The sequence below is a fragment of the Sceloporus occidentalis genome, unplaced genomic scaffold (genome assembly GCF_023333645.1).
Source record: "Sceloporus occidentalis isolate IW3139 unplaced genomic scaffold, rSceOcc1.0.p SCAF_29, whole genome shotgun sequence".
Taxonomy (NCBI): domain Eukaryota; kingdom Metazoa; phylum Chordata; class Lepidosauria; order Squamata; family Phrynosomatidae; genus Sceloporus; species Sceloporus occidentalis.
This window is the reverse complement of record NW_028317009.1, coordinates 5,817,952-5,921,586: the sequence shown is the minus strand read 5'-3', so window position 1 is coordinate 5,921,586 and position 103,635 is coordinate 5,817,952. Positions and strand designations below refer to the sequence as shown.

Sequence of the window (103,635 nt, the reverse complement as noted above, 5' to 3'; positions counted from 1 at the left end):
CTTACTTTAATCACCAGCATTTCATATTTTTTTTTACAAAACCTCTGCTGCGGAAAGCAATGTGATGCTCACCCCTGCGGAATGCAAACGGTAAAAAATAAACTCACCTGAGGCATGGAAGCAATAGCTTAAATGAAATAAATACTTTATGTGTGGGTTTACAAAGAGCTCTGCTCTAAGTTCGTTTCTGTAAGAAACTCTCTGCTTTTTATGTCTTGTTTACCCATTCTACAATGCTGCGGAATATGAGGGCGCTATATGAATCAATAAATAATAATGGTAGTAATAATAATAATAAAGCCCTGAGTTCTGGTTGCCCAGTTACCCCAAAAAGTTCTGCTAAGCAGCTCTGGAAAATGGGACGTACCAGTGTGTGCTTTGGAGATCAGTGGCGCCATCTTGCTGTACGAGTTGGAATTGCATAGAATTTTCTCGCCAACCTGTGTGATGCCACCGAGGTATATCGATGGGTATGTCGATGGGTCCAAGCGAATCTACGGCCAGATATCGAACATAGCGTGATGGAAAAAACAGCAGGAAGAAGGGCTTTCCAGCCAGGACATGATTTGTTGACCTGATTTTGTATTGCTGTTCTGGAATTCTGTAAAATGAACCTCTGCAAGTTCTTACCATCCTATATGAAGCTCTAACACAGCACCATCCCGGCATCCAGCCGAGCTGCATTTAACCGTCCATTCCATCTTTGCCTAAATACATTACTCTTGCCATGGTTATTATTTTTATTATTTTTGGCCAGAAATCACATTTAAGAACAGTTTAACATATATATATATATATATATATATATATATAAATAAAAATATATTTACACACACACATATAACGATCACAACATCTCTTCTTACTTTCACATCTGTGAATTATAACTAAAAAACACCAGTTATATCTCATCGCATGTTATCTTTAATAATTTTGTACGTTTCGCGTAAATGAACTATTTTGTAGATAAAAAGCATTCTGCAAACACCAGACCTTTCCAAAGTCTGAACCTGAGATGCTTCCAGATATTAACCCTTTACCAGCCCATCACAAACATTCTGCGGTAGTGACTCCATAATGGTTATCATCAAATGTTTCTGAAAATGATCATTATGGGAACCATACATTTCTCAGGAAGTAAATAATTATTACGTCATTGGTAATGAATGACTCCACTCCAGCTTAGCAACATGTTATGATCACAGTAACTTGCTTACTGGTACCCAAAATTTAGGATGCCCACATAAAGGCATATCACCACATTGGCCAATAAGAAGCGAGTACGTCATTAGAGCGCGCCCCACCCAGACGGGCTCCCCCGTTCTCGCGTGTTTTGGTTGCCGAATGGGAAGTTTCTCTTTCGGACTGGAAGCGATCATGGCGGACGTGCAGGCTGTATCTCCTGGCGATAGCGATAGTAAACTGAGCAAGAAGTGAGTGAAGGGCATCCCCTCGAGGGAAGGGGCAAGAGAGGGATGGATCTGGGCAGTTGTGGTGTTTAGGTTTTGGGGGTCACAGGAAACGGGGGCAGTTATAGAGGGGACATTGCATTTGTTCTGGAACCCTGTGCTCCCGATGGAATCATGGGAAATGTAGTTCTTTCGTTTGCTTTGGCCGAGTGTGTATAGAGAACGGATGTCCTGTGAAGGACTACAACTCCCAGCAGCACGGGCCCGGCTGATGTAACCAGCAGCAATGTGACTATTATAGGTTTGTAGTGACTGCCTGGCATGCTGGTTTCCATGAGAAGGCCTCACTGTGTGGCAGTGCGGTATTTTGTGAATTAAATGATGTAGTGGAGGGATGGATGCATTTTAATAGAATTAAGGTATCAGGCTTAAACTGTTAGGAGCCACGCCAGTGCGTCAGGAGCCACGCCAGTGCGTCAGGAGCCACGCCAGTGCGTCAGGAGCCACGCCAGTGCGTCAGGAGCCACGTGCCCATAAGTACGAGTACTTCCAGTAACATGTCACAGCAGAGCTGTCAATCATTGCTAAAGTAGTGTTTTAAAATGCACAGCTATGCGCTCTCATCTGCACTGGGCTGTACGGACCGTCGGTCTCTATTGTTTCTGCTTTGATCGCGATATATATTTTTATTCTCAGCCGAAGAGGTGTCAATTAAACTTATCGCCAATCGTTCATCAATAAAGTTGATTTTGGAATACATGGTTTTGAAAAAAAAACCCCATCTGTTTACTCGTCTTTAAGGCTGTCAGACGTTCCCTGCGACTACAGATTGCTCAGCAGGTTCTGAATCTTATGATCGTTTCCTTTTTTTTTAGTCGCGTACGAAGCATGGCGTTTGAGGAAGTAGAGCGATCTGTGATTTTTATTTTGAGAACATGGGAGCAGAGGCTTGTGGTGTAACGTGTCACTGTAACAAGTGATATGACAGGAACATTACTTTGCACGGACACCGTGTGACACAAGTTCCAGTTGGTCTACTAAGTCTTGGAAGAGAAAAGCTTTCAATCGGGGGGGGGCTATTACCCCAGTCCCCTCTTTTTTTGTCGGTAGCACTTACAAGCTTTTTCAGGGGTCTTTGCCAGCGTGAATATGTTACATTGTTTTAAATAAACCCAAATGGACGTTGACAGATGCAGCTGTTCTTGATGCTCTCCTTGTGTTGTTATATGCAGGGTTTTTGGTCTCAGATATCTTGCCTTGTTATCTTCTTGGTAGGTGGTAAACCACAATTGAGGGCTGAGAGTTTTGAGCAATGATGACCCCGTTTCTGCTCAGACTGGTTAGGACCCCAGTCTTTGTACAGAGAGTCCTTAAAGAGGATGTCCTGGTGAAGCATCTTTCTACCTTCCCCGCTCTCTACAAGGATCAGGAGCTTCTTAAGAAACAAAGGTTGGTGCTTGTTTCATACTCGCGAGTCACCAACTTTTTTTTCTTTACGAATCTCCTCTTTTAAGCCGGTCACTCGCCTTACGTTGACATGCTCCCCTTATTCTGGGTATCTGTCTTGAGCCAGAAATGAGCTTCTGCCCATTTTGATGGAGCTGGGAATGTCCTGTTGGCATTAGAAGGATGAGTGAAAAGAAGGGCAATTAGCTAAGTTTGTGGCTAACGATGGAGCATAGTTTCCAATTCCTCCATAATTAAAAGTTCACATAGTGCATGTATGTTGAGTCTCAGGATGGAGATGTCTCTTCATTCGATGTTACTTAGCAGGTCTTCACATGTTTTTTTACCTAATTTCTTTCTCAGTGAGTTAAAAAGGCGAATGAAAGCCGAGAAAAAAGCAGCTGAAAAGGAGGCGAAACAAAAAGAACAAAATGAGAAGTTGCCTAGCGCGGAGACAGAAGTTATTGATGAGGAAACACTTGACCCCAATGTAAGATTAATCTTGATGTTCGCTGGCGGCTTCAGCTTAATGTACTGCATGTGTTTCAAATATAATTAAAATCAGCAGTTCACAATTTAAAGAACTTTGTTTTTCCTCTTTCTTTACTCAGCAATACTTCAAAATTCGTTCTCAAGCCATCCAGCAGCTAAAGGGTACCAGGGATGACCCATATCCCCACAAGTTCCATGTTGATATGTCGCTGACGGAGTTTGTTCAGAAATACAACAATCTACAGACCGGGGAGCACTTGCCGGATTTGATTAGCGTTGCAGGTACGTTTTATGCCAAGTGTTCTCAAATCAGATCTCCGCAGAACCAAGTTATCACGTTACGGTTGATGGGGATCTCATTCTGGAGTTACTTAGGTCTGCGTATATATATATATATTCATAACCTCATGTTTACTGATCTCAGGCAGGATCCATGCCAAGCGTGTTTCTGGGGCCAAGCTAATATTCTATGATCTGCGCGGGGAAGGCATGAAGTTGCAAGTAATGGCTAATTCCAAGTAAGTCCTGGCTACTGAAGTATTACAAGTTATTTTTACATTAGAGGGTGTTTTGCAGATCTATATTTAAAGGGCTTCCATTAGATAAAAGACTGTTGCTAGTCTGCTATCTAACTGTTCCGCCATTTGTGTTTCTGAATGCAGATATTACAAATCCGAGGAAGAGTTCTTCGCGACGAACAACCGTCTGCGCCGTGGGGATATCATCGGAGTGCGGGGAAATCCAGGGAAGACTAAAAAAGGGGAGCTAAGTATTATACCCCATGAGATGACCCTTCTGTCTCCGTGTCTGCATATGTTACCGCATCTCCACTTTGGCCTAAAGGACAAGGTAAGCCAACACGTTGTGTGGATAACCATAAGGGCATGATGGGAGTTGTCGTTCTTCAACAATTGAAAAGCTCACTGTATTACAGTATATTTCACATCAAATACCACTTTGGCTTTAAAGGTGATGCCCGTTGATTGCTCTCTCTAGAATTTTAAGGCATAAACCTTAGAATATCTGTGCACTTAAACCTTCACAGGAAAGAATACGACAAACACGAATCATGCCAAAGGCTGGATCTGTTTCTATGGCAACAGCCTGCTTTTGTGTGTTATGGGAATTTCTAATGTTAAATTCAGCAAGGTACTGTAGATGGTTAAATCTATATAGTTGTGCGTTGACGATATTTGTTCTTTTTTTATTTAAGGAAACCCGATTCCGCCAGCGGTACCTAGATCTTATCTTGAATGATTATGTGAGGCAGAAATTTGTTACGCGTGCCAAAATTATAACCTATCTCAGGAGGTTTCTGGACGATTTGGGATTCCTTGAGGTAATACAAAAATACAAATTACTTTTTTGTCTGTCAATTAAGCATATAATTGGTTGCCAGATAAAAACTATTTAGCTTACCTAGTCTGCCCGATTTATACTGCTGTTTGGACTCAAACCTTAATCGATCCTTGGTCCTCGTCTTAGATTCAGGAGCCAAATGCCTGTTGAACTGCCTTGATGTATTAACCTCTACCCCTTCTGCTGGGAGGTTCTACCACGTATGTGCCACCATCTCAGTAAAGTAAGAGTTGGGAGAATTCCCTTTTCACACTACCTGCTGTGGCAGGTGCTTACGTGGATATTCCCATTCCTAAACAGCATTGTCGAAACCCCATTAATGTATAAGTGGTGGCCTGACATGTCGATTCTGACGCTGTTTCATGCTAGTAAACTCAGTGTGTTTTTGTTGGCAGATTGAGACACCAATGATGAATGTGATTCCCGGAGGTGCGGTGGCTAAACCATTCATCACCCATCACAATGATTTGGACATGGACCTTTATATGAGGATAGCACCTGAGCTGTATCATAAGGTAATGTTCCAAGGCTTTTGTTCTCCTGGTCTGGTGTGGAAACCTCAAGCAGACGATTAATGAGTATAAGATGTGTTTTATACATACAGATGCTCGTGGTTGGTGGCATTGACAGAGTTTATGAAGTTGGCAGGCAGTTCCGTAATGAAGGAATAGACCTCACTCACAATCCAGAGTTTACTACCTGTGAATTTTATATGGCTTACGCTGACTACCACGACCTCATGGACATTACAGAAAAGCTGCTTTCCGGTATAGTAAAGACTTGTTGGGGAAAATAAGCTACACTTTTTGGGGGGTTTTCAGGATCTCCTGATAAGACCATTGATGTTCTCCTAGTTTCAAAAATGTGGAGTATGTACAAAAAATCCGATCCTGATGCAAAGTTCGGCAATTGGTCTTATTACCGTTGGCTATCTCTGGATTGGTTGCTATGGTGATAAAACCACTTTTTGAACTACACCATCACAAAACATACTGATTTGAGAAGACCGTGGCAGCCTGTCTACACTGGATCCATGTAAATAAGCTTTGACTTGCTTTCTTCTCCAAGTGAAGTGTAATTACGTGTTTGTTCTTTTACAGGGATGGTTAAGCACATAACTGGTGACTACAAAGTCACTTACCATCCGGACGGTCCAGAAGGTCAGACGTACGTACTGGACTTCACCCCTCCGTTCAGGAGAATAAGCATGGTGCACGAATTGGAAAAAGTCTTGGGGAAGAGGCTCCCTGCCACAGACCGGTTCCACACAGAAGGTGAGCTGCCTTTTAATATAGGGCTGTATTGATTAGTGCAATGGGGGGATTACCCAGAAATGCTCATTCAAATAGAAGCTTTTGTGGCTTGTTTTTACACGTTGTGTATGCATTACAAGCTTCTGATGGCTCTGTACCACTGAAGACAGCAGGCAGTCTTGTAACTTTTGTGTATGCGCTGACACAGCGTGAGATTCCGAACGCCGCTTCCCGTAGGATTTAACATTTGCTTCCAATTTACCCAGAAACTCGCAAGCTCCTTGATGACATTTGCGTGGAGAGAGCCGTGGAGTGCCCGGCACCTAGAACCATCGCAAGATTGCTGGACAAGGTGAGCGGAGCCGCGTGGCCGTCGTGTTTGTGTGTTTTACGGTAGAAGGTGTAAACATTAAGTTCCTTCTTTTATCTTTGTCTTTTTAGCTTGTTGGTGAATTTCTGGAGGTGACCTGTATCAACCCAACCTTTATCTGCGACCATCCGCAAATCATGAGTCCCCTAGCTAAATGGTAAGACCTCCGTGAAAGAAGTTCTCCTTTGCATCTAGTTTCTATTTCACTTTTTGTGCAAACTGAAAGAAATAGAAACGTTTAGCTGTGCCAAAAATGAATGCAATTGATATGTGCGCATACGTATAAAATACCCGATGCTCCAAGCGAGAAGCCGGTGGCCGCTGCATATTAAACACAGTGTGTGCTGGACAAAAAAAAAAACTAAATGCAACTTTTTTAGACTTTTTTTTGTACCCCATTGTGCTAAAGCTTTTGTGTTTCCAAATAATTATGCACCTCTATTCTTTCTATTAGGCACCGTTCTGAGAAGGGTCTGACTGAGAGATTTGAACTGTTTGTCATGAAAAAGGAGATCTGTAACGCTTATACTGAGATGAATGACCCTATCAAGCAGCGGGAAATGTTTGAGGATCAAGCTAAGGTAGGTTTACATCCATGGAACGGAGACTGGCTAGAATGGGACTAGGTTCGATGTCACGTCTTCATCTGACGGGGTACAGGAGCAGGACAGCCAGCCGGAGTCTGGATCTTTTTGGCACGTTGGCCGTTGGACACACCGAGCCGCTGGACGATTCAAGAATTAGCAGGTTTTAAGTGAATTGATTTGGTGTCAGACACTTTGGACCTAATTAGTGAGCATCTGTGTGTGCAGAGACATGCAAGGTGAATCCCTGCCTTTTTACAAATGGCAGTGTTTACTTTTTACATTAAATATAGAGCCAAATATTTGTTCTTTAAGAAACCCGGTGAACCCCTGTACAGTAGAGCCATGCGTTTATTGTTGACATTTCTTTTCTCCAGGCCAAAGCTGCAGGTGATGATGAGGCAATGTTTATCGACGAGACTTTCTGTACTGCATTAGAATATGGTCTTCCTCCGACCGCTGGATGGGGAATGGGCATTGACCGGTTGGCCATGTTCCTTACAGACTCTAATAATATAAAGGTACGATAGGGCAGAAGCCCCCCATGTGTGTACATTTCTTTATTTTAATGTCATTGTGTAACCATTGTTTCTGATCCTTTGACAGGAGGTACTTCTGTTTCCTGCAATGAAACCTGATGACAATAAGAAGGAGTCCGCTCCTAGCCAAAACTCCGACGGGACGTCTGTTTAAATATAAGACGGGTTTTCTTTTAAGGTATTTGTTCTTGTCTGAGAATTCTGTCCTGTGAAAAAGTTACTGCTGTTTATACGGAGAAGAAATAAATGAAACACACTGTGCATTTGTGGGTTTTTTCTTTTTATATCCCCATTTCAGTGGAGCAGATGGCTGGTCCTTCAGCGTCCTGCCTGAGGATTGCGTGTTCACTGTCCTGGTGCGTAATCCCATTAAAACAACAAAACCACTACTGGAATTAACAAACCGCTTGGATTCTGCTGCTTTTAAGGCAAGGTTGGGCAACATGAAATCTTCCAGCTGTTCTTCAGTTACTGCTAGCAGAGCATCATGGGAGATGTAGTTCTACAATAAATGTCCAGCTCTGTTTTAAGGAAAGCAGTGTTACTGCCAGAACCATTGCCATAGCAACCATTCCTTATGCTTGTAGCAACTTATTTAGCACTTTGTTACAGAATTGCTCCTTATTTTGCTGTGGCAGAAACAAGAAACGTTCTTATCACTGTAGCTTAGAATATGTTTAAAATATCTAAACTCATGTTTCTTACATAAATATGAGAAAACCGCAGTTAATTAGCAAAGTGCTGCTTTTAAACGTTTGAATAAGAATAGTTTTTGTGGATAATGTGGTCTCAGACTGTGATACTTGACTTTATAAATAACGCTATTATCGTGATCATGGGAGTTGTAGTTCTGGCAGACCCATTCCCTCGTTTCACCGTTAGCTTGTGTCTGTTTAATAAACTACGTTTCCCACAGTCCTTTGCAATGTGTCCACGTGAGGCGCATTCCATCCGCGGCAGGCTAGTCCCCAACGGTGATTAGTGGAGAATTCTGCCGAATTAGGCGGCGCCCTTGGGTTATCGCACACCGATTAAGCCATGGACTTTTTTTCCCCCGTGAGCCTCGGCTTTCGAGCCGTTTTGACGTCACTAATAGAGCGACCAAAGGCGCGCGCCGAAAATACATGCCTGTTGGAAAGGTTGCGACTAGTTCACTGGCACAGAGAGAGAGACAGTCATTGGCACAGAGAGAGACTCACTGTGGATTATTTCACAGATTCAAGTTTTCTTCTGCCTCCATAATATTCTGTATTTTCAGGAGTTCTGTTAAAGCTTCATCCTCACATCCCATGTTATTGAAAAAGAAACAGCAGCCCAGCACAGCCCATCTACAGTCCCGCGCTGCTGCTTCTTCTTTTTCCTGTAGTTCTTTGTATCATGTGACCAAACAGTCACATGGTCTGCTGACATCACCAGAGTCCTCCTACTGGGTAGGAACTAGCCGCTACCCTCTTGCATCCGTTCGGCGCATTTCCTGGTATTGATAGATGCCTGCGTTGGGAGTCAATCCACTGCAAGGACCACATTATGGTCTGGCTGCTCAGGTTCCTGTACTACAGAGTATCTCTGAGACACACACGTGCCAATACAGCCCGGACCAGGAGAGAATAAACTTCTTAACGCACACACCTGATCACCAAAAAGAGGGTTTATTGCCGTAAATACGCTGTACACGCTGCATAGGAGATATTTATCGAAGCCTCGCCCCAGGTGCCCACCTCGTTTCACTGGAAATACGTAAACTTCTCAATGTTTATTATTGCATCTGAATTGTGGTTGAAAACCTCCATATCCATCCGCTAGATTAAAAATACTTTGGAAAATAATTCATGATATCACGAAGGAACGGACTAGATGTCCGACGGGCTGTCACCTGCCGCCATGTTATGTGTTCCCACGTCTCGTAGGGTCAGTACATTGTGTCACACTTATTGGACAGAGGTGACCGTTGCCTCTGGGCTATCCTCAGTGATAAGAGCGGTTGCCGACAGAAGCTAGAGATCCTTTAAAGGGTCCATATCTGTTTCTATAACAATAAGCGCCTGGCCCCTCAAGAAATCCCAATAGTGGTACTGACAGCAGCAGGGGCGGGGGGGTTACCAACATGGCAGACAGATACATTAGGATTCATTGATGGTGGGTATGTAGCTCAAGTACCACAGGGGTAAAAGGGTTGCTACCTGCCCTACTAAATATCATATGACCAGACACAACCAGAATTGCAATTAACAAAATAAAGCAGCAAAAGTAACAGCCTTTTTTATGGCCACACAAAACTAACAGATGAACAAGATCCAGTAAATGTTACAGAGGATATACAATATGCATGCATTCATCCATCCGTCCATCCCTCGGCAGCAGAGGGGCTTCTGAAAGCGAGTTCATGTCTTTTTCTTAAGCTCTTCGAGCCGGTTCGAGAGATCTTCGAAGTCTATATCCTCGTAGGGTGAAGGCTCCGGTGGGGTTGAGCCGCGCGCTGGGCTGACGGGCACCGATGGGAGTTTTGGCAGAGGCAGATTATCATACTTCCCCTGGATGTGTTTTTGATCCAATGAAGAACCAGGTTTAAAGTTTGGACCTACAAATGAGTGCACAAAATAAGTTACTCAGTTTCAAGGGTTGTACAATAGTTCAGTAATGTATCAAGATCAGGGCCCAGGTCCAGACTTCTCCCTAATGTATGACGAAACATACAGCATTATATTATATATATATATATATATATATATATATATATATATATATTGTATGTATGGCACATTGAAACAGGGGCAAATAGGAGGTCTTTGGAAGTAGCTCCCTCTAGTGAACAGGAATGGAAGTGCACATGCTTGGTTGTACTTGATCAACACTTGATAACTGTGTGCTATCACCCAAATTTCTTTACCTAAAGTATGAGTAAGACTGGGTTTATAACCTCACACACACACAATTCTATCGGTAAAAGGGGGCATGGAATACAGAATAAGCGGACCAGGTGCTGGAACGGGATGGGGAGCCATGTGGTGTAAACCTAAAAACAAGGGTTTGGAAATTTCTTGGCGCCCCAAATCAGTGGAGTAACATCAAGTGCAGGAAAGGGTTAACTATGGTGAGCTGGTGTGACCGAATCGAGATCTTTTAGTGTTCTCTGAAACTAGTCCAATATTGCAATAAAGTACAGAATGTATGTAACATGTGTGTTAATCTAATACATCCTAAAATAATTAGACTGAATTCTCTTTAATTATATTTTTCAAACAGTGATTAAGGTAACGTATAGCGAATAATGCTGATTTTTGGTGGAACTCACCGAAATCAGGAAGGAACCTTGGGTCACCAACAGCTCCGGGAGGTTTATCCTGTGAGATGAAAACGTGTCTATCGTCACTTCAAAAATTCTGCATCAACAGAACTGAACCTCACATGCAAAGACAATCCCAACCAAAAACACGTCAAGCATTGCAGCACACGCACATCCAAAGACATACCATATGATAGGATGGAGGGGCATCTGGCAAAGGAGGTGGTACGTTAACCCTTGGAGGTGGTTGCAGAAAGGTACAAGTTTCATAGATGCCGACAGAAGCGTTAGGTGACGTTTGCTGTAACAGTAGTCAGAGGTCACATGATTACCATTTTACTGCCCGTTAACTTTCCTTTATAGCACCTTTATCTACCACGTTCCACTTTGAAAGACACGTTTCTTATGGTCCCATGTTTACTTTCTTCCATCTAACCACCTTCTTAGTTTACTTTGTTTACTGCCCATCACCTCTCCCTTCCATCGGACCCGCTTATCCCTTAAACAAACTCCTTTATATTCAACTACTGTGCTTCCTTTGAGGACCTCTTCTCCTACCAGCTGCCCATCATGCACCATATTATATATTCTACAGTCTCTTAGGTTCCAAAAATCAACTTTCTTGAGCCGACACAAAGAAATAATCTCTACTCCCAAGACGTACACTCACTTGGATTTTGGGATAGTGAGTGAGTTTGAAGTCTCCCCCTCCAGCTCCTCCACCACCAGGTCCTCCTTTCTTGTTATTGTCCTGAAATCCATTGCTGAAGTGATCAAATCCAGACGGTGCTTCAGCCTAATCAGAGAAAGATTATTGTTTGAACTTAATTTGCCTAATGAAGATGTATATAATTGTGGTGTGGCATAGCTAGTTACAGATTTATGAGGTTCCTTGGGAACCAGCCAATTACTTGTGTTTTCACTCACCATCACCACGGAATCAGGCTCGTATGGGACATTGTAATTCTTGGCGATCTCAATCATGTACTTCTCCACTAAGATTTTGGGAGGAGCGGATGAACTGAGTTTCTGTATAAGCTACAGAGCGAGAGAACGTTTCAGGGGTTTGAAAGTTATTATTGCACGATTAGTATGCAAGGCTTGGCTCTGGTAGCTTTAAGACCGATGTCTCTGGGCATAAAATAAATTGAAGGTTCCAATCCAGAGCCTTGTAATATCTAATATATATATTAAACTACACTATTTACTTATTTAAATCAATTTACATTTTTAAGTATAACAAATTCTCAAGTAATCTTCCTAGAAGGTCTATTTAGAGTACTACCAGACCAAAAGAATCCGCTGAAATGCATGCATTACACACTTACCGATTTACTGACTGTTCCTATTTCATTTGTTCGACACAAGACGCCATATTCCTTGCTGTATTTGTGACAGAACTGACTGGCCACCTATGAAAAAGGCGACTACCGAGTTAACGATAACCTAACAGCATAACGCATAACTACTGCAATCATACGAGAGCCATAAGTATGTGCCTCGCAAAGAGTCACTCCCGCAAATATAGATCGTAAGCTCCTGTGTGTTTATTCCACTCACCGTCTTTAGCTCTGGGACTTCTGCGAGGCGTGGGGCAGCCCAAATGAGAGTGGAGATTGCCTCTGCCAGCCCGGGGTCCATTTCCCTAAAAAAAGGAGAGAATTATGATAACTCCTGAGCAGCGGTACCAAGGATCGACTTAATGTCCCAAGAGATCATCTTGCATTTGGTTTCCAAACTGTTCTGGAACTTGTTCCACAAAGCATCCAAGAATATTGCATACTGGAAATCTTTATCTATAAATTACCTGAATACAAGCCTTCTCATGAAAATGACTACTTTATATTCTCATGTCTAATTGCATTAGAAGAAGTAGAATGTATTGCTTTGATGCTGGTGCATTGGAGCCACTGTGATCCTGCCCCTTCACATGTATTTTCCACAAACAAGATACTACCCTACTTACATTACTATTTCTAGTCCTAGCCCTGGGAAGGAATACAAATGCATTCTTACTTCATTGACTGGATAAGGCCAAATCGTGCCAGGAGGAGGTCACAATACAACTCTATGATCTCCATGGCCTCCACAAGATAGTCCTCCCGAATAATGTGTTCCACGCGTATTCTAGCCCGCTCATCCTTCCCGGAGGACACGTAATCGGCAATCTCTTTCCGTGCCTTCTGTGCCATCTCAGCTAGAAGAAAACAGACACGTTAGATACATCCTAGGGGATCTGTGTGTTTCTGTAAGCCTCGTGCTCCAGCATGTACTTACTCTTCTTTTTCTCTAGCAGCTTGAGTCTGTTAATAGCCAGTCTCAGGTTGACTCGCAGTCGGTCGGCCTTGAATCCCGAGCCAAGCATGGTGTCCCTTCCTGTGAAGGCGACGAAAGCATGTTTGTGATTAGATATACAATTACCAACCTTCCATGAGCTGCAATACTGGTTACATAAACATTTTAATACAGGAATTATCCATCTGATCCAAATATAAGCTCTAGCTTGTTCTCTGTAATCCTGGAGGCAGTATGCATCTGAATTATTTGCTAATCTGGATCACTGGAAAATTGCAGGACCCCATCCACCTGATATATGTATTCATCTCTTCCACTGCACATAGATACACCCCGCCATGAATATATTTTTGTAATGGGTGAGTCAGCTGACCCGTGATATATAATGGACTTTAGTACATAAACAATGAACCTACCGTATAATTAGGCACGCGGCATATTATGTGTGTCATGACTGATAGAGAGAATTATTTATTGCATACCGAGAGACAGCACTGAACCGCATCAGAATGTCGAAGGCAAAAACAAAAGGCGGTCACCTGAAACTGGAAAGACCAGTCTCTGGTTTCTAAACCGCAACCGGAGTCAGGTGACCAGAAAAGAAGCTCTTCTAAACCCGTTTTAATGTTTATAGCTCAGGAATAAGTTTCAGGCAGAAGGCAATACACTCAATTGGTAGATGAAGGCAGAAATAAATGGATAGGAGACCGTACTGGGACAGCAATCCACATGACGGATAGAAGACAGGATCTAGTAAACTATCATAGTAATGTCAGTGTCACTAAACATTCAATTCTTTAAGCTACTAAGTGACTATCTTCTATCGCTCAGTTTCCACTGGACATATACGTACCAGAGAACGCACAAGAACGTCTCAAATCATATCATGAGACAATGATCCATTAATAAGGGCTAACACAGCAAACGGCTCAACATAATATAATTTCCAAGATAACGAAAAGATTTTGCCCGTTACCTGCACAAAGGATTACATCTCCAGATCCCACATAGAGTTATATACTGAAACAGTAATAAGACTCCAGCAAAAGACCTTACCTGAGTCGAATGCTCACTCGTCCAGCGAATGGTGGAAAGAGGCTGTCCTGAAACCCTTGATCGGCACCAAGCAGTCCTACCAGCTACGGAGAAGTCATTACAAGTCACCAGATAAGAGCTACAGACGCATTTTGTACAGACATCATCATAGGGAGTGGTTTCATACGAGGTGGGTGACATCACGCAGCGTCACATGACTACCTGACACAGGTGTGGTTAGCCGCTTCCTCGGAAAGGAGGTCCTTAAATCTTGCTGTGGGTAAAATAGGTAAACATGAATGTGTTAGAAGGTATGGAATACACGCATTATTTATTTACTGGCGGCTGTGATTTCCCATTAACCTAAAATGTCGTTATCAAAGGAAACAAACAGTATATCAAAAATATAATTCGTCCTCTGCTTCTAGAGATTGCTACGTTACAAGCTCTGCCTGAGGTTTATCAGTTGGCACAACGCCATCACCAACAGCGAATAAAGACTTACAATATGTGCCATTGTAGTTAAGGAAACTATTTTTGGGACATAATATTTTTTGGGGACTGACCATTCCTTTAAGCGATGATGGTCGGATAAAAACAGTAGCTCCTTGCTAACCCCAGCCCCCAATTATACAAATTATCTTTCTATATTCTGGACTTTTAGACCACATTTTTTATACGATTAAAATTCCATTCATGCATTTAGACACCATCAGCATTAAACCAAAAGCCAATGTATAACAAAGAAAACAGTTGAAAGATGATATAACTACAAGTGAGGGGGTGAGACTTGTGCATGAGAATAATAATTGTCCAGAGATGAGGTACCCACAAGGAGTATCCAAAAAGCAGAGGTCAAGGCTGGCAGTACTGGACCTGAAACAGGTGGAGTAACATACAACGGCATGACATATATTGACTCATACATCATATATAAGTACATGCTAACTTGTTTGGAAAGCACATTGTGCTTAACTTCTTCTTCTTCCAATCATTCTTTCTATAGCCAGGACGCTTTTACCATTTTACATTAAACTGAAGAATTTCCATGGATCTTGATAGACCTTCTGAGTGGTTTTCTCACAGTGGTTGTACTGCTAAAAATCAGAAGTATAATGTTAACCAAAAAGAACTTTTTTAAAATACATCATCACTTTTATAGGGTTTTATTGATCCTATTGTTAATAAGATGTTTAGATGATGTTTGAGAAGGAAAAAAAGATTATGTCCCTTTAGTACACCCTAGACGAAAAAAAAATAGATATCAGGGTTATAATCACTTTGAAAATCTATTAGCCACATGCTTTTTCTGATGGCATGACCTCATATCACCACGGACAAAGTGTGGCATGACATCATATCACCACGGGCAAAGCGTAACATGATGTCATATCACCACGGGCAAACTGCAATGCCATTGGCTCTTTTTGGTCCAAAGAACCAGCTTGGATTATGCTTAGCACTTCTGCACATATGTTCTGTTCTTGCTTTTCAGTCACAGGATAAATAAAGTCAAATAAGATGGGAAAATGCACATAATCCTTTCATATTATTATTATTCTATTTTTATTTTTTTTTTATTGTTGAGGCAGCCTGGTACTGACCCACAGGGAGGGCAGGCGGGTACTTTTAATCTGCAGGAACTATTTTTCATTGATATCTGTTTCCACCCCTGAGCGTAGGAATGATGACGTACATATCCCTACTTTTCTGGGCTTTTATGGAATGTTTTCTTCGAGTTCATTTTTTATTTAGCCAATAGCTTAAACTCCCTCTAAATCCCTCTGATTGTTTAGCTTTCTCTTTTCCAGTACTTTGTGACATTTTTTTTCATCGGTTTTAGTAGAAATACTTTATTCGCTCTATTTTACCCTAACTCGGCATTCCTGCCCCCTCACTGTTTATGGGTGTTGCTTTCTAGAAACTAATTTCTGTTACCACGGCAACGGCCCGAACGCGTGATTTCCGAACCCAGCTGAGTGAGGAGTGATGGCAGCCGAGGCACCATTGTACTGAGCGCACGATGCACTGGTCACGTGACAGCTGGTTGCCACGGCTGACGTTGGGTTGCGCAATCAGTAGACGCCGGTTGCTATGGAATCGTCACTGTGACTCAGAGCCGATGCGACGGGTGTTGTGCCCGAACAAGGCCGCGAGGAGGCGCCGGGGCCGGAGAGAGAGGAAGGCCGGGAGTCAAAGAGGGAGATCGGGATGTGAAAAGGAGTCAATGCATCCGGTGCTGCTGATGAAACATGAGAAGATGGTCCGGTGAGAGTTCCAGATACCCCAGGGGTCTGTATTATGGGGCTCGGGGGCTACGTAAGTGCAGAATGAAGGGAAGGAGTCCGGTGCCCTGTCCGTGGTGGATATGGCTGAGCAGGGTTCTCACCGTATCTATACAAGAGCCTGCTTTCTCTCCGCCAGGGTCATCAGTGTTTGGGGGTCCAGACCAGCTGTCTGTGGCTCCAGTGTCTGGGGGTCACATCTAACTATAGGGAGCAGGAGCTGTGTGAGAACATCTTTATTGTGGGTGCGATCTCTGCATATGGTGACTCGCATGAATGAGAATAGACTGTGGAGGGGACCCTTCTCTCTGGGTCTTATTTGCTAAACTGTGAGCTTTGAGGTGAGCGGAAACACTTCGTGTGACTTCACTGTATATAGTGGAAACTTAGCTTAAGTGACCTCATCCCGGGGGACTCTTAATGTGCGGACAGATTAAGGTTACTGGGTTGCCTAGAGATCTGTCTCTTTTTAGATGGACGCATACTGTTCCTGACGTCGCACCCTATATCTGCTTGTTTCTTTTATGCATTTTTCTCTCCCTCAGCCGTGGCTTTCCACACAAACCCGTCTCCTCCAAAGGTGTTCACGTACCGCTGAGCGCCTGTGGAGGAAGTCTTCTTTTTCTTTACCTGAAGACTTAACACATTACACACCCATGCTCCGTCCCAGTTCATCGGCCCTCCATTAATTTCCTCCCTTCCACGTCTTCCAACTTGGGTTTCATGTTAGAGAGCTTCATGTTAAATGGTGCCCTTCGTAAAATCCAACTCTCTGTTTCCATTTGTTTTATGGCGGCCATTTTTTTCCCTTTTGTAGATCTTGAACTTCCACAATGCCCACTGGACGTGTATGGTGCCGTCGCCAATCATTCCTGCCGGACATCCATGAAGCTTATAAAAAGGCATAGATCTCTTACCAAGAGCAGGAAGCAACATGAAGCCTGGACACGAAAGGAGCCAGGAATGTCTTCCACCAAAGAAGCGAGAGCTTGTTCAAAGCAGTGTGAGCGTAGAGGAAGCTCCGAAGGTAGACGGCAGACGTGCTAATGACAACTCGGCTAACGAAACCTCAGGCTGGTCCAGAGGAGTGCTTGTGGCAGCAGGGCAAGGACACGGGGTGAGATATGAAGTGGCTGGTGAGGGAGCAGAGACAGTCACTGTGGACCAGTATGGGAACCTTTACAAATTAGCTGTGCCTTCTGCCACCTTCTCTCCACCAGGTCTTCATCCTGTGGTGAATATGAGTCCTCTTCAGTCCTCTTTCAATGTAGCTTCTCCTTTAATGCAGCACCCAGGCATAACTTACCCCCCTATCCATTATGCTCCCATTTCACACACTTCAGTACAGTTTCTTGGGTCCCCGTATGCAGTTCCATATGCTGTACCTCCGGGCTTCCTCCCACGTGCTGTGATATCACCCCCTGTTACTTTGGCAGCCTCTCATGTTCCTCACTATGTGCCATATAACTCGATCCTGACAGAGGGAGTCACCCCTCCGCCGCAACCTTCATCTCCTCACTCGTTCGGTAAAGTTACTACTGCACAGTCCTCGTCTGTCCTTATGGGTGTAGTGCCTGTGGATGTTGGAAAGGGAAGAGTTCCTGTATTTTATCAGCATTCTCCTCAAGTGCCCGCATCTTATCCTGTGCATGAGATGATTGTGGCATGTCCATCTAACCCGGACCCCAGTCCCACATCCCATAATGACAAAGTGTGCGAGGGAATGATGACTTCTACGAATGGAGCCCAGAGATTATCAGACTGCGTCTCGGATAGCGGTCGTCATGTCATTGACCAGTACATCCGAAACCCAGAGGAACAGGTTGTACGGGGACCTGCCAATAATCTGTTGGACTGCGATGTATACTCAGGACAATCTACAAAAAGGACAGAGGTTGCTCTAATGACCCACAGGAGCACACCAGATGCGGATTTAGAAGTTCAGCAGGTGGTAAGGGGCTTGGCTTCACAAGAGTTCAGTTCCCCGTCTGTTCAGAGAAAAGACTTGCCGAGTCCATTAAACTTGTCCCACAATGCTAGTGAGCGTCGGGAGGTGGCAGGGGGTACTTCTTCCCATGGAAACCTGGCGAGTCCAGCACCAGAGAGGGGCCAGCACAGAAATACGTACTCTGGACAGCATGTGGTCAAATACACGGATAGAGCCGCGGTTGTGTTAAACGGGGAGTTATCACGAGGAGCTGTTCGCCTGGAACAGAGTCCGCTTCCAGGAGCTCCTCAACCTGCCTCTAAAACCCCTGGGGCAAAATCTCCTGATGTGCATATTCGAGACACACAGTCAGACAGAAGCTCACCGCGCATGGATGCAGCACCCATGCCTCCCCCACATTCCGCTGCGTTACCCTCCCACTTCATGAAAGGAGCCATTATTCAGCTAGCCACTGGGGAGCTGAAAAGAGTGGAAGACCTACAGACCCAGGACTTTGTGCGCAGCGCAGAGGTCAGCGGGGGTCTTAAAATTGACTCAAGCACAGTTGTGGACATTCAGGAAAGCCAGTGGCCAGGATTTGTGACTCTCCACTTTGTAGTGGGCGAGCAGCAGAGTAAAGTTTGTCTTGATGTTCCCCCAGAACATCCTTTCTTTGTGTATGGACAAGGCTGGTCTTCTTGTAGCCCCAGGCAGACTACCCACCTATTTGCACTTCCCTGTCACCGGCTTCAGGTGGGAGATGTTTGTATATCAATAAGCCTGCAGAGTATAAGTAAGAACGGCGCATCCACCACCAATTGTACCTCCACAACTCAGTCTGTGCCTCACCCCACTGAGAGAGCAATGTTACTCACCAGAGACAGGACATCGTTGTCTGGGAGAGAGAATGAAAAGGAGAGTCCGCTTCAGAAGGATGGATCTGCAGTGGCTTACTATGCCCGGGCCTCATGCCCTGCTCCCACAACGCAGTCCGCCTGGTCGAGTACAGGAGTCCAAAGATTCAGCCCTGATCCCCAACCATCACCTTCTCGACACACTTTCATTCCTCAAGAGGTTAAGCTCTCTATCGAGGGGCGGTCAAATGCAGGGAAGTGACAAAATGCCCCTTGGTGGGATTAAAATTTGCACAGTTAAGAGAACAGGGATAATTGGTGAGGCTGCGGAGGGGTCCCTCATGCTGGTCGATGGCAAAAAGCAGGCACGAACTTTTGCAACTCAGTAAGGAAACGCAATGATTTTTTTTTTTTTATTATTCAGTCCCCCATCCCCATGTTTATTATTTGAGCAGATTCTTTCCTCATGGTTTAGGGTACATCCTACACCGCAAAAAAGGCACAGTACATTTTTAGAAAGAAATGAATCCTATGCATTTTGCCTGTGTATTTTTGAGAAGAATAAGCAAGAATGTGTCTTCCTGGGTTGACGGGAATCTGGGTTTAAATGGATTAGGTATAACATTACATAGTTTTAACTCCCCCCTTAATACATCCTTCTTGTTTATTTTTTTTTTTTAATTACTATTAAATGGGTAATTTTATTTCTCTCTACTACTCTAGTGTGATAAAGCAAAGCGTGGTAGAATAGCTGCAGGGCGTCTTCTGAGCAAGTATTGGACACACTGATGCAGCCATACCCAGCAATGTTAATTGGGAAGCAGGTGACACTGTAACATTCGTGGGCCGCTACTCTGGTGTGGCAGGGTTCCTGATACCCCCAAACACCCCCACAGTGCAATAATAAGGGCAAGGTGTTTGCATCTGCTCAAACTTTCTCTTGTAGCATGTGGCTCTTCTGCACCTTTGTATGAATCTGATTGAAAGCTTTACCTACAGAGACATGTTATGTTTGTATAATATATATATATATATATATTGATCTCAGACCTTTAATAGACTTGGTGTGTAATTTTTTTTTGCCAATCTTCTCACTGCCAAACCAGCTTCAGCAAGCACTTGTAATACCACTCGGAGCTGACAAAGTACTTTCTCGTGCCCGATACAGGACAGTACACTACACTTTGTGCTTTGGCTAACCCCTTATTTAAATAAAGGGTGGCGGTGAGAAATTTTTGCTCCCCCATTTCTTTGCGCTGCTGACGTATTTAAATATCACGTTAAAAGCCAACCGACTGGACTTAAACAGAATTTTTTTTAAAAGGCACACATTAAGACAGGCTATGCGTCTGCAAGATTATCTGCTGTATTAAAGCAGCCCAGCCTATACCAGTGTTTAAAGGTACAGCATCACAGAGCCCCTCAGTTGGTATAAAATATCCTTTGCATAGGGTGGAGGGCAGAGTGTATTACAATTTTGTTTGTTTTTTTTTTAACTCTTTCATATATTAACCTGTTACCTATTATGCATTTTAAGGAGCCTTAGAATTAGGCAGGTGCTTCTGTTCTAATAGCAACCTGTTCTTTTCCAGAGCATTGATCTATATTTTGGTGTGGTTTCTTTTTTTTTTTTGGTTTGTTTTAAATAAATCAATTTGTACTGTATCTTTGTATCCCAGCCGTGGACTCACTCTCTCCCCCCCTGAAATCTCTGTATTTAGGTTATACAAAGATTGTATTTTCATGCTAAAAAAACATTTAAAACATTTATGTAAGTATTCTCTGTACCAATATGCCTATATATAAAACATATAGCTTTTCTGTGTTTGCGTGTCTTTATGGGACTTTAAAGTAGAAGTCTATATTTAGGGTAAGAGAGAAAACAAAATTTCAGCATTTTCTTTTTCAGATGCATCTCATGATCAGTCATCTGCCACGGGCATCCCGTGACGATCGCTTTATGTCTCAGAGCAGGGGCTTTGAGCGTACATCTGTTGTGAGTGGGTAGTAGCATGATTAATTCTTGAGAGCTATAAACTAATAATTAGAACTTGCATTCTCACAAGGAGTAAAACCAAAAGGTCACTACCCCATATTAAAATAATTTATTGGCTCCACTTTACAGTATTGTACACCGATGCTGTTCAATTCATTTGCACACACACACATATAAATAAAAAGTACTACACACATACAACCCATTCACAGCACAAAAGAAATATCTGAACACTGTTTGAATGCTGCATTGTATACCCTGTTTCACACAGCCGCAGGGCTGCAATATTTTTAGGGGTGTCAGAAGTTTCAGCTCCTAGTCTGTGCCTTTCGCTCTCTGCAACGTCAGACGCGCCACGACCTACAACGGCGACGCTGCTGCTCTGTCGGAGGAAACGGGCACTTTTGAAATGCAAACAAATCCTTTTCAGCAGCTTTGTAATCCTGAGGAATCGGTTCAACACAAACACAACTCAGAGGATGGGAAGTGGGCCCAGTTCTTTTATGTTGCCAAAAGGTGAAAAGGGTCCATGAGTGTCGCCTGAAAGCAGATGCAGAAGTTCCCTATTCAAGGTTGCCATTATTACCAGGGCAACTGTAGGCTGCCATTGAAGAACATGGGCGGGTATAGATCAATGCAGGGCTCCGTTACTTTGATCCTCAAGCGGCATCTTTCCTAATATTTGCTGATCCAGTTCCGAGTTCCCTACCGGGAGCTGAAAGAAGTTCATTTCAGCGGCTAAAGCTGCCATGGCAGTGGGATCCTGCCCAAACTGCGCCCGCAGCATCATGTCCATCTTCTCCAACCGCCGCTTCAACCGTTTGGCTTCTCTTTCGCGCACAAGTCTGGCTTGGCGTTTCTCTGGCGTTTCATTAGCCCGTTTCAGCCGCATGGCTTCTCTGTCTCGTTGCAGACGCCTTGATCGCTGCTCATCCGTTTCCTGCATTCTCTGCTGTCTCTTGGCCTCTCTGTCCCGCATCCTCCTGAGCTCACGCTCCTCCGGGGTCTCGCTATCACGCCTGCTTTTCTTTGCTGTACGCTCCCGCTCCAGTCTCTGCATTCTTGCCTCCACAGGCTCATTTGTTCTTCTCGCTGCCCATTTACGTCCAGCGGGTACCTGAGCGGCTATCATCTTCCTATACTCTACGCAGTTATTACAAACCAGTAAGATACCCGCTGGATAAACTGCATCAAAATCCAAGCACTTCTCGTCCTCGCTGTTTGAAGCTTTGTGATTGTTCTGGTTCCAGGTCTCCGGGGTCAAAACCTCAGGCAGCTTCTCACTGAAAAGAATAAAAAATTCACAATAATGTAAGTGTCTTGTATCAGAAGCAAAGAAAGATAATCACGATATACACAACTAACGTGCCCATCAGCAACAACTCCCTCGGTCATCATCTCACGATGTGGCGCTGTAGTTCACCAACACGTACCTGGTTCACTACCCTTAGTGAATATTCTATATATGCTCACCTGTTAAATGTGGCATGGCTGGAAAATTGGGCTCCACACACAGCACAGTTTGATAACTGATCCTGTGAATGAATCAGAAGGTGTCGACCTAGTGACCCCGGGGAGCTAAGGGCCCGACCGCAAACCGGGCACAGGTAGCTTTTAGCACTGACCACCGCAGCAGTGTGCTGAAACGGAGAGGACGTGACAATAAATTAGAACTGCATGCCAGTTTAGAAACATTTACGTTTATGATCCGTGTATCTTTCTCTCCGCGAGATAGTCGTTGTTAGGGCAATATTCAGTATGCCCACACAAACAAAAAGCATGCAGCAATAGTTTATTTAAATATCATTATTGGTTGTTTTTTTTTTATGTGTTTATTTTATTCAGAAAACACAGATATAATCTTGGAAATTGCGGTTTATAAACGTGAAATACCTGATAGACGTGAGTTACCAGCTGCTCCTGGCTTTCACAGTCCATCTGACACAACGGACAAGCAAACAATCCAGGATCCAGCTGTCCATCTCCAGCCGCTGAAGCCTGTCAAGGAAAGGGGTAATTCAGGTGGAGGGACTTTGTGCACCGAAGCGTACATAAACGGGGCTAATCTCAACGACGGCACCTCTTGCCGCACATTCACCACTTACTGTCTCTCCGGCTCTTTTTTTTCCTATTCTGCTGACCCCAGGGTCGTTCTCGGATTCCCTCTCGGTCTGGTCTTCCTCTGAACCCGGGGAGGACAGGTCATCGATTGTTGTGTCTTCTGCATCGCTTTCACCTGGAGCACAGAACACGGCAAAACTGTAAGGACGTAGTATTATTGTAAGTTGGGGGCAGCGAAATACATGGTTATGGTGCCTTCACCCAGTTCCACTCAAGGTGCCTCTTTCCCTTGAATAGTTTGGCCCTCACTAGAACTATTAGTAAGCTTGTAGTATTATACATCAGGTATGGAAAAAAGAATACCATCCCCACCCAAACACACACACTCACTGCTGCTCCTATCTTGCTGCCCCATCTCGGATGATTCCTCCTTCACGATGTCCGTGTTCATCATTGCTTGACGAGCTTTCTTTTCCAGTCCAGCAAGCACTTGCTCCCCTGTTTGGTAAAGAAGACTCCATTAACGATAGATTAAACAGCATCCTCTATTTCCAACACCTCTGCCCTGACATATGCCGCTTTGTCCCTATCGGAACAAAAGATGGTCAGGCCCTAAACATGTAGAAATAAGCCCAAATCGGCTTTTACATTTTTACTGTTTCTGTGCTGTTTTACACCAATCTCTATGGATACATCCCATGGGGGCTCTTATCATCAAGTTGCGCCTACATTCTAGTTGTGTTTATCTAGCCATTTTTACAGTTATAAGAAATACTCACAATGTACTTTATTTGGATTTGTCTGTTTCCTCCGGGACATCTTCTGCCTTCCTGGCACCCGGGTCCCTTCCACACCGACCCCTTACGCCGCGCGCCTCTGAATGAAAAAACAAAAAAAAGGTATCAGGACCTTCATCTGTCTCGTTATTGCGATAATATTGGGAAAGCAGCCGGGATTGAGAATAAAGAGTTTAGAAGTGACCTTATCGCCATAACAACCATGGGAATAATCCTTACAGCGGAACCAATCATTGGGTTGCTATGACCGCTTTACACGGTTTTCCACCCAAATCACTCCAATTGCCCATCGTGGGCGAGAAACACACCTGTCTGAACTTCAGAGAAACATCTGGAAATGTTTACAGATTCATAAAAACAATATTTTCTCCTCTAAACGAACGTGATACATGTATTTAAAAACTCAAAACACAGTTTGTGTATCAAATATTTAACAAAACGTTTATTGTATTTGATACAAAATGAATCTGTATAAACAAATTAGTATTCAGTATAAACGACGTGCCCTTAAATTCATATAATTACGGCCGTCACCAGGACGTCGCTAACAACGCAAAGTGTGCTGTTTATTCGCTGGTGACTTGGCTAAATTATGTGTCCCAGTGATGAATATATCTTAAGGAATTTAGATTAAGCAGATCAGCCCCATTTGGCCATCTAGTGGCCCGTTTTTCATGAATTAAAGACTCATATCTTAATCAGTCGTTGGTCTTGTCTTAGATTCCGGAATTGTATGTCTTTCCAATGCATGTTTACATTCCCTCACTGTATTAGCCTTTACCACTTCAGCTGGGAGACAGGTCCACTTATTCGCCACCATATCATACAGCATATGCAAATATACAGGCATGCACACATATACATGGCTTGGGTCTGTGTGTATGTATGTGTATATATTACGTACCCTCGCAATGCCCATGTTTTTTCAGTGTTACATTGGGATAGAGAAGAGCTGCAATGTATTGTTAATACGAGCTCTGCTTTGAGGGGGGTGGGCAGTCTCAACATCCCATTATCCATGGCAATGACAGCATGTACCCGACCTGTGAATTCCCACGGACACGCACCCACAATGCACGGGCAGCACATCCCGCAGTGCACTTACATACATGTCCCCGGTACTCCAGGACCGGCCCCGGCATCCGGGTGTGTCCCGGCTCCGGACAGACAGACAGACACCAAGATGGCGACGACACGAGAACGCGCTGCAGGAACACCAGAGGACACCAAGGCGCGCTCTCGCGCCACTGCGAAACCAGCTGGAATCTCTATAGCAACTGAGGAGGAGGGGCTCTAGCTTGCAGGCGTGGCCTCGAAACGTATTGCTGCCATGTTTAATAGGGGCAAAATAAGCCATTTTGCCTGTTAGATATATGATTTCAGCAACCAGTGACAAGACACAAAATAATAAAATATAAGAACTTGCTTTCAGCCGGTTCTGGTCACTTTTGTCACTTTGACCACATTAAAGATGGCAGCCGGAAGTGACAGCCCCTGTGACTCATTTTCACCTGACAGAAAATTGTCACCTGACGCACTGACGTCACTCGCAACAAAGGAAGCTTTACAGGAGGAAGGAAACTAAAATAAATATCGGATTTTGTGGGGTTTGCTGAAGCGTGCGAGCCGGCTGTAAGTAGGGGCCAGGGGTTATAATCTGGTTTTTGGGTTAAAATGTTTTTTACTTCATTTGTTGTGGATTATCAGACCGGGAAGTCAAGCTGCATGGAGCCACATAAGGCCCTAAGTTATTAGGGTGTATTTCTTCGTTAACCATAGTAAGGATGTTGTCATACTTGACAGTTACTCAGATATACCCCCCCCCCCCCCAGTATAGCCATCAGGGATCTGAAATAGATTAACTATGATGTCATATCTCAGGCTTTATCAAAGGGTAGCCCATCTATTGATTTAACAATCTGTAAACAGGGTGGAAATGTTTGCCCGCCGCCCGTGTTATAAGGGAATAATGGAAATGCATGCCAGCGTACACATTCTACATAAAAGACAGGTCCCTACCGGAACTGTCATGCACGATATGACGCGCCGGCAGATCGGCCCCGTTCAGCCCACATAGTCGCCCTTTTTTCCTGATGCAAAGAATGAAACCTTAATCGGTCGTTGGTCTCGTCTTAGATTCACAAGCCATGTGCCTATCCCATGCATGTTTATACTCCATTACTGGATTAACCTTTACCGCTTCTGTTCCGCTTATCTAAACACTTTCAATAACTTTCTTTTTTTTTCCCTACAGCAATAATTTTGGATCCTCAATAACTTAATTAAGTAACTCGGACAACTTAAGTTTGCTTAGTCCTCCTTGTAGTGAGTGAACAGAATGCTTGGCTCCGGGTTTAAGGCCGAGCGGCTTCGGGTGAATTTAAGGCTAGTCATCAATCGACTTAAACTACTTGAGAAAAAGAAAAGTGAGTATTCCTTGCATTCTGCGTGCTGCGTCTATACACAGGCAGACTGTATGTGGCAGTGCTTGCCCGGAACATGACTAACATGTATGTGTCCGTACCCCCAAACAGCTGAGTTGGCACAGAAGGCTCGGAAGGAAATTGCTGATTATCTATCCACTGGGAAGGATGAACGTGCCCGGATCCGCGTGGAACACATTATTCGGGAAGACTATCTAGTGGAAGCCATGGAAATACTAGAACTGTACTGTGACCTCCTTCTGGCACGATTCGGGCTGATCCAGTCTATGAAGTAAGGCCCTCATTTGGGGGAAAGGGTTAAGAGGATCGCCGTTTGCAGCCTGATAGTCCAAAGATTTGATGAGCTTCCATAACAACGCTTGGTTTTTGTTTAGGGAACTAGACCCTGGTCTTGGTGAAGCAGTGTCCACGCTGATCTGGGCTGCTCCACGTCTTCAGACGGAAGTCTCAGAGCTGAAAATTGTGAGTAGAGTAGAAATTGGTTGACTTCTATCTGTGCTGTCCTACCAGCCCTAAGTGGGTGCGTTTCTTTGGGTGTGAGCAGGATAATGGGATGTTCTCGTATGAGCGTCCGCCATCTCTCTACCTGATTTTACCGTTTCCCTATTCATTTTCCAGGTGGCGGATCAGCTTTGTGCAAAGTACAGCAAGGAATATGGCAAACTGTGCAGGACAAACCAGATCGGCACTGTCAATGACAGGGTACATGGAATAAACTACGTTTTATCAGTCTAAGTACCTCCTCTGATATGGCACATGCATGTTTAAAAAAATATTTTTTGCTTTTCTTGTAGTTGATGCACAAATTGAGTGTAGAAGCTCCTCCTAAAATCCTGGTTGAAAGATACCTGATTGAGATAGCCAAGAATTACAACGTCCCGTACGAGCCGGACTCTGTCGTCCTGGTAAGCGAAGAGCCAGCACTGCTAGTCTGTGTATCTTAACTCATCGGAATTAACCTCATATATGACCCGTGTGTTATTTTATCTGTAAAGGAAATACCGTTATCATAAATAACAAGTTTTTGCAGTAACATTTGCCCACGCGCATGTTTATCTTCAAAACCTTGCAGACCTTTTCATTAACAATTCCTTGAAATTTACTTTTTTTTTTTTAAACTGTTGAATTACTGTCAGAACATTTTGTAATTCTGATTGTATCAAATATATCTGACCAGGTTCCTAAGAATATTAGCAACCTACAGACTACATTGTTACAGACTGTGAACCCTTGTGAGCCACAAGTGTTTATTGCTTGCCGTTAATCTCTACCGTCCCTTTGATATTTGTTTCCAGAGTTCTTATGTTTGCTATTAGCGAAAAAGGTCACCTTTTTGGTTAGGTCCGGAAGAATAGTTGTGCGTACAGGGAAAAGAAAAAATGTCGGTGCGCTAAGCTAGTCACGGGCTCAAATAATACAAATGTATAATACGAGGCCTACCAAACAGGTGTAAGCATGCTGCAAAAACAGTGTATTGGCTGTACAATGTATACAAAAAACAAAAATTATCTGCGCTTCTTACCCTAATAAAGTTGGCAACAAATATATAAACATAATATAAATGAGAGGTTTTGGTTATATGAATTGGCCAAAGCATAATTAAGCTCACCCGCCACGAATAGTTGCGCATAGTCTGATTTTTGTGGTTACTGTCTTTCCAAGGCGGAGGTCCCTGCTGGAGTGGAGGCTGACCTCATCGATGTGGGATTTACAGATGACTTTAAAAAAGGAGGCAGCGGTGGGGGTGGAGGTGGAGGATTTGGAGTACCACTTCCAACCATCCCAAGTATGCCGATGCCAATGCCAACCCCAAATATTCCCTTTGCCTACCCTCCACCTGGTGGTTCGGTACGTATCTGCTTACATCAAGTGATGGCTTTTTTTCCTGTCAAATGCTTTCTTTGTTATTGTACTCTTGTTAAATCCTGTCTTGCTTATGTTATTTAATAGGAGAATTTCAATGGACCACCTGTGGGAGGATTCCAGCCTTACCCTCCTGCAATGGGTGGAGTGCCCCCGGCAGTACCATCCATGCCCCCAAACTACGAATCTGTAAGTCATCGATCTCTTTCCAGTAGCAATCTGCTGCTCCAAGTGTTCTGTTGTATTCTTTTGAATGGGAAATTTGATTTCACCTGGTTCTTGGGCAGGGCATCAAACAGTCTACATGACTACACATGACAAAATAATATTCAGATTTTCAATAACTAATAGACTAAACTGCCTGGTGCCGCCAATGCTTTAGCCCAGATTATAAATGTGTCCCTCGTAGGACTGAATCTTTGAAAGTGACATTATCGTCTTAATATTTGGCAGATTGATAACAGCGGGCCTAATGCTCCTCTTCAGCCTGGTAAGTAGCTGGATCAGCGGTAGTGCTTTTTTTTTTTTTATTTTATTTTACTGACCCTTAATCTGAGTTATATTTATTGTAATAGGTCCAGGGTATAATGCACCACCTGTTGCAAAGCCACGGACAAAAATGCCTGATACGTTTGTCCTTCCCGAGTTGCCTTCCGTTCCAGACACTCTGCCAGCTGCCTCAACGGGACCTGGCACATCCTCTTCCGAAGACATCGATTTTGATGACCTCTCACGCCGATTTGAGGAGCTGAAAAAGAAAACTTAACGGTGGCGTCTCCAACCCCAAGAAGTTTAATCATATCTACCCCTTATGCAATGAGAAATTCTGTATATTATAATCTAAACAGTCCTTGGAAATCATACAAAGGGGATCTGCTGGCTATGCATGTCATTCCACAGGGGAGACACCATTAGATAGGGAAAGAGGCCTTTTATCATGTTCCTTTTTTGGGTCCTATGCAGTCTTCTTAACAAAGCATAAGCGTAAGGGGATGGACATTAACTTAAAAACATTTGGTTTTATACATCCTTTTGGTTACAGGCACTGTTCTTCTCTGTATGATCTGGCCATAACAAGATGTAGATACAGTTTACCATGCTCCGCTTTTGTGACATGCGTGGCTTACCCTCTCCTGATACCTAAACGAACTGCCCCCATCTAAATGATTTTCTAACATGTGTACATAATATTTACAGTCATGTAAAGCTTGTTTGTTTTCTTTAAATAAAGCTGTGGCCTTTTGAACAGTTGGGCAATAATCAATTGAACCTCTTTTTACCCTAGGTGTTGGGTATTTTAAAAGTCGGTTAATTGGAATATAACTGAGTTTGCATGGCTTAAATACAAAAGAAATGGAAGCGAGGTTTGGGTTCCCAATAAAATCATTTTATTATATTTTTACAGACAATATTCTTGCGCTGCCATCATGCTCTAACAGTGTGTGAGGTTGCATTATGACAATTCGAGAGTCGTGGTTCACATCTCCTTGTCTTTAGCTTCTTCTTGTGACTTGCTTTGCTTTTTACGTATTCCAAGTAGCCCTGATAGTTTAAGTAACAAGAGTTCCACAATTTCCTTCTCTTCATAGGGCTGGAGCATGGAAGAGTTTTGTTAGCACAGACATAAATGGGGGGGGAAATAACGCTTTAAATGAAAGTCAGTTCATCTTACCGTCGGGCACTGACGCTCCCTGGAAAATACCCCTAGCAAGGCTGACAAAAAGATGTTCACCACCACAAAGATTAAGAAAATGACACAAGTGGTAATAAGCAGTGAACCAAGGACTGGATCTAGTGTCAAAACCTGCAGGAAGAGAACACGAAACACCAATCATCAGAATAAGCATTGTGCGAAAATGGTTCATGGACTTAAAACGTTTAAACAAAAGCGCTAATTTTGCACGTTTTTAATTGGTACTGTGGTAAAGTGTATGGGAAAGTGGTGGATGGGATATATATCTCACCTGGTTTCCTCACCCAGGCACGGTAGTAAACCCAGGAGCCCTCAGGTGAGGCTTCCTATGCTCATTACTGGGGAGGAAGCCTTAAAAGAGAGGGCTGTTGGGTTTGCAAAGGAGAGGAGGGACGGAGGCAGGGAGCGGCTACGGCCAGTGCTGCAGCCCACCAGGTATGAAGCTTTACCCAGGGACAGCCTGTTACTTTGCTTTGTGCCAGACCGTAGGCTTGTAGAGAGGGATCCGAATGTTTAGTTAGAGCCGGACAGGCTTAGAGTTTGTTTGGTTTTCAAGGTGCTCTGTGCCTACATCTTCTAAATAAACACGCTTGACTTTTGAAACCTGTGTGAATACTGTCATTGCCGCCCCATGCGCGAGCTGTCCCCTACAGTACATAAACGATAATGTGCTAAATTGACCTGAAAGAAAGAATATTTTGATCGGTACAAAGATCACTTACTTCTTCATAATCAAAAATGCCAATTAGAAGACTAATGATGGTCACAGCAGATTCCAAGACGGTCCTGTAGCTAGAAATGCACCATCCAAACAAGAGGTTGCACTGAAAAAAAGGTTTAATGTGTGTGGATAGGAAGTAAACTCCAGGTTTAAAAACTCATTGGAATTAAGTGTGTAGCCTACAAACTACAAAGCATTACATTACGTGTTGTCTACATTTGCCCATTTGGGGACCGCTGCATGCTCTGAAAGTTCTGCTAAAGAATAGACCCTTATATATTTCTTATCTACAACTAAGAAAGAAGTAGGAATGAGTGGGTCGCTTACCGTGATAGAATATGCAATTAATAGAATAAGAATTGTGAACAAAAAGCCACCGATCTCGGTCCAGGCCTTCCGAAGAGTCATCGTGATCAGGTGCAAATTGGGATTCAAATTCAGCAGGCGCCACAGTTTAACTATCATCAGGGCAACTAAAAATGCACTGCCATAGCCCTGAGCACTATCGATGACGGCTATTTCGTAGAAACTGACAAAACTGCAAGGGGGGGGAAAAAGAATCAAATAATTGCGTTTAAAGGGTAAGTCGCTTTGCTCATTTGTTTTGTAGTGTATAGAGCTATAGCTGGGTATACACGAGAGTAAAGCACTCTGACTGTGTATAGTTGCGAGTGAAACCAATTTAGTTTCGTTTATAAGTCTCAAATAAACATGAGAAGGCTGCTCCTTCACCACATTTATAACAACTTAAAAGGGGAAATTCTCAATCAAGATGACCATACCAAATGAAGAAAAAAACCAAAGCAGCTCATGCTATTAATTTACTATGTTAAGGGGTTAAAACAGATACAGGTTTATCAAATGTCTGCTCACTGAGTGTGGTCCAGATGGTAGCGATCGATAACGTTCTGATGCAGAAGTTGCCTCTTCACGTATAGACCAGTGTTACTGCAGCTGATGGCCACAATGCTCAAATCGAGTAGGTTTCTGTAGTTGCGGAAGTAGGACCATTTCTGGGTCTTCAGGCGTAAAATCTGTTTTAAAAAATGTTTAGCGGGATAAGCACCTATCCAACAGAAATGTAGTTCTATATGGAATTTCTGGTAAACAAGACTATTTCCTCCCCAGTACTGTGCTCCAAAGAGTGTTTTAAGTGTTTGAACACTGTGTTTGTAAATACCTGATGTAGAACGATATACAAGAAGATGACAACAAAGACCATATCACTGATAAACTGCACATTCAGCTGTCCCGAGGTGTCCTTATAAAGACGCATTGTCTGAAGGTCAGCTGAGGGAGAGAAGTCACCTGCGTGAAAAGTAAGAAAAGTAAAGTAATAATTATGTCTACTTTGTATTTCCTGATAAAGACATATTCGTTGCAGAAGACTTTATGAACCAGACTGGCAATTATAATAAGATGAGCTCCTGGGACAGGGGGAGTTATTGCCACGGGTGAGGTAAGGGATAATCTGAGCAGTGGTAGGGGTGAGTGTGCAATGATTAGGGAGTTGATTAGGAAGTAAAGTTTTAACCTTTGTTGTTTTTGATGAACTTGTATTCAAACTCTACCTATCACGTTGACCTCCAGGATTAAGGTTGCAAGACAGAAGAGGTTTACATTTGCATTGTACACATTGAACTCCAAGAAGATCACTTTGGTGTAACTGTCCAGCCAGTTGTACTTCTTTAGCTGCGTAAGGACTCTGTGGAAACAGGGTGAGGTGGTGTCAGTACTATCCGCCGCTGCTTATGTTAAAGGCTCTCGTGCTTGTAGGAGATATCTTTCCATCTACGTAACTAGTCTTTCCTCGAACCAGTTTGTGGTCCTCTACACACCTGGAAGCTGAGCTTCTGTTCATCCCTAGTTCCACCACGTATCCGTCTCCTGAGTATGTGCCCAACTGTGCCCAGATGGGGTATCCTCCTAATTCCGTTTCTGTGTGGTACACCCACCAACTTTCCTGATTGCCAACGCCGCTGAGAGGCACCCAGCCTGCTCCATAACTGTCAGTGTCCTCTGAATCGTACAGGGCCTGGTTGCTGGCGCTGTTCAGGACTCTTCGTAGCTGACGGATCCGTGCAGAACCCACCAAGAAGGAGTTACCGTCCGTGATGAATCCTAACCAGATTAAACAAGTAAGATTGCTCATTAATCACTTACGTGACTGTCTGCAGATAAATATACAAACAACAAGCGGTAGCTCCACAAAGTACAGAAATGTGGACACATTTGACTGTTAATTAAATCCAGCAAGAGAGAGAGAGAGCACTCGTATGCTTCTTCCTGGACACTATCTCAATGCTCCAGATATAAGGACACTACCGAGTTCATAACGTGTACTTACCCGGGTAGTTACCGTAGAGGTTTGGTAACAGCGTGCGCCATGACCAGCTGTAAAAGTCCTGAATGCTTCTAACGTTGCTGAACGTGTCTGAGAAGCTGCTTTGCATGGCCTTGTTTAGGATGTACTCATTAGGACTCCTCTCAGCATAAGCCGCAATCATTGTGGCAACCAGGAACGCAATATGAACTAAGGGGACAAAAAGAATGCTTAATGAGGAAAATAAAACAATGAAAGAAAATAGTGTTAAGATAGCACAATTACCAAAAGAGGGAAAACAAATGCATTCATAGTAAGGACGTAGTGATGTCACCCTTTACATATTTCAGGTTAGTAGCAAGAAACATGATAATAGCCAGGTATCCAGGAGGCCTGTGATGATCAGACCCATTCTTTTAAATTAATATATTTGATATCAGAATGTATAAGGTGACTAAGTCCTCGTACCTATTATGTCGTGGATTAGTGTATAGAGTTTCCGCTCCATTATTTTCTGCTCCTTGAGGCTGACAATATCTTTATTGGCAGGTGCTTGGTACACAGGATTATTTTGGTCCCTCCAGCCAGAGAGCTCCCAGTCAGGACGACTTGCTGCAAAAATATGTAAATTTGGTATTCAATTCGGGGAGAAATATACAGTATGTATATGGCCTTATGGTATAGTTTTGTTTGTAGTCTTGTACTAGGTTAAGATCATGGGTTGGTTCTGAAATGTTATCTTCATGTGAAAATGTGAGTGCCATATAGAGATCAGCAATGGTGGACTTGTGTCTCAAATTGGTCAAACTAACCAAGCAAAGAGAGAATTCCGTGGAGTTGCTGCTCTTCACTGGTGTCCTCAATGTTACTCTTCCTCAGCACTCGGAATAGGATGACCATTTGTGCCAAAGCCTTTGGGACAAAGACAATGTAGCAGTCACTAAATGATGAGGTGCAAGGCTGGGTAAACTTTGCGACACCGCAAAGTTTACACTTACAGTGAGTATTTCCATAATCAAGTGCATAATAAACATTAAAAGTTTTCTAATAATGAAAAGATACCTTTATAGGTGGGAGCACAAAGAGGCTTTGAAAGAAAGACAGCAGCATGGAAATAAGCCAACTGGTTGCCTTCTCTTTGGTCATGTCTAGGCTGATAAGGACCATGTAGTAGGCAGAGAAGGCACTGATTGCAAACAGGAACACCCAGCACATGTATGTGAAAGCCTTGGGCATGTGACTGCACCGGGTCCTCTGTGTTGTGGTCACTGGAAAACTGGTGGTGAGGCTAAACATGACGACAGGTTATCGTTAATACAGAGACAGAATTCAATGATACAGAAAGCTGGTGCTGACTGCCCCAGCAACTGTTCTCATGCCCATTTCTTTTACAAAAGTACTGTATATATATATCATGCAAGGACCCCAGGCAGAGAGACATATGCACACTTCTGTGCTACCACCCTTAATTCTGCATGTGACGATACAATCAAGAGTTCATAACGTGCCCCAGTAATAAAGATTTTGCGGGGTATCTGATCCGTTTGATTGAAAAATACCTGCTGGGGAGAGTTGCCCCTGTCACATTTTCATTTTGGAGACGTTCTCTTAGGTCATATAAAACATTAGCGGCTTGAATGTAGTCAGCTGGCTTAGGGACGTAGGATAAATCCACAGACGATACCTCAATCATGAGGTTTTCCAGTACTTTGTACAGGTAGTAAAGGAAGATACACTGTTGAGGACTCCTCACTGCAACAAAACAAGATTATTACCCAGGGATATATTTGTTCCATCAAAACTTTGTAACATTTTTCTGTTTATTAAACACATACATTTCTTTTATAGAACCAGTTTTGATATATCAAACACAATTCCCTTTAACCCTACAGTTTTTCAATTATTTTTAGGTTGTGAAGTTACTTTCTCACCAATGATACGTGTAGAATTCTCTTGAGTGGGTCTGTGGACACAGATGCATGATTGTATTAAGTAAAATAGATAATCTAGATGTTTAAGGGGTAACTGTTTGTTTGAACCCTCTGGATACGTGGGATTCTCCCCCAATACTTGAACGACGTACTTATGAAGAAAGTCAACAATGTTTTTGAAATCCTGCAAAACAGGGGATAAACAAATTCAGAATAGTCTTATTTCTGCATCATTGTTTTCCTTGTGTCTTATACTTTAGTGCCTGAATTAACCAACAGAGCTGCCCTCCTTCTCCTTGCAAATACTGTTGAGAGAGCCGGTTCACTGTTTGTCAGTGACATCGTCATAGGACATCATCTTGTGCACCAAGACGCCTGAGGCTTCATGGAGTTACTTCATACCGCTGGAATTCAAGACTTGGAACCTTCTTTACTACTGGATTGATTATATCCAGAGTTATCCCCCAGATACAATTCCTGTCGAAGCTGAACTCAAAGACATTTGAGGATTATGCTATGTCTTTCTAATGGTTTGATACATTTTCCTTTCTCTCCTTCTGCCCGTCTTACGTTGAGAAGCTGTTCTGTTGATGCCTCTTTGGAGCGAGGCTTTGGTGCAAGAGTCACACGAAGTTTATTTTGGGGAATATTCACTTGCTTTACTTGCACCTGGATGAGCTGAAACATCTGAACAATCAGGAGATTCACTGGTACCAACATCAAGGAAGACTGAAAACTTATCTTAATCTGGGTCAGTGTTATGAAGAACTGTCCTGCAAGAGAGAAAAGACAGCATGAGCAGGATTCAATAATAAATAATCTTAGTGTGTAATCTGAAGGGTTTACAAGCCCTGCCATATAAGTAAACATCACACATAGGTGTAATGTTAGCCCCACTCAAGGTAGGGAATTTTCAGGTGGGGTTAAGTAAATGTCATTGTGATTTTGTATCTACCTGGCTCAGAATCTTCATCTGATTGCAGGTTCCAGAACATGATGTTAATGACAAGACTGCAGAAAAGAAGACTCATACAACAGCAAATCCTCTGCACACGGGTGAAAGGGCTCCAAGGGGAGCGAGTCCAAACAGACAGCCACAGGTGATCTTTCAAAAACTTCTCAACCGAGCCTGATAAGAGCAAATACCTGGAACACAGGGCAAAAGCAAGCGCTGTTCATTTAAGGACGAATACGAATTCATCTGTAATTTTAATGACATACAATTTGACAATGTCCAAGCCGAGGCTGTATAGTCATACCTAAGAGACATGAGGTCACCTTTGGAAGCAGAGGGAAAGATTCGGTCCAGTTGACAATCAGCCAAGTCAGAGGACAACCAGGAGTCACAGAGGAAATACCAAGTCTTTTGGGCAGCTAAATCCGTAACAGAGACACGGTGCACATACCTTTGGAAAGGAGAATTTACCCATCAATGTTATTGCACATTCTCAGATAACCAAAGCACTTTCTCTCCAGCTGATACTGGATTTCTATTGCTGTCAATGGCAGCCTGGCCACATATGCCCCAGTCAACTTACCATGATGGGCTGCTACCAGAGTTACTATGCCACAGTCTCAAGCTGTGCAGTTCCCCCAGAGACCGTGTTTTTAAGAGGAAAACATCTACTGCGCCCCTGGTAAACACTTCCTTCTCAGGATCACTCAGAATATGGGGGTCGCTTTGCCCTTCGGATCCATAGAGCATCATCACAACCTTGCAGAAGATGGTAGGTATTAGTCTAGGTAGTCCATGGATTTTAGTATGTTTGGTATGTTTGCCCCAACAAGTGACAGATTTCACATAATAAAAAACTGACACCGCTTCAGAGTATTTTTAAATGAATTTGTTAGAAGAACATTCAGTTTGTGCTTTTGATTTGGTGAAATTGCTTTGGAAACAGTGGTTTTTTTTAAACGTTAGCGACTATTTTACACATCACAATTTTATTAAACTTAGACTTTTTAGAGATGGGATGTTCAATCTTATAGGACTTGGGACAGAAGAAATACGGCCATCACTTGTATCCGTCACAATATGCACAAATGGCGTACTTCATAGGGCAGGTCTTGTACCTGGGATGTGGTGCCAGCGCCTTTACGATACCCAGTGCAGACTTTAATCACATATCGAAAATGAAATGCAGGGTCATTATCCGTAAGTATAGCCACCCTGACCTAAGGAAGACACCAAGATCACAAGTTCATTAGTACAATTTAAATATAAACTCCCTCCCCATTTAACAGTCCCGAATGCTCAGTGGATGTCTGAACCCACTCTTCAACAACATAGGGGGGTGCATTGAATCTAGAATCTTGTTTACAAGTAAATCCAGACTTAGCTTTTTCTAAGTAGCCTCTAATTCTACAAAATCATCATCTCTGATTTTAGTATCCGGTTCCTCTGCATTTTTTGCTCTTGGTTTCCTTTTACACTGCTCTAATCTTCCTCCAATTGCCCTCCATCGAACAATTTCCCTCTTTTTGGCCACCAAGCTTGTCCTCTCGTTACAAAATATTTATATATATATATTGTTCAGCTTACCTTTTTCACATCCTCCTTGTCCTTCTTCCATGCCCAAACTACAACCAGCAGGTAGAATCCTATCAATGCTCCCAGGAGCGCCAGTCCCACAGGGTTCTTCGTTACATTGGCAAAGAGGCTTAGGGTGTCACTGAGATCCACCACGTGTGGCATAACAAAGAAGGTGCTACCAAAGAACGTCAGATGGTTACACAGACACTGGGTCTCGGTCATGGTACTTTGCGGCCCCACCTGAAAAAGCATGAACACCGATGCCGCGTGACATAAGGCAGACGGAGAAAAGATACACAGGTAAAAATTTTACGTCTCTTACCTGGCAGCCATCTTCACTCCATTCTGACTGGTTATAGTTCCAGTAAACACACTGTGTGGCAAAGACAGAGATGAAGAAAGGCATGACCTCCTGTTCATTCCATATGCTTTGGTTGGAGATGCTGACCGTGATGTAGTATGTGCCAGAGCCATTAAGTTTCTCTGGAGGCAGGACCCAGGTATACCCATCATCTAAAAAGTACAAGAACAAACCTTACTGGGCAGTTCTGGTTAGCTAGCGAATATAAAAAGGTGTCACTTTAATACACAATGTTTTTATACACTGGTTTGTATAATATAGATGCGCAATATACCATAGTGTACATCCACACTTCCATTTTAAACGTTTTATCATTAATTATTATTTTATTGTTTTATATAGTGCCGTCATATTCAGTAGCTCTGCACAATGGGTAGACAGGACATAAGAAATAGTATATAACATAACAATTTGACTTGCAGAACAGGTGGAGGGCTCTACCCCAGCTAGCTTACAATCTAGAGGATAGTATGTATATATATATATATATATATATATATATATATATATATATATATACACATCACATATGTAGACATTTAATTCCGTGAAGCTAATTCAAATAAAGAGTACACTATTTTAAATAATATTTTAATATAACTATAACATATATATATAAACAATAATAATAATAACAACAATTATTATTATTTGTATAATAAATATTTGTCCTGCTGACAAACAACAATAAACAATGTGAATTAGACAGCTGGCACCTCCAGGGTGTGTAACCTCTACTCCCCGGCCGAAAGACCGCCTGCTCGCCTACGATTGGTGAACCGTAGTCTGGAGGTTGTAGTCCATTACTTAGCCCTCTGTGTGGATAGGCTAGGGCTTTAGAACTACAAGCCCCAGAATGCTGCGGGTTGAAAGCTAGTGACGTTGTTTTCATTTTAGCAGCGTTTTACCGCTCTTACGTTTGTTTCGCTGCAAAATGGCAGCAAGCTTGGTAAGTCTGTAGCAAGACACAAGTCAGCGTGAGGTGAATGTTTCACTTTCAGCTGCTTTCAAGTCTTTTTTCTTCAATAGTTTAACATTTCTCCAAACATTTTAAATCAGGCTGTCAATAAGGAATTCGTATATTAAAACATGTGAAGTTTCAATAAAGTATATGCAGCAAATTTTGAGGGGAATGGTTAAGGGGTTGTAACTATGTCCAGCTGGGAATTTGGCAAGTGGTTTTGGCCTTTATTTTATATAAAAAAAAAAAAATTTCTGACTGAAAAAAGTTATATTTTTGTTACACGGTCGTCACATTTTGTATGTTTCTGCTTTTAAATATATAAAAATTCCCAAATGATGTAACCCCCACACGGTGGAACTGGCTCTGGGGCTGGTGGCGCATAAAACCAACAGTTTATATTTTGTTTACACTATTTTAGATACATTTTATCCATGTCAGGTTCTTTATAAATACCAAGCTTGAGGTAAATTCTGAGAATATATCCTGTCATTGTTTATAAAAATAACAAAACCTGCTATTAAACCAAGGGAGTTACGTAATCCAAACAATATCAGATATGTGAGGTTTATCACGCAAAACAAGCCCCAAAGATATAATGTAAATAAACACCTGAGTTTAAGTCTCTAGGGAACCAGTAGCTCTATAAACCACCTCATGGAAGGCAGATTATATATATATATATATATACATATATATATATATACATATATACACGCACACATACAATTGTAGATTTGCCCTGTTATAAATATAATTGTAATACTAAATTCCTCATTTTCATTCTCCTCACGGGTCCTCGTCACAATGTTGCGTCCCTGTGAGCATGATACGTGATGTCACTTTGCAACTTGAACATGTTATTCCATGTAATTTCAGTACCCTGGGTAGTTGGCCACCATTTAGCAGTCTTGGCATTAACAGGGGCTATTTGGTAATGCGGGATGTCAAATTGTGTGACGTCTCAGTTAATACATTGGAATGAAGTTGCGGCTGGGATTACTGGGGATTCAGGAGAAATGCCCAGTGGGCCGATGACACGTTACAATTGTCCCCTTGGACATATGAAGTCGCAGGCAGCATTGAGTTGTAGTGTTAAGGTGATACTGTTTCCAATGATTCTGAGACATAACGCTGAACCCACCTCTCTCCTTTGTCTTACCATTAGGTACTGAGATGTTCTCCATGAAATGACTGCTGTTGGCCTTCTCCAGGAATCCAAGGTAAAGCACAAGCGGAACTGGGATATCTGGTTTCACTGTCACCACTAAAGACTCTTCCTCGGAGGTCACATTTACCGCCACACTCATATTCTGATTTTTTGTGAGATTCACATTGGGATTGTTGCCGCTGGAGCTCTCATTTCTAACCAGTACAATCTACAATACGGCATATTTTGTTAGCACGTATAAGACATTCTTGTTACAGTCGCTGAAAATACAATGCCTACGCTTAAATATTGAATTATTTGTTGCAGAATTGCAGTTATGTAAGAAAGAAACATTTTCTCTAGTTACCTGTAAGGGCGGTATTATATGTACCACCTGATTAACCTGTGTAGACTCATCTTGAAGAATACACAAAATATGGAAAACATATCATGATGGACCAGAGCATGAAACTTAATACTCTGCACCATTTCCACGGCCCTCAGGGTATCTGCATATGTAAAACTATCACCTCTACTATATTCTATGGCTATATGAGCACCCACCTTAATAAATTCTGACAGGTCGTGAATTTCAACGCGTTCTTCATCTGTGCTCAGATTGATGTTAACCACTGGTCCTATAATCTCTTTCTCACTGGCGTAGCAAAATGGGTTTATAGACATGGCAAGCACCTGTCAATGCGGGATAGGATATAGGACAAGGTAGAAGATGCAGTTAGAACTAAAATTTAAATATGGAAGAATTTGTACACATCTGCACAGGCCTACTTGGAGGAGAAAAGGGTGAGGGTTTCCCTATTGTAATGCCACCCAGAAGGTTAATATGAGTAGTGAGCAGTTACTACCATGCTCTGCTTGTATCACTTACGCCTGTTGCTGGTAATAAAGTGATGAATACATAGATTATTTATTTTAGAGAGCCATATATTACAAAATTGGGGAAGCAGACCTTTGTGTTGCTCTTGAAGTTATTTTAGTTCATATAGATATCCACCACAAATAAACATCCTGTGTGTTCTTTGTGGAAGTATAATTTGTGTTTAAGTAGCAATTGGAATTTTGAAGAAAAGAAATCTATTTTTTAATTGGGCGATCAATGTTGTTTGTGTATGTTACAAAGGGTTTGTTTTTATTTACAACCTTGTGGAAATAATGTTACTGCTAATAGGACAGTTATATGTCAATATTTTGTTTTTGTTTCTACTTAGCTTGGCCTTATGCCTATCCCATGCTTGCTTAAATGTCTTTACTGTATTAACATCTACCACTTCTGCTCGAAGGCTATTCCATGCGTCCACTACCCTTTCTGTAAAGCAATATTTCCTGATGTTGCCTTTAAACCTTTTCCCCCTCTAGCTTATGACTGTGTCCCCTTGTTGTGGTAGTATTTCTCCTTTTAAATAAATTCTCTTCCTTTATCGTTTTGATTCCCTTTAAGTATTTAAATGTTTCTATCATATCCCCCCTGTCACGTCTTTCTTCCAGGCTATATAAGTTAAGATCCTTTAACCTTTCCTGGTAAGGTTTATCCTGTAATCCGTAAACCATTTTAGTAGCCCTTCTCTGAACTTTCGCCAACATATCTATATCCTTCTGGAGATACGGTCTCCAGCACTGTACCCAATACTCCAAGTGAGGTCTCACCAGTGATCTGTACAATGGCACGAGCACTTCCCTCTTTCTACTGCTAATACCTCTCGCTATACAACCAAGCACAGGGCCGGACTGGCCCACCGGGATACCGGGAAATTTCCCGGTATGCTGGCAGATCCGTGGGTCCTCCGGCGCCAGGGCAATTGTCCCCCTGGCCAGCCCGAAATCTAATCTAAACGGCCCCTGCGTGCTGATGCGGCCGGCCGGCGCTACTTTAATTCTTTTTTTAAAAAAATTTACTTAATATGGCAAGCCGGACCGCCCCCTCGCACTCACGTTTCACCCCTCACGCTGCTCCCATCACTATGCGGCCATCAGATTGCTGGAAATCTAATCTAAACGGCCGATGCGTGCTGATTCCGCCGGCCGGCGCTACTTTGATACTTTTTTTTATTTATTTTTTTTACTTAATATGGCAAGCCGATCCGGCATATTAAATAAATAAATAAAAAAGTATTAAAGTAGCTCCGGCCGGCGGCATCAGCACGCATCAGCCGTTTAGATAAAATGCTTTTTTTTACCCCCTATATGCCATTCTGCCTCTATAAATGCCTTTTAACCCCCTATATGCCACTCTGTCCCTTGATATGCCTTTTAACCCCCTATATGGCAGAGTGGCATATAGGGGCATAAGGCATTTCTGGAGCCAGAGGGGCATATAGGGGGTTAAAAGGCATATCAGGGGGGCAGATGTGCATAACTGGGGGGGCAGGTTGGCAAATAAAAGGAAATAAATACAAAAACCAAAAATGTCTCAATCATAGGTTTTATTAAATATGAAAAAATGGTTTACATGAATTAATAAAGAAATAAAAGTTTCTTACAAGAATATCGTGAAGAATAATGTGATCAGTGTTTTGTTCCACTGAATAAAATGGAACTTTTTCATCTAAAAATGTTTGCAGTAGCAAATGTTTTGATTCCATTATGTGTAATGTATTTCATTTATTAGGGCCTTTTAACACTTTTGCTTTCTGGCATTTTAATACAAATAATGTGATGAAATGTTTTATAGTTATTTGTACAGCAAATAGTGTGACTCCGGTATGTACAAGGGGTGCGTGTGGGTATAAGAGCTCGACTGTGAGATAAACTATATGGGGCTGCTTTCCAAATGTTTCCAGGGCTGCTTTTCTGTCCCAGTCCAGCCCTGACCAAGCATTCTGCTAGCATTACCTGCTGCTCTACTGCATTGTCTACCTACCTTTAAATCCTCAGAAATAATTACCCCTAAATCCCTTTCGTCGCACGTTGAGGTTAGGACAGTATCAGATATTCTATACTCTGTCCTTGGGCTTTTATGTAGTAAGAGGACTATGTAGCTGACCAGAATTTTAGTGTTAAGTTGTATATTGCAGCTCACCTGAACATTCAGAGGCATGAGGCTGTCATTCGCATTTTGTGGGATAGCTGAAACTGGGAAGGTTACCCGGCACACTGCAGGCTCCTCTGTGGTGAATGATTTTGTATTTAGATCTCTGGCGTTGACCCTGATAACATACCATGAAAACATTTCTTACATTAGTGGGTTAGGTAGTCATATGGCTTCTATTGTCTATACAGGCTCTTAGTGGAATGGCTTGCGAAGGAACTGCTTCTATGGGTGGAAAAGTCAAGAATAATAATTAATTAGTGGTATTATTGACATAGTAACAATTAGTATCTGTTACCTGGCCACTGTCAGGCTGGATACAGAGGAAGAGAAGGAATAACTCTGTAGGCCTCTTTGTGAGATTGTCAAAAGTGTGTATTCAATGTTGTCCACAGATAAAAATGACGAGTCGTGTATACGGTTCACCTGTGACATTGTAAGAATTGCACATAATGTCTCAGTAAGAATGTGAACACTGGCTGTAACATTCATGGTTAGACATCTAATGCATACATAGTAACAGCTATACATTATACCGGTAATTATCCAAGACAGCAAAGAGTTATTTTAACCATTTGTTATAACAAATCTATTGGCGCAATCACGAAATATATAGCCGATCATACTGAACATACTAAATACATTTTTGCATAGAACAAGGTTTATGCTTTCTATTTAAAAAAAATGTAATCCACATATTGTGTGCACACACATCACAACCATCCACAATAGCACATCTGACCTGCTCTGTGGTAAGGTTATAATAGTTCTCCAAGGAGGCTCTCATTGTCCTGTCAAAGGCTTGGAAAAGAGAATTTGCAGAGTCAGAGACATTCTCCATAGAGATATTGCTGGCCAGGTACATGGTGTTGGAGAACTGCTCTGATAAGAGCAGCAGGACATCACTGGCATTGACCTGAAATACATTTACGTCCATAGTTCATTACACACGCTTTAAATGGAGCATTATCTCCTCTCTGTATTTTTACATCGTAAATATACTCCCTAGTATAGTAGGGAGTTATAGATGGCAAAAGAAGTCGCAAAGCAACAGAATTGGCTTATAGCCTGGCAGAATTGCTTTCAGTCTTCTTCATTACATTTTGGTTACTTTTTAATCAAGCCCTCGCTGTTAATCATGGAGTCACCAGTCCGTAGCATGCTAGTTTGGCTCTGGTAGCGCGATTGCATATCAGTATGATAATAATGATGCCCCTTTTGCTTGGCACATTAATGCTGTGGGTTACAGGTGGGTTAAACATTTCATAGGTTACCTGAGCAGACGGCGTGAGGAGATTACTGGATGTCATTAGCTGTGTCAGAATGTCGGATGCCTTTGCCACAAGGGGCACAATCCAAATGTCTTTCATCACATTCTGAAGCTGGTTCACTAGTTCTTCTGTAGTCTGGGGATATCAGTGCATTAATAGCAGAATAGTTTTGCACTTGGTTTGCTGACGTTCATTTTATCGGTCGATAGGCCATTTGTACGGGAAGAAGTATGTTTTTAGGAGCTCGCTACTGTTTATTTTGCTTACCAAAGAAGTCATGATAATTTCACACATCGGTTACAACAGGAGAACTAATAATGAGAAAATAGTGTTTTTATCAACAATTATTGGGAGTTGTTTAAAACAGACAGAGTCCAGAATTTTCAGAAAGATCTCTGATGTAAAGAACTTCCAGTCTGTAAACATATACACAATGCAGGAAGAATCGTCATAAAGGTTCTAAGGACCTCTTTATCATTTTAACAAAACCATGTAGGATGTATCAATATGTTAGGGTTTACTTTACTTGCACACTGGCAGGTGATTGTTGGAAGTGTAAGCTTTGCTTTAATCAGCAAAAGAGATTATAGATGAGGTTATTGGTTTATAACGGCACAGAAAAAGGGATACATTAAGTATAAAAGCATTGAACTGAGATTTCAACATTATTAAATTCAGACATTGAGGTCAGACCTTCATAGCCTTTGCTAGGCTCATGCTGTTCAACTGGGCTGGGTTAATGACTTCCAGATCGGGCGGTGTCACCGTGCCCTGTGGTGGCGTTGCTGGTGGTCTCTTTGTGGTCTTGGCTTTTTTTGATTGAAAGCAATGTCTCTGACACCATGAGCGGATCTGGGGATCAAACCAAGCGAACTTTATTCCAGTCCTTGGCTAAGACACGCATGCTTACATCTACTAACTTTCTATACCTATGCGGATGTTATATATGCTGTCAAAGTTCAATTTCCTTGTCTCATTTGTATGGATTTAATTTATATTCAAGAACTTGTATTTGTGTGTATTGGGCAGGTACATGAATTGCTGTTCCAAAGATGTAATTGAATGGGAAGTATTTAGTAGCAATGATGAGTATTTGGTGGAGGAAAAACATTATTGTGGGTTTGATTTGGGGAAACAATGTATTTTTATTGGTACACGTTTGGAAAAAGGTTGCAATTCGCTAGCCTACTTTGCATGGTTAAGAGTAGGAAGTCCATACAACTAGAAATAGAAACCTTTTGTGTGGAAATTATTCCTGGATCCTTTAGCAATATATAAAAATATATTACGTAAGCATTGGCAAATACCGTACATGTTACAAATGACATGGTGTACTATCGGATAATGGGTACTTGACTTACATCACGTTTTGGTTTCTGAGGTTTGACATGATCTAAAAGACAAAAGAGCAAAAAAAGTGTGTGACATTAAGAGTCACATTTCCAAGGGATCGATGGGGTCCGCCTATGAATCATATACAGCGTTTCCTTCAATAGCATTTCATAGAAGGGGGTTTGAATGACACAAAGCATTCAAAATCCTTGCCTGGCCAGCTATGGAGACGGCAGTTTACCTTCTCTCATTGTTTTGTGTTTCGGTAATAATAGCGTATTCAATGCAGTCAAACAACACACGGTATATTCCATGTTAAGCTCTCACAGGGCAGGCTTTCAGACCGTCAGCCTCCCTATATTATATAAAGATGAAAAGAAATACTATGTCAATAAAAATAATTGTTTGTGTTCACCATATGCTGCCAGGTGTCTGCAAACACTAAGTTGTAAATATTCATTTGGGCCATTATTTGGATTATTTGTTGCTTTAGTTCTTATTTTTATAGCTATCATTTATTTTGCTTCTTTGAATAAGTTATAACATATCATTTTTTTAATGCCAACATATTGGCATTGGATCCCCTCTTATTAAAGTATAAACACAGAGTTACTCTGTGTTGTTAATATATTTTTAGATACCAATAGTATATATACTTGCATTCTGATTACTTATAATGAAGTACCTTTTTATTTTGCTCACATAACATTATGTTATTACATACTAATAAGGCAAATTGCTTTGTCCAATCTTCAATGAGTACAGTAAAACACTGTCTACACAATTTTTATATCATAAAATTAAAATGAAATAGGTTAAACTCTACTGTATATTCAGACTTGATTTTTTTCCCTCTTTCTTTTCTTTCCTAATTATATATATTCTTAGGACCCAAATTCTCAGTAGATGTAAATGTGAATATTCCTATTTTGCATTCTTCTAGATATCTGTAAATTATCTGGACTGAATCCCGCAAGGAGTCCCGAAGTCTCCATGTTATCAGTAAGTGTTTTAACGTATATTTGTAAGACTGCTTTATTGTGATCATGTGTGTTTCTCATGTTATTATTTTGTTGGTTTTCAAAAGAATGAATCTCCATGGTATGTTATTTGTCTTTGCAATGGAAATGTGACAAAGGTGCTGATTTTGTTATTAATACTTGTGCTGCAAACAAACACTGCAAGCGTTATGATGGAAGACTATTGTATTTGGGTTTGTTTTGTTTTTTGTAACAAGATGATACTGTATTAAGTGGGCTTCTGTTCTTGGTCATGCAAGCTGTGCATGGTCGTGGTTGCAAAACCGATGCTGTAACATTGTATAAAATGTGGTGTCTCTTGTTCTCCAGTGTGTTGTTGGGTTGTGTTTTAAATAATGTAGCAGCTGGGTTTTATTCTTGCATGATTCAAAACATAAGTATCTGCATTTCTGAGGGTCTCCTAGCGAGTGATACTGTAGTACTGCTACTACCGAGGGGACGACCGCTGTTGATAGCGCATGCCTACTGCTCTCTTAATATTGAATATCTCCCCATATACTTTAGCCAATTTAACCTTAGCTTACATAGTTTAATGCACAAAGTGGGTGATATTGTAGGTTGAATGCTTATAGCCACTGTTAGTTTGTGATGCATATGATGTGACTAGATAATATAAGACATTCCGGAAAAAGAAGAAGGCTCCTTCTTGTACTTTTTAGTTATTTGTAACCAAGCACTTACTGTGAGCACAGATGAATGCAATCTTATCTTCACACTTCAGAGGGTTTACCCGGCGAAGTTGGGAGTCCTTGAATAATATATGACAGCGTTCCGAGGCATGGGGACCCTTGTTGTATGAATAACCTTAAAAAGAGAGCATAATTTATACTGGGACAGTAAACAAAGCTTAAAGGCCAACATTGATATGACAATACGGCCACATACAGATTTACCTCTTGTGCCGAAAATGCCCACCAATTTTATTTTCCCACTTAGCTACCAACCCAGAGTACATAACCCACTGTTGTTGTGCATTGATACACATGACTGTACATACCAAAAGGTCTAGGGCCAATTGCCCTCATACTGGATGGTTCCAAACACTAATGCATTACTTTCCCTAACAAACACATAAAAGAATTTTTCACATTGTCTCTTTTATCATAGGTGTCATAATAACATGTTCCCATCAAACATCTTATACTGTCACTTTTATCATTTCACTTTTTGTGTTAGTATTGGTAGAGCTATAAAATAGATATCAAAATCTGTATCTCACGTATAAAAGTTTCTGCAGATAATGCTGCTCTGACACCTCCTTTGCATAATGTTAATTTACTATACTAACATTTTACACAATTACAGTTCACTATAACAGTACCCATTTTCATTAACGCTTTTCTTACACACCTTGTATGCACTTTGCTTTCACAAAACATACTTGTACAAATGACATGTTGCTAATAGATGTTGCTAATTCTTGGCATTGTCTATACCAAAACACAGATGAAGTGTCTTCTAGGCACTTCAGTGCCCAGCACTCACCTTGATTATGGTCCTGATTGTGCAACTGACCAGTTAAAGCGGGGGATACCTCTACCCAGTAGCCATCTCCATCCTGCAGTAGGTCCATCAGATTTTTCAGCGTTTCCAGGCTCCAGATCTGAACTAACTTTCCTCCAAACCCCTTGCAATGCTCCTTGGCATCTGGGAAAGCTACCTCTGTTTTGACTAGCTGAACACAAAAAGCTCCCACATCCACATAGTAATCTTTGCATCTGGAGGTATCAGCTTTGCTCAGGACAGTCAAGAATAAAAATACAAGAGTCCACATGGCTTAAAGGAGACAGTAAGCACAAGCTGATAAGATCAGTGAAAGTGATACTAACCTTTCTTAAAAATAATATTTATAGATATATATATATATGTGTGTGTGTAAAACTGTCCTCGTCAAAGCGCTCCACAATTTAGATAATGGGAAGGACACTCCTTGCATGGGCAGGTGTATGTTTGTGAATTGTTCATTGTGCATACGGTGGCTTGTTGCCCTGAAGCCAAATTATTTATACACATGCAAATGCAACAACATAGAGTAACACAAATGATTTTATGGTATATTGGAGGAAAGAAATCATATTTTGTTGTTTAATATGCTGTCATACTTGTAAACGTATAGTGTGACATTAAATAACAAGTGTTATCTCCAAACCCACTTCAGGATTTTTTCAATGGTAAAATGCACACCAGGCATACTATAACTAACTTCGACGTGACAAAACTTTCCTATAGCAAATTGCATTGTACTAGATGAAGATGCTGCTCCATAAGTATTTGGCAGTCAGCTCTTCAGATCAGCTTGAAAACTAATATATGAAGTGAGGCTAATTTCTTGAACAAAAAAAGGGGCATGAATTTAATTGTATGCACTTATGAGTACATTAGAGAATTAGTACCTTAAAAGCAATATATACTTACTTTATTATTACTGCATAAATAATAAGGTCATGGTAACCCCCTAAGGCTGAGGACTCATGAGGTTATGTTTGAGTTTGGGAGAGGGGCACTGGTGAATTCCTGGGGAGACTCCTTACCTGCCTGCCAGTCCCCTCTTATGTCTAAATAACCCTGTGCTCATTGGGGGGCACTCCCATGAGCTAACTGGCTATGGGGGCTCTACAAGCCAGGAAACGCTTGATGCGCCTGACCAGGAGCTGCGAAGATTCCCGGTGACAGTAGAGTACCCAGGGGGGGGGGGGGGGGCTGCTCGATCTCGAAAAATAGCCTATTCCAGAGACTGTGGCAGTGGATGGGACTGCGGTCTCCACTGGCACCAACCCAGCAGAAGAGCTGCCATCAGAGCAGGAGCACCAGGGAACGGATGCATGCGCCATCACCCCTCAGCGGCTGAGTGAGTACCCGGGAGATGGCACAGCCGGCCAGTCTCCCCAGCGGCAGATCCCATTTCAGGGAGCTGAAGAACCTGCCGTCCCTCCCCAGCGGCAGATCCCATTTCAGGGAGCTGAGGATATTGTCCTCCCTCCCCAGCAGCTACAGAGGGCCCCGAAGATGGCACAGACTGCCTATCTCCCCAGCGGCAGTGGGAGCAACCAGGAGATGGCGCAGCCAGCCCATTTTCCCAGCAGCAGCAGGAGTGTACCAGGGAGGGGGTGCAGGCGGCATCACTCCCCAGCAGCTGAGTGAGTACCCGGGAGATGGCACAGCTGGCCAGAGCTTCCCAGCAGCAGCTCACAAGTCCGGAAGCGGAGGAACCTGTCCTTCCTCCTCAGCGGCAGATCCCAATTCAGGGAGCCGAGGATATTGTTCTCCCTCCCCAGCGGCAGGCAGGCTCAACAGATCCCTTAGCACCAGCTGAAGCACTGGCAACAGGACAGAGCGCCGCTAGCCTCTGCCCCACAACGGTTACAGGCATCCAGGGAGGTGCAGCAGCCGGCCCATCACCCCAGCGACAGCCAGAGCACCATGGAGGGGACACAGGCAGCATCACTCCACAGAGGCTGAGTGCACTCTAGGGAGAAGGGGCTGTCGGCACTTTTATCCAGCGGCTGCTATGTTCATCGTGACAGGCAGAGGTTGGCCGGGTGAGCACTCCCCTTGTAGGGGCATCTGGGCTAGGGGACCAGTTGGGACTGGATGGACTGACTAACTTCGAAGTCAACCCGTCTGGGGTCTCATCCTGTGTTAGTCTCTTTGCGAAGGGGAAGAAATGTCAAGGAGGCCTCCGTGCCATGGGCTCCCGGTGGGGACTGAGTGCCAGCCTTCTTCCTACAGACTATGGGCCCTGGTACAGAGTGCCACATTTCCCAAAGTACAAGAGACTCTAAAGACTGTGGAGCTCGAACACAGATTTGGGGCACCTGTATTTTGGGGGTGTTTTACTCTCCATCAGGTCAGGATTTACAGGACTCCATGGCCAGTATGTGTACCTGGATCTGATATCCAGCAGGTGTCAGCCAGAAGTCAGGGAAGTGCCCGTGTTTCCCATCCTCCCCACAGACTACAAAAGCGACCCCCTACTGGGCTGAGTGCAAATACTGAGCCGTGTGCACAGGAGGACCTGATGAAGAACTTTGTGTGGCTTGTTGTGTCTACTGTATGTAAATTACCCCTTGTAATGTTTAAATACTCCTGTGTTTCCAAATAAACCGAGTCCTGTTTTCACCTCAACATAAGTGTTGTCTGATGTTTGGGGTGGGCTGCTATGATATTTTATTGTCCTTTTCAGGAGAATAGCCACGCTGTGTAGCTAAGCTTTGGCTAGCCACAGTGCGAACGCAGCTCCGGTGCAGCGACGTCCCCCTTTCTTGTCTGAAAAAGACAAAGGATCATAGCAGCCCACCCCAAGCATCAGACAACACTCATCTTGAGGTGAAAACAGGACTCAGTTTATTTGGAAACCTAGGGGTATTTAAACAGTACAAGGGGTAATTTACATACAATAGACCAAACTAGTTCTCCATCAAGTCCTCCTTTGCACACGGCTCAGTATTTGCACTCAGTCCACCTCAGCCCAGTAGGGGGTCGCTATTGTAGTCTGTGGGGAGGATGGTAAACAAGGGTGCTTCCTTGACTTCTCGGTCCTGTAAATCCTGACCCGATGTCCGAGCTCCACAGTATTTAGAGTCTCTTGTAATTTTGGGAAATGTGGCACTCTGTACCAGGGCCCATAGTCTGTAGGAAGGAGGCTGGCACTCAGTCCGCTCCAGGAGCCCATGCCACGGAGGCTTCCGTGACATTTCTTCCCCTTGGCAAAGAAACTAATACAGGAGGAGACCCCAGACGGGTTGACTTTGAAGTTAGTCAGTTTATCCAGTCCCAACTGGTCCCCTAGCCCAGATGCCCCTACCAGGGCAGTGTTCACCTGGCCAACCTCTGCCTCTCCTGATTAACATATCAGCCACTGGAGAGAAGTGTCGACCGCCCCTTCTCCCTGGAGTGTATTCAGCCGCTGTGGAGTGATGCCACCTGTATCCCCTCCATGGTGCTCCATATGTTGCTGGGGTGATGGGCCGGCTGTTGTACCTCCCTGGATCCCTGTAGCTGTTGTGGGGCAGAGGCCAGCGACGCTCTGTCCTGTTACCGGCGCTTCAGCTGGTGGTAAGGGATCTGTTGAATCGGCCTGCCGCTGGAAAGAGAGGACAATTTCCTCAGCTCCCTGAATTGGGATCTGCCACTGGAGAGGGAGGACAGGTTCCTCTGCTCCCGGACTTGTGAGCTGCCGCTGGGGAGACTGGCCGGCTACGCCATCTCCCGGGTATTTGCTCAGCCGCTGAGGAGTGATGCCACCTGCATCCCCTCCCTGGTGCTCCTGCTCTGATGCCAACTCTTTTGCTGGGTTGGTGCCAGCGGAGACCCCAGTCCCATCCACTGCCACAGTCTCTGGAATAGGCAGTTTTTCGATATTGAGCAGCCCCTGTGTCCCGCCATACGTTACTTCCTCCTGCCGGGATACCAACAATTAACCCCTTCAGCGCCCGACAGAACTAGCTTTGTAGAGAGAATGGGGGGGGGGGGGCGTCGCTGCACCGGAGCTGCGTTGGTACTGTGGCTAGCCGAAGCTTATCTACACAGTGTGGCTATTGTCATGAAAAGGACAGTAAAGGATCATAGCAGCCCACCCCAATCATCAGACAACACTTATGTTGAGGTGAAAACAGGACTCGGTTTATTTGGAAACACAGGGGTATTTAAACATTACAAGGGGTAATTTACATACAGTAGACACAACAAGCCACATAAAGTTCTCCATCAGGTCCTCCTTTGCACACGTCCCAGTATTTGCACTCAGCGCACCTCAGCCCAGTAGGGGGTCACTACTGTAGTCTGTGGGTAGGATGGTAAACACGGGAGCTTCCCTGACTTCTGGCTGAAACCTGCTGGATATCATATCATATCATACTGGCCATGGAGGTCTCGGTCCTGTAAATCCTGACCCGATGGAGAGTAAAACACCACACATAAAACCCACTGCCAAAATACAGGCTCCCCAAATCTGTGTCCGAGCTCCACATTCTTTAGAGTCTCTTGTACTTTGAGAAACGTGGCACTCTGTACCAGGACCCATGGTCTGTAGGTTGGAGGCTGGCACTCAGTCCCCTCAAGGAGCCCATGGCACGGAGGCCTCCGTGACAAGGTGTTATGCTGTACCGCAGTCAGTGCGTGTCTCTGTATATAGTGATAGGTGTAATGCTGTTCCACCGTCAATGTGTGCCTTGGTATATAGTAATAGGTGTTAGGCTGTACCACCATCAATGCGTGCCTCAATATATAGTGATAGGTGTTATGCTGTACCACAGTCAGTGCATGCCTCAATATATAGTGATAGGTGTTATGCTGTACCACCGTCAGTGCATGCCTCAGTATATAGTGATAGGTGTTATGCTGTACCACCGTCAGTGCATGCCTCAGTATATAGTGATAGGTGTTATGCTGTACCCCCATCAATGTCTGCCTCAGTATATAATAACAGTTACGCTGCACACCCGTCAATGTGTGCCTCAGTATACAATGATAGAAGCTATGCAGTTTTAAAGTGTGTGTGTGGGGGGGGGTGCCACATACAGGATCTGCCACAGGTGCCAAATACTCTAGGTACGTCTCCGCCCGGTGACATTGGAAGTACGTCGCTACGGACAACCTTTGCCCCCCCCCCACGTCGTTCTTTTGAGGTTACATTAAGCTTGTGGTGGGCAACACTTGGTGGTTACAGAGAGGGAGATCTTTTGGGAGCACTGGTTTTATTACCAGTCTTTAGGGCCAGGGTTTACCAGGGTCTATCGCGCCGTCTATTCCTGGCGCTGTCGCTCAGGGTCCTGACATTGGATTGATGCCGCTCCCTCAGGATCACCCCGAAATAGTGACTCTTTCTCAGGTGGGCATTGGTGACCATAGAACTGTATGGAGGTGCCGGGCTATCTGGTGGTTGATGTGATTGAACCCTCTAATCCTATCACGTTTGGTGTATAAATATCTGTTCAGTATTCAATAAACCGAGTTATGTTTTACCTCTACACTAAGTCTCGGCTAGTGCTTGGAGGAATATGAAGGGTTAATCTCTTGAGCTATTGAACATTCACGGCAAGGAGGATTTCGGTGGAGCTACTCAGTCAGGAATAACATTATAGTTTGTATTTCTGCTCTTAACCAAATTAAACTACTAAAAAACGATATATTGTACAATCCTACTTGACAAAATATTTTCATTAATCGTTATATGGGTTACATTAACCCAGATAGTAAAGGAAGTCTCTGATCACTTGCTTAAATAATTTCAATTTATATGGTTATAGAATACGTGCCCTACGTCATTTTATTGGAGGAATAAATCTGGTTGCATGGCAAACAGTATTTTCACCTAAAGCACACTGCTGTTGTAAAATGTACATACATATATATACACACACACACACACACACACACACACACAAATCAAGACGCATGGTTGCATTGACATGTAGTGTTCATATATATATACATACTCTCTAAAACTTGTTACTACAGGAAGAATGATACTTCATGTCCTGCGTCCCACAAAAAGAAGCTGGTCTTTATTAATGTTGAACCGAGGGCTGGGTGTTATGATCAGCTGGAGCAGTTTATGATAGTGTTCAGAATGAGGGAACCAATCACAGTGTTGTTTCATCACACGTCTCATCTGTCAGGAATAGAAAACAATCCAGTTAGTACCTAAAACTTCTGGTGACAGAGAAGTCAAAAACTATACCTAAGAGCAAAGACATAGTTGACGTTAAGCCTTCCACACTATAACTGTCTAGGCAAGACTGACTTTCCCAACCAACTAGTTCTAGATTTGGGTTTATGGAACCAACCAGTTACTAGCAGGTCTCCATCCAGCAAGTCCTCTTCTTCCTCTTCATCCACCTTCTTTAACACCAAAGCAAAGAATACCGCAAAGCCAATCACCTGGGATATGTAAGAGATATTAGGGTTTAATAGCATCGTGTGACAGACTGTGTCGTAGTTGGGGCTTTAGTCATTGTAATTTTGGGTATGCTTTGTGCTGAGCCTTTTGACTTTGTTAGATTGTTTGGAAGGCTTATTTTGAGCATTGTCCTATAACATACTGACCTTGAGAGGCTGCAAAATGAAGATACTCTGGAAAAGTGACAATGCCATGGAGATGATCCATCGGATGGAGCTCTCCCTTCCATATTGGAACCCATACATCATGGTGAAGTAGGTAGACACAGCACTGATAGACAGTAGCAAGGCCCAGCCAATGAAAAGGAACCACCAGGGCAGTCGCCTCTTTTTTGGCGTATGTTGCTTTTGTGATGTCCTGAAATGGCAGAGTTTGACTGTGATTAAACCATTGCAGCGTTGTCAATGTATTTGAATAATTCACTTGCACTTTCCTTATGTGCTTAGACCACTATTTTTTTCTAATGTGTACTTGGGAGCCTCTTCTAATTGCCTTTTAAAAACTGGCACAATGGAGAGATGGGGCACAACTGGCATAAGCAGTATCTTACAAATCAGCCAAACCAGTATACAGTGTTTTGGAGAGGTGTTGTGTTTAGTGTTTGGGTTTTTATTGCTTTTTTTTTTAACCTATATTGAATAAAACATACATTTTTCATCATGTGACAGCAATGTATTGGGGCTGATTTTTGCAAGGGGGCATTCTGGGCAGGTAGAAGACATCACCTTTGAATAGGCAATGGAGGAACTGACTTGTCCAGAATGTGTAGGACGTTTTGTAACTGTGTTAGGTACTGGTCATATTGCATTTTGTCTTGGAATTCTTGGCTTCCGAGTTGCTTCAGATCCTGGGACACCCTCTTGAGCTTCCGAGAGACGTAGTGTGCGCAAAACAAAGCTTGTAGCTCATCGGCTGGGACCTGAGCCAGGGGCACTGAGACTGTCATGTCTGGAAAAAACAATGATGCACAAAATAACAAGGGAGTATACAGTGTATCCACAACTTTGAAGTATCTGAGATTTTATGGCTGTTACAGAATTAAAGGGAATGTGTCAACTAAATTTTTAAGACCGATGTCCTCGGCTCAAAAAACACAATTTTAGCACGGTTGCAGCATATCTTTGTTTAACGTAAAAAGGTGACGTTAACATTGTCCTTTACCCGTATGAAATAACCATGTTACCCGATATTCTTGTAAATTGCTTTTAGTTGAATTATTTCAATTGTTAAGCAATCTACCAGGCAGCCAATTTGGTATTGATTTTTTACAACTGCAGTGATGGAATGTGCAGCTTCATCTTTAAAACAAGCACAGCATATTTACATGTATCTAATCGCTGCTCCTCTCTTGCTGTACGCCTGAAAAGTCCCCCCCCTCCAGTACGTCACAGCACTAGGATAGAAAGTGGGGGTTTGTAAAAGAGTTTTTACGTTACACAGGGAAGGCATCTGATTTACTTGGCATTTGCTGCTTATGTAGCATGTGCGAGATGAGTTCCAGTAACACTCCAATGCGGTGGGACGATTCTAGCTTCATTTCCAACTGCAAATTAATCCGGCATTCGGAATTCAGAGCCTGTGCTATTCTCTCCAGGTCCTAGCAAAATAGATACATCCAGGGTGAGAAACGAGGTTCAGAAAGAGGGTAGAATGGTAAATGTAAATAAAATGGTAAATTGGAGCAGTCGTATATGAAGGCAGCCAACGGTGGAGGTCCATTAATGGCAGCAGTGACAGACTTGATGTTCTTCAGAAGCAAGGAACACCATGTGGATTATTACCTCTATCACATAGCTGAGGGACAGGGTCCGGTATTGGATATTTTTAGTGCCATCGGAAACTGGCACACGTGTCCCTTTCTTGTTTTTAGTCTCTGGCGTACTAGTGCTTTTTGGACGGGTGTTACGGAAAATATAGATAATGAGCAAGTTGACTGGAAACATGAGAAGGGCACTTTCGAAAGCGATCATGATATCCTTCCAAGTCAAACTGAAGCTACCTATAAGACACAGTGGACACGTTACAAGACTGTATGTGACACACATAGTCCTGCACTTTCTGAAAGCAAGCAATACATGATGGGGCTGCATGACTTTGCTGGCTAATGAGGACCCATACCTATGCTTATCAGAACTGGATAAGTGTCTTGAGGCATCTCCCAGAACATGAGGTTGATGACAATGGTGCAGAGTAGAAGGCACATGCAGCAGGACACTCTCTGCACACGTGTGAACATGCTCCGTGCTGGATGGTTGAGAACCGAGATCCAGATGTGTTCATCCCGCAGACCCCTTAACGTTTTCTTAAAGAATATGTTCCTTTTAGGAAAGAAGAAAAAACATATAACTAGACATGTGATCAAATAATCTGCCCTGATGAAGAGACAGGGTGTATGGAGTAGAATGAAAACAAAACCTCTTTGTTTTACGGTATCAAGTCCTTCTTACCTGAAACTAGTTAGCTCTTCTTCGTTAGCTGTTTGGAAGGTCTTGGTCAGAGAATCTCCCTTAGGAGGCTGAGACAGCCACGTGTTACATAAAAAGTACCAACTCTTTTTTAGCTGCAGGTCCTGAGCTGTGACCTGGATGACATACCTGTGGGAAGGATCAGGACCGGACTGTAATGGACATCTGCTTTATAAAAGGACCTCTACATGTCTTCTTCCCCATTCCTTTACACACACACACACACACACACACACACACACACACGCAATTTTGCATTAGCCTTTTATAAACATTTGTTTCCTACCAGCTTTTACGTGGCCCTGTTCCATCATGACTCAGAGTTATGCTCTTCAGTTCCCCCAGAGGGAATGGCATGGTAAGAAGGAAGACATCTATACTGCCACTTTTAAACAACCCCAGCTTGGAATCAGCAAGAAGTACAGGTCCGCACTGACCATTGGAGCCACAGAGGGACAGGGATACCTTAAAGCAGATTGGATAATGTTTTAATGTCTGTCGGTGCATTTTATGATGCCGCTTTCTTGCAGTAAGTCGTTAGTTGCACTAGTTGTCTTGCAACAGATTTTAAATTCCTTACATTGTGAATTCTTCACCAGTTCTTACCTTGGAGCTGGTAGCTGCTCCTCTCCGATGCCCTGTACAAACTGTGATACGATAGCGGTACAGTGCACATGGGTCATTGTCACGTGGTACAATTATTCGATTCTGAGGATGGAAAGGATGGAAATTAATCTCCAGATGGTATGAACATGAAGCATTAATAGCGTTTTCAGAGGACACTTTTGTAAGAAAATATAGTTGAGGGAACTCTTGAAGAAAAAAAAAAAAAAACCCCGACCTTAGACAAAATGGTTAATGTCATATGGATTTTTTGGTATTAAAATATACTCCTCAGACAGGCTGGGAAAACAAGTTGTGATCATCAGACTAATAATTGGGTGAGTTACCTGAGCATGTTCCCGGAGGTCCATCCGTCGAGCCCAAACTACAACTAGTATATAGCATACATAAAAACATCCAAGCAAAACGACGACGACAGGATTTTCTGAAATCCTTGAGAAGTATTCAGCTGTGCGAGTGACATCGATCTGCACAGGAAGCACCAAGAGTGACGATCCGAAGAAGGAAAGGTGATTGCAAAGACACTGAACCTGTTCCATGGTTGTCTGCGGGCCCACCTGTATGCAGAGAGGCAGTGCATAGCAAGAACATGGTTAGCGCATGGCCAGTAGCCCTGCAACATGTAGAAATCCATTTATGAATTCAATGAAAATGGGAAGATAGGCGCACTATATGTACGGCGCACTCGTGTGCAATGAGAATAACATTCATGATTGAGTCTGACACCATGCATCCATGCATTCCAGCTCTTGCCTTGCAGCCATCAGATCTCCATTTCTGAGCATCCTCATCCCAAAATGCACATCGAGCTGTGAAGGAGGAGACGTTCATGTGTAGGTTCTGTGTTCCTGAGGAGTTGGTGGGGCACACAAAGAAGGTCTGGGTTGAGGTTGCATCTGAGAACTGCTCTGGAGCTAAAATCCATGAATAGGAATCTAATTGGGGGAGAAGTGAGAAGTTGATCCTGCGTTTTAATAAGGACATCATGACCTACCCATCCATAGGTCCAAAGAGGGCACCACGGGAGACAGTTTTGGGTTCAGTCATGCCAAATACATAGGACCTTAGTGAGGGTGTTTGAGTCAAAATATTGCATTTTTTACAAAGCAGCATAGGATTGTCCATGTGCTTTCTTGCAAAAAATGAAGTAGAAAACAGTACCGGAATAAGCACACGTCAAAATGTGTTGCATTTTATCTGATATTTTTGAAGAAAATACCTTAAGAGAATTTTTTTTTTTAACAGACTTGCTTTCTAGTAAACAGTCTTTTTCTATTTCTATCAGCACTGGATTTTCTGGAAGGTTTTCACATACAAGTTAACATTGTGTAAACTAAGTTAATATGAGTCAAAATGCTTGTACAACTGCTTTAGGGTTACATGGTTTCTCTTGGTTGGTATTGTTTATTAACGAGCCTTGTTTATGTACAAACATCTCCATCATACCTGTTTCACTGCCGGGGGTCCCTTCAGCCTCTGGCACAATCTTTGGTCCATGGTACAGCTGTAAAGCAACTCCATGAGTGACAGTGACAATAATGACGAGTGTGCTTCCTGGGGGGCTAACCTTCAAGGATAACTCTAATCCATTATCTCTGGACGTCTGGATCTTGGAAGGAGTCCTTTGCTCTACAGGGTTCCGGGGCAGAAAAATCTATGGCAGAGGGAGACCATGTTTTAGTGCTTGTGGATAACTAAATGTATTCCCCAATGCATTCAGATAAGGAAATCCATTAAGCCTGTACCATGAACGGTCTTTGAGGAACATACCAAGAAATACAGATTTCATTTTAGAGCCTGTTGGTATAGGTACCACTCATTAATTGATTTGATAACATCTGACTCAGTTTAGCCTTAAAGCTGTTGTGTAGTTTTAAAAAAAAATGTGAGGTCCAAGAGTGAATTTTATTACTAGAACTCAATATTGTACCCAAAAACACAGACCTGAAAGTTGTCGGACAAGTTTTGCAGGGGAAGCTCCTGAACACCGGAGATGAAACTCAAACTGGCGACAGTCCCTGATATATTGAGATCAGGGTCCGAAATGAAGGGGTTTTGAGCAAAACTTATCATCTGCAGGAAGAAAGCAACATCAGTAATTGATCTGGGATAGGAAGATCAGCAAGCCCTCTTAATACAGAGCTCCTCATAGAAACAAGACCACAACTGCCTGTCTCCAGACGTGTCTTCTGTTTCTGCTACGTTTTAAGTCACCATTTTTTTCTTCTTAAACTGTACTCTACATCACCAGCTTATCATGCTTTCCTCCTTGTTTTGTTTGCACCTTCATTCTTCTTGAATTCTTCGTTCTTCTCCCTGTGACGACCTAATTGTCACTTATCTTATCCTGAGTTCCTTCCTGCGATAGCTCAGCATTTACCTAGCCGTGTTCTCCAAGTACCAGTCGATTGCCTACCTGAATCTGTACATCCGGAAGCCCTTTAACAGCCGAATTCAGAGATGCCTGTGAGGGAAACACAGCTCGTGCGGCTGGACCTTGTGCTTGGCTTGGAAAGGAGAGAACTAGCTGACCAAGGTTTGAAGAGTTCATACTGAGGGACAGCAGATGGCAATCAATTCAAGCAATATAAAATGAGATGCTTTTCAGTTAAAAGCACACAACGTCATATACATTTCAGGGATCTCGTATTCACCTGTTAAGCCGAAGAGAGAATGCTGGCGTTTGCACTAAAACCCCTGTTCCAATCTGGCTAGTATTGGAGAGTGTGGAGTTCTGCATGCCTTGCAGAATGGCAAGAGCTGTGTTTGTCATCAGCTGTTTCTGTAGAGAAACGGTGAAAAGGCATAAGACAAAATATAACAATAAACAGCATGATAAACACGAGACCACCACTATTGAAAAGCTGAAATTGGATTCGAGTCATGGTATATTTTTCCTCAGAGGCATTACATGGAAACATATGCATTGCAGCGTAACAAAGACTGTGTGAAAAGGACAGAGAAGAAAACTGTGATACCTGTTGGGATGCTAATGCTATCTCGGAGCATGAGGACTGTGCGGACCGTAGCGCATAATTAATGCCAAAGTACACCACATTGCTGAGACTGGTAAAGTGCAGCGAGGATTGAATGTCTGGGTACTGGATCCTCTCACTTAAGTGGTTCAACAGTGACATCTCTTGATGCTATGGAAATATAAATGGGCAGTCGGTGAAAAGCAATTCAGAGTTTCGTTTTGGGGTAGAAGGTTTACTCTTTGCCAGGTGAGGTAGGTGGTGAATTTGACACTTGGAATGCATACAGTGTCAAAAGTTATTATAAAATGATATTGTGAAAATGTCTGTAGTCCGTATTGATAAACAAGACTAGACAGTGAGGGAAGAGGGTGTGGAATACATAAAGCAAGGCACGTAACTAATGGCCAGGGCTCATCTTGGTCGTGTTCCACACATGGTACCATGGAACTATATTCTATAAAATATTTACAACCGGGGAACCCAACCCTATGCAGCAATGGAATGTGTGCCGGAGACCCAGCCCTGGGTACACATAGGATGGCTCTGGATTCAGCTGTTGGGGCAGAATAGGATTACCAGGTCTGTGGCAGTTGTTTTCTCTTTATCTTCCATCATAGAGTTGATATTAATAAGCAGCTCCTGTAAATACAAAAGAAGAAATGGTAAAATGGACTTGTTTTGTCGCATGTAGCATACAATATTTCCAACTGTTTTCAGGATGTGAAGTGGGTAGGGAAGATAATTATTATACTGCCCAACTAGCGTTGTGTTTCTGTAACCCAGCTTTGTTTGATCTGTATAGAAGATGTTATCACTAATCACTATTAAGCATGGTAACAGGACATAAGCAGTAGACTTTTGACTGTGGCATTATAGAATCTATATACAAATATTTAATTTTAACCAGTAGCTATGATCTGTACCTGTCTATAATTATAGGGACGGGCTGCCCGAGGTGTGTATGTGTATATATATATATATATATATATATACCTACATATACACACACACACTACAGATCAAAAGTTTGGTCACTTGGAAATCATATTTTCCTGGAAACAAAAGCATAATTTGTTCTTAAAATACCATTAAATTTATCAGAAAGACGTTGCTAATGTTGTAAAGGACTATTGAAGCTGGGAATGGCTGGTTTTTAGTGGAATATCTTCACAGGAGGCCCTTTATCACTCCCATCACTCCTGTGTTCCAGTGGCCTGTTGTGTTTGCTTATCCACATTTAGTTGTAAACGGTAGTGTCTGTAATATATATATATATATATATGTATATATATATATATCCCCCTGCACCCACTTTTCCCCGGACATATAGTAGCGTAACACAGACTTAATGTAAAAGAACAGGCGTGATAGTTGCTGTAAGGTGCGTTGACACATACCGTTAGGTTGTGGCCTCCGACATGCGGAAAGGTTATGAAATGGTTTGCCATGTCCAGCAGATCTGATATAAAGGTGAATAAGAGCACAGAGAAGTATGAACAGGTAAGAATGGGCGCCATGACTTTGCATACTTAGATTCGTCGCAGCTACGCTGTTACGTATAATGTGTTTCTTTATATAGGTGTGAGTTTTACCTTTACACATGGAAATGAATTAGGAAGTAGCTAGGTGGCTAAAGTGGTTACATTTAATAGGAAATCTACAGTATATCAGGTAGGGAAATCAAAAGGTGGATACAGTGAGGCATATATGGCACATACATATAGAAACATATCTGACCTGGGATGGCTGGATTTTGTCCCGTGTTTCGTTTTCTTCTCCTGACATAAGCTTTATGCTGTGATAAAGAGAGGGATTGTCACATTCTGCCATGTTTGCTACCTGCCACCTTCTATAGTATAACTGCCACTGCTCGTGTTAGAATTCAAACCTTCCAACCATATGTGTACCCCTAATGCCTCCTCCTCGTGATCTGGCTGTCTCCCACATTTTCTGACATCAGACTGTTGGAGCCTCTCTCTCTCTCTGTTGGCCCCTTTTGATTGGAGTCCCGCAGTGTTGATTTATACTGATACACATCATTTAGCGCTAGTAACAAAGTAGTTTATCTACCAACTGACAAACTGAAAGCTTTCATTTCCACTCCTTGTGCCTTCTCTGTGTCCCCATGTCACATATGTAGTAGATTCTTTTTTGGTATCGTTCACTAGTGCGCTGCTTTGTTACATACTATCATGTCCTCCTTTCTGTACCCCAAATAATTTGCTTCCATATTTTGGTGCAGAACACAGATATATGGTGACACTTCACAGGTGGGGGTCCCCTTACTGTACCTTCCTGGCTCAGGTCTTCAGGCTGCGGGTCTGCCTTACCTGTATGTCTTGGTTTGGTGAGCTGATGGATATTACATGCTGGCTTTCTGTATTACAGCTCAGTCCCTCTATAGAAAAAGATAAAATGATTGTCATTTCAATTCTGGACCTACTATACAAGTTACCCTTGCTTTAACAGATATAAACTATGAGATTAACCATAAATATCCTTTATGTATTTCTTCCCGGGCCCCAATAAGCATTGGGTAAAGCAATTGAGCAGTTTCTCTGCTTTAATAGCGGTCGGGGGTCCCTTACCTGTTTGGCAGATGAAGCGTGCTGTCTGCATACAGGGTGTCTCTTGCATTTCATTTGAACTCCCTGATTTTGCAAGGATCATGCATGATGATATATGATTGCTCCCATGTCTGTATGGATCAAGTGCTGACAAAGGATATAGGAAGAGACAGATACTTTAGTTATTGTCTTGTATAAATAGTCTGTTAATTATTTCTTCATAATAAGTGACATTTTAATGCAAGTATTGTAAGAGCAATATGAGAAGCTTGAAAGAAATGTATGTTCATGTATGTGACATCGTGTCTACACATATAGCCTTTTGCATCTATATCCTTTAACTCATAGCTTAATGAACTTCCACCATTTCAAAAGGAGGGGTGCTTTTGTTTTATGGGGTGTAACTAAGGTCAGGGCTTAACTGAGTCACTGAGCAAGGTATTTAGAAGTAATTGTGTGATTTCATTTATAAGCACATTATTTTGTGCTGTGGAACATGGATATAATCAAAGCCATTTTAGGTCAAAAAGAAAATTGATGTTAGGGGCGGAAGGAGGAACAAAAAGTGGATTGGGTTCCATAGACAGACGTAGTGAAGGGGGCATGTGTTGGATACAACAAGATTTTCTCTAATCAGCTTCTGATCTTATGTCTTGAAACTTGTTAACCACACAGTACCTAAGCATTTCAGGCGATGTCCTTTACGTATAACATATACGCTGAAAACATGTGGCAAATCGATGATCTTATTCATCTCTAGCTGTGATTGCAGAGATTTCTGTTGACGATTATAATTTTTAACAATAGTATTTAGGATGGGTTAAAGATACTTTTTAAAACTAGCCCATTTTGTGTTCCAGTAGGGATTTTCAGTTTGCTATTTTGATTTAAGGTTTGCCCAAAGTTCCTAAGATATTCTATGGAATAGTGTGGTACAGATAATACGTATTATTTATTGATTTTATAGTGCTGTCATATTGTTGGGAGAACGCCACACTGTATTTTAACTGTACACTTTGCGATGTATATACGTTACTGTAGGTTCTCTGGGTAATGGAGTTTGTAACTGTCAGTTGCTAAAGAGTTATTATTATTATTATTATTATCATTTGTTGTTTTATATAGCGCCATCAAATTCCGTAGGGCTGTACAATGGGTAGACAGGACAAGTAGTATGTAAAGAGTTGGATCTCTTCCCTTGTTATTTCTCAGTATGATACTGAATTCTGTATTGTTACCAATGGGGTTAGGATACTAGTTTAATGGCAAATAGGTGTGAATTCTACATGTGTAAGTAGAGATCAGAGTCTGCAACCGCGTCTCACACCAGAACAATTAAACTGCACAAGATAAAGATATGCATTAAACTATTCCATAGCCCTATTAGCCACATCAGGAATGAGCTGGTCTAGACTCTTCCCCAAGGTGATGGAGACAGTGTGGGGGAGCGGGTGCCATGCTACATGTTTGATGGGGCTGTCCGTTGCTGACCACTATGTGGACCACAGTATTTTGGGCCATTCGCTATTTGGAATGGAGCTACCATTTCTTGCAGAGGTGGCAATACTACATGTTTCCTGATGATTTCGCCAAGTCCTTCCCAAAGATTTCACATCTTTCTTGCTGCTAAACTCCTAATTAACTAGAAAATGGAAGTCCCCGCATATGTCACATACACTTAATAACACTATAAAGTCCTATCACGGGGTATGGTCAGTATGGCCGCCGTGCGGCTCATGGATAAAGTAATATGTATGATTGTACTGTGAATGCTGGCTCCTAATAATGTCATCGGAATTTCGTGTACTAGTGGACGGTGATAATGTGAATGCCTAACTTTTATTTTTTTCTCCTTTGTTGTTTATATACTTTGACTTTGTTATGTATCTGTCATCTCAAAATGCAATGATACTCTTTCACTAATATATGTCATGTTACTTGTATGTTTGTTGCAGTAAAAACTTTGCAAGTTAGAAATGAGCTGGTCCAGCACCATCTGAATTGCAAAAGTATTTACAAAGCTGTGACCGGTGTGAAACCATCTTTATATATTTGGTACTTTGTATGTTGTAGACTGTATGGGTTTTATACATTGTGTCTATAACATCTTCTTTAATTATGTAACTAATTAATAAAAAATTAAAGAAGCATTAGATTGCCCCATAGGTGAATCAGATGTATCACATAATAAGCTACGCATGAAGGTCCAAGTAAAAGTAGAATGCCTTCATCCACTGAGAAATCTATATTCCATCAGTCTAGGTAACTCTGAAATACTGTGCTACCAGCTCTGCACACAATTCCTTTTTTTCCCCTCTTTTTCTAAGAAATTAGCCTCTTACCTTTGGTTTCTTGTCTGACCCACCACGTGGATGAATAGTTCAAGTGCTGTGCCAGGAAAGCCAGCGCAAACTCTCCAGACACATTAGCCAGTTGCCCCCCACATGCCAGACAAGTGTCTCTCGCACCCCAGTAACTTGTGCTGTGCAGCAGGAACTGGTAACAAGACCCTAGAAAGGAGAATTTGGGCCCCTGGCACAGTGACGGGCTACATACCCCATGCTGGGACCATAACAAAACTACAGAAGTTAGCAGGGCTAGTGCTCTGCCCATCCTTATCTGAACGCGTCGGCCAGGGAATCCCACAGAGGAGCCGTGACAAGGAAGTTAGCTCCCAAAAAATGTGATAGCTAGCAAATGTGTATATGAAAATGAGAAGAACTGGGCAAACGCAACAGGGGAGGGCTATATCCATAAATCTTTTGCAAGGATGCAAAGTTCTGCAGACCAAAGCAAGACCGCAATGATGTATTTCGTAATAAATACTGTGACAGGGTAGTTATGCAGTGCCTGAAGTTGATGCCTTTCAGAAGCTGTGAGCATTGAACGGAAAGGCGTTTTTTAATTGACTCTTTAAGATATCTCTTAAGTCGTATGAGTATTGAACAGAACTGGATAGAATTGTACTTGGTGCATGGTGTCTGGCCCTTCCCTGAGCTGCCAGTCGTTGCCTAACCATCTGCCGAAGAGATCTGGAGCTTCTTAGTTTTGTGCCAAGCAACGCATGCATCAGAATCCATGGAATTGTGTATTGTTATATTTTTACAGATTTTATATAGTGACATCGTATTCCGCAGCGCTTTACAATGGGTAAACAGAACATAACACGTCATACATCAAATAGTAATTTGGCTTTTCTGAAGCAAAAAGTGAGGGGGGTCCTGCTTAACCGATCTAATAATCCAGCATATGTATGAAGAGCATTACCAGTGTAATGGACACTTTATACAAACGTATTTATTTGCACCAACATTCAACATTGAAGTGAATGGCTTATAAGGAAATGGGAAATAATCAAGGTTGGTTACTTCTAGGACTAGTAAATTACCAAAATGACCCTTGGAATCCGTCGGCCAAGATGGATGTGAAAGGAACGTATGTAAGAGAGGCCAGATTCTGCCGTGGGGATAGCAGCTTTGTCACGTCTTTATTGCCCTTGGAAGGGTTTTTGACGTGCGTGCCTACTATATGCTGCCTGCTGTCATTAGTATGTTTGTGCTGTGTGTTTGCTCTGTGCTTAGCACACATTGTGTTCTCATTAGTGTATTGTATGTTTGTGCTTTGTGTTTGCTGTTATTTGAATATTGGTTTCCCATTTGCAAGAGGATTTGTTGAAGCGTACGGCATATTGCTGAGGCTTTAATGACCAGCCATGTCAGCGAGTGATGTATTGATAAAATATACAGTTATGTTAGGAACACGTGTTTTAAATTATTCATTTGTCATGCTTTCTTTGGCTTAGATGTGATAACGCGGTACAAAAAGTATTCCAATTCTAGCTTCAATAACAATGATTGATGGTGCTCTTATTTTATATATAAATCTGTGCGGGGGTACAGTATGGGGGTAGCCAATCTGTAGCTCTCCGCCTATTCCCACGGATATCTGCCAATCGTTGGTTAAAGTCATGGGAGTTGATGTTCAATAAAGCAAGAAGTATAGCCCTAATAGAGCTGTTAAATAGTATAAAATATGGTACTCAAGTTTCCATTGTGTTTATGTTTTCAGAAGGTGATGCAACAATTGTAGTAATCAGAAATGTTCACATACAGTTAGAGATGCTTTGTTGATTGTTTACTAAAGGTTGTTCTTAATTAAAACAGGAAGTTGCATTGTTTAAAATTGTATTTTATTTCTAAGTAATATTTTTCAAATAAACATAAATACAGCTCCCATCCCTGCCTTTACTCACTGCCGTTCTTCCTCGTATTATTGAAATCTGTGAATTATCCATTCTGTATTTCTGTATCCCTCCAAACCAACTCTGCGTCGGCAAGCAAATGGCAGTTTTCTGTTGTAGTTACGCTGTACCTAGATTATAATGTCTTTGTGACTGCTGTATTTTTTTATACGACTGCACTTGTTTGTTTCTGCCTTTTATCATACTATAACGTGCTAAAATATAACTACGTACATACATGCAGACATGTCAGCGCAGCGAAATTTGAATTTTGTTTTAAACGCTTTGCCTTTTTCAGCGAACGCCCTGCCTCTGACAGCCATGTCCCAAGGAACCTTCAGAATTCACCCTCCCTCCCGACATTCAAGAAACATCTAAAAACCCACTTCTTCAGAGAAGCCGCACCATCTTAGCTGCTAGAACATCCTTGTCATTGATACAACCCCCACAATACCTCTCACCCTTTCTCTATGCCTTATGTTTATCACCCCATTTTCCCTCTAGATTGTAAGCTTGCGAGCAGGGCTCTCTCCACCAAATGTATCGGTTTGTCTTAGTCTGTCAATTCTTGTCTTGTCATATCCCTTGAATTTATGTATTGTATTAAGCGCTGCGTAAACTGTTGGCGCTATATAAATAAAAGATAATAATAATAATAATAATAATAATGTCAAACCCTGGCCTGTTCTGGTCCAGAGCTGGTATACTGGCTGCTTCTTGACAGGGGATAATTTAAAAGATTCCATACACCCATCATGTGATGATGTATTTTTTTTATTTAGTACCATCATATTCCGGATCGCTGTACATGTTAAATACTTTAGTTGGCTAACTATCATACGGCACAGTTCTTTAGAACTCCTTACATTGTCTGTCCATGGACCAGATGACAGATCAACGTTAAGCTTAAGATCTTAAGAACTCAAAAGCAACTCAGTAGTAGCTCTCAGGGGTCCAAGTTTACAATCTTTACAAACATACAATTCCACGATGGTGCAGAGGTGAAGCATATCCATCAGTATATCGCTGATTCCAGTAACCTATTACTAGTGCTGCTAGTAATATGTCTTTGTTTATATTGTAAACATTATACAATTTGCCAGTTCGGAAAATACAGCAGAATTTCTGAATCGTTAACAAGAATCGTAATGACTTCTATATTTTACCGAATGAACATTACTCTATACCATGTATTCGTCGTGTATCAAGAGGGAAGGTATATAGTCGCGATTCTGCTGCAAAAGCTAAATTGTGCCCAAATTAAAAATGGCGACATCGGGTTTATAGCCGACGTGGTGCGTGCTGGCGTCACGGCCATCGGAAGTAACAATGCTGGCAGCGCACGTGAAGGTAAGTTTCTGTGCTACATAACCAGGTCATTTTTTTTCTTTTTCTTTAAATCTTCCGATTTTGTATCGATATAGAAACTCATCTCGACAACCTACACATCAGTATCTCCCGGTTTTCAGTCTATACATATTTTTTTTTTATATACATCCTTTTTATATTTGTATATATTTGATATTTTACCACATGACTTTCAGACTCCTATTTATATGCAACTACGTGTTTCTTTGCCACCAGCTGCCCTCTGTGACCCAGTATGCATTCTTTGCATTAAAGTGCCCTTGCCCATACTGTGCCCATGAACCTGGGCGCACTCACTGTTTGGCTCTCCACTACATACACATCACTGTTATTTATTCTTGCAGCGCCGGCTGAAGGATGCCTTTATTGTGCTGGGAGGGGGAGGATTCATTCTTACGTCCTTCCTGACCATAAAGGGAGATGAGCGCTTTTATGAAAAGTATCTGATGCCAACATTGCAGCGCCTGGTGCCACCTGAGCTAGCGCATACCTTGTCTATAAGACTGCTAGCTCTTGGGCTGGTACCCCAACTTAATCAGCATGATTCCGAAGAATTGGTAGGTATTCTCCATAAGGGTTTGTTCCACAGTGGAGCGACAAGATTATTTTTCTGTCACCGAATGTAACCTTACATTCCCTGTAACATGTTGTATTTGGACGTTCTAATTAAAGTAGCGTTCCCGTTCGCTATACTAGTGTCTGCTGCAGAGCGAGAGTCCTGCGGATTCCGCAGAAGCTCTTTAGCCTGTGCAGACTTTTAATAAACATGCTTGTAACCTGTACATGCGGGTATCTGTGAGTAACCCCACGACTGGGACTTTCTGTAGCGTGTCTTAATAAAATAAAATTAAACTACGTTTTAGTATGCAATTTCTTACTTGTCGGCTCACCTTATTAACAGCTTGGATTAAAAGATGCATGAAGCGGTGTAATAGGATTATTACATCCCGTGAGGACATCCCGTGCCATATCTTGTATGCCCCATGTTTTATTTCCTAGGAGGTGAGGGTTTTAGGACACAGGTTCAAGAACCCAGTGGGTATAGCTGCTGGGTTTGATAAGCACGGAGAGGCTGTGGATGGACTCTATAAAATGGGCTTTGGATTTGTGGAGGTTGGAAGTGTGACTCCAATGCCCCAGGACGGGAATCCCAAACCAAGAGTGTTTCGCTTGCAGCAGGACCGGGCTGTAATTAACAGGTAAATAAAACCACACACGATATAATGTGGTGTTCGCCCTTGAGATAAGTGCTCATTTGTTGCTTGACTCTTCAGATATGGGTTTAACAGCCATGGAATTGAAGTTGTGCGGCAGCGTCTGGTAGAAAGGAGAGAGAAGCAAAAGACGCTAACAGCAGGTCGGTTCTTATTAATCGCCTGTGCTCATGGTGCTTTTTATCCCCCCCCCCCCCCCCCCACACACACGGTATGTAAACCCCATTAAATACCCCTGTAGAATTTTTATGCTTGCTGTAGTCTGCAACCTTCTCTGTTGACAGGAGGGATGCCACTTGGTATAAACCTTGGAAAGAACAAAACATCTGAGGATTCAGCTGCTGATTACATTAAGGGAGTGCAAGAGCTTGGACCGCTTGCTGACTACTTGGTAATTAACGTGTCAAGTCCCAACACCCCTGGCTTGAGACATCTGCAGGGCAAGGACCAGCTTCGTCACCTCCTGGCCGAGGTATTGTACAAAACCGTGTGTGTGACTGTCTGTCTACCTCTATGCAGATGTATATATATATATATTTTTTATAGGTAGTAAAAGCCCGGGATGCTCTTAAGTGTGAACATCGTCCGGCTTTGCTTGTGAAGATTGCACCTGACTTGACAAAAGCTGCTAAAGAGGACATTGCTATTGTAGTGACAGAGGTAATGCTCTACCCTGCCCAATCCACAAGCCACATTCTGACACTTATAGCACAAAGAGCAAGTTTTAATTTACGTTAACTTATAAGTAACCACTTGGAAGAAACAGAGTGACCAAAGTGACTTCCGTTTAGGTGCTAGAAAAATATTTTGCGTATTTTATTTATTGTCTTAAGACGCTATTAAAGGTGCTGTTCCACTTTGGCAGCAACATAAGATATCCCCAGAAAGGTTCCTGTATTGAAATACTACATTTGCTTAGAAAGAGCCTTGTCTTTCCTCCAAAGTACTTCCCTATGTATTACATCACAGCAGCCTGACCATCTACAGCCACTCACACTTGCCTTGTGACGTATTTAAACACAGGCACAAGTAGCACGCCTTGTCCCAAACATAGCAACACACCCCACAGCAACTCAGAGCACACCTAACCACCAGCACAGTAACACAATTCCTCGCAAGAATCAGTTGCACAACTGAACACAGGCACTGCCACAACAGCACACAATACACCCCGTCACAGTAACGCACATCACACATTGGCACGGCAACACACGCCATACCTGTGACTGGGAGTGCCGTGTGTTGCCGTGCCAAGCGCAACCCATCACAGCAACGCACATCTCGTCACAGCAACGCACATCAACCCTTGATACGGCAGCAACACTACACTCCCAGCCACAGGCACGGCAAAAACACGCAGTTCTCTGTCACAGGCACAGGAACAACATGCTTTGCCAAGCCGTGCTGTGTGTTGCTTGCGACCCCATCGCAGCAATGCACGTCAAACCTTGGCACGGGACTCTCCGTCACAGACACGCCGACGCATGGCACCCCAAGCATCAGCAGTACACCTCATCACAAGCATCAGGACTATGCCTCATCTTGTGCACAGCAACACTTTATCACACCTTATCGTTGCGTTTGGGCTAAAGTGGCAGGCATGCGTGGGGTTTAAGGGTAACAATGTGCATGGTGATGATGAGTAATCTGGACAGACTATTGTGATTACTGATTGCGAGTGACTAAATTAAAAACAAACCCACAAAATACCAATTTAAATGTGTGGTTCTGGTTTAAGTATAAGGATCTTTTGTTGTAAACTCTCTCTACAGCTTGGCATTGACGGCATGATAGTTACCAACACTACAATTAGCCGGCCAGAAACCCTACAGGACCCTCTGAGCTGTGAGGCCGGGGGACTAAGTGGCGCTCCTTTACGCGACATGGCGACAGAAACTGTGAGAGAAATGTACGCTCTGACGGCAGGTGAGATCTGAGGGTGTAACGTTGCTTGCTCGCCCCCTCGCCCAGGCAAACATTTTCCAAATCGTGTTTGTTTTCCCAATTAGGGAAAATTCCTATAATTGGAGTGGGAGGGGTAAGTAATGGTGTTGATGCTCTAGAGAAGATCCGCGCAGGAGCCTCGCTGGTGCAATTGTATACGGCACTCACCTACCAGGGGCCACCTGTTGTGGGAAAGGTGACACAGGAGTTGAGGAACCTGCTTATGTAAGTTGTAAAGCTGATATGCATGTGTCAATGTGTTATTGATTTTGTATTTGTATTTTATGTTCTCTAACCTTTTTTCCCTCGCGCTTTCCTGCAGGGAGGAGGGATTTTCATCCGTCTCGGATGCAGTAGGTGCCGATCACAGACCTAAAGCTAAGAAGTAACGACAGCTGTACACAACCTCTGCATAGGACACAAGGACTCTTGCCACAGTCTGTGGATGAATCGAGTGCCATGGAATAAAGTGCTCCTGGAGATGAAATAGGGTTTGGTGCGCATGTTTTCAAACCAGTGCACATAAACCCTGGCCTTTCCAGGGTGGTCATATAGGAAGTGACTTGTTCCTTGATTAAAATTTAAATCGGTGCTGCTATATGTATGTTGTAAACCTCTTTGAATTTTGACACTGAGCTTGGGAAGAAGCTATCGGTATCAAAAGTAATATTTTTGCTAAATATATTGTATTACATCACATAATTTGTGTCTGAAACTTTATTTTTACTTAATTTTTTTCTAGCAGTTACATAGTTGCCAACGTCCCATTTTTTCCGACAGCTTATCGGTGCCCCGAATAGACTGTCTGTGCCCACAAACGGGTTGCAGGAGTGGTGTGTCTGTGCTGTGCTGTGTGCAGACTGGTCCAGCATGCGATGATGTCACTTCCTGCATGCTGGACAAGTCAGGCTCAGTGTGCAAGGAAAGAGTCTCAGATCATCCAATCTCTTTTATATTGGATCTTTTTCTATATTTTGATCGTATCATCTAATTTACAAGAAGTGTTTTACTCGTCTACAAGAGCTAATCAAAACCCACTAAATAGATTCTTATATGTGACCTGAGTTTAGAAATACCCTTTGTTTTTGGCAATTTACAGAATGTTGCTATTCAAGACCCTATTTTTTTTTCTTTTTTTCTAAATAAATCTGGTCATCCTGCTGCCATGTCCAATTTATTTTACACACTTACTTCAGGTATGAACGTATATGTCGCTGTCAAATGGCACCCGATATGTGTTTGGCAACATCCCAGTACATTATACCCATGTCTAGGTTGTTTGGGTACCAAAAAGCCACTTTGGGGTATGCATCTCACTTTTGTATCTTGGAATTTTGACATATGGTCATTTTGCATCCGTGTAATATTTGGGACATCTTTGCGCAGGTTTGTGTGAGCTGCCGCTCATAACAGCCTGCATTGCCTGGCCCTGTCATGCATGTGGGAGAATCTGAAGCAACGGTGTGGTCACTAAAGCCTCAGCCTAAGATATGATATGAAACATAACAGGTGTGTTGAATTGGTGGCATGAAAAGGGGTTAAAGGCATATGTGCAAACATTTTCCCTTTTGCTCCTGGTTCTCTCATTAATTCCATTCTGTAAAAGTTTGTGTTAGTAATTTTATGTAATGTATTTACTACCACCAACTTTGCCAAAGGCTGATGGCAGAATTAGTGCATGTAAAGGGTTAAAATACTAACTTTGGGTGTCTGGTTTTTAAAAACATATGGCTTTCTTGGGGTAAAGAGAATTGGTCGGCTTCAAAGATGTCCCAAACAGGAAATACCAAATGTTAAAATTCCAACTAGAAAAACTGAATTGCACATGTCCCAAATGTCACCTTTTAGACCCCAAACAACCCGGCAAACCCATTCATGGCGGGTATCGGTGTACTCCTCAAGAGTTGTTGCTGAACACATATTCGGTGGTTGTTTGGCAGCGACATATACCAGAAGCTGTAAATTAATTCAAATTCACAATGTGTGTTCAAAGATGTCTCAAATAGGACATAGGGGCAGAATGACCGATTTTTAAATAAAATGGTTTTAAAATGGCAATATGTTATATAGTTGTTGCCCTATAACTTGCAAAAAACATTTACTTATTTTTAAGTGCAGGACAAATAGAATATATTTAGCAGGTTTGTTTCATTAGCTTTTGTAGATGAGTAAAAGATTTATTAATTTTGTTTTAAAGTCATTTTCCCCCTCTATTCTCACCAGATTTTTTTATTTTTTTTTTGTATAGTAAACTAGATATCATATAAAACTAATGGTATCTAATGAAAGACCTTTCTTGTCCTGAAATTATATAGTGTGTGTGTTGTGTGTGCAAAATGAGAGAGAAGAAAATTACAGCAGAAAGGTGAAAACAGCCATTGTCACGAAGGGTGCAAACACCGAAAAGCAGTCTGGTCACGAAGGGGTTAAAGAAGAGCTGCGTGTATTGTTTAATATACAGTGTGGTTCTTTTGTCTGCATGTATCGCATTGGCTGTGAGTGTATGTAATATATATATATATATATATATATATATATATATATATTTCCAACTTGTTTTACATACAGCAAGTGGCTCCCGTGTTACCCCACGTCGTGCCCCCTGCTCACTGTTACCCTCCTTCCCAACTCCTGTCCCTGGCTGTGCTGGCGCCGTTGGGTCTCTGCCCTTGGCCGGGGCTCTTTGTCCCCATTACAATATGTCCCCCGGCATCTGTACTCTGTACAAGGCTGGCCACTCGGAGGGCGGAAGTTTGTCACAGGCGGAAGTACAGTATGCTCTTTGAGCAATAAAGTTTATTGAGAGTGTCGCGGGATTGTGGGATAATGGCGGCGCCCATAGTTTGCAGCTGAGCTATTTACAGTGCGGATGACCGGCTTTAATGTAAGCGCGTTTCTGGATTTTCGTGTACACGACACGCGTGTGTCACACGTAGGGAGCTTTGTACGGTAATTCTGTGTGCTGTTTGTAGCTGTGGGCATAAGCAGGTGGCCACGCACGGCTCGTTACTACTGTATGGTGCTGGGTTATTAGGATGGGAAGGGGAGCTTACGAAATATGCTATAACGTCGTCTGTTATGGAGCTACAGTATGCAGAGTATTTTCTCAGTGACCAATACATGTCGGCTAAGGAGTTTGTGCTTAGTGATATAGTGGATATTTTTGATAAGGAAAGTGTAAAGAATTGACCAAATAGTCCCAGTGTAATTATCATGGACACACTTAATTGTGGAACAGCAGGGAATGTGATATACAGAAACCTCGCCAGGAACTTGGTTGTCATTGTAATTGCTGCACACAGCGCTGTTGTCCAGAACTGATTTTTGCAGCCCTCTCAAATATCAAGATTTTTTTCTTTCCTTATCAGGCATGCAGGGGAAGCTCAGTAATGGAGTCTGCAAATACATCTACAAATAAGACCTGGCTAAACATTTAGTGCTGGTTGGAGCAGCGTGTAGTTAATGGATTTTAATTATCTTTACATTTGTATATTGACCGATGTTACCTTTCCGTGCGCTATTACAGAAATCTTGGCTTTAAAAGCGTGGCCGGTGCTAGAGGAGCAGACTTCATATCCACCGTTATCATGGAAGACGACTTATCGCTACACAGGCTGGAGGGCAGTGACCCCTCGGAACAGACGGGAGGGCTGGTGTTAAAGAAAAAGAGCTCGAGTAGCGAGCAGCATGTGTTTAAAATGCCAGCTCCTCGTTCCTCCCTATTGGGGTTGGATCTGCTGGCCGCACAAAAACGAAAAGAACGGGAAGAGAAGGAGAGGCAAGAAGGAGACAAGAAACCCAAAGTTACCACTAAAGATTTAGAAGAGAAAGATAGGAATTCGGACAGAGCCGGTGACCGATTGAGCCGGGGGAGTCACGGGGACAGGTAAGAGAAGGTGGTCGATAAGCAAGGTTTTGTACTATGTAAAGTTGCGTTACTGCGGAGGCATCGGAAGTGTCTTTGTTAATGGTAAAGTAGCTTGCAGTACTACTGAATTCTGGCGTCTGCCTTGACAGACCACGCAGATGTTATGCTATGGTAGGAATCTATGTAAATTGTAGGTCATTGTTCTGTACAAACATCATTTCACAGGATTTATGATCATGTATCAAAGTGGAGCTTTACAACTGATCATGTAATGCGGAGCATCCATGTATACAGGATATGGATGGCTGGGTTCTCCCTTATTTTATTTTGTCTCTTTGGCAATATGTCCCAGCAATTTTTAGGGTGTGAGAGAAGAAAACAGGTGAGCTCGACACTTAGAAGTCAGAGCATTACTAGAAATAGAGTGACAAATGTATAAATAGTTGTGAGGCTTCTTTGGCACATCATTTGGTCTCTGACCCTTTAGTATGTTGGCATTCAGGCATTACAGAAAACCACGCGTGGAAACACCTTCTTACACCGGTGGGGTAAACGAAGAGTACCTGGCCCGGAGCCGTCAGAGAGAGCGCGACAGAAGAGAACATGGAGTATACGCCTCATCCAAAGATGATCGACAACGCAGAAAAGAGCGCAGCAGTCGAGATCGAGGTGGTCTGAGGCCCGAACCAGAGCATTGCTTGCGTTTGGAATATTTTTATTCTGCTCCTCGTAACTTTAAATTCTAATTTATTTGACAGACGATCGTAGCAGGCACAGTAGGTCAGAAAGGGACAGTGGTTCTGAGAGAAGTTCAAGGCGAGGGGAACCCGAGAGTCCAAGGCACAGACCTAGAGGTAGATAACCCATTTGGTTCATCAGTTTCCCTGTTACGTACAGTTTCCCTTCAGATTGTGTGGTTGAACCTTTCGTCGTCTTGTTTCTAGATTCCTCAACACCCTCGCGCTCTGGATGGGAAGAGGATGAAAGCGGGTATGGAGGATCCCAGCGCTCTCACTGGGAGTCTCCTTCACCTACCCCATCTAGCAGAGACTCTGATCGAAGCCATCGCAATGACAGGGAGAGCTCTAGGAGAGAGCGGTAAGGAAATCTTTTATTTTGTATACAATATTTTTTTTTTATTTTTTTTTTACTATTTCATGAGTGATTCACTTAGCACGACTTTTCACACAGCCATTACACACTATCAGTTGGCAGGAAGCCAGTGGGAAATGTCCCTGCTGCTGCAACAAACTCACATCATATCTGTATGTCCTAATGGGCATCTTTTCAGAAGGTTTAAGGACGTACCGGTACGTCCGAAGGGTACTGAAAGGATTAAAATTGGTTGTGCGAAAACTTGAGAGCAATGCCAATACCGTATTTGCTCGATTATAAGACAAGGTTTTTCCCCAGAACAAATGCTCTGAAAAATACCCCTCGTCTTATAATCAGACCTCAAATAGGCCTGACTAAGATCCAGATCCACCGCAGCGATGCAGGGGACCTGGATGCTCCTGTGTTATGCCCCCCCCCCCCCCCCCCCAACTTACCGGTGCTTATGAGTCCCCGGTGCTTAGTCCGGGCAGCGTGTAGAGCCAGAGTGGCATATAGGAGTATAAGGCAATTCTGGAGGCAGAGTGGCACATTGGGGGTCAAAAAGCATATCATGGGGCACAGTGGCATATAGAGGGTTAAAAGGCCTATCATGGGGCACAGTGGCATATATGGGGCATAAGGCATTTCTGGGGCAGAGTGGCAAGGCTGGGGGCAGGTTGAAAAAAAAAAGGAAATAAAAACAAAATATTTTTCTCAATCATAGCTTTTATAAACAAAAAATTGTTCACATAGTTTACATGAATTAACATTTACTGGTAAAACTTTTTTCCTATAGGGTCGTCTTGTGTTCAGGCTTTTTCTTTTTTTTTCCCATAAATTAATATTCAGATTTTGGGGGGGGGGGGGTCGTCTTATAATCGAGCAAATACGGTATATCAGAAATGGGTGTATTTGACACCCAGTAGTTTGCTACCTTGTAAATCATTTGTTTCAATGCATCTACCTTAAAAAGACATGAATAGAATTAAATCAATACAGTATTACTGTTTACTGAAAGGATGGTGTAAAAATGTGAAGCCAGTTAAATGCTGTGAAGCCAGTTGCTGTAACTATTGAAGGGACACATGCCATTTTTCAGCCTATCTAACTATGTTACTATGTGACTATGACACCCCAGCCATCATATGCACTTTAATGCATATGATAGCTGTGTGGTCCCTTAAAATGTTCCTATTTTCTGTTAGCATTTGCCCATTTCCACAATACCAAGGTAAATGCTGTGTAGGCGTTGTGTTCAGTTGAACGCTTCCCCTTCCATATGATATATTCACCTCCAGTCAGCTCTAGCGCTGGCGCAGTGTAAGTTGTAAGCAGTTGTCTGCTCAGACCCCTATGCTCATGTGTGAAAACTGCTTCTACTGATTGGCTATTTCAATTAACCAATCAGTATTAATATATTAATATAGTAGTACTATATAACAGTATAAACATAGTATTTAAATATACATTCTTCTATAGTATGGGTACCAGGAACATGAAGTTGTCTTTTCAACTATGTGCTTATATTCCGATGTCACTGTGCAGGAAACTCAAAGTGCCGTTTTATTTCGAGCTTTGACTTTATTTAGAGTCTGTAGGCTATATTTCATACGTTGCACTCGTACAGTAAGCCCCAGGTGAAGGTGAAATGCTTTATTAGTAAAGTTATCCGCTTGCTACATTGTAACATATTGTCTGATGCAATAAAGTAATTTAAACACGTATTAATTTTACTTACCACTTGCTTGAAATTGATGCTGAACGTTATCTAAATGTCTTTGTGGAATTTCTGTTCGCTTGTTGACCTGTCGAACTACATGATGCCCAAACGCTTCTGTAAACCTTCTTAATGTAATGTTTGCAGCTCCGTGAGGCTCCAGTACACAGATGATACCCCTCTCCCCACACCGTCTTACAAATTTAATGAATGGGCCTCAGAACGACGACATCTAGGCGCCACCCCACGACTCTCACAGGGCAAAGGTAAGAAGAAATTCGAGTATAAGCTGCCATCAGAGTTTGGAAGTACTTTTCTTTTTGGTTTACAGTAGTTACTGTTATCTTTGAACCTTTCACATTAACACATGGACCATTTGTAGATAGTAAGCGTGTTGACCAGGGCTCTCCTCTCCACTTGTTTCCCTAAATGCGAATTCCACACGTGTAATTGCTATTCTGTGTAACTGTTTGATTACCAGGTAAGCATGAAACAGATGAGGATAGCATCGACTTCATGTCGGAGGATGATAAAAGGCAATGGGAGGAGGACCAGAGGGTAAGTTTAAAAAAACAAAACAAAAAAAAAAGTGTCTTTATGCATCTCCTTTTGTCTGCTGGAGGTCATAATTTGCTCTCCCCCCTGCAGCAAGCAGACCGAGACTGGTACATGATGGATGAAGGATTTGATGAGTATCACAATGCCTTGAGCGCAACCTCTCAGGATTATGTGAAGAAGAGGGAACAGCTTCTCCAGAAACAGAATCACAAAAGAGTGTCTGCCCAGAGGAGGCAAATCAACGAGGTAATGATCGCATCAAGCCAATGCTTGTCGCCTTATAAAGTAAACCTGACCTTTCTCTAGATCGTCCATGACACCTCCTTCCTAGACAACTCTCTCAAAGACTTCCTTCGTCGCCCACTTTATTCAAGTTTATAAGATGTTGCGAGGTTGGCTTCGTGAGTGTTGCGATGCGCATTTGATTTGCAAAGCACGTCATATGGATGCCTTAACGTTATCTTAGCATAAAGCACCTGGAGCCTTTTCATTGTGACCTTTCCTTTTGTGCAGGATAATGAGCGCTGGGAAACAAATCGTATGCTGACCAGTGGTGTGGTCCAAAGACTAGAAGTGGATGATGATTTTGAAGAGGATAATGCTGCTAAAGTGCATCTTCTGGTCCACAACCTGGTGCCCCCATTTCTGGATGGACGTATTGTGTTTACCAAGCAGGTACAATGTTTTTGCAGTAGAAATGGTAGTTGGTGCATGGGCAGTGCTGATTTGTGATGTACGAGATACAGGGCCGGCCCTATAATGGGGCAGACTGGAGCAATTGCCCCAGGCGGCACTTTAGAAGGGGCGGCACTTTGCCGCCCCAAGCGCTTTATTTTTTTTTTTTTTTTGAAGCGGAGGAGAGAGAGAGGGGCACCGAGTGGTTTTCGCTTACCCGCTCGGCGCCCCTCTCTCTCTCTCTCCTCTGCGGCGAGTCTCCCTGCTCTGGCACGGTGCCGGCTTGTAATGCAGAGCGCCGGAAGTGACGTCAATTTCCGGCGCTCAGCATTACAAGCCGGCACCGTGGCAGAGCAGGGAGACTCGCCGCAGGACTGTTTAAAGGTAAGTACCGGGGGGGGGGGGGGTCGTAGATTATGGCGTCGGCGAAGGTTAAAATGCCGACCGCCCCCCCCCCCCCCCCGGCGTCGGCGGGGGGGGGCGGCGTTTTAAACTTCGCCCCAGGCGGCATTAAGTCTTCGGCCGGCCCTGACGAGATATGTGTCACGAGCAGAACTTTATAGAATGAAGAGTGAATGCGTTTGCAAGGTAAGAGCTACTCTGAAATGGTGGGGTGTGCATAGACGTTTCTGGATACTTTGTAAGATGACAATGCCTGCAGAGATGTCGAGGAGGACAGATTGTCAGAAGGACTGGCTGAAAAGGGTGGACAGACTTTCTGAGCAGTGCGCAGATATGGGAAGGGGAATGCTGTGCCTCTTGGAGAGAGAGATAGTGGAAAATGATAAGAGCCTATGCAACTATTGAGATGTTTTGTAACTGTTAATCCTCTCTTCTGCAATATTTAGCCTGAGCCGGTGATCCCAGTGCGGGATCCAACCTCAGATATGGCTATCATCTCTCGCAAAGGCAGTCAGTTGGTCCGCAAGCACCGGGAGCAGAAGGAGCGTAAAAAGGTAAGGCCTCGAGCTTCAGTTGTTTGCAGGATTGCAATTAGGAGGGTCATTGGGATGTGTCAGTTTGGGACTCCAGTTTGTAGTTGCTTCAGTTGAAAGGACTTGTTCATTTTTTTCAGTGGTTATGTGGGATATGGGGGGGGGGGGTGGACGGGGGACTCTGTCAATAGGGACATATTTGTAACGGTGACTTATCGCTTCAGGCTCAGCACAAGCACTGGGAGTTGGCTGGAACCAAACTAGGGGACATCATGGGAGTCAAGAAGAAGGAGGATGATCCTGAACAGCCAAGCACTGAAGATGGAGCAGTGGATTACAGGTACAGTCATACTAACTGGAGATATTGTGGCATGAAAAGGCAATATTTGGCTAGATTTGTTCATTGTTTGGAAAACAACTGATTTGGTACTATTTGTATGCATTCTTCTTACTTTTTTTATTTTTTTTATATAGCACTATATTCTGTCGCGCTGTACAATGGGTAGACAGGACATAAGTAGCGTATAGCGTAACAATTTGACTTGCAGAAACAACGTGTGAGGAGGGCCCTGCTCAAACAAGCTCACAATCATGTAATAAAAATCATGACAATATCCCATATATATTAATATATCAGAACAGAACAGAAATTTGCAGACCACATGCGAGAACGCAGCGAGGCGAGCAGCGAATTTTCCCGTAAGAAGAGTCTGATGGAGCAGAGGCAGTACCTGCCAATATTTGCTGTACGGCAGGAGCTGCTCACAGTGATAAGGTAAGCGGTCTGTCTCACACATGCCTTTTACAAGCATTAGCATCCGGAAGGCAAAGTTTTGCACTCATGCCCCTTATTCCCTGCAGGGATAATAGCATCGTCATCGTGGTAGGGGAAACTGGCAGCGGGAAGACTACCCAGCTGACTCAGTACCTGCATGAAGACGGATACACAGATTATGGTATGATTGCGTGCACTCAGCCCCGCAGGGTGGCGGCCATGTCTGTGGCAAAGCGTGTCAGTGAAGAAATGCAGGTAGGCCTCGGAGAAGAGGTGGGATACGCTATCCGATTTGAGGACTGCACTTCTGAAAAAACCCTTATTAAGTACATGACGGACGGCATCCTCCTGCGTGAATCTCTGCGTGAGGCGGATCTTGATCATTATAGCGCTGTTATCATGGACGAGGCCCATGAGCGTTCCTTGAACACAGATGTGCTTTTTGGGCTGCTACGCGAGGTACGTGCATCTCTGTGTCTGTGACGGTACCCTGTACTTCACCCTCCACCGCTAGATTTCTAACACCGTCCATTTGCCAGGTTGTGGCTCGTCGCTCGGATCTCAAATTGATCGTTACTTCGGCTACGATGGATTCGGAGAAGTTTGCTTCGTTCTTTGGAAATGTTCCTATTTTCCACATTCCAGGCCGGACATTCCCTGTAGACATCCTGTTCAGCAAGGTGAAGATACAATGTCACAAGTGTCTCATCTTATTTAATCTTACTGTTTTCTGTTTATGACGTCATGTGCTATATACCTCCATCAATTATCCATATCACTTTTTTTTTTTTTTACTTGTTCTGTACCTCTCTCTTCCTACTCCCTACCAGTCTATGCGTATAGATATAATTAAGGTACTGGGCGTGACAACCATTTTTGGGGACGTGCGCAGCCAAGCCAGTTCTTCTTCCACTGCTCGCTTTCCCCACGTCCTCTGCCCCAGCCGTCTGTCATCCTAGCATTTGTTTATCTTTGTTGTTTGAGGTTTTACTTGCCTGTACTCTTCTTGACCGATCCTTTATCCCTATCGCATTGGTTGGTTTGTATCCACCAACACCTTTCTCTGTGTGTTCGATGCAGACGCCTCAGGAGGATTATGTGGAAGCTGCTGTGAAACAAGGCTTACAAATCCACCTGTCTGGAGCTGCAGGTGACATTCTGATCTTCATGCCAGGGCAAGAGGATATTGAGGTGAGAACACTAGCAGCTTGAAGTCTTTTTTTTCGTCTTCCTCTCCTTATCTTTTGTTTCATAAAACCTTTACTGTCCGCATACAGGTGACGTCTGATCAGATTATCGAACGCTTGGGGGAGTTGGAGAGTGCTCCACCCCTAGCTGTCCTTCCAATTTATTCCCAGCTGCCATCCGATTTACAGGCCAAGATTTTCCAAAAAGTAAGTCATTTTCTGGCCATAGATTGGCATCTGGTGGAAAATATTTTTGCGCGGGATGCGACTGGTGTCTGTGTGTAGCAGACTATATCCTATAACAAGGCGGAAAGAATATTGCAGGTACCCAAAATGTAATGTAACATGACCATCCCCAGTACACAGTTACAAGATGTGATTATTAAGAGGATACAGTCTGGGTCTTTTAATTAGGATGCGTTTTGCTTTGTTGTATTGGCATCTTGCATTGCCGTGAAATTAAGCGAGCGCCTGTGTAAAAGATGGAATATGTCACCTGTGTGACTGGCATCAAGTTTATACACAAACAACAAAACCAAGTCCTGTAAGTCCTACTTTAGAAATGAGGTCGTTTTCTGAGCTGGGGAAAAATAATTCAGGGTTAAACCCTTGTACAGCGGTGGCAAGGAGCATCTGCACAGTTTCACTCGGAGCATTTGGGATCGGTGCTTCTGTTTCATTATTTTCCCTCTGCTTTTGCAGGCCCCGGACGGTGTGAGAAAATGCATTGTGGCCACGAACATTGCAGAGACCTCCCTCACTGTGGATGGCATCATGTTTGTTGTGGATTCCGGTTACTGCAAGTTAAAGGTTAGCGTTTCCCGATTCCAGCTGTATAACCACCGCGATGTCAGATCACACTCCTTATCCCTCAGGGCCCACTGATTTTGCTATTTCAATAAATGTAATGTTATTCCCCCTCAGGTGTTTAATCCCCGCATCGGCATGGATGCCTTGCAGATTTATCCCATTAGCCAGGCCAATGCCAACCAGCGTTCCGGCAGAGCAGGCCGAACTGGGCCAGGGCAGTGCTTTAGGTAAGTTTGCCACGAGCTCTTGAAGCCCCAACGACCTTTTTTTATTATCAGTCTGTGACTTTACAATGGTGTCGTTAACTCTCCCTGGCAGGCTTTACACACAGAGCGCCTATAAGAACGAACTTCTGTGCACCACAGTCCCTGAAATCCAGCGTACAAACCTCTCCAATGTAGTTCTGCTGCTTAAGTCCCTGGGGGTTCAGGATCTGCTTCTCTTTCATTTCATGGATCCACCGCCAGAGGACAATATGCTCAATTCTATGTATCAGCTGTGGATCCTAGGGGCCCTTGATAACACAGGTAAAAAGCAAGTGATTAGGACAGGAAACAAGTGTATTTCTGCTCAATTGTTGTGTACGATAAAATGGTCTAATGTTTCCCCCCCCCCCCCCCCCGTGTCTTGTCTGTCTCTAGGCTCTCTCACCTCCACTGGGCGACTTATGGTTGAGTTCCCCTTAGACCCTGCCCTCTCGAAGATGCTTATTGTATCGTGCGACATGGGCTGCAGTTCTGAGATACTGATGGTGGTGTCTATGCTCTCTGTGCCAGCCATATTCTATCGCCCAAAGGTATGGGGTATAGTTGTGCGGCGTGTGGACTGACTTAATGACGGGAGTTGTTGAAACGCGTACTTAATTAGTCTGTTGTTCTCTCTCTCGATGTTTGATAGGGGCGAGAGGAGGAGAGCGACCAAGTGCGAGAGAAATTTGCTGTCCCAGAGAGCGACCACTTAACATATTTAAATGTCTTCCTTCAGTGGAAAAACAATAACTATTCAAGTGGCTGGTGCAACCAACACTTTATACATGCCAAGGCCATGCGCAAGGTGAGTGACAATACGCTGTTACCCCTAAACACTCCTGCCGCTCAGTGGTATAGAACCAAAGTCCCCGTAAGAAATACTTAGTTAAATGGGGTGTATGGGCATTCCCTGCTCTCTCTGTGTGGCGCATGTGACCCGATCAACTGCCCCTTTGCTTGCAGGTCCGTGAAGTTCGGGCCCAGCTGAAAGATATCATGGTGTCCCAGCGGATGCCCCTCTCCTCTTGCGGCTCAGACTGGGACGTTGTGAGGAAGTGCATCTGTGCAGCTTATTTTCACCAAGCTGCCAGACTTAAGGTAAAGAGACTGCCCTGCGGTCCCAGGGTATTTGTCGGAGGACACCAGAGCGGGCGGTGAACTTTGAGCTAAAATGTACTCCTGATTGTTCCTCCAGGGGATCGGCGAGTATGTGAACGTGCGCACGGGGATGCCATGCCACTTGCACCCGACTAGCTCTCTGTTTGGGATGGGATACACGCCTGATTATATTGTGTACCACGAACTAGTGATGACTACAAAGGTAAGCAGCTTATTTTGTACGGGACATGTTGTTGTTTTTGCAAATGACCACTAGATGTCAGCATCCCATTTCCAAGGTTTCAATAGGGTTCCTTTTACTGTTAATGCACATTTATTTTCCATGCCATCCCGGGTGACACCACAGATGGGAGTCCTTCTCTGTACATGAGCGGGTACACTTAAAAGCCCCTCCCCTGCCAGTGAGCCCCAGTGTTTCTTCTGCCTTACATTAGATAGGGAGGACTCGTTGCCCCTTTTGCGATTGGAAACGACTCTAGGTTGGGCCGGCTTCCAGGGCTTAAGCCCCCTCGGTCGAGGGAATGCCGCCTGCACCTTAACCTGTAGGCTGGCGCTATGCTGCCTCCTGCATCCCCTGGAGCCCCGTGGGATTTTTTGCATCCTCCTCCTCCGTGGCGGTCCTCTTCCTTCCGCTTGAGAGCGATACGCGCTTCCGGTAGTGCAGAATGGCTAGTTTTCTGGTAGTTTTGAAAATGTTGCTCCCTGGAACTCGATTTCTGGCTATTTCAGCGGCTGGGTGAGTAGGATACTGTTGTGTTCCATTCCCACTGTAGCTAGCTGTCCCGGTTTTTGGATTGAGAGTTCAGTTACCCAGAGGCCAGAGTCCGGGTAGAAAGTTCTTTTCTCTTTCCAGCGGAAGAAATAGATACCCTTATCTCCGCTGTGAGGTCTGCTAGGCACGTGACCAGAAGCGGGACCCCTTCTTTTCCAGCGTAATACCAAACGTAATACATCCTTTCCAGTTCATCCTGCTCTGTCTGATCTCGTCAAGCAGGAACGGAACCCGGAACGAAGGCTTAACCTGTCTGGGCGCGTTCAGCGTCTGTTTCTCTTTGATGAGGACTTAGTTCTGTGCTACTCCTATGGGGGATATAGCTGTTATGAGAGTCTCCAGAAAAAAACCACATTCCCACTTGAGGACGGTTCCCATTTCTCTGACTTATGAAAAAGAAAGCCGAAGCGGCCGTTAAGAAGTCTTTTGAGGCCTCTGCTTTGGTTTTAAATCAGGCATTGCCTCAGCCTCAGTGTCCAGGGTAGTTAAGGTCTGACTTTCCCAGATCGAGGAGGATATCACTGGCAAAACCTCCAGGGATGTGATCCTCAAGAACGTCGCTGCTGTGGATTTTCTATGTGACGCATGTATTGAGAATATCAGAATGACAGCCAGGGGCCTGCTAGAGGAGCCTTATGGCTAAAAGCTTGAGTTGCCAGACTTTTTAGTATTCCCTTTAAGAACTTGAATCCCTGTTGGAGAAAACTACACGGGACAAGCACTCGATGCCGCAGCGAAGACCAGATTCCAAAAGAAGGCTTCTTTCTTTTGGGCAAGACCTTCCAGGGCAGTGCAGAGGCTATGGTTCCAGATTTTCATCACTCTTCACGGGAACGAGGCTTCTGGGGCAGATCTCTTTGAGAGAGGGAGGAAGATTGGACAGATTCTCCTTCACCAAAGCGCCCCAGGACCCTAAGGGCTCGGCATGACACCAATCGCATTCCTGTGGGAGGAAGGCTCGGGTTCTTCAGGGACAGCTGGTTCACCATCACTCGAGACCCATGGGCGAGATGCATCGTAACGCACGGTATCGGTGCCTTTTCAGACCTCCAGATCGTTTCCACCTTCCTCAGGACCAGACGAGAGGCATGCCTTCCTGTTGTCTGCCATTGGTCAGTTCAGAGAACTGCAGGCATATAGTTCCTGTCCCTCCTCCGGAGCAAGGACCGGGGGTTTATTCTCCAGTCTTCCTGATGCCAAAAGCCTTGGGAGGATTCTGTTTAATTCTAGACCTGTGCTTCCTAAACTGTCACCTCTGGTGTGTCTGGTTCAAGGTGGAAACTATAAGATCCACTCTGTACACCTTATGACTCCACAACCTCATGGTCTCTAGAGACCTGAAAGATGTGTATCTTGACATTCCTATTCATCCAATTCCTCAAAAGTTGTTACGCATAGCCATCCCTTGGGGTTCAAGCATACAACCTTAGCAGTTTCAGGCCCTTCCTTTTGGTTTGTCAGCAGCTCCCAGGGTCTTTGGGAAACTCTTGGCAGTAGTGGCGGCTCACTTCAGGCTTCAGGGGATTTTAGTCATCCCTTACCTCGACGACTGCTTTATCCATGCCCGTTTGGCTTCTGTCCTCTAGTCTCACCTTACAAGAGTAGTCAACACCTTGGAGGAGTTGGGTTGGATTCTGAATTGGGACAAGTCAAGCACCGCTCCCTCTCAGCAAGCCACGTTCCTGGGCCTATGTCTGGATTCTCGCTCAGGGAAGGCTTTTCTCACACCTTCCAAGATAGACAGCATTCGTTCTCTTGTCTGCCGGATGCTCTGTTCTCGCCAAAGCTCTGTAAGGACTGGGCCAGGATGGCCTCCACAAGGTAAGCGGTCCCTTGGGCTCTGGCCCATCTGACGAATCTCCAGAATTTTCTTTTCTCACCCTTTCCTCTGATATGCAAAGTTGTGCCAAAGATCAAGAACGACCGTGCATCAGTGATTCCGATCCGCTCCAAACCGGCCAAAACACGCCTGGTATACGGATTTGATCAACCTCGGCTCCAGGACCCTCCTGAGACTGCCTGCACTGAGAGACCGCCTTCGTCAGGGACATTTTCTCCATCCAAACCACGAGATCTTCCAGCTGCTGACGGCCTGGATGTTGAGCGGAAGATTCTGAGAGCTAGGGCTTTCTCCGTTCCCGAGACCCTACTTCTGGAAGAAGTTTTGTTCGTGGTGCGGTTCAAGAGGTTTCATCCCTTCTTCTTTTGCAGGGAGGTTTCAACCTTGACCTTTAACCTTCCACTATCAAGGTCCAGATTTCAGCCATCAGTGCTTTGCTGGCTTTTGAACTCACCTCCTTACCGGTTGTCAGGCATTTTGCTAAGGTCCTTTGGAGACTCAAGTTTCCCTACATTTGTTGTCCTTAAAGACAGCATTTTTGGGGACCGTTACTTCCGCTAGACGCAGTGGCGAGCTTTAGGCTCTATCTATGAAGGAACCGGATGAGGTAGTGCTTTCTCTGCCTCCTGAATTTACTCTCAAAGTTCCGTCCAGGAGATTGTATTACCAACCTTTTTTCGGTTGACTGAGGAAGAGACATTACTCTCTGGACCTTAAGAGATGCCTCTCTATCTATCTATCTGGAGTAGACCCTGCCCCTCAGAAAGTCCTCTCGTCGGTTTGTGGCTTCATCTGTAGCTTTGGCCATCATTACAAACTTGATTGTATGGCAGAGGAAGACTTGTTTTTCTACCAGATAGTTTTTGAAGCTGTTTTTTTTCTTCCTCTTTCCCACCCTTCAGCTTTAGTATATCTATCATCTGCGGTGTCACCTGGGATGGCCGGGAACTTATTTTCCCTGCCGATTCCTGGTGACACATTTGTTCCTTCCCTTCTTTGAATAACCTTGTTGCGTTATGTTTTTGTTTCGTGTGTGGTCTTTGTTATTCACTGTGCCTCTCTGGGAGGGGGAAGTGTTTGTTTGAGTCCTGCCCTATCTCTGGTACGAAGGAGTGCTATCTATCTGTAGTGTCACCAGGGATTGTTAAGTAGATCTGTTTCTGCATCTCTTTTACTAAACCCGAAGTGTTCCAGTGCCCGATGCGTCCATTGGGCAGTATGTAATTCTGGTGCGAGCCAAATAGCTGCCGATTGTTTGTTTGTTTATTTTTTTGCCAATTATCCACGTTTAACACCAATAGCAGGATTGTTGTTTAAATGTAAGCATGATGTTTTGTCCTGAGGCAGTACCTGGTAAGGATCTTACCCGTATTTAGTGTTTAGTACCTTGAAAACAATTTACCGTTTCTTCTGCCCATCTTCTGATTCCTGTTGATACGTATCCCTAATAACCTGTAGAACGTGTCAGTCAGTCTATGTGTATATTTAATAGAGTCTTTCCATTAATGGCTCTTTAGGTAACTTCACTTGTATATTTGGTGCGAGGTATACTTCCGTTTTAATGTAATCTGCCTTCGCATGATGATCGAGAAACCCCCTCTTCCCATAAATGTATATATCCACATTTCAAATACAGAACGCAAGGTCATTTATTTGGAGTAGAGGAGTGAGTCGTAACCCCCAGAAAGCTGTAAAAGAGGCGATCGTAAATGCTTTGTAGAATTGTTTTTAATGTTGGCCAATGTTTATTTTAATGGCACTTTGTTTGTTTCCATGTGTTTACAACGATGATTTCTTTTGCCTTCATCTGGATATCTTTGAAACGTTTAATGTAATTTTTCTTTGCTGCGTGGTCTATAGGAGTACATGCAGTGTGTCACAGCAGTGGACGGAGAGTGGTTGGCTGAACTGGGGCCGATGTTCTACAGCATTAAACATGCAGGCAAATCCAGACAGGTAAGTGAAGTGATGGGACCGAATATATATATATATATATATATATATATATATATATATATATATGTGTGCATCCTCCTCACCATGACTCTACTCTGCAGGAAAACAAACGCCGTGCGAAGGAGGAAGCGTCTGCCATGGAGGAGGAGATGATGATGGCTGAAGAACAATTACGCTTAAGGAGAGAGGAGCAGGAGAAGAAGAGCACGCTGAGCAGCACAAGGTAAGCCGCCTTCTCATCTCTTGCAATTGCGTTCACCGCAGAGCTTTATTCACCAAACGGAGACTAGTGCTATCTTCAGCACTGGACGTGCTCTAGTTCCAGCAACATACTACCCTCTCTTTAGTGAATAAACCTATGCACTAGTACAGTTCACGTGACTGTTTTAGATGTATTTGTCCGGCGCTCAGTGATGGTGGTTGCAGGTAGGGGCTGCTTGTATCTAGCCTTATATGCACCATGTAGTTCTGTAATGTACATTCTAGTTGCTGATGTGTTTAAACCATATTCTGTTATATGTATCTTGTACTGTAATGTATCTTCTAGTTGTGTTTAAACCAAACTCTGGAATGTTTCTCGTACATAAATCAATCTCTTGTACATGCATTTAAATCCATATTTGTTTTTAATTACAGCAAAAAAAAAAACACTTCCGTATTAAACCAGTGCTTTGTTTGTATGTACAGGTCTGTAAAAATCTACACTCCTGGAAGGAAAGAACAAACAGATCCCGGGACCCCACGCCGTACACCGGCGCGATTTGGACTCTGATTCTTTTGCCTTTACCCGTTGGCATGAATCTGTGGCTGCATGAATGAAATTTGTTGGACCTGATCTGCTGCACTCAAGGGAAGTGAAAAGGTTCTGGGACTTTCTAGCTCCTCTTTCAGTGCTATTTTGTGTATTGTAAAGTGGAATAATGTTATTTTCCAGCAATAACATACCTGTTTTTGTCTGGCTGTGGAGCGATTATTTTTATATAACATTATGGAACAATACATACGGCTCAGCGTGCTTATTGGAATGTGGCTAGAACAGCTCTGACCTTCTATCAGGCTGCTTTGCCTCCCTTTGCATAGGATACATAGCATAGACACTTTAATAAAGTACAGACCGGTGTTAACGTGATAATTAACTCCTAACGAGTGTCGTAATGTCAGAGGCAGTCCCACAACAAGCGGATCGCTTGGCTTATCGGCAGGTCCCTCTGCTTGAAGCCAATTTAAGTGCTGTATATTGACTAAAAAGGCAACTGTTAAATGCTGATTATTGATTTTCCTGCAATGCTGACTGGATAAAGTGCAGCAGGGGGATTCTGGCTCAGCGTTGCCAGCGTGCAGAAGGGAGTTTTGTCATCTCAGACAGCAGGTCATAGTTTACTCTGGCTGGGCCATGACAGCTGCTGTGACTTTATACATTAATTCACTGTTTTACAAGTAAAAGGGAAGCACCATGACATTACTGTGAGCTTTTTTATTTTATTTTTAAAAGCATCATTTATTCAAAGTCTTATAAATATCTGATTTACAAAAGCAAAATATGTACAGAAAAGGTAGAAACTGTCAGCTAGTTACAGACCTGCTAAATTAGTGTGAAGTTTTGTTGAAAGGTAGGATGTGACGGTGACGTTTACGTCTCCTTTCCAATAAAAGACACGAACAAGTCCTGTTTAGTGCTGAACTCCAAAGCAGTAAAGCAGTCACAACATCTCTTCCGGCCACGATGATTACAAGGTACCACGCGGGCTTTGGTCCGCCACATCCGCGCTAGCTGGGTTCAGCGGCCTGTCCTTGGTTTTGTCCTTAAGTTTCCGAGGCTGGTGAATGCGCGTCGTGCAGAACGCAGCGATCTAAAGAGGCGGCACAGTCGTTAGTAGCGGGAACGTGCACGTGTGGCGTGTTTAATTCACAAATGATGAGCGGCACTCACCCGGCTTCCTCTGCGTGCCCTTGACTGGGGCGGTCGGGATCCAGATCCGACGCACGCAGACTCAGCTGGGAAGGTAACAAATACACAGCGTTGGTATTTAAATCTGCCTGTCGCTTCACGTGGCGCCACGAAGACGCTAGCAGAGAGGGACCTTGTATCTCTCTCACCGGTATCAAGTGGCACAGAGGGGTGTGTAACATTGATTCAATCAACAGAACACAACAGACAATGACTGTACGGCTGCCATGGCGATAAGCCCTTAAATTGTCATTTTTGCACAAAATGATTTAGAGCCATGTTCTACTTTCACACTCGAGGTTGTATTGGTAATTTGGCGTTTGGTTCTTTTCCAAGTGACATTTTATGCAATAGAGCGTCAGATCTATATGTAGATAGCAGAAACTTCTGATTCTACACATTAAGCACGTGCAAATATTTTTCTAGTGTCTGCAGTATTTGCTTCACGATAACATAGGCTCAGGGAAGTTGCTGACATCTACCTCTGATGGAAAGGCACAGCACTACTTTTTTGCAAAAGCCAAGGTATTTAGTAAACCTTTTGTGATGACAATACACAGACTACTTCCATAACGCGACACACATAGGTGAATTCGTGCACAGTGCAGCATGTACCTTATATCGTTCATTCTCTACGCGTCTCTCATCTCCCTGGGTTCTCAGGCGCTTGTTCTCTCGCTGTAGCTGCTCCATCGCCTCCTGCAAATAGCTGTTGGGACAGAAGCAGCGACAATGTTACATTAGTGACAGCTAAGCAATTTGCTTTGTACCAGCAGACGTGGAAGCATTGCATATTTGTTTTGAAAATTCTACTGAAAAGCTATTTCTTTTTGACGTGCGACTTTCACCAGGTAACACTTCAGCTTTTGCCAACTTACAAACAGGTGGAGAAGGGGCTCCTGGCACCCGCCGCATTAATCTGCGGCGCACAGTTTGGTGATAAATTCAAACACGCATTCAGAACCTTTCCCACACGGTGCGGGTTTTCAATGTGACAGACACTTCCACGGCCAGGAGCATTCGGGAGGGTGACTTATTACATGAAACCTTCGGCACCACCTTGGCCAGCCATTAACAATAACGGGTAGTCTATTCGCACCGTTGTAGGGTGCCACAGACTGCTTACACCCTAAATCACATCTCTCATGGAAAAAACAAATGCCAGATGACATGACAGATCTCTCACCAGAGACAAGAGAACGCAGTTTGCAAAATGTTTGATGCTATTGTTTATTGTAGTAAACTTGCATTGTGTGCCAACGTGTATGTTTTATATGCCTGCAATGGGCACTCATGCGATGAACATCAATAGTCGGCCTTCCGCTGGAGATCCTGCACGTGAGTAACAAACTTTAATGTTATCTCTAATAAATATTTATTGAACTAAGTGCCGTATTGTAATACCAGTTTCTTCTGTATCTTCATTTCTTCGAAGATGGCTAGTGTTTTCTGAAGGGATTTGACAGACGTGTGAGGAATGTATGGAGGGCCACTTGGTGTAGCCCTGACTGATAGCAAGTTACATGTAATAACAGCCTAGCGACACAGTCACTCACTATGAGGAAGTTACAGTTGCAGATGGAGACTTGTGAGGGACGCTTGAGAGAAATCTGTAACCAGCACGGATCTGCCACCTTCTTATGGGGGCATCCACCAAAAAAAAATGCTTTTAACAGGACTTACTCTTTCTCCGTTGTCAGATGCACAATCTGCTTGCTTTGCTCACGGATTTTCTCACTCAGTGTCTTGTTGGCCTCTCTGTAGCACACAAACACGGGTTTATTTTTTTAGCTAAGGAAACAGTTGATACGGCTTGTAGAGAGCGAATACCTACTTCTGCTCGTTCACCCATTCGTTCACGTTGCAAACGACCAGCTCGCTCTCGCGGTGCAGTCGGCGACAGTCTGACCTCGCCGCTTCCAGAGACGTTCTCAGAGTCTCCACCTTTAGGGATTACGAGCAGTACAGTCCGGTTTGAGACCTGAAGGCAATCGATCTGCATGGATAGGGCCCCCCCCCCAGCACCAGTGCCCACACCTTGCCCTCTCCACCCCACACTTACTAAAATGTGCTTCCCTCGTTCTAATACCCATCACAAACCTCACTAGTGGCCGTCACATATTTCTGCTTCAGCTGGTTCACTGCATTCTGCAAAGCATCTCTCTGTATAAAGAAACATGGCGAGCGTTATAGCGCGTATGTGCCAGCAGAAATCGGCTTGTGTTTAGCTTGACTGCCGCTGGCACCGTCTTACCTCTTTGCATTCATTTTTTCTTTTCTCCTGCACGGCTGCCAGTTGCTCCTGAAGTTGCTTGAGCTCATCTTGCCTCTGCCCTAGGTCCTGGGTACGCTCCTGGTGGAGTCTCTGCCAGTGTTGCTGCTGGTTACAGATTTCTCTCAAGCGTCCCTCGCAAGCCTCCATCTGCAATGTGATGAACGCAGGGCGTCTGAGGCGTGAGAAACTCTTACCGCTCCGTGAAGGAGAGCTAGCTAAATGCTTTCAGGCCGTCTTCTATCCGAGACTCCATTACCTCGTGTTCCTTCTGTCTCTGCGTCTCCTGTAACGCCGCCACCTCTTTGCTCAGCCGCCGCGTTCTTTCGTCATGAGCTGCGCCTTCTCTCTCCAGCTCAGCCTTCCTCTGCTGGCATCGCTGCAACTCACTTCTCAGAGCTGCCAGCTCTCGGCTTCTGTCACCCAGCTGCGGAAATATGTCACGTTAGTTAAATAACGAGGTAAATGTAAACTGGAGAACACGGTAGCTCATGGCGAGAACCTGATTCGGCCGCTTATGCGATATATGCACATTTCTAATTCTAGGAACGAATGTGGAAAATATCTCTTAGCCGTGTTCCCGAGTGGTGGCATGAAAAGCCTCTATTGCACTCTGTACCTTGATGTGGTTATGTGGTCTATGGGACCCCCCCCCCCCCCCCCCTTACCTGCTCTACAGCTTCTCTCTGCCCGGCCTGAGCGGCTATCACTTGGCTCCTCAGTTCCTGCAGACTTTCCTGGGCTGCGTTCAAGTCTTCACTCCGGCCTCTCGCCATCTTCTGTGCCGCTTCTTCCTCTGAGCGCATACGTGACAACAGCTTCTCCGTGTGCTTTAGCTGCACAAGGATGAGACGCGTAACTGAAAGTCAGAACCGAGCAGCCAGCGTTCCGTGCAGGGAACAGCACACGCTAAGCCACTGTAAGTTTCACTTTTGAACCTGGCATTTTCGGCGGCATAAGACTTACCTCTTGCGATTGAGCCTGGATTTTCCTCTGTGCCTGCGCCAGTGCAGTCTTGGTGAGCTCTAACTGGGCCACACTATCTCGGGCTTCGTCGTGAGCACTCTGAGATCTGCGTTCCAGCTGCGAGAAGCTGCTCTGCAGAGTCTGCAGCGCTCGATCCCTCTCTGCCAACTGACGGAGGTCACATGTCAGGACAGGCCCTTCATATAAAGGAGAAGCCCCCCTTTTGTCAATGTGCGTATACTCACCAAGCGCTCCGAGTGCTGCACTCTCAGGCTCAGCTCCTCCGCCTGTCTCTGGAGGGAGCCCTCACAGTCCTTGCTCCTCTGGTGTTGTCTGAGCAGTTCCTCGTGACGGTTCTGCTGCACTTCCAGTTCTAGTCTGAGGCTCTGCTGGACTTTGCTCTGTTCCTGTAACTATCGGTTACCGGTGTCACACATTATCCTCCAGTCGGCGTTTCCCTCGTCGCCTCACCGTGCGTTACCTCTGGGGCGGTTTACCTGCTGCTGTACGGCCTGGTGTTGCTCCCGTTCACGCGCTTGCTCCAACTGAATCTTGCTGACCGTGTGTTGCAACTTTAAGGCCTCCTGCGCAGACGCTTTGGACTCGTCCTTTACGTCACTTAGTCCCGACTTGAGACGTTCAATCAGCGTTCTGGAAGACGGTACATAGCGGTAGTTGGAATTAGGCTCTTGGACACAGAGGGAGATGATACAGAGATGACATCTGAAGTGGTAACTGAACAGATAGCAAGGGTGACAGATAGGAAGAGAAGATTGTCGGTGGCTGCGGGAGATCCGATACGAAAGATTGAATAAGTGGCAGGAGATAAGATAGGAGGACGGGAGCGTGTATGCAGCGTCAGAGAGGCGGTACAGGCGGCAGCTGCGGTTATAATAGCAAGCAGACAGAAGATGCGGTACAGGCGGCAGCGGTGAAAGGTGCAATAGTGTTGGTGAATGTGGAAGGAGATGGTATAGCTAGCTATGGGACAGTTTATAAGTATCAGCAGGAGATAGCAGGTGAGAAATGTGACACGAGGAAGGGAATTGCGTAGGTGGCTGCAGGAGACCCGATGGGAAGGAAGATTCAATACAAGGTATAGGGCAGCAGGAGGAAGAGGAGATTGAAACAGACTCGGCACCTGCATTGCTCCAGTTCTTCATCATTACTGTTCGCTCGCTCTCTCAAAGTCCGCATCTCGCTTTCCATTTTGCGTACCAGCTGCTCGTGTCTGACGACTTCTGCCACGCGCTCACTCAGCTGATCCTGTGTGCTCTGCAGGGCGCTCTCCACCAGGAGCGTCTTCTCCTCCTGACCAGCTAATGCCTGCGCTGTAGGCAAAATTACACGATTAGCAATAACTTTGCGCGCTGCCTGTTCTCATTCTTTCACTTTCCCCAGCCCTGCTTCATGCGTAGGTCCCTTTTATGACAGCGACCTGCTTCTTGATGGAGGACATAGGTTTCTTTCAGCTCCTTCCTCAGGTCTCGTAACTCTGCCCTTAATGTTGCGTTCTCGGTTTCTTTCTGCTCATATTCTCTCTGAGCGTACTGCAGCTTTGTCTCCATTCCAGAGGCTGTTGACTGGCGGCGCTCTATCTCCTGGTTCAAAGACTTGAGCGAGCTTCGGGCCTGTAAGAGGTCAGCCTCTGACTGGCGGAGGAGTGAGTCGCGCTTCTGTATGGCCTACAGTGGGCATGAAAAGTGCAAACAGATTGTGTAAGTTACACGGAAAGCGCGTGCGACGTTGTCTAACCCTCACGCGTTACGCAGAATGATAAACTGAAAATGAGATTAGATAGTTTCTTTGTTTATTTGCTCCTAAATGCGTTATATGGCCGGAGCTTGCATGTACTCGCCTCCAAGCCCTTTGTGACAAAGGCCGATTTTACTTTTTGTACCCTTTGTGACAATGGCCGTTTTAACATTTCTGCGCTGCTCGTGTTTAGTTGTAATTTTCTTCTTTCCCGTTTAGTGAACCCACACACATTAGATATTGTTTTTTTCAGGACAAGAAGGGCTTTCTTTAGATGACATTGCTTTGATTGTATCATATTATTTACCGTTAAAAAAATTATAAAATATGGTGAAACATTTAGAAAACCAAAAATGACTGTTTCTAACTTTTAGTTGAAAAATCTTGTACTCATCTGTAAAAGGTAATGAAAAAACCTGCTAAATAGATTCTACTATTTGTCCCGAGTTTCGAAATACCCAATGTTTTTATGGTTTTTTTGCTTTTTTTTCTACCCATGGGGCAATAAGTACAGGTAGCGTTTAGCTATTTCCAAGTCATTTTCCCCCCCAAAATCTGGTAATTCTTCCCCCCCGCGTGCCATTTCGGGTATGTTTGAAGCCGGCCAATGCAATTTACCCCATCGAGTCATATATTTTTGAAAACCAGACACCCCAGGGTATTCCAAATGGTAGTATTTTAACCCTTTCCATGCACTAATTTTACCATCAGCCTTTGTCAAACTCTATGGTAGTCATTTTTTTTGCATTTGTTTTTTTACACACATATTACTTCGGGTATGAATAAACAGGTTCTGGTATTTGTCACTATCATAAAACACCCCAATATGTGTTTGGCAACATCTCCCGAGTACAGTGATACCCCACATGCATGGGTTTGTCATTTTTGGGGGGGAACTAAAAGGCCACATTTGGTACGTGTGCATTTTTCTAATTGGAAATTAGATGTGTGGCCATCCTTCCCCCCCGTGTTATTGGGACCTTGTTGAAACCCTCCAATTCAATTTACCCCATCAAATCATACATTTTTTAAAAGGAGACACCCCATGGGAATTTAATATGCCAGTATTTTAACTCTTTCCATGTGAAAATTTTTTAAGCTAATGTGCTAATTTTAGCATTTGCTCACAAGAATATATATATATATATATATATATATATATTAGGGCTGCAACAACTAATCGATAATAATCGATAATGAAAATCGTTGCCAACGAATTTCATTATCGATTAGTTGAATCGATTTTTATCGATTATTAAATGAGGTTTTTTTTCAGAGCAAACGCTCTGAAAAATACCCCTCATTATATAATCCGTTTCAGTGACTCACAGCAGCAGCTCCTACTTACCAGCCCCTCCCTGTAATCACTGTGACAACTTGCCCCGCCCCCTTCCTTCTCCCAGAAGGCCAGAACCACATGGCTGTGACACTCATCTAACTGTAAGTATAACATTAATATTTGGGCTGCTGAAAGTTAGGGGAGGTGGGAGTGAATTTAGGGGCAGTTAGGGTTAATGGTGTGTTTGGGGTTAATTTAGGGGCAGCTATGGTTAATGGTGTGTTTGGGGTTAATTTGAGGCCGTTTTGGTTAATGGTATGTTTAGGGTTAATTTAGGGGCTGTTGTGGTTCATGGGGTCTTTAGGGTTAATTTAGGGGATGCTGTGGTTGATGGGGTCTTTAGGGTTAATTTAGGGGCAGTTATGGTTAATGGGGTGTTTAGGGTTAATTTAATGATGAGGACTGAGGGTTAATTTTATTAATTTATTAAAGTTAACTGAAGGTTCAGTTAGAGATAAAGGGGGGCAGACTAAGGGGAATCTAAATCCTGGGGGCAGTGAAGATTAACCCAGTACTTATTTATAAAAGTATGGTCTGTGACTCTATGAGGGGACTATGAGATATCTGGGGAGGACGGAGTGACATATCTGGGGGTATAAGGCATATAGGCAGGGCCGGCCCTATAATGGGGCAGACTGGGGCAATTGCCCCAGGCGGCACTTTAGAAGGGGCGGCACTTTGCCGCCCCAAGCGCTTTTTTTTTTTTTGTTTTTTTGAAGCGGAGGAGAGAGAGAGAGGGGCACCGAGTGGTTTTCGTGTACCCGCTCGGCGCCCCTCTCCCTCTCTCCTCTGCGGCGAGTCTCCCTGTTCGGTCCCGGCTTGTAATGCAGAGCGCCGGAAGTGACGTCAATTTCCGGCGCTCAGCATTACAAGCCGGCACCGTGGCAGAGCAGGGAGACTCGCCGCAGGACTGTTTAACGGTAAGTACCGGGGGGGGGGTCGTAGATTATGGCGTCGGCGAAGTTTAAAACGACGCCCCCCCCCCCCCCCGGCGTCGGCGGGGGGGGGGGCGGCGTTTTAAACTTCCTCCCCCAGGCGGCGTTAAGTCTTCGGCCGGCCCTGCATATAGGGTATATAAGGCATATGTGGGGAGGGCAGTGTGGCATGTCTGGGGAGGACAGAGTGGCGTATCAGGGTGTATAAGGCAGATCTGGGGCCACAGTGGCATATCTGGGGGTAGAGTGGAGTGGCATATGTGGGGAGGGCAGTGTGGCATGTCTGGGAAGGACGGAGTGGTGTATCGGGGTATAAGGTGTATCAGGCACAGTGGCATATGTGGGAGGCAGCGTGGAGTGGCATCTGTGGGAGGCAGCGTGGCATATGTGGGAGGCAGAGTGGAGTGGCATATGTGGGAGGCAGAGTGGAGTGGTATATGTGGGGGGCAGCGTGGAGTGGCATATGTGTGAGGCAGCGTGGCATGTCTAGGAGGCAGCGTGGCAAGCCTGGGCTCAAACGTGCATAAATTGGGGGGGCTGGTTGCGAAATAAAGGCAAGAAATGCATTTTATCAAAGTTATTTTATTATGCTGTTTGTATTATAATTTGTTTATTACATTATTTTAAATAAATGAAATATTTACATTCATTTTTTTATCCGATTAATTGAAAAAAATAATTGGCCAACTAATCGATTATGAAAATAATTGTTAGTTGCAGCCCTAATATATATATATATATATATATTTATTTATATTTATTTGTTTATATTTTGTTTTTGGTTGCCTTTTTTAAAACATTAACATTTTTCTTCAACTTGAAGGTTTCCCTTGTATTCAATCTGCAAGTGGAGCCAGAGTTCTCTAGAGGGTCTGGAGACCTTCAAGTGAACTTTTGCATCTTTATTGTTTTTTTTACCCGGAGCGGTCACAGTCCATCCCAGGGTAAGTGTTTGGTGCGGCTGGATGCCTCCTGATCGAGGCATTCCAGCGACACCATTTACGTTTAGGAGGTGATTGTCGATCGCCTCCTAAACGCTTTTAAAACGGATGCTTGCTGACCTACATTGTATGGTGGATGTTGACGCCCTGGGGAGGGGCCAGACATGGCCCCTGGTGCCGATCGTGGTGTTGCCGAATGCCTAAAGGTCGAGGCATTACAGCGACGCCGTTTGGGTGGAAAACCAAACAAAACAAACAAATTGATCACGGATTGATTTGTTTCACCCGTTTTAACAAATGACGGTCCTGGCACGTCATTTGCGGTTAACGGCTTGTTTCTCTGTGACGTGCCTGGACCGGCAATTGTCATCGAGGGGTTAAAGCAGGTGAGCGGCTGCTCCTTAGTGGCCGTGTACTTGCTTGTAAACACTGGATTGATTTTCCTCACCTGCTGTCTGTGCGCTGTCAGCGTATTACTGTCTCGCAGCTCCTCCTGCAGTTTCTGGATTTTCTGCTGCTGCTCAGAAACGCAACGTTTGTAGTCTTGCACCTGCGCGGCCGTGTCTCTGCGCAAGCTGAACACCTCCTGCTCGAGTCGCTCCACATCTGTATAGAGACATGTGCATCAAGTACTGCAAGGGTAAACGGTCCCACCCAGGGACGGCTTGCGGACAGACACGCTTACCTTTCGTTGTGCTCTTTTGCTGCTCTCTCTCTTTTGCTAGATCCAGGTTTAGCTCTTTCAGAAGGGTTTGGCCGTGCTCCGTCTCCTTCATCTGTCGCTGAACCTCTCCCTCCGCTCGAGCCAGTTCCTGCGCACACAGACCGCCATCACTGGTACCACAATGACAAGAGGCAGAACACAGGAGCTCTAGAGAGCGACCGGTTAACTGACCTGCGTGAGCTGCGCCACGAGTCTCTCGAGCTCCCCATAGCTGCCGTCGTCGTGTCTGTGGGAGGCTTTATACGAAGCAAAGTCTGTCTGTAGCTTCACCAGATCCTCTTCCAACTCCACTACCTGTCACAACAGTAAGTACTGTGAGTAAACTTCACACGCCCGTAGTCCTCGGCGGACGTGTTTGTGCCTCGCTACCTCTACCGAGTCCGTTAGATGGAGGGAGCGTTACAGATTCTATCATACGTGAAACGTAACTGATAACGATTCATTTCGTGTCACATCTCACCATTCTGCTGCTGCCCTGCCTAGAGGAAAGCAGGGGAAGGGATTAAGCTATTTAAGCGGGGAGGCTTCCCCCACTGCTCTCATTTTGGCTGCGTTAAGAGCGTACGCAGGCACTGGGCGTATCGGAGCGTCTTTGGCCTCTGCAGCGGAGAGGACGCCGTGTACCGGATTGAGTAAGACGTGACATCGATGGCACTATTATAGTGTGACTTGTGTACAGTGTTTGCCGGTCCATTTCTGCTGTTGTATTGTGTGCGTAAAACAGTGAATGTATACAATTGTGATTTTACATATTGACCGCAGGTTTGTATTGATTGTCTTTCTAGCGGAAACCACATCTTGCGCACCTCCTTTGCTGGTTCGATGGAATTACCGTTAAGAAGGTTGGGCATGGTACGCCTATAGAGTTAACCCTGCAGGTAAGGCTGACCAGATATCCCCTGTAATAGTAGTAAGAGCGCGCGTACTTGCCTGGTTCCGCAGTCTTTGTGAATGCTCTCGGACCGCCTGAACGACCTCCTCGCCGTGCCGACACTGCTCACGGCTGTTGGCCAGGTCTGTCTGTGTTGCCTGGAGTTCCTGCGTGAGCTGATCGATGGCTTCCTCGCAGCCGTCTAACTCTGTGCACTTGCTTTCCAGTTCCTGCTGTAGCAGCAGCACTTCCCCTCGCAGCGCAGAGAGACGAGAGTCCCGCTCAGACACCTGGACAGAGGGAAACGACCACGGGTCAGCCGTCTGTTTAAAACGTTTATTCCTAATAGTACACGTCCTGACACGTCTGCATGCGTATAAAGTATCAGAGGGCATCGTATTTGTTAGCGATGTGTTTTGTAACCATATTTGTGGAATAAAAGGGACGGCTTTGCATCAAAGTAAACATTGCGGGCGTGAAGTTATTTTAGTGTTAAGGTTGCATCTTATAGAGTTAGTTATAGTGGAAAGTTTGTATGGGATTGCCGCGCTATCGGGGAGTTAAAAGCAGCCGTGGAAATAACCGAATAGCAGACTCGTATTTCATGGCGCCATTTGCGGGCACATTGCATGTTCAGACGGTATAGAAAAAAGTATATTTTCAAACCACAGTCATAAATAAGATACATATAAACTCACTCTGGGCCGTGGCTTCGTGTTACGGGCCCGGGGCCAACAAATAGAGCACCAGCACACATGACGTTTATTTTTAAAGCGCCGGCTGATTCCGCTACACGTTACATTCATCGGAACAATTTATAAACAAAAACGCAATAACGCATACAATTAGGGCTGCAACTAACGATTATTTTCATAATCGATTAGTTGGCCGATTATTTTGTCGATTAATCGATTAATCGGATAAAACAAATGAATGTAAATTTTTCATTTATTTAAAATAATTTAATAAACAAATTGTTAAATACAAACGCAGAATAAAAAAAAAACTTTGATAAAATACATTTCTTGTCTTTATTTCCCAACCAGCCCCCCCCAATTTATGCACGTTTGAGCCCAGGCTTGCCACGCTGCCTCCCACATATGCCACGCCACGCTGCCTCCCACATATGCCACGCCACGCTGCCTCCCACATATGCCACGCCACGCTGCCTCCCACATATGCCACGCCACGCTGCCTCCCACATATGCCACGCTGCCTCCCACATATGCCACTCAACGCTGCCTCCCACATATGCCACTCCACGCTGCCTCCCACATATGCCACGCCACGCTGCCTCCCACATATGCCACGCCGCCTCCCACATATGCCACGCCACGCTGCCTCCCACATATGCCACGCCACGCTGCCTCCCACATATGCCACGCCACGCTGCCTCCCACATATGCCACGCCACGCTGCCTCCCACATATGCCACGCCGCCTCCCACATATGCCACGCCACGCTGCCTCCCACATATGCCACTCCACGCTGCCTCCCACATATGCCACGCCACGCTGCCTCCCACATATGCCACGCCACGCTGCCTCCCACATATTCCACTCCACGCTGCCTCCCACATATGCCACGCTGCCTCCCACATATGCCACGCCACGCTGCCTCCCACATATGCCACGCCACGCTGCCTCCCACATATGCCACGCTGCCTCCCACATATGCCACTCAACGCTGCCTCCCACATATGCCACTCCACGCTGCCTCCCACATATGCCACGCTGCCTCCCACATATGCCACGCCACGCTGCCTCCCACATATGCCACGCCACGCTGCCTCCCACATATGCCACGCCACGCTGCCTCCCACATATGCCACGCTGCCTCCCACATATGCCACTCAACGCTGCCTCCCACATATGCCACTCCACGCTGCCTCCCACATATGCCACGCCACGCTGCCTCCCACATATGCCACGCCGCCTCCCACATATGCCACGCCACGCTGCCTCCCACATATGCCACTCCACGCTGCCTCCCACATATGCCACGCCACGCTGCCTCCCACATATGCCACGCCACGCTGCCTCCCACATATTCCACTCCACGCTGCCTCCCACATATTCCACTCCACGCTGCCTCCCACATATGCCACGCCACGCTGCCTCCCACATATGCCACGCCACGCTGCCTCCCACATATGCCACGCCACGCTGCCTCCCACATATGCCACGCCACGCTGCCTCCCACATATGCCACTCCACGCTGCCTCCCACATATGCCACTCCACGCTGCCTCCCACATATGCCACGCTGCCTCCCACATATGCCACTCCACGCTGCCTCCCACATATGCCACTCCACGCTGCCTCCCACATATGCCACTCCACGCTGCCTCCCACATATGCCACGCTGCCTCCCACA

The 103,635-nt window shown here is 43.9% G+C and overlaps 9 protein-coding genes across 14 annotated transcripts; 5 read left to right on the top strand and 4 right to left on the bottom strand.

Moving 5' to 3' along the window:
• Positions 1-1,377: 1,377 nt before the first annotated feature.
• Positions 1,378-7,606, top strand: LOC149299207 (lysine--tRNA ligase-like). Of its 2 annotated transcripts, none has more exons than XM_089486300.1 (14): positions 1,378-1,433; positions 3,219-3,345; positions 3,467-3,629; positions 3,772-3,865; positions 4,010-4,196; positions 4,561-4,686; positions 5,102-5,221; positions 5,311-5,473; positions 5,807-5,980; positions 6,226-6,311; positions 6,401-6,486; positions 6,784-6,910; positions 7,291-7,434; positions 7,520-7,606. In XM_089486300.1, the coding sequence occupies exons 1-14, from the start codon at positions 1,378-1,380 to the stop codon at positions 7,604-7,606; spliced, it is 1,740 nt and encodes a 579-aa protein (XP_089342426.1). The 2 variants fall into 2 exon arrangements, with proteins under 2 accessions (XP_089342426.1, XP_089342425.1); XM_089486299.1 differs by lacking the exon at positions 1,378-1,433 and adding an exon at positions 2,722-2,858.
• A 2,227-nt stretch (positions 7,607-9,833) lies between these two features.
• Positions 9,834-13,100, bottom strand: LOC149299206 (IST1 homolog). Its single transcript, XM_089486662.1, has 8 exons — positions 13,013-13,100; positions 12,752-12,932; positions 12,296-12,380; positions 12,064-12,147; positions 11,663-11,773; positions 11,406-11,531; positions 10,745-10,793; positions 9,834-10,030 (listed from the first exon to the last, which is right to left on the bottom strand). Exons 1-8 carry the CDS (start codon positions 13,098-13,100, stop codon positions 9,834-9,836), a joined length of 921 nt encoding a protein of 306 aa, XP_089342788.1.
• Positions 13,101-17,284: 4,184 nt separating this feature from the next.
• LOC149299205 (ataxin-1-like) lies at positions 17,285-19,393 on the top strand. Its single transcript, XM_089486661.1, has one exon. The coding sequence runs from the start codon at positions 17,285-17,287 to the stop codon at positions 19,391-19,393; it is 2,109 nt and encodes a 702-aa protein (XP_089342787.1).
• Positions 19,394-21,758: 2,365 nt separating this feature from the next.
• On the bottom strand, positions 21,759-24,007 carry LOC149299204 (zinc finger protein 821-like). Its single transcript, XM_089486557.1, has 6 exons — positions 23,968-24,007; positions 23,579-23,686; positions 23,218-23,363; positions 23,021-23,101; positions 22,601-22,767; positions 21,759-22,410 (listed from the first exon to the last, which is right to left on the bottom strand). The coding sequence occupies exons 1-6, from the start codon at positions 24,005-24,007 to the stop codon at positions 21,759-21,761; spliced, it is 1,194 nt and encodes a 397-aa protein (XP_089342683.1).
• Positions 24,008-26,323: 2,316 nt separating this feature from the next.
• On the top strand, positions 26,324-29,058 carry LOC149299203 (IST1 homolog). 4 transcript variants are annotated; one of them, XM_089486432.1, is made up of 8 exons: positions 26,324-26,411; positions 26,520-26,700; positions 26,804-26,891; positions 27,048-27,131; positions 27,224-27,334; positions 28,092-28,277; positions 28,380-28,485; positions 28,850-29,058. In XM_089486432.1, exons 1-8 carry the CDS (start codon positions 26,324-26,326, stop codon positions 29,056-29,058), a joined length of 1,053 nt encoding a protein of 350 aa, XP_089342558.1. The 4 variants fall into 4 exon arrangements, with proteins under 4 accessions (XP_089342558.1, XP_089342556.1, XP_089342557.1 ...); XM_089486430.1 differs by having other exon boundaries at positions 28,380-28,503; XM_089486431.1 differs by having other exon boundaries at positions 28,380-28,510; positions 28,860-29,058.
• Positions 29,059-29,769: 711 nt separating this feature from the next.
• On the bottom strand, positions 29,770-31,982 carry LOC149299202 (polycystin-1-like protein 3). The gene is made up of 6 exons (XM_089486660.1): positions 31,887-31,982; positions 31,580-31,740; positions 31,034-31,244; positions 30,708-30,809; positions 29,965-30,096; positions 29,770-29,883 (listed from the first exon to the last, which is right to left on the bottom strand). The coding sequence occupies exons 1-6, from the start codon at positions 31,980-31,982 to the stop codon at positions 29,770-29,772; spliced, it is 816 nt and encodes a 271-aa protein (XP_089342786.1).
• Positions 31,983-32,266: 284 nt separating this feature from the next.
• On the bottom strand, positions 32,267-48,428 carry LOC149299201 (polycystin-1-like protein 3). The gene is made up of 18 exons (XM_089486658.1): positions 48,140-48,428; positions 47,336-47,458; positions 45,644-45,675; positions 44,286-44,417; positions 43,754-43,927; positions 40,530-40,658; positions 39,960-40,194; positions 37,816-38,006; positions 37,503-37,733; positions 37,034-37,135; positions 36,499-36,674; positions 36,220-36,366; positions 35,916-36,106; positions 35,531-35,733; positions 33,842-33,941; positions 33,054-33,239; positions 32,545-32,827; positions 32,267-32,411 (listed from the first exon to the last, which is right to left on the bottom strand). The coding sequence occupies exons 1-18, from the start codon at positions 48,426-48,428 to the stop codon at positions 32,267-32,269; spliced, it is 3,069 nt and encodes a 1,022-aa protein (XP_089342784.1).
• Positions 48,429-68,757: 20,329 nt separating this feature from the next.
• On the top strand, positions 68,758-72,343 carry LOC149299200 (dihydroorotate dehydrogenase (quinone), mitochondrial-like). The gene is made up of 9 exons (XM_089486657.1): positions 68,758-68,778; positions 69,141-69,353; positions 69,796-69,995; positions 70,071-70,153; positions 70,295-70,482; positions 70,557-70,670; positions 71,783-71,936; positions 72,020-72,179; positions 72,277-72,343. Exons 1-9 carry the CDS (start codon positions 68,758-68,760, stop codon positions 72,341-72,343), a joined length of 1,200 nt encoding a protein of 399 aa, XP_089342783.1.
• Positions 72,344-75,541: 3,198 nt separating this feature from the next.
• Positions 75,542-90,281, top strand: LOC149299199 (pre-mRNA-splicing factor ATP-dependent RNA helicase PRP16-like). 2 transcript variants are annotated; one of them, XM_089486277.1, is made up of 25 exons: positions 75,542-75,840; positions 76,325-76,491; positions 76,581-76,676; positions 76,767-76,920; positions 78,782-78,900; positions 79,116-79,192; positions 79,283-79,438; positions 79,706-79,867; positions 80,716-80,823; positions 81,027-81,142; positions 81,440-81,577; positions 81,664-82,036; positions 82,117-82,257; positions 82,658-82,768; positions 82,855-82,971; positions 83,467-83,574; positions 83,689-83,801; positions 83,893-84,101; positions 84,216-84,370; positions 84,472-84,627; positions 84,786-84,920; positions 85,018-85,143; positions 89,414-89,509; positions 89,611-89,732; positions 90,197-90,281. In XM_089486277.1, the coding sequence occupies exons 1-25, from the start codon at positions 75,542-75,544 to the stop codon at positions 90,279-90,281; spliced, it is 3,639 nt and encodes a 1,212-aa protein (XP_089342403.1). The 2 variants fall into 2 exon arrangements, with proteins under 2 accessions (XP_089342403.1, XP_089342402.1); XM_089486276.1 differs by having other exon boundaries at positions 76,325-76,494.
• Positions 90,282-103,635: the final 13,354 nt, after the last annotated feature.

What these genes read in the sequence shown, in the direction of transcription:
- LOC149299204 (XM_089486557.1), bottom strand. Translation starts at nt 24,007, where the DNA reads ATGTCCCGGAGGAAACAGACAAATCCAAATAAAGTACATT. An exon ending in AAATCCAAATAAAGTACATT is followed by an intron (nt 23,687 to 23,967) that starts GTGAGTATTTCT and finishes TTTACCAAACAG; the next exon opens with GGGAGCAAGTGCTTGCTGGA. An exon ending in AGACAGTAAGTGGTGAATGT is followed by an intron (nt 23,102 to 23,217) that starts GCGGCAAGAGGT and finishes GGAGATGGACAG; the next exon opens with CTGGATCCTGGATTGTTTGC.
- LOC149299199 (XM_089486276.1), top strand. Translation starts at nt 75,542, where the DNA reads ATGGAAGACGACTTATCGCTACACAGGCTGGAGGGCAGTGACCCCTCG. An exon ending in AGCAGAAGGAGCGTAAAAAG is followed by an intron (nt 80,824 to 81,026) that starts GTAAGGCCTCGA and finishes TTATCGCTTCAG; the next exon opens with GCTCAGCACAAGCACTGGGA. An exon ending in ATGCAGGCAAATCCAGACAG is followed by an intron (nt 89,510 to 89,610) that starts GTAAGTGAAGTG and finishes TCTACTCTGCAG; the next exon opens with GAAAACAAACGCCGTGCGAA.
- LOC149299200 (XM_089486657.1), top strand. Translation starts at nt 68,758, where the DNA reads ATGCTGGCAGCGCACGTGAAG. An exon ending in GACCGGGCTGTAATTAACAG is followed by an intron (nt 69,996 to 70,070) that starts GTAAATAAAACC and finishes TTGACTCTTCAG; the next exon opens with ATATGGGTTTAACAGCCATG. An exon ending in GCAAAAGACGCTAACAGCAG is followed by an intron (nt 70,154 to 70,294) that starts GTCGGTTCTTAT and finishes CTCTGTTGACAG; the next exon opens with GAGGGATGCCACTTGGTATA.
- LOC149299205 (XM_089486661.1), top strand. Translation starts at nt 17,285, where the DNA reads ATGAAGCCTGGACACGAAAGGAGCCAGGAATGTCTTCCACCAAAGAAG.
- LOC149299207 (XM_089486299.1), top strand. Translation starts at nt 2,722, where the DNA reads ATGATGACCCCGTTTCTGCTCAGACTGGTTAGGACCCCAGTCTTTGTA. An exon ending in GGATTTGATTAGCGTTGCAG is followed by an intron (nt 3,630 to 3,771) that starts GTACGTTTTATG and finishes TACTGATCTCAG; the next exon opens with GCAGGATCCATGCCAAGCGT. An exon ending in CAGACTCTAATAATATAAAG is followed by an intron (nt 7,435 to 7,519) that starts GTACGATAGGGC and finishes ATCCTTTGACAG; the next exon opens with GAGGTACTTCTGTTTCCTGC.
- LOC149299201 (XM_089486658.1), bottom strand. Translation starts at nt 48,428, where the DNA reads ATGTGGACTCTTGTATTTTTATTCTTGACTGTCCTGAGCAAAGCTGAT. An exon ending in ATAACCTTACCACAGAGCAG is followed by an intron (nt 40,659 to 43,753) that starts GTCAGATGTGCT and finishes CCGCATTGACAG; the next exon opens with GTGCTTGCCATGTCTATAAA. An exon ending in CAACAGAACAGCTTCTCAAC is followed by an intron (nt 33,942 to 35,530) that starts GTAAGACGGGCA and finishes TTTGTCCCAAAG; the next exon opens with GCTTTGGCACAAATGGTCAT.
- LOC149299206 (XM_089486662.1), bottom strand. Translation starts at nt 13,100, where the DNA reads ATGCTTGGCTCGGGATTCAAGGCCGACCGACTGCGAGTCAACCTGAGA. An exon ending in GCTGCTAGAGAAAAAGAAGA is followed by an intron (nt 12,933 to 13,012) that starts GTAAGTACATGC and finishes GTTTTCTTCTAG; the next exon opens with CTGAGATGGCACAGAAGGCA. An exon ending in CTCACTATCCCAAAATCCAA is followed by an intron (nt 10,794 to 11,405) that starts GTGAGTGTACGT and finishes TTCATCTCACAG; the next exon opens with GATAAACCTCCCGGAGCTGT.
- LOC149299203 (XM_089486429.1), top strand. Translation starts at nt 26,324, where the DNA reads ATGCTTGGCTCCGGGTTTAAGGCCGAGCGGCTTCGGGTGAATTTAAGG. An exon ending in AGCCGGACTCTGTCGTCCTG is followed by an intron (nt 27,335 to 28,091) that starts GTAAGCGAAGAG and finishes TGTCTTTCCAAG; the next exon opens with GCGGAGGTCCCTGCTGGAGT. An exon ending in TCTGCTGCTCCAAGTGTTCT is followed by an intron (nt 28,531 to 28,867) that starts GTTGTATTCTTT and finishes TTATTGTAATAG; the next exon opens with GTCCAGGGTATAATGCACCA.
- LOC149299202 (XM_089486660.1), bottom strand. Translation starts at nt 31,982, where the DNA reads ATGCGTCTTTATAAGGACACCTCGGGACAGCTGAATGTGCAGTTTATC. An exon ending in TGTATATCGTTCTACATCAG is followed by an intron (nt 31,741 to 31,886) that starts GTATTTACAAAC and finishes TTTTTAAAACAG; the next exon opens with ATTTTACGCCTGAAGACCCA. An exon ending in GGGAGCGTCAGTGCCCGACG is followed by an intron (nt 29,884 to 29,964) that starts GTAAGATGAACT and finishes TCCATGCTCCAG; the next exon opens with CCCTATGAAGAGAAGGAAAT.